The sequence below is a fragment of the Procambarus clarkii genome, chromosome 15 (genome assembly GCF_040958095.1).
Source record: "Procambarus clarkii isolate CNS0578487 chromosome 15, FALCON_Pclarkii_2.0, whole genome shotgun sequence".
In the NCBI taxonomy this organism is placed as follows: Eukaryota; Metazoa; Arthropoda; class Malacostraca; order Decapoda; family Cambaridae; genus Procambarus; species Procambarus clarkii.
Genome location: NC_091164.1, coordinates 26,693,125 through 26,837,303, shown reverse-complemented (window position 1 = coordinate 26,837,303; position 144,179 = coordinate 26,693,125). Strand labels below are relative to the sequence as shown.

Genomic DNA, 144,179 nt, shown 5'->3' with positions numbered 1-144,179 from the left:
GGGTATATACACCAGGGCATCAACTACCAGGTCACTGGGTGGGTATATACACCAGGGCATCAACTACCAGGGCACTGGGTGGGTATATACACCAGGGCATCAACTACCAGGGCACTGGGTAGGTATATACACCAGGGCGTCAGCTACCAGGGCACTGGGTTGGTATATACACCAGGGCATCAGCTACCAGGGCACTGGGTGGGTATATACACCAGGGCATCAACTACCAGGGCACTGGGTGGGTATATACACCAGGGCGTCAGCTACCAGGGCACTGGGTTGGTATATACACCAGGGCATCAGCTACCAGGTCACTGGGTGGGTATATACACCAGGGCGTCAGCTACCAGGGCACTGGGTGGGTATATACACCAGGGCATCAGCTACCAGGTCACTGGGTGGGTATATACACCAGGGCATCAACTACCAGGGCACTGGGTGGGTATATACACCTGGGCGTCAGCTACCAGGGCACTGGGTGGGTATATACACCAGGGCGTCAGCTACCAGGACACTGGGTGGGTATATACACCAGGGCATCAGCTACCAGGACACTGGGTGGGTATATACACCAGGGGGTCAGCTACCAGGGCACTGGGTGGGTATATACACCAGGGCATCAACTACCAGGTCACTGGGTGGGTATATACACCAGGACATCAACTACCAGGGCACTGGGTGGGTATATACACCAGGGCATCAACTACCAGGGCACTGGGTGGGTATATACACCAGGGCATCAGCTACCAGGTCACTGGGTGGGTATATACACCAGGGCATCAACTACCAGGGCACTGGGTGGGTATATACACCTGGGCGTCAGCTACCAGGGCACTGGGTGGGTATATACACCAGGGTGTCAACTACCAGGTCACTGGGTGGGTATATACACCAGGGCGTCAGGTACCAAGTCATTGGGTGGGTATATACACCAGGGCATCAACTACCAGGTCACTGGGTGGGTATATACACCAGGGCATCAGCTACCAGGTCACTGGGTGGGTATATACACCAGGGCATCAGCTACCAGGTCACTGGGTGGCTATATACAACAGGGCGTCAACTACCAGGACACTGGGTGGGTATATACACCAGGGCATCAGCTACCAGGAAACTGGGTGGGTATATACACCAGGGCATCAACTACCAGGGCACTGGGTAGGTATATACACCAGGGCGTCAGCTACCAGGACACTGGGTGGGTATATACACCAGGGCATCAACTACCAGGACACTGGGTGGGTATATACACCAGGGCGTCAGCTACCAGGACACTGGGTGGGTATATACACCAGGGCATCAGCTACCAGGACACTGGGTGGGTATATACACCAGGGCATCAACTACCAGGGCACTGGGTGGGTATATACACCAGGGCATCAACTACCAGGACACTGGGTGGGTATATACACCAGGGCGTCAGCTACCAGGACACTGGGTGGGTATATACACCAGGGCATCAACTACCAGGACACTGGGTGGGTATATACACCAGGGCATCAACTACCAGGACACTGGGTGGGTATATACACCAGGGCATCAACTACCAGGGCACTGGGTGGGTATATACACCAGGGCATCAGCTACCAGGTCTCCCGGTTGAGCACAAGGACAAATACAGCTTTTTGGTGATGTATCCAGTACTGTTATCACATATTGAGACTCCGAAATATGTGATAACCGCGTCCCCTTTGAATTTAAGGCATGTAATTTCAGCATTTGCTGCGTCTGTGAGAGAGTTCACCAACTCACACCCATAATCTTGCACCGCCACAATCTTACTTATTAACTCGCAAAAAAACTGAACCACATTATTTCCCACGATCCCTAGACGACATTCTCCCATAGATCTCTCGACGCACTCGACGCACTCGACGCACTCAGACGATGAAAGTGTGTTTTTAACTTCACAGTGAAAAAGACCTTCAACATCGACGAACTCAGACACTGGACTATGTGTACCTAGACGAGCTCCTCCCTCCACTCTCCATGGAAGACCTCCATGGAATAGGTACTCTTCCATGGAGGTCCTGATGAGGGGTCTCGTTCGCCCACGCATTCATGTTGCATATTGAGTCGTCAACTTTTCAGGTGTATGGGCCTAATTACAGTATAGACATTGCGGATATATCGGTGATATATTCGTATGCATTGAGGACGAAAACACACGGGAGAGGTCTCATGGCAAGCTTCAACAAGTCTCAGGCTTACGATTCAGTGTTGAGGGAAGTGCAGGAGGCGGAGTACCATTCCTTGATGAAGTAGTGGCTGGGCGGAGAGTCATCACGGACGAGTATCTTACACTGACTGATGCCAGTACAGTGAGGTAAGAGAGAATGTGTTGACAGATGCACGGTAAGTGGCACCAGCACACGTGTAGAGCGTGCACCGCCTCCCTGCTCTCGCCCCATCAACTGAAGCCAATCCGCCAAATAATTGTAAACTATTATTATAGTAGTATTGCCAATTACAAGCTCGCAGACGAAGACATTGTAATGGACTAAAAACAATACATAGACACCCAGACCTATAAGAGGCAAGGAAAGGTGACATAGGATATATAACTAACAGCAAATGTTAACCATAGAGTGACCCCCCCCCCCTAACATTCATTATAACATCCCCGTGCAGCTTCCCACGTGAAACACAACATTTACTGAACCTCTGACAAGCTAAAGTGTACTAATGTAGTTTATGAATATAAATGCAATTCTGGAGAGTGTGGGCTTTGCAACATGAGCAGCACTGCACACACTTCTGACACTCTGAGTAGGAGTTGAATTAATGTTGAATTAACGTTAGACTTGGCAATTGTGCCCACTGGGCACGAGAGGAAACGTGAGGGAGCGAGAGAGAACAAGAATGAGGAAGGGAAATTACTAAGGAAGGAAGGAGAGAAGAGGAAATGAAAGGGAGAGACTAAGGGATGGAAGGAAGAGGTGAGAGAGTACGGGAGGGAGAAAGGGATGGAGGTGAGAGAGAACAGGATGGACAAAGAATGAAATGTAGTGAGAGAGGGATGAAGTGTTACGGAGAGAGAGAGAATGGCAAGGAGAGAGAATTGGAGCGAGGGAAGGAGAAAGAGTGGGAAGGAAAGAGAGAGAGAACAGAAGTGAGGGAGGGAGAGAATGACTGAAGGAGAAAGAATGGGATTGAGGGAGGGAAAGAGAATGGAAAGGAGGGGGAGATAGAGAAAACGGAAGGTTGAGAGAATAGGAGAGAGGAGTTATGGGGAGAGACCTGGAGGGAAGGAATGTGAGAGAATTGAGTGGAAAACGGGAGGGAGGGAGAGAGAATATGAGACAGAGAAAAGGTGGGAGAGGGAGTGAAGGAGAGATAACGGTTACCTTACCTTACCTTGAGGTGATTTCGGGGCTTAGCATTGTCGGAAAACCCGACACCATTTAATAATATTACATTCAACAGGCAGATAATATTGCTGCTGTTGTATACATAAGTTACCCCTTAGAAAATGTAACTTGTAGTGGAATTTTCCGTCAATAGAAAACGGGATATCATTGCCACGTAGTACTATAAATTCACCAGCTTAATGTGTTAGGAATTATTCTTAAACACATTAGTCTTTGGATTTTAACCATCATAAAAACATCACATATGAATTAACTTAATTATCAGTATCAAAATAAAGTAAATGCGACCCTTCTATCACTTATTGACATTGGACAAGTGAGCCAGTGGTGTCAGTAGTAGGGAGAGGTCAGCCATTGTTGAAAAGACCAGAGTCGTTGGAGCGAGTACAGCTCCTATAATTTCTCTTGGATGAAGTGTTATAGGGATCAGAGTAGTGTTCTGCCATCAGCAACACGCTGTCAACAACCACAAGGGAAGTGTCTTTCTGAAACCCGTTTACCTAATCATTACCTATTAATGTTAGGTAAGATATTGGGCGAACTGGTTAGAACACAAATAATCGACTCAATAAAGGTAATTAAGCCTTGGTCCTTATCTTATCTATTATACAGTGTTTTCTCAGATATAGCTGTCATATATTAGGATTCTGGCTTTACAGCTAGCGCCCTTTGACAGGAACAAGAAGAGGAAACAAGACCTGATACATCAGTTACTGGGTGATGGAAGCTAACCTCAAACGAAGATAATTTGGTGTCTACAACCTAGTTATACCTGGTGGACTAAGCCTGCTGTAAAATAAGATAAGGAACCTCCTCAATGTATACCAATATATGTAGTTTAATACTGTAGTTTGATTGGCTGCATATATATAAATTTAATATAAACCCCCTAATGTGTAAGGATCAATTTGTGAGATTATTGCCGAAATGCAGACCACCTAACATCCTACCAATTGCTATAGAAATATATAAATTAACGTAAATATAAATTCTATATAAATTCATATAAATTAAATATAAATCTCACAGGTCGGTGCCCACAAGCGTCTCCTGGGCCCGCTCATCGACCAGGCCTCCTCGTTGCTTCACTGGTCAACCAGGAAGCTGGACGCGACTGCTCGCAGCCTGACGTATGAGTCACAGCCTGGTTGATCAGGTATCCTTTGGAGGTACTTATCGAGTTCTCTCTTGAACACTGTGAGGGGTCAGCCAGTTATGCCCCTTACGTGTAGTGGAAGCGTATTGAACAGTTTCGTGCCTCTGATGTTGATAGAGTTCTCTCTTAGAGTACCTGTTGCACCTCTACCCTTAATCTGGGGTATTCTGCACATCCTGCCATGCCTTCCGGTCTCATGTGATATTATTTCTGTGTGCAGGTTTGGGACCAGCCCCTCTACTATTTTCCACGTATAAATTATTATGGTGAGTCTTTATCTCACGGTGGGTGAGATAAACTACTCAGCGTTTGCCAGGCCTGATTTGCCTAATAAGCAGTGATGTACGCAACAACGATCATAAAGACACTGATGCATGTATGTGAACAAAAAATTAAGGATGCCGAACGCATTTTCTGCTCAATTCACCTTCATCAGAGCATGGAAAGAGAGCAAGATTGAATCTCTAGCTTGCTCTGATGAAGCCGAATTGAGCCAAAATCGCGTTCAGCAAGCTTTAATTTTTCAAATATCTTTTTTCTATATATATATATATATATATATATATATATATATATATATATATATATATATATATATATATATATATATATATATATATATATATATATATATATATATATATATATATATATATATATATATATATATATATATATATATATATATATATATATATATATATATATATATATATATATATATATATATATATATATATATATATATATATTATATATGACCGAAAAAGTAAGATTAATAATTCTAACACGAATTTTCTCAATCTTTCGTACATTTCTTTTCACTGTTGGTGGTAATTCAAAAATCAATTCTCCAAAATTAATTTTTATTTTAGGAGAATTGATTTTTGAATTACCACCAACAGTGAAAGAAATGTACGAAAGATTGAGAAAATTCGTGTTAGAATTATTATTCTTACTTTTGCGGTCATATTTAATAATATATGTCTACAGGAAAGACTGCTACCAAAATATACTAACATATATATATATTATTAAATATGACCGAAAAAGTAAGATTAATAATTCTAACACGAATTTTCTCAATCTTTCGTACATTTTTTTTCACTGTTGGAGGTAATTCAAAAGTCAATTCTCCAAAATTCATTTTTATTTCTAGTCTGACGCGACACTTGAGCGCGTTTCGTAAAACTTATTACATTTTCAAAGACTTTACACATACACAACTGAATAGAACTTACATATCTCCGTTTTGTTTATATCTACATTTGAGTGAGGTGGATGGGGTGAGGTGGTATTAATAGGGTATTATATTCATCAACACAAGACAGAACACGAAACAATGGGTATTGAATGGAAGTGATTGTAGAAAGCCTATTGGTCCATATTTCTTGATGCTTCTATATTGGAGCGGAGTCTTGAGGTGGGTAGAATATAGTTGTGCATTAATTGGCTGTTGATAGCTGGTGTTGACTTCTTAATGTCAACTGCGGGGCACACGGGCCACAGGGATAAGAGCCTCGTTGGACGTAGAATCACTATTCACCAACGTACCTGTGGACGAGACAATCGGGATGATAGCCGACAGAGTGTATCGTGATCCAGCCTGTACTCCTCTTGACATACCAGAAAATATTCTAAGAAAACTACTCCAAGCTTGTACTAAAGAGGCACCCTTCTTGAGCCCGGATGGGCACATGTATAAGCAAGTAGATGGGGTCGCCATGGGTTACAAAAGAACATAAGAACAAAGGCAACTGCAGAAGGCCTATTGGCCCATAGGAGACAGCTCCTATTTATAACCACCCAATCCCACTCATATACATGTCCAACCCATGCTTGAAACAATCGAGGGACCCCACCTCCACAATGTTACCCGGCAATTGGTTCCACAAATCAACAACCCTGTTACTGAACCAGTATTTACCCAAGTCTTTCCTAAATCTAAACTTATCCAATTTATACCCATTGTTTCGTGTTCTGTCTTGTGTTGATACTTTTAATACCCTATTAATATCCCCTTTGTTATGTACATTCACCCACTTGTAAACCTCTATCATGTCACCCCTAACTCTTCGCCTTTCCAGTGAATGCAACTTAAGCTTTGTTAATCTTTCTTCATATGAAAGATTTCTAATTTGGGGAATTAACTTAGTCATCCTACGCTGGACACGTTCAAGTGAATTTATATCCATTCTATAATAACATAAGAACATAAGAACAAAGGTAACTGCAGAAGGCCTATTGGCCCATACGAGGCAGCTCCTATTCTATAACCACCCAATCCCACTCATATACTTGTCCAACCCGTGCTTGAAACAATCGAGGGACCCCACCTCCACAATGTTACGCGGCAATTGGTTCCACAAATCAACAACCCTGTTACTGAACCAGTATTTACCCAAGTCTTTCCTAAATCTAAACTTATCCAATTTATATCCATTGTTTCGTGTTCTGTCCTGTGTTGATACTTTTAATACCCTATTAATATCCCCCCGGTTATGTCCATTCATCCACTTGTAAACCTCTATCATGTCACCCCTAACTCTTCGCCTTTCCAGTGAATGCAACTTAAGCTTTGTTAATCTTTCTTCATATGAAAGATTTCTAATTTGGGGAATTAACTTAGTCATCCTACGCTGGACACGTTCAAGTGAATTTATATCCATTCTATAATATGGCGACCAAAACTGAACTGCATAATCTAAATGGGGCCTAACTAGAGCAAGATATAGCTTGAGAACCACACCAGGTGTCTTGTTACTAACGCTGCGATTAATAAATCCAAGTGTCCGATTTGCCTTATTACGAACATTTATGCATTGATCCTTTTGTTTTAAATTCTTACTAATCATAACTCCCAGATCCCTTTCGCAATCCGACTTCGCAATCACAACACCATCTAGCTCGTATCTTGTAACTCTATCATCATTACCTAACCTCAGAACTTTACATTTATCAGCATTAAACTGCATCTGCCAATCCTTTGACCATTTCAAAACCCTATCTAGATCAACTTGAAGTGATAGTGAGTCCTCCTCCGAATTAATTTCCCTACCGATTTTCGTATCATCGGCAAATTTGCAAATGTTGCTACTCAAACCTGAATCTAAATCATTTATATATATTATAAACAACAGAGGTCCCAGGACAGAGCCTTGAGGCACTCCACTTACAACATTTTCCCACTCTGACTTGATTCCATTTATACTAACTCTCTGTTTCCTTTGGTATAGCCATGCCCTAATCCAGCTTAATATAGCACCCCCAATACCATGAGACTCTATTTTTTTAATCAGTCTTTCATGTGGCACTGTATCAAAAGCTTTGCTAAAGTCAAGGTATACAACATCGCAATCCTTACCACTATCAACTGCCTCAACAATGCTAGAATAAAAAGATAACAAATTTGTTAAACATGAACGGCCATTTATAAAACCATGTTGCGACTCAATTATTAATTTATGTTTTTCAAGATGAAGACGAATTTTATTTGCTATTATAGATTCGAGTAACTTTCCCACAATAGACGTTAGGCTAATTGGTCGATAGTTAGACGCAAGTGATCTATCTCCTTTCTTAAAAACTGGTATCACATTAGCAACTTTCCAAAACTCTGGCACTCTGCCTGACTCTATTGATTTATTAAATATGGTTGACAGTGGGTCACAAAGCTCCTCTTTGCATTCTTTAAGCACCCTAGCAAACACTTCATCCGGCCCTGGGGATTTGTTTGGTTTGAGTTTTACTATTTGTTTAAGAACATCCTCCCTGGTAACTGCTAAACTCGTCAACCTGTCCTCGTCCCCACCCACATAGACTTGTTCGGCTGAAGGCATATTGTTAAGTTCCTCTTTAGTAAATACAGATACAAAATATTTATTAAAAATACTACTCATCTCTTCATCACTATCTGTTATTTGACCTGTCTCAGTTTTTAATGGACCTATCCTTTCCCTAGTCTTAGTACGATATAACTGAAAAAACCCTTTAGGATTTGTCTTTGCTTGCCCTGCTATGCGAACTTCATAGTTTCTTTTTGCTTTCCTTATCTCTTTTTTAACATTTCTAACCAGTTGTACGAATTCCTGTTCTAAAGTGACCTCCCCATTTTTAATCCTTTTGTACCAAGCTCTCTTTTTACCTATAAGGTTCTTCAAATTCTTTGTTATCCACTTTGGGTCATTAGTATACGATCTATTCAATTTGTATGGTATACTACGTTCCTGTGCTTTGTTTAGAATATTCTTAAATAAGTTATATATTGAATCCACATCGAAATCCCCATTTAAGTCACCTATCGCTGGGTTCATGTCTCGCTCCAAGACCGGCCCACACCCCATACCCAAGCCTTTCCAATCAATTTGACCCAAAAAATTTCTTAGGCTATTAAAATCAGCTTTTCGAAAATCTGGCACTTTAACAGAATTTTCTCCTACTGGTCTATTCCATTCTATGCTAAATCTGATTTCTTTGTGATCACTGCTCCCTAGCTCACTCCCTATTTCGATGTCATTAATTTGCGTTTCCCTGTTAGTTAACACTAAATCTAAAATATTATTTTCCCGTGTTGGTTCCTTAATGTGTTGCGTAAGAAAGCAATCGTCAATTAATTCTAGAAAATCTTCTGCTTCACTATTCCCTGTTTTGTTCAACCAGTTTATTCCGCTAAAATTAAAGTCACCCATGACATAAATACTGTTAGATCTAGATGCTCTAGATATTTCATCCCATAGATGCTTTGCTTCCATTCTGTCTAAATTTGGTGGCCTATATATTACTCCTATTATAATATTATTAGCTTTTTCGTTTAATTCAATCCAAATAGTTTCTGTGTGTGGCTCTGTTTTGATTCCCTCTTTGAGACTACATTTCAAATTGTCCCTAACATATATGGCTACTCCACCTCCTCGTCTAATATATCTATCTGTGTGAAATAGTTTAAATCCATATATTTGATATTCAGCTAATAGTTCTCTATTTTCTACATTCATCCACGTTTCGGTAAGTGCAATAATATCTATTTTTTCTGTGCAGACAAGAGCATTTAATTCGTTAATTTTATTTCTTAGACTTCTACTGTTAGTGTAATATACCCTAAGTGAATTGTTATTTTGCGGACCTTCTCTTTCCCTGATCGTTTTGCCAATTCCTTTCTCCCACAAACACATACTTTTATTACCTCCTTCCTCCAAATCAATTCCCATACCTCTATCTACTAACAGTTTAAACCCAAACAAACACCTCTAACCACTTCTTCTAGCGAGTTCGCAACAGCAACAACCCCAGCTCTCGATAGATGCACCCCATCACGAGCATACATTTCATTTCTTCCATAGAAGTGTTCCCAGTTGTCTATGAAAGATATTGCATTTGATTTGCAATATCTTTCCAGCCGGCAATTGACACCAAGTGCCCTCGATATCCATTCATTTCCCACTCCCTTTCTTGGAAGAATGCCACATATGATCGGGATTCCTCCCTTGCTCCTAACTAACTCTATGGCTGTTTTATACCTCTGAATCAGTTCCTCACTCCTGACTCGACCAACATCATTTCCTCCCACGCTAATGCAAATAATGGGATTGTTCCCATTACCAGCCATAATATCATTCATGTTGTTTATAATATCACCAATGCCAGCTCCGGGATAGCAAACCCTTAACCTGTTCCCCCTATCTCTAGCACAAAACGTTCTATCCAAATACCTTATCTGGGAATCTCCCACAACTAATGTTTGCTTAGGTACTTCCTTTACTTTCTGAGGGGCCTGCGCTTCCTTTCTCTTCGTTGCTTTCCCTTTTGCGCGATCCACAGTCTCTCCACAGCACTCGTCCTCCAAAACGTCAAATGAATTTGAAGTTGCTATGGCGTTTGAAGGCGGCTTTATCAAAGTCTTCTTAAGGCCCCTGTCTTTCGCAACTCTCCAAGACGAGGTCCCTTTACTGCTGGTCTCCTCCTTCGTTACTTCTCGTAGTTTTTTAAGCTGACGCACCTCCTCCCGCAGAGAGTCCAACTCTGTCCTCAGGGCTCCCACTAGAGTCACCAGGTCCTTCACTACAACTTCCATATTGCTATAACAACACTCAAATAATATGGCGACCAAAACTGAACTGCATAATCTAAATGGGGCCTAACTAGAGCAAGATATAGATTGAGAACCACACCAGGTGTCTTATTACTAACGCTGCGATTAATATATCCAAGTGTCCGATTTGCCTTATTACGAACATTTATGCATTGATCCTTTTGTTTTAAATTCTTACTAATCATAACTCCCAGATCCCTTTCGCAATTCGACTTCGCAATCTCAACACCATCTAGCTCATATCTTGTAACCCTCTCATCATTACCTAACCTCAGAACTTTACATTTATCAGCATTAAACTGCATCTGCCAATCCTTCGACCATTTCAAAACCCTATCTAGATCAACTTGAAGTGATAGTGAGTCCTCCTCCGAATTAATTTCCCTACCGATTTTCGTATCATCGGCAAATTTGCAAATGTTGCTACTCAAACCTGAATCTAAATCATTTATATATATTATAAACAACAGAGGTCCCAGGACAGAGCCCTGAGGCACCCCACTTACAACATTTTCCCACTCTCTAGTATCAGCCACTGATACAGGTAATGGCTCCAAAGAGCCTCCACTTACGGGCTCACCATAGCCCGTGCTACTGGAACTTATTGTTCTGAGTAGCGAATCTTAAACAACAACATGTAAGTTCTATTCAGTTGAGTATGTGTAAACTAAAGTCTTTGAAAATGTAATAAGTTTTACGAAACGCGCTCAAGTGTCGCGTCAGACTAGAAATAAAAATGAATTTTGGAGAATTGATTTTTGAATTACCACCAGCAGTGAAAAGAAATGTATGAAAGATTGAGAAAATTCGTGCTAGAATTATTAATCTTACTTTTTCGGTCATATTTAATAATATATATATATGTATATATATATATATATATATATATATATATATATATATATATATATATATATATATATATATATGTCGTACCTAGTAGCCAGAACGCACTTCTCAGCCTACTATGTAAGGCCCAATTTGCCTAATAAGCCAAGTTTTCATGAATTAATGTTCTTTCGACAACCTAACCTACCTAACCTAACCTAACCTAACTTTTTCGGCTACCTAACCGAACCTAACCTATAAAGATAGGTTAGGTTAGGTTAGGTAGGGTTGGTTAGGTTCGGTCATATATCTACGTTAATTTTAACTCCAATAAAAAAAAATTGACCTCATACATAATGAAATGGGTAGCTTTATCATTTTATAGGAAAAAAATTAGAAAAAATATATTAATTCAGGAAAACTTGGCTTATTAGGCAAATCGGGCCTTGCATAGTAGGCTGAGAAGTGCGTTCTGGCTACTAGGTACGACATATATATATATATGACATTGTCAGACCAAGGAGGAAAAATGAAACAGGAAATTTCCTTATGTACTTTTGTATATTAAATACAAATTTAATATACATATATATATATATATATATATATATATATATATATATATATATATATATATATATATATATATATATATATATATATATATATATATATATATAGGGAGTACCCTATATATATATATATATATATATATATATATATATATATATATATATATATATATATATATATATATATATATATATATATATATATATATATAGGGAGTACCACCTCTAGCTGGAAGAAGGGGGACCCATAGCCTCGGAGGAAACCACGCATAACGCATTAGAGGGAATGTTTAGATCCCCTCCAATACAGTTTCTGTGTGCTTTTCTCCTACCACCCCCTTCCTTGAATATTTTTTGTGCTTTATTATGCATTTGATGGTTACAAGATATACATGGGTTGATACAAAAATAATAATGCAAAAAGGTGCTTAAAGGTTATGGATCTCTTGAAGAACACAACAATGGGAAACATTGATGAATGTCACAGACGGGTTCGATCATTGTTGCAAGTCAAACACTTCTTCGAATTCCTCTGAAGTTGGACTAGTGCCCAAGACGCAACAGGCATTTCCCCTTTGAATCGCAACACTGAGGCGCTGGAACAAGAAACTTTTTGCTCTCTGGTCTTTTGTAGCGCTGATCAATTTGTCCCCCAATTCCTTCAGGAACTTCAATGCACATTTTCCCCACGAACCGAGGGTCTCCGAGCCGATCGGAACAAAGCTGTAGCAGTGTGCTAGACCTCTGTATTTAATAATTTTCTGCGATTCCCTGAAAGAAGCAGCACCACCGCTTTCACGTGTGCTGTAGTGGAGGTAGGTACTGGCCAGTGTGGCAGCGCACGTGTAGTCCCATACCACTTGCTTACCATCCTTCCAAGGTAGCAAGGTGACCCCATCAGGGCGCTTCTGAGGGTCGTTAGGTCTGGATAAGTGTGGTTCTCTTTGTGCCGGGCAGCGGGCTGTGGCGAGGCTCCTCTTGATGATGTCGTTGACTTCTTCATGTCTTGCAATTTTACCCTGTGATTTACGACATACCAGACCATGACGACCATATTGGTCTGCCATCGCAGTTCCGCAGATGCACCTATGTTCGGTGAGGATGGGGGCGGCAAGGCGAAGGGCAACTCCAATGCGGAGAGCGTCATGACTGAGGCGAGTTCCCAGGGCTGCATTGGGCACAGCAAATAAAAAATCCCCGGCGTGGGGTGCTGTTACCGCTAGGAGGCGGGCTTTGTTTTCAGCATCAGCGTTGTCAATCATTGCTGTGACAGTCTTTTCCATTATGGGGCTATCCCAGTGGGCCTGCTTGTGGTCTTTTGGGACTTGTGGTCGGGGTTGAGGGTGTGCAATGGTGTCCCATTGTCTGGCTGCTTCGATGAACGTTTGATCATGAGTTCCCGCTGTCTCTCTCATACGCTCTGGTAGGATCTGCCCTACCAATTCGTTGGCTGCTGTACATGAGGATAAGAATGCTGGAAGTGCTACCTCAGTTGCCTTTCGTATGCCTATCCCTCCAAATCTCACTGGTAGTGTTGCTTGGTCCCACTGACTGTCATCTAAATCTAGGTTGAGCGCCTTCCTGAATATTGACCTGAGGAGCTCATCATATTGATTTAGAAGTGGGTTGCCAAAAGTTGGTGCACACCTTAAGAAGTATGTTAGCCTGGGCAGGGTAAGGCACTTTGTGAGAAGGTAGAGGGCATCGTGGGAGTCCAAGTCCCCAATTCTCTCTTCCATCCTCTTTAGGTGTCTAAACTTTTCGTCAAGGACTGCAGCAATAGCATTGTGGCCCAGAGGTGCTCCGAGTAGTGTGCTGTCGGTAGGTTTAACGACTGAGGCTTCTGGTAGAACTGATTTCACTGCTCTAATGATTACTTCACTAGATGCAATAATTTCGCACTTGGAGGGGCTAAGAACGAGACCCATGGACTCCCCCCGTGTCTTCACCAGCTGTAAGTCTTCTAGCAGGGAATCTTGTGTGCCTGCCAGAGTGCCATCATCCAGGAACCAGATGTTGAGCTCGCTGGACAGTCTGGTTGTAATTTCTCGAACCGCTATGCAAAAGAGGAACGGTGCAAGTGGGTCACCCTGTTGAATTCCCTCTGCTGAGGTGACTTCATGTTTGCCAAACAGGAGGGTTGAGTCTTTGCTGTAGCCTGCTGACACAAACGGGAGAATGCTTGGGCAATGTTCCTGGACTGCAGTGAGGATTGCTTCCCTTTTGACCGAGTTGAAAGCGTTTTTAAAATCTAATTTTACTACTGCCTGGTCTTCAGTAAGAGAGCTAATGTAGGCTCGTGCAGCATGAGCCGCTGCTTCACAGCCTTGGGGAACTCCAAACCCCAGCTGGTTGGGTTGCAGCATGGTGGCTGCTTCCGTTCGGATACTTCTGACAGCAGCCCTTGCAACTAGGCGGCGAAGGGTATTACCAACGGCAATGGGTCTGATTCCTCCCCCCTTCTTTTTGAGGGCACATAGGGATGCACCAAAGAAGAATGGTTTGATTTCATCAGGGATTAACCCGGCGAGGCAGTTGTTGACAAACGTTGTGATTTCTGTCAGGAGCGCTTCTGCAGCTGGGCCAAGAACAGGGTTCACCATTTCCTTCACATGTTGAGGTCTTACCCCTGTGTAGCCTCCTGAGGAGCCCGGGGGAAATGAAACGATAGCTTTATAAACCTCTGACTCCCGGAGGACGAGAGGTTCCTGATTAGGGGCGAGCCTGACCTGTGGGGGAGGTTATATATATATATATATATATATATATATATATATATATATATATATATATATATATATACATATATATATATACATATATATATATATATATATATATATATATATATATATATATATATACATATATATATATATATATATATATATATATATATATATATATATATATATATATATATATATATATATATATAACATATATATATATATATATCTAACAAAGTAAAAAATTCAGTTAAGTCTCGTAAGTGTTCCTCAAATGGCCTAGAATATATCACAACATCATCCAGGTATGCTAACGAGTGCCTTGCCAAATTGGGCTAAGTATAAAGTTGATGGCCCTCTGAAATGATGAAGGGGCTGTCTTTAAGCTAAAAGGCATCCTATGAAATTGGTAGGTATGTCTGCCATCAGAGAATGCCGTCCTTTCCCCCACCGGTATTGGCCATTATGCCGACTTTGCAACGAGAGTGGAAAAATACTTAGCAGCTCCAAATTGATCTATTATCTCCTGAATTCGGGGTAAAGGATAAACGTCACCCTTTGTTATTTCGTATTTGGTGACCTACACATCTTCCTGCCACCTGAAGGGTTGTTCATGATAGGATGTGACGTCCCACGGATACTTTCATGAATTTAACTGAATGTGGGGGCAACTTTGTCTGGTCAATACATGTAGCCTACATGACCTCCTATCAGTGTCTTGAAGAGACTGAAAAAGCAATCTGGGATAATTTACGTTATATTTTTGTTTTATCTTGATGAATGCAACAACTGGAGGATGGTGAACCATCCTAACTGGGTCTGAACTTTTTCCCAAACGAAGTATACCGTTCATGGCACCTGTTACGGACCCGAGCCCAACGTCCGAGCACGGAGCAGTGACGACCACACCATCTGTGGGTCAGCTCCCGAAACCCCCTCCAAATGGACGGCGCCATCAAGTGAGGACAGGAAATACCAGCCACAAGGGCTAGTTTCCCGTCCTGGTCAGCTCATAACACAGCCGCTGCTGACCTCTGGTGAGGTGGCGCTCAGACAGCAACGCCATCTATGGAGTGGATAGGTGGGCGTTTGGGTCTTAGCCGGTATGTGCCCTAGTGTGTCCCTATTACTGATGACATGTCTGATTACAGAGTCGACCTGGGACTGCTGTAATGGAAGTTGGATCAGTCTACCCAAGGCAGTCGTCTTGTCTCCAAGAGTTTGCTGCAGCAGCTGTGAGTCGCCCCCCGGATGAACACTGTGGTGTTACCCTGCCTGTGACGTGGCAGTTGAGGGATTGTAGTACCCGGGACTGACTGGTGGAGACGCTCAACCACTGGGGCGTTGTGGCAAGGAGAGTGGTCTGTGGGATCACACGAGGCTCCTGACTAGGGCTTGCTACCCTAGTATCGGTCGTGGAGTGGCCTAACCAGCGTCGCTGATTTGGAACCTGCCAGCTACCGGCTGGACTTGTGGTTGATGGCCTCCACGACGGTGCCCCCAGTGGAACTGTGATTTGGCTGGCCTGTGGCCAGGGTAGACTCAGAGAAGGATCGAAGGATTCGTAGTGAGGCGCCACAAGAGCACCAAGAGCTTAGCATCGTGAGCACCGTGAACGTCCAGAGTCTTCAGTAGAAGACAACGTTGAACATTCTAGTGTTTATACCCCCCCCCCCCCCCCCCGTGTAATCTTCTTTTATATTATTTATGGTGACGGTGTTAATTATATCATTAAGTTTTTGCCTTTATTTCCCTTCCCCTTTAATTTACTTGCATTACGGATCACATCCCTTGAAAACCACTACTAGCTTGGGGCCGGATACCCTACCTCTAACAACATCAGAGAAAGAACCCGGTTGCGACCCGAGAGGGCCGTAACAGCACCTTTGCTCGCAGACAGTGAAAAGATAAACCTGCTCAAAAAATCCATCCTCGTTAGGATGTCCCCAGGAAAATCAAAATTTTCAACTATTATATACGTGAGGGTGATATTCATCATAAATGTCTAAGTTAATGGTACTGTGCCCCAAGATATCAATCTTTTCTCAATTTACTGCCGTTACCTTTTTCTCACTATGCTTATGGCGTGTATTTCTCAATGTGCCGAAGGGTGAAAATTTAATCAAGGTCACTTTCTGCCGGTTATCATAATAGCTGTCAAACTCACCCATCGACTTTCACCACAAAATTGGTCTGCCATCATAATTACTGACTCGTCCTGGGTCTGCCTTAACCCGTACATCTGTACAAGAATCTCTAAAATGGCCTCCGCCATAACAATTCCAACACAGATTCGTAAAATTATTGGGCATACCAGACGTCCGCTTGCTGCCTCCACAAGGAAATCCAGGGGAGTCAACACACTGGGGGTGGAGGTCACTCTGACACCCTACCTCCTTGGCCACCCTGCGACCTCATCTCCTCGGCCACCCTGCCACCTCAACTCCTAGGCCTCCCTGCCACCCCACCTCTTCGGCCACCCTGCCACCCCACCTCCTCAGCCACCCTGCCACGCCACCTCTTCGGCCACCCTGCCACCCCACTTTCTCGGCCACCCTGCCATCCCACTTTCTCGGCCACCCTGCCACCCCCCACCTGCTCGACCACCCTGCCACCCCACCTCCTCGGCCACCCTGCCACCCCACCTCTTCGGCCACCCTGCCACCCCACCTCCTCGGCCACCCTGCCACCCCACCTCTTCGGCCACCCTGCCACCCCACCTCCTCGGTCACCCTGCCACCCCACCTCCTCGGCCACCCTGCCACCCCACCTCTTCGGCCACCCCACCTCTTCGGCCACCCTGCCACCCCACCTCCTCGGCCACCCTGCCACCCCACCTCTTCGGCCACCCTGCCACCCCACCTCCTCGGTCACCCTGCCACCCCACCTCCTCGGCCACCCTGCCACCCCACCTCTTCGGCCACCCCACCTCTTCGGCCACCCTGCCACCCCACCTCCTCGGCCACCCTGCCATCCCACCTCTTCGGCCACCCTGCCACCCCACCTCTTCGGCCACCCTGCCAACCCACCTCTTCGGCCACCCTGCCACCCCACCTCCTCGGCCACCCCACCTCCTCGGCCACCCTGCCACCCCACCTCTTCGGCCACCCTGCCACCTCACCTCCTCGGCCACCCTGCCACCCCACCTCCTCGGCCACCCTGCCACCCCACCTCCTCGGCCACCCTGCCACCCCACCTCTTCGGCCACCCTGCCACCCCACCTCCTCGGCCACCCTGCCACCCCACCTCTTCGGCCACCCTGCCACCCCACCTCCTCGGCCATCCTGCCACCCCACCTCCTCGGCAACCCTGCCACCCCACCTCCTCGGCCACCCTGCCACCCCACCTCCTCGGCCACCCTGCCACCCCACCTCCTCGGCCACCCTGCCACCCCACCTCCTCGGCCACCCTGCCACCCCACCTCCTCGACCACCCTGCCACCCCACCTCCTCGGCCACCCTGCCACCCCACCTCCTCGGCCACCCTGCCACCCCACCTCTTCGGCCACCCTGCCAATCCACCTCCTCGGCCACCCTGCCACCCCACCTCCTCGACCACCCTGCCACCCCACCTCCTCGGCCACCCTGCCACCCCACCTCCTCGGCCACCCTGCCACCCCACCTCCTCGGCCACCCTGCCACCCCACCTCCTCGGCCACCCTGCCACCCCACCTCTTCGGCCACCCTGCCACCCCACCCACGAGAGAGACACGCACTCATGCGAGAGGTGATTGTCACGGGCTGCTGACCGCCCCTTCAGCCACCACCCGTGTCCACCCCCCCCCCCAACTCTACGGCCTCCCAGCGCCAGCCTAGCACCCGCCCAGTGTCCGCCCAGCGTTTACCCAGCGTCCACTCAGGGCCCGCCCAGCGTCCACCCAGCGACCGCCCAGCGTCCACCCAGCGCCCGCCCAGCGTTCATCCAGGCTCCACCCAACGCCCACCCAGCGCCCACCCAGCGTCCATTCAGCACCCGCCCAGCGTCCACTCAGGGCCTTCCCAGCGTCCAACAAGCGCCCGCCCAGCGTCCACCCAGTGCCCTCCCAGCGTCCACCCAGCGTCAACTCAGCACCTGCCCAGCGTCCACCCAGTGTCCACCCAGCGCCCTCCCAGCGTCCACCCAGCGCCCGCCCAGTGTCCATGGATACATGGCTCCCTCCCAAAGACAGTATCATTCAACGTCTCACACCAGCAGTCGGGAAAAACACCTCCTACAGCTTCATTACGACTGCGAACCTACTAGAAGCCATCAAAACGACATCAGTTGGAACCTTGCAGCACATCCCCAAAGCTGCCCGTATCCAAGCAGCAGCCAAACTATCCAGCCTCTTGAAAACGGTTAATGACTCTCCCAGAACAATCCAAACATGGCGCAATCTTCTGTTTAGTAACATATGCCTAGCTGTCCTTGCAAGGAGAGACAAATCACTAGCTTCCTCAGTCATTATCACCATAAATAACTTTCCTAGAGAGGACAACCAGGCACCCCGCCCCACCCATGCCAAAAACACATACCGCAGGAAAGGTATCAACAGTAGAATCGAGGCTTCCAAAATCAGAGCAACAGTCAGCAAGAAAATAGAAGAAGGCAACACAATAGGGGCGATCGGAGTGATCACCAGCAAGGACACAGTTGCCACCAGGGATGCTGATACAGCACAAGCCCTGGGAGAAAAACACCTACTCAGAGCTCCATGTGATGACAGTGTTCCCCTAGTCGGTGTCACCAGAGCTGGACCCGTGTGTGCTCGAATCCGTGGTGCATAAAGCAGCTTTATCCTTCCCACCAGGATCAGCAGGCAGGTATACAGGGCTAAGACCCAACCACATCAAACAAATGCTCAACCCAGCACTGGGAGACATTGCACAGGGCCTCCTGGTGGAACTAACTAGATTCTCCAACACGTGTCTAGCTGGCAACATACCAGAGACCATACGGCCTCTCTTTTTTGGCGCTACCCTCTGTGCCCTGAGGAAAAAAGATGGAGGAATCAGACCGATAGCTGTGGGCAATTCACTCCGGCGCCTCATCGCTAATATTTAAGGCTGCTGCCAGAACAGTTAGTCAGGCAGCAGCAGACATGCTGAAGCCAAAACAGCTTGGGTTTGGCATTCCCCAAAGGTGTGAGGCAGCGGCTCAGTCAGCTAGAGCTTACATTGCCAACATTACAGATGAAAAAGCCCTGATAAAACTGGACTTCAAAAATGCTTTCAATCTGGTTAGAAAGGATGCAGTACTCATTGCGGTTCATCGCCATTTTCCTTCCCTCTACCAGTTTGTAAACTCATGTTACAGCAAGAATCTCACTCTGAAATTCGAGGAACACGAAATTGAATCACAAGAAGGTGTCCAACTGGGTGACCCCCCCCCCCCCCCCTTGCTCCTTTTCTATTCTGCCTAGTCATCAAGGAAGTCACCGATAACTGTCCAGTGAGCTCAACATTTGGTTTTTGGACGATGGTACTCTAGCTGGCTCCCCAGACTCACTCTTCGATGACATAAGAATAATTCAGGAGCAAGTCTAGGCCTCACCCTGAACCCTTCCAAGTGCGAAATAACCTCCACCAACCAGCGCATAATAGAGCAAATAAAGGTTGTTTTGCCTGACATTTATACAACCAACCTTGAGGACAGCACACTCCTAGGTGCTCCTCTTGGAAGGAATGCCATCGACGGGGTCCTTGGTAAGAAGATCACTGACCTGAAGAGGATGAACGAGAGGATTGAAGACATCGATGCTCATGATGCACTTTTCCTCATCGCCAGATGCTTGTCCTTCCCAGGCTGACCTACTTTCTTAGATGTTCGCAATCTTTCAATAGTATTAAATTAGAAGAGTACGACTGCTTGCTGAAATTAATGCTAGAAAAAGCCCTCAACCTTTCCCTCAGCGACTCACAGTGGAAACAAGCCTCCCTTCCTGTCAGACTCGGGGGCCTTGGCGTGCGCACAGCAACACAAATTGCTGTACCAGCGTTCCTATCCTCTTCAGTGGCATCTGACAACTTGGTGAAGGAAATGTTACCTGAGTACCTATTTAAACAGGCAGGGGTACATGATCCCAGCTTTACAGACTGCACCACCAAATGGGTCTCTCTTGCAGGACCAGCACCCCAACCACTGCTTCATGAAGCCCATTAGCAATCCAATTGGGATTGCCCCATTGCAGACTAAGAAGCTGCGACATTACTAGAAGCGCGACAACACCACATGATACTGACTGAGTTAGAGCTGTAGCAGCTGCCCATGCAGAGGGCTTCGTATTAGCAACCCCAATGTCAGCAACTGGCACTCGTTTCACACTGCAGGCCCTCCGAATTGCCATGGCTCTCCCCCTCGCTACCCCAATCCACACCAAATACAGGTATATTTGCGGTGAGACAGTAGCCGACAGGTACGGACGGCATGGCCTTCTCTGCCAAAGGACAGGAGGATAGCATGCAGGACACGGCGAGGTTAACATTATCGAGAGAAGCCTTACCACGGCCGGTTGTCGAGCAGAGAGAGAGAGAGAGCCCCGTTACCTAATGCCCCGTAACTCGGATGAGCCTGTCGGTCGCCCAGACTGGATTACAGTGAACCCCTGGAAGAATTGTAAACAGTTGGTGTGGGACTACATTTGCGTTTCAACTTTAGCCGCCACCTATGTTTACTTCAGTGCTGCACAGGCAGGAGGTGCTGCCAACCATCGGGAAGCAGCCAAGTCACGTAAATACAGAGAACTTGATCACCACTAGAATTTTGTCCCCATTGCCACAAAGACACTTGGTGCCTGGGGTAAAAGTGCTGCTAGTTTTTTGAAGGAGCTGGGGTCCAAGCTAATTGAAACAACTAGAGACCCTAGAGCTGCCAGTTTTCTCTTTGAGGACCTTAGTGTGGCGATCCAGAGAGAAAATGCTCACTGCATCCATGGTTCCTGCCCGCCATCTGAGGAGCTGGAGGAGCACTGCAACTTGTGACAAGTAGCCTTGTACCCTGCATTTACCTAATGTTGTAACCCTTTTTGTGTAATGAAATTTTAAAATAAATTTATATATATATATATATATATATATATATATATATATATATATATATATATATATATATATATATATATATATATATATATATATATATATATATACACACACACTAAAAGAATAGGGGCGGTAGGAGAAGGAAATATCAAAGTGTTCAGTGAGGATCCACAAGGAGGTTTTCTCTGAGTACTCATTATTTTCTTCTCTGAGACTATGGGTCCCTTCAATTGCATCAGAGGTGGTACCCCTCTTAGGTTTATATATATATATATGTTTACATATATATATATATATATATATATATATATATATTATTAAATATGACCAAAAAAATAAGATTAATAATTCTAACACGAATTTTCTCGATCTTTCGTACGTTTCTTTTCACTGTTGGTGGTAATTCAAAAATCAGTTCTCCAAAATTCATTTTTATTTCTAGTCTGACGCAACACTTGAGTGCGTTTCGTAAAACTTATTACATTTTCAAAGACATCTTCGATTTGTTTATATCTACATTTGAGTGAGGTAGATGGGGTGAGGTGGTATTAATAGGGTATTAAATTCCTAAACACAAGACAGAACACGAAACAATGGATATTGAATGGAAGTGATTGTAGAAAGCCTATTGGTCCATATTTCTTTATGCTTCTATATTGGAGCGGAGTCTTGAGGTGGGTAGAATATAGTTATGCATGCACAACTATATTCTTACCCACTATATATTCCATTACCTTACCACAGACAAATGGGCAAACGATCTTCTTTTTTTTCCGTAAATGTGACGAGGCCTTGCCCCCAGCTATTGAAACAGCCGAACATCAACACTCCAATACTTTACCGTCACAAAACATATATATATATATATATATATATATATATATATATATATATATATATATATATATATATAAATATATATATATATATATATATATATATATATATATATATATATATATATATATATATATATATATATATATATATATATATATATATATTGAATATGACCGCATATTCTGTATTTATTATTTTCTGGTTTAAGGCTTCTATCCCTCTAACTATTTTCTTAGCATCAGGGCTTAATTGAAATAGGAGTTCTCCAAAACTCATTTTCGTACTTTTAAGGTGAAGAAAAGAAGTGATTTACTATAGAGTGTATTACACTTATTTATATAATTTGCACAACGTTTCGAACCTCCATGGTTCATTCTCAAGTGAACAGATCTTACAATACTAGTTGATTTTATACCCGCACTGGGTCAGGTGATAATACAATAAAGGTGAAAACATGGGGGATACATAAGGGATAAATGTGAGGTGAAACATAGAGGCTGCAGAAGGCTTATTGGCCCATACGAGGCAGCTCCTATCTAAACACAAAGATTAATCCAGTGTAATTGGCCTATTATGTTGGACATTGTCTTCTGTGTTGGCATCGATATGTTCTTGTCTTGTCCTTACTCTCACGGTGGGTAGAGTAAATAGTTCCGTGATTTGGGTGTTCATGGTAGGTCGCTCTATTCTTATGTGAATTGCCTCAAGAATTTGTAATCTTCTTACATCTTGGGTTTTGTCTATTATGCAGGTATTCTTGTTCAACATTTCTCTTGTTAGAGTAATGTCATGGGCTTGTCTCATGTGATTCCTAGGGGCACCAGATTGAAGATGGTATGTCAAACGCCTCGTCAGCTTGGTCGACGTCATACCTATGTACTTACATTGAAGGTTACATCCTTTGTGGGGGCAAGTGTACATGTATACAACGCTTGACTGCTGTAGAGGGTTCTCCGTCGGCTTCGGGCTGTTTTTGATAAGGAGTTCGGAAGTCTTCTTGGTTTTGTAGAATATTATCAGGTTTATGTTTTGGTTAGGAGTAGTGCTTTTTACTCCTTTACGGATTATTTCTTTCATTATTCTTTCCTCTTTTATATGTTCACTGTGCATGGTGCACAGTGAACATATATATATATATATATATATATATATATATATATATATATATATATATATATATATATATATATATATATATATATATATATATATATATATATATATATATATATATATATATATATATATATATATAAAAGAAAAAAAAGAAAAAGCTGGAACTTTCGTCTGTGGTAAGGTAATTGGAAGACACACAAAACACAAGTAAATTTAACAATGAAATTTTAATTACGTTAGAAAAGTAAAACATGAATAAAATTGGACACAAAAATTGTAACAGAGAAATCAATCAAACAAAATAATAAGAATAATCACTGGCAAATGAAAAGTTACGTTAATACAAGTGAGTAATAGTAAATATATTAGTGCAGGAATATTGGCTTCAAGCTGCCACCTCCCTTAGTACACGTAAGCCAAGGCTTAGTCTACCAATGAGACGTGTTAACTTGTGGAAAGCACTAGATATTCTGCCCTCCTCAGGTCGCGGTGGCTCAGACATCAGCTCGTGTGGCGGGTGGAGGAGCAGGTGCGACGGGCGCCAGCCAATCAGCGACAAGCAGTTTGCCGGTTTGAGTGGCGGAGGTGGAGCAGGTGTCCCGGTGTTGGATACGTTTTGCTCTGGGGCAAAACTTGTTGTTGTACTTGTTGGATATATCTTCTATATTAGTTTTTTCTGGGACGTAGTTTGGAGGGAAGAGCAGGCTCAATCTCTCTTGAAAGAGATTATCGTCACAACTCTCCCCCGAAGCCTGCGGTTCTGGAAGAAGTACGTCGTTATGTGGTGGAGTAATAGGTGGAGTTGCTTCTACTTCATAAACTCTGGAGAGGGCATCGGCTATGATGTTGTCAGAACCCTTGATATAGCGGATCTCCAGGTTGAAATCTTGTAAATACAAAGCCCATCGTAGAAGACGCTGGTTAGTGATTGGGCTTGATGTAGGAAGCGGAGAGGGTTGTGGTCTGAGAAGATGGTTGTAGACCTGGCACCTTGTAGGTACGGAGTGAAGTGCTGGAGATTCAGGACGATGAATAGTAGCTCCTTTTCAATAGTGCTGTAGTTCCTCTGGTGTGGTTTCAATTTGTAGCTGTAGTAGCTAACAGGTAGAACCTCCTCGCCTCGTTGCTGCATCAGGACACCACCAACGCCGGTACCACTGGCGTCGACATGAAGGACGAAAGGCTTGGTGATATCTGGCGAGGCGAGAATGGGATTAGAACAGAGGAGGAATTTGAGTTGTTAGAAAGCAACGGTTTGCTGCATGGTCCAATTATACCGTTGCTTGGGACTGGTTAATAGGATTAGAGGTGTGGCGACTGTACTGAAATTTCTCACAAACCTACGGTAGTAGGAGGCAAGACCAAGGAAGCGCAGGAGCTGCTTCCTGGTGGTAGGCTGTGGATAATGTTGGATGGCTTGAGTGTGTGAGTTTAATGGAGCTAGGCTGCCACTCCCAATAACATGACCCAGATAACGCACATTACCTTTCGCGAAGGTGGACTTGCCCAGGTTGATGGTGAGGCCGGCTGTCAGGAGCTTGGCGAACAGACGTCGCAGCTGGAGCAGATGTTCACGCCAGGTGTTGGATGCTACGACGATATCATCCAAGTAGGCGTATGTGTTTTCCAAGCCCTGGATGACACGGTTGACAGCTCTCTGAAAGGTGGCCGGGGCATTACATAGTCCGAAAGGAAGGCGTTCATATCTGAAAAGTCCAAAAGGAGTGATAAAGGCAGATATTTCTTTAGCTCGCTCCGTTAAACACACTTGATAATACCCCTTCAGCAAGTCCACTTGGGACAAGTACTGGGCATTACCAATGGCGTCAAGAATGTCATCTATCCTTGGCAAGGGGTATGCATCCTTGACTGTTACGTTATTCAGCTTACGATAATCAGTACATAACCTCACCTTACCTTGGGGTTTTGGCACCAAGATACAGGGTGAGGCCCAGGGGGACTCACAAGGTGTAGCCAGTCCATGATCCAAGAGGTACTGCACCTCAGCACGCATGACTTCCTTCTTGCTAGGGCTGATTCGGTAGAAGGGTTGACGAATCGGCCGGGTGTCGGGGAGCAGTTGGATGTCGTGCTGGGTAACATTACACTCTTGGGGGTCATCTCGGAACAACTCCTGATGTTCTCTGAAGATCTTGACGAGAGGTGCACTATGATTATCCTGAAAGTAGTTGGGAAGATCATTAAGGATTTCTGAATTAGAAAGCGCTGACTCCTTGTCAGTGCTTTCGGGAGGAGAAGCAGGGAAGATCTCACTGTGGATGTATGGTTCTGTAAAAGTGGAATAGTTTAACATGACAGTGGGAGGAGTACCATTATATAGCTTCAGGAGGTTGACATGGCACAGCTGGGTCTTCCGCCGCCTATCTGGAGTCTCTAGAACGTAGTTATGGTTGTTTCTGCACTCCTTGATGCGGTAGGGTCCTGAAAACCTGTTTTGTAAAGGAGAACCTGGGATAGGGAAGTACGCTAGCACGAAGTCTCCCGGCTTAAAATTTTCTTACTTTGGTGGTCTGGTCGTAATGAGTCTTCATCTTCTCCTGTGCTTTCAATAGATTATCATGGGCAAAACTATGGACTCTCTCTAGAATGTGTTGAAGGTTTTGAAGAAACTGGGGCACATTCAGATGCTCACTGAAGGTGGCATCTCATAGAGAGTCTTTGAAAGCCTTAAGGGGAGTACGGCACTTACGGCCGTAGTGCATCTCATAAGGAGATACTCCTAGGGACTCATTGGGAAGACTTCTATAAATGTGCATAATCAAATCAATTTGCTTATCCCAATCCTTAGAGGTTTCACTACAAAACTTTTTCAGGAGTGCTTTGATAGTCTGATGGCTACGCTCAAGAGAACCCTGTGAAGCAGGATGATAGGGGCTGGACAATACCTGTTTGATGTTGAACTCCTCCAGGGTCCTTTTGAAGAGATCACTGGTGAAGTTGGTACCACAGTCGCTCTGAATCTCCCTGGGAAATCCATACTGGGTGAAGATCTTCAATAAATGCTTCACAACCGTAGCAGCCGTAATGTTCTTCACTGGAACTGCTATGGGAAATCTGGTGGTAGGATACAGGATGGTTAAGATATAGGCGTTACCTGAACTGGTCCGAGGTAAAGGACCAACACAGTCTATAATAAGTCTGTGGAAAGGTTCCGCAGGCACCTGTATGGGAATCAGTGGCGCTCTGGGAATAGAGATGTTCGGTTTACCTGCCATCTGACATGTATGACACTGTTTTACGTACTGTTTGACGCTATTTACCATACCTGGCCAGTAGTAGTCTTGACGAATTCCATGGTAAGTCTTGTTGAATCCGTAGTGGGAGAGTGCTCCGTGGGCCAGGTGTAGAATAGTGGGCCGCAGGCTGGCAGGAATCACAAGTTGTTCGATGTTGGCCCAATCGTCCTCCTCCTTCAGTTTACTGGGTCTATATCTGCGGTAGAGCAAGTCGTTCTCTAGGAAGAACCCAGGAATACTGTCGGGTTGAGTCTCAGCCTGGAAAAACAATGGTGTTAAGGTAAGATCTTCCCTCTGCAACTTACGGAACTCCAACTTGGTCAGATTCGGGGGTAGTTTCTGAGGGTCTTGAGGGACAGCGGTAGCAATAGAGTCAGCTGGCTGTGGTCGTGCGGCTTGTGCACGGGTGGTCACTAGAACCGGAGGAGAAACTTCATCACTCTCTTGAACCTTCGCAGGAACATACTCGAATATAGGGTTATTTGGCACAGAGGTACACACCTGGGGTTTGTCCATGACGATCAGGTTGGTCGGTTGCAGGTCTTCTGCCAAGTCGTTGCCTAGGAGAAGTTGCACTCCAGGCATGGGAAAAGGCTTTTCCCTGACGGCGACTTGGACTTCTCCGTTCACGAAGGGACAATCCAGGTGGACTCTGGCGAGAGGATAAGGAGTGGTAGCAGTGAGGTCAGTGATGAAGACAGTTTCTCCGGTGTAGGCGATGTTGGGCACAGCCGACTTCAAGATGATCGATTGAAGAGCCGCTGTGTCCCTCAAGATCTTCAATTTGAAACGTCCCTCCGGATTTGAACCGTTGGCAGAGACAGTTCCAGTATACAGGTGGTTACTGAAAAGAGAAAGATCATTAACATGAACACCAACATTCATCACAGGCTTACCGGACTTAGGAGGAGTTGGTTTGGGTTTTTGCGTGTCGGTGGTTCCTTTGTATTGAGACTTACCACACTTATCTATGGTATGTCCATAGAGTCTACAATACTTGCAGTACAATTGCGAGCCAGCTTGATCGGTACTCACTTTCTCGTAACTGTACCACGACTTCTTACTGGAGGATGGTTCTGGTGTCAGCCGGTGGATGAGGCTGTAAGTGTCAGCCGACTTAGCACACTTCAGGTAGTCGGTTTCTTCTTTATCTGCTAAATATAGACGGACAGGAGGCGGCACACGCCTCAAGAATTCTTCAACTAGCATCAGGTTGACGAGTTCTGTAAAAGTAGAGACATGTGCTGCTTCCAGCCTTTTCATAAAATATCTCCGTTTTGTGTTGGCAAACTCGAGGAAGGTAGTGGTACTTGCCTTCAGGTGGTCACGAAATTTCCTTCGATAACTTTCTGTGGAGAGAAGGTAGGCGTCCAACACTGCTTGTTTCAGAGTCTGGTAGTCAATCTCAGACGCCAAAGTACTGAGTGTGACTGCAGCTCTACCAGTAAGATGTACTCTGAGAAGTGTGGCCCATTGGTCGGCAGGCCAACTGAGTTGATTAGCAAGGGTTTCAAAGGTGGTAAAAAACACGTCAACTTCTGCTTCTACAAATGATGGCATTAACTAACTTGCATGTGATATATTAAAACTGATGGGAAGATTGGCAGTAGCTTGCTGGCGTTGAGCGAGGTGTGAAGTTTCCAACGCGAATTCTCGTTGACGACACTCTATAGCCAGAGTCGCTTGTTGCTTGTCATGTTCGTGTTGCATCTCTAACTCGCGTCGTTTTGTTTCAAGCTGTACTCGTTCCCGCTCACGGAGTATTGCAACCTCACGTTCTTGTTCTTCTTTCCTCAAGGCAGCTTCACGTTCCTTGAGGGCGATTTCACGTTCTTGTTCTTCCCTTCGTATGGCAGCTGCTTCCCTTTGCTGCTCACGTTCAATCTTGGCCAGCTCTAGTTTGAGTTTCATCGTCGCCAAATCAGTTTTATCTGCAATATAGTAAGTTTCATGAGTTTCAGAGTCTATCTTACCTTGCTCTAAATAGTAATCCAGCAACAGGTTGTGTAGGTCATTTTTGTTGGCTTGGTAGGGAACTTCTAGTTGATACTCATGTGCAAGAGTTTGTAATTCAGTCCTCTTGGCACGACTTAAAGTCCCTATTTCACCTGCTGGATCTGTACGGAAAGCTTGGAGACGAAACATGGTGAAATTAGCAAATAAATGTACAACGAATATACCGTTGTGATATAGTGAATGTCAGTAACAGGACAACGTGGCAACTGGTACCTATCCTGTGGAATCTTTAACAATTAAAGTTAAGTACAAGATGTTAAATGATTAATTTAAATCAAAGTCGCAGGAAATCTTGTACCCGGTACTCATGTAAGAGGATAAGGGCAAGAAAATCCTACTAAACAAGTGAAACTGAGTTTCTAAAACAAATGAAACAGTTAATTGCCTCAAAAGTAAAATTGGTAGTCCAAGGATGTAGGCATACCTTGCAGAGTCTCTATAGGACATAAGCAAGTTTTCCCACTGAAATTAATATGATACTTACAGAATTAGCGAACTTTTGTGCTCTGAAAAAGAAAGCTAATTCCCTACCAATATGTATGTATCATCATCTCTGACTGACGTGTAGGGGTGCGAGGTGTCAACTGGTGACGAGAACTGCTGCTGAGGTCCCAATTCAGCAACTAAAGTTCGTGCTAGAGGAACTATGGCCCTCTTTATCCTCCTACAGTCAGATTGCAGAAGATTAGGTGCACTTGACCCGGGGGCAGACCACAGTACCAGGGTACCAATATGATGATCTGTCGAAAATATGAGAAATATCCAAGGGACAAAAGATGGTAAACACGAGTAATAACACGGAGGGAGAGATGACCAATTAAGAGTATGACTGAGGCCAACAGTCACCACGTAATCCAAAGTTGTCTCACCTTCACCATAAGCTACTCTCTGAATGCACAATACACACAGCACCATATGAAAATGAAATTGAATATGAAAAATAGTAAAAGCTACGTTACCAAAGCCAAATACGCTAACCATAAATTACTACTTGGCACCAGTACCAGAGTGAAGCTCCTAGGGCAGGCCCCCACTTTTATGTGACGGTAACGCATTGGTGTTCGGCTGTTTCAAAAGCTAGGAGTATGGCCTCGTCACACAAAAGGAAAAAAAGAAAAAGCTGGAACTTTCGTCTGTGGTAAGGTAATGGGAAGACACACAAAACACAAGTAAATTTAACAATGAAATTTTAATTACGTTAGAAAAGCAAAACATGAATAAAATTGGACACAAACATTGTAAGAGAGAAATCAATCAAACAAAATAATAAGAATAATCACTGGCAAATGAAAAGTTACGTTAAAACAAGTGAGTAATAGTAAATATATTAGTGCAGGAACATTGGCTTCAAGCTGCCACCTCCCTTAGTACACGTAAGCCAAGGCTTAGTCTACCAATGAGACGTGTTAACTTGTGGAAAGCACTAGATATTCTGCCCTCCTCAGGTCGCAGTGGCTCAGACATCAGCTCGTGTGGCGGGTGGAGGAGCAGGTGCGACGGGCGCCAGCTAATCAGCGACAAGCAGTTTGCCGGTTTGAGTGGTGGAGGTGGAGCAGGTGTCCCGGTGTTGGATACGTTTTGCTCTGGGGCAAAACTTGTAGTTGTACTTGTTGGGTATATCTTCTATATTACTTGTTTCTGGGACGTAGTTTGGAGGGAAGAGCAGGCTCAATCTCTCTAGAAAGAGATTATTGTCACAATATATATATATATATATATATATATATATGTCGTACCTAGTAGCCAGTACGCACTTGTCAGCCTACTATGCAAGGCCCGATTTGCCTAATAAGCCAAGTTTTCATGAATTAATTGTTTTTCGACTACCTAACCTACCTAACCTAACCTAACCTAACTTTTTCGGCTGCCTAACCTAACCTAACCCATAAAGATAGGTTAGGTTAGGTTAGGTAGGGTTGGTTAGGTTCAGTCATATATCTACGTTAATTTTAACTCCAATAAAAAAAAAATTGACCTCATACATAATGAAATAGGTAGCTTTATCATTTCATAAGAAAAAAATTAGAGAAAATATATTAATTCAGGAAAACTTGGATTATTAGGCAAATCGGGCCTTGCATAGTAGGCTGACAAGTGCGTTCTGGCTACTAGGTACGACATATATATATATATATATATATATATATATATATATATATATATATATATATATATATATATATATATATATATATATATATATATATATATATGCAAACAAGCCTGAATGGTCCCCAGGACTATATGCGACTGAAAACTCACACCCCAGAAGTGACTCGAACCCATACTCCCAGGAGCAACGCAACTGGTAACTACAGGGCGCCTTAATCCGCTTGACCATCACGGCCGGACAAAAGGAAGTGGAAGCCGAAGCTATGGTCGTGGAAGTGGAAGCCGTGATGGTCAAGCGGATTAAGGCACCCTGTAGTTACCAGTTGCGTTGCTCCTGGGAGTATGGGTTCGAGTCACTTCTGGGGTGTGAGTTTTCAGTCATATATATATATATATATATATATATTTATATATATATATATATATATATATATATATATATATATATATATATATATATATATATATATGTGTATATCACGAAAATAAACACGTGATTAAGAATGTGACAATGTCAGACCACGGAGGAAAAATGAAACAGGAAATTTCCTTAAGTACTTTCGTATATTAAATACATCTTCAGAAGGACCTTCTGAAGATGTATTTAATATACGAAAGTACTTAAGGAAATTTCCTGTTTCATTTTTCCTCCGTGGTCTGACATTGTCATATATATATATATAATGTCCAACGTCCTATGAAACAATCTATGGATGCCAGGTGTACTATGCTACTCAGTAATCTGTTACACAGGTTATGGCGGACCTCGGCGTCAGCTAGGATCCAGGTTCCGAGTTAAACAGTTAACCCTCCACTAGCCAGAGTGCCAGTGAAGCGCTGAAGACTTCCTGTTAGTGTGCTAGCCAGAGGACTAGTAGAGCACCGAGGACTTCACTGTTAGTATACTAGCCAGAGGGCTAGTGGAGCGCTGAGGACATCACCGTTAATGTCTACTAGCCAGAGGACTAGCCGAGCGCTGGAAGACTTCATTGTTTGAGTGTACTAGCAAGTGAGCTAGTGGGGCGCTTAAAGACATCACCATAACTGCAGCTAGCGTGAGGGCTAGTGATGCACTGGGCGACCTCGTCAGAGGGTTGTAAATAGTAGTATCTGTAGATAGTAATAAGTGACAGTTTTAAGTGCATTTTTATTTCTTACCTTAAACATTACACAACATTACCACCAAGGCAAGGGATCTCTTACCTTAAGAAGGATCTTTGAGTTTAATAGTACGGTAAAGTATTTAATAACACGGCGGGTTACAGGTTCACAGCCCTCTTGGAACAACATTCACCCACATAATTTTTAGTCTAAACAAACCCATTATATATTCCTCCCTATATGTTCTATTTAATGATATATCATATTAATGTCACCTATAATGTAACCGTTGATTCATTTCTATTCATCCATCGTGTCTCTCCTTACTCTCCGCTTTTCTAGAGAATGAAAATAACGATTTCATAATCTCTCATCATGTGGGAGGGTTCTATAGCCTGGGATTGACGGTTATAATCGTCATCTTTAAGCGTACGAATTGAGATGCACTTATAGAGCGAGTATCACTAAGCAGTAAACCCAGCCCCACAGAGGGCAGCACCATCGCCTCCACGTCAAACCTTTACGTGTAATTAAGAAAATCTTAAAAAAAAGCGACGATAAGAATACAAGTGTAGAATAAAACCATAAAAACACATCTCCGGGAAAACAGCTTAAAAGTAATTAGTGAATGAAAACACGCCGAGAATTTTTTGGGGCTTCGAAGTTTTCATGTTTTCTGATGAAATGTTGGAAATTCTTGAGTGATGTGAGATTTTGTTTATCTATACCATTATGTTTTTAAAAGAAGTTGCGGGAGCAGCGCAAAGAAAAGTTCACCAGGCCAAGGATGCAATGGCGACAAATGTTATTACACGTTCTGGGGCCCACACTGGTGAGAGACCATTTTATAGGTGAGAATATTTGTATTATAGAGGGAAGATCATCATGCAGACTTAGGCGGTAAAGGAGAGAAAACACCTGACTCCAGCAGCACAGTGGAGTGAACACCTGACTCCAGCAGGACGGTGGAGTGAACACTTGACTCAGCAGCACAGTGGAGTGAACACCTGACTCAGCAGCACAGTGGAGTGAACATCTGACTCCAGCAGGACGGTGGAGTGAACACCTGACTCCAGCAGCACAGTGGAGTGAACATCTGACTCAACAGCACAGTGGAGTGAACATCTGACTCCAGCAGGACGGTGGAGTGAACACCTGACTCAGCAGCACAGTGGAGTGAACACCTGACTCCAGCTGGACGGTGGAGTGAACACCTGACTCAGCAGCACAGTGGAGTGAACACCTGACTCAGCAGCACAGTGGAGTGAACATCTGACTCCAGCAGGACGGTGGAGTGAACACCTGACTCAGCAGCACAGTGGAGTGAACATCTGACTCCAGCAGGACGGTGGAGTGAACACCTGACTCAGCAGCACAGTGGAGTGAACACCTGACTCCAGCTGGACGGTGGAGTGAACACCTGACTCAGCAGCACAGTGGAGTGAACACCTGACTCAGCAGCACAGTGGAGTGAACATCTGACTCCAGCAGGACGGTGGAGTGAACACCTGACTCAGCAGCACAGTGGAGTGAACATCTGACTCCAGCAGGACGGTGGAGTGAACACCTGACTCAGCAGCACAGTGGAGTGAACACCTGACTCAGCAGCACAGTGGAGTGAACATCTGACTCCAGCAGGACGGTGGAGTGAACACCTGACTCAGCAGCACAGTGGAGTGAACACCTGACTCAGCAGCACAGTGGAGTGAACACCTGACTCAGCAGCACAGTGGAGTGAACACCTGACTCAGCAGCACAGTGGAGTGAACACCTGACTCAGCAGCACAGTGGAGTGAACATCTGACTCCAGCAGGACGGTGGAGTGAACACCTGACTCCAGCAGCACAGTGGAGTGAACATCTGACTCAACAGCACAGTGTAGTGAACACTTGACTCAGCAGCACAGTGGAGTGAACACCTGACTCAGCAGCACAGTGGAGTGAACATCTCACTCCAGCAGCACAGTGGAGTGAACATCTGACTCCAGCAGGACGGTGGAGTGAACACCTGACTCAGAAGCACAGTGGAGTGAACACCTGACTCAGCAGCACAGTGGAGTGAACATCTGACTCCAGCAGCACAGTGGAGTGAACATCTGACTCAGCAGCACAGTGGCGTGAACACCTGACTCAGCAGCAGAGTGGAGTGAACATCTGACTCAGCAGCACAGTGGAGTGAACACCTGACTCAGCAGCACAGTGGAGTGAACACTTGACTCAGCAGCACAGTGGAGTGAACATCTGACTCCAGCAGCACAGTGCAGTGAACATCTGACTCCAGCAGCACAGTGCAGTGAACATCTGACTCCAGCAGCACAGTGGAGTGAACATCTGACTCCAGCAGCACAGTGGAGTGAACATCTGACTCCAGCAGGACGGTGGAGTGAACACCTGACTCAGCAGCACAGTGGAGTGAACACCTGACTCAGCAGAACAGTGGAGTGAACACCTGACTCAGCAGCACAACAGAGAGCTCCTGTAATACGACGGAGAACACTTATCTATAGCAACAGGAGAAAAAGACCATCTTACTGGTGCAGCACACCAGGAGAAGGGATAGAACATCTGGCTCTATCAGGTGTAGTTTGTACTCTAACTACGAACACTAACTAGTAGTGCAGGGGGGGCGGGAGAGAACACTGACACAGCAGTGCAGGGGAGAGAACACTGACAACATCAGTACAGGGGAGAAAACACTGACAACATCAGTGAAGGGGAGAGAACACTGACAACATCAGTACAGGAGAGAGAACACTGACAACATCAGTGCAGGGGAGAGAACACTGACAACATCAGTGCAAGGGAGAGAACACTGACAACATCAGTGCAGGGGGAGAGAACACTGACAACATCAGTACAGGTGAGAGAACACTGACAACATCAGTACAGGAGAGAGAACACTGACAACATCAGTGCAGGGGAGAGAACACTGACAACATCAGTGCAAGGGAGAGAACACTGACAACATCAGTGCAGGGGGAGAGAACACTGACAACATCAGTGCAGGGGAGAGAACACTGACAACATCAGTACAGGAGAGAGAACACTGACAACATCAGTGCAGGGGAGAGAACACTGACAACATCAGTACAGGAGAGAGAACACTGACAACATCAGTACAGGGGAGAGAACACTGACAACATCAGTGCAGGGGAGAGAACACTGACAACATCAGTGCAGAGGGAGAGAACACTGACAACATCAGTGCAGGGGAGAGAACACTGACAACATCAGTGCAGGGGAGAGAACACTGACAACATCAGTACAGGAGAGAGAACACTGACAACATCAGTGCAGGGGAGAGAACACTGACAACATCAGTGCAGGGGAGAGAACACTGACAACATCAGTGCAGGGGAGAGAACACTGACAACATCAGTACAGGGGAGAGAACACTGACAACATCAGTGCAGAGGGAGAGAACACTGACAACATCAGTGCAGGGGAGAGAACACTGACAACATCAGTACAGGGGAGAGAACACTGACAACATCAGTACAGGGGAGAGAACACTGACAACATCAGTACAGGGGAGAGAACACTGACACAGCAGTGCAGGGGAGAGAACACTGACAACATCAGTACAGGGGAGAGAACACTGACACAGCAGTGCAGGGGAGAGAACACTGACAACATCAGTACAGGGGAGAGAACACTGACAACATCAGTGCAGGGGAGAGAACACTGACAACATCAGTATAGGGGAGAGAACACTGACAACATCAGTGCAGGGGAGAGAACACTGACAACATCAGTACAGGGGAGAGAACACTGACAACATCAGTGCAGAGGGAGAGAACACTGAAAACATCAGTGCAGAGGGAGAGAACACTGACAACATCAGTGCAGAGGGAGAGAACACTGACAACATCAGTGCAGGGGAGAGAACACTGACAACATCAGTACAGGAGAGAGAACACTGACAACATCAGTGCAGAGGGAGAGAACACTGACAACATCAGTACAGGGGAGAGAACACTGACAACATCAGTGCAGGGGAGAGAACACTGACAACATCAGTGCAGGGGAGAGAACACTGACAACATCAGTGCAGGGGACAGAACACTGACAACATCAGTGCAGGGGAGAGAATACTGACAACATCAGTGCAGAGGGAGAGAACACTGACAACATCAGTACAGGGGAGAGAACACTGACAACATCAGTACAGGAGAGAGAACACTGACAACATCACTACAGGGGAGAGAACACTGACAACATCAGTGCAGGGGAGAGAACACTGACAACATCAGTACAGGGGAGAGAACACTGACACAGCAGTGCAGGGGAGAGAACACTGACAACATCAGTACAGGGGAGAGAACACTGACACAGCAGTGCAGGGGAGAGAACACTGACAACATCAGTACAGGGGAGAGAACACTGACAACATCAGTGCAGGGGAGAGAACACTGACAACATCAGTATAGGGGAGAGAACACTGACAACATCAGTGCAGGGGAGAGAACACTGACAACATCAGTACAGGGGAGAGAACACTGACAACATCAGTGCAGAGGGAGAGAACACTGAAAACATCAGTGCAGAGGGAGAGAACACTGACAACATCAGTGCAGAGGGAGAGAACACTGACAACATCAGTGCAGGGGAGAGAACACTGACAACATCAGTACAGGAGAGAGAACACTGACAACATCAGTGCAGAGGGAGAGAACACTGACAACATCAGTACAGGGGAGAGAACACTGACAACATCAGTGCAGGGGAGAGAACACTGACAACATCAGTGCAGGGGAGAGAACACTGACAACATCAGTGCAGGGGACAGAACACTGACAACATCAGTGCAGGGGAGAGAATACTGACAACATCAGTGCAGAGGGAGAGAACACTGACAACATCAGTACAGGGGAGAGAACACTGACAACATCAGTACAGGAGAGAGAACACTGACAACATCACTACAGGGGAGAGAACACTGACAACATCAGTGCAGGGGAGAGAACACTGACAACATCAGTGCAGGGGAGAGAACACTGACAACATCAGTACAGGGGAGAGAACACTGACAACATCAGTGCAGGGGAGAGAACACTGACAACATCAGTGCAGGAGAGAGAACACTGACAACATCAGTGCAGGGGAGAGAACACTCCGGAGAGAACACAGCTTCAGGCGTACGAAGCCTCCTACGATGATTGGTGCATGTGATTATTGTTGTATCTCTCACTGTCCTGGCACCGCTAATATAATGTTGTTCTCCTCACTATTTACTATGGTGATGATGACAGTGTCATCTGTGGGAGAGTAATTTAATAACTTCGCCACAAATCAGAAAGTGAAGTATTCCTAAATAAAGTTAAGGTGTACTAGTAAACACAGCAAGTACATGCATTGAGAAATATAATAAACCTCTTGGTGAATATATGCCTTTGTTTCCTTCCTTTGAATTAAGTATTTCCATTATCATGCATTAAATACCCGCTCCAAGACATCAAACGGTTGATGAAGCAAGTCACTATGACAAGCTGACATTCTCGCCAGCATCCTGTCCTTCCAACTAATGCGTCTTACTTTGTATGTTACAGCTCCCCAACGCACTAGTTACAATATGCTGTGAATTGTAATTGTCGACGAATATCCAGGTTTCTATGATACGGGCACGATGACGATAACTACGATAACCACGGGTTTGGTCGCTAATAAATTTTGGGTCTCTGGGCCGAGCTTTCAAAATCATAATTGGCTCGTGATATACCTAATTTTGGGGGGAAAATAATTCATTTGTATTATATTATATATATATATATATATATATATATATATATATATATATATATATATATATATATGTCGTACCTAGTAGCCAGAACGCACTTTTCAGCCTACTATGCATGGCCCGATTTGCCTAATAAGCCAAGTTTTCCTGAATTAATATATTTTCTCCAATTTTTTTCTTATGAAATGATAAAGTTACCCATTTCATTATGCATGAGGTCAATTTCTTTTTATTTGAGTTAAAATTAACGTAGATATATGACCGAACCTAACCAACCCTACCTAACCTAACCTAACCTATCTTTATAGGTTAGGTTAGGTTAGGTAGCCGAAAAAGTTAGGTTAGGTTAGGTTAGGTAGGTTAGGTTGTCGAAAAACAATTAATTCATGAAAACTTGGCTTATTAGGCAAATCGGGCCTTGCATAGTAGGCTGAGAAGTGCGTTCTGGCTACTAGGTACGACATATATATATATATATATATATATATATATATATGTCGTACCTAGTAGCCAGAACTCACTTTTTGGCCTACTATTCAAGGCCCGATTTGCCTAATAAGCCAAGTTTTCATGAATTAATTGTTTTTCGACTACCTAACCTACCTAACCTAACCTAACCTAACTTTTTCGGCTACCTAACCAAACCTAACCTATAAAGATAGGTTAGGTTAGGTTAGGTAGGGTTGGTTAGGTTCGGTCATATATCTACGTTAATTTTAACTCCAATAAAAAAAAATTGACCTCATACATAATGAAAAGGGTACATTTATCATTTCATAAGAAAAAAATTAGAGAAAATATATTAATTCAGGAAAACTTCGCTTATTAGGCAAATCGGGCCATGAATAGTAGGCCAAAAAGTGCGTTCTGGCTACTAGGTACGACATATATATATGTATATATATATATATATATATATATATATATATATATATATATATGTCGTACCTAATAGCCAGAACGCACTTCTCAGCCTACTATTCAAGGCCCGATTTGCCTAATAAGCCAAGTTTTCATGAATTAATGTTTTTTCGTCTACCTAACCTACCTAACCTAACCTAACCTAGCTTTTTTTGGCTACCTAACCTAACCTTACCTATAAATATAGGTTAGGTTAGGTTAGGTAGGGTTGGTTAGGTTCGGTCATATATCTACGTTAATTTTAACTCCAATAACATAAAATTGACCTCATACATAGAGAAAAGGGTTGCTTTATCATTTCATAAGAAAAAAAATATAGTAAATATATTAATTCAGGAAAACTTGGCTTATTAGGCAAATCGGGCCTTGAATAGTAGGCTGAGAAGTGAGTTCTGGCTACTAGGTACGACATATATATATATATATGTCGTACCTAGTAGCCAGAACTCACTTCTCAGCCTACTATGCAAGGCCCGATTTGCCTAATAAGCCAAGTTTTCATGAATTAATGTTTTTTCGTCTACTTAACCTACCTAACCTAACCTAACCTAGCTTTTTTTGGCTACCTAACCAAACCTTACCTATATATATAGGTTAGGTTAGGTTAGGTAGGGTTGGTTAGGTTCGGTCATATATCTACGTTAATTTTACCTCCAATAAAAAAAATTGACCTCATACATAGTGAAAAGGGTAGCTTTATCATTTCATAAGAAAAAAATTATAGTAAATATATTAATTCAGGAAAACTTGGCTTATTAGGCAAATCGGACCTTGAATAGTAGGCTGAGAAGTGAGTTCTGGCTACTAGGTACGACATATATATATATATATATATATATATATGTCGTACCTAGTAGCCAGAACGCACTTTTTGGCCTACTATGCAAGGCCCAATTTGCCTAATAAGCCAAGTTTTCCTGAATTAATATATTTTCTCAAAATTTTTTCTTATGAATTGATAAAGCTACCCATTTCATTATGTATGAGGTAAATTTTTTTTTATTGCTGTTAAAATTAACGTTGATATATGACCGAACCTAACCAACCCTACCTAACCTAACCTAAGCTATCTTTATAGGTTCGGTTAGGTTAGGTAGCCGAAAAAGTTAGGTTAGGTTAGGTTAGGTAGGTTAGGTAGTCGAAAAACAATTAATTCATGAAAACTTGGCTTATTAGGCAAATCGGGCCTTGCATAGTAGGCTGAGAAGTGCGTTCTGGCTACTAGGTACGACATATATATATATATATATATAATATATATATATATGTCGTACCTAGAAGCCAGAACGCACTTCTCAGCCTACTATGCAAGGCCCGATTTGCCTAATAAGTCAAGTTTTCATGAATTAATGTTAATTCGACTACCTAACCTACCTAACCTAACCTAACCTAACTTTTTTGGCTACCTAACCTAACCTAACCTATAAAGATAGGATAGGTTAGGATAGGTAGGGTTGGTTAGGTTCGGTCAAATATCTACGTTAATTTTAACTCCAATAACAAAAAATTGACCTCATACATAATGAAATGGGTACCTTTATCATTTCATAAGAAAAAAATTAGAGAAAATATATTAATTCAGGAAAACTTGGCTTATTAGGCAAATCGGGCCTTGCATAGTAGGCCGAGAAGTGAGTTCTGGCTACTAGGTACGACATATATATATATAATATATATATATATATATATATATATATATATATATATATATATATATATATATATATAAATATATATATATATATATATATATATATATATATATATATATAAATATATATAAAATATATATATATATATATATATATATATATATATATATATATATATATATATATATATATATATATATATATGTCGTACCTAGTAGCCAGAACGCACTTCTCGACCTACTATGCAAGGCCCGATTTGCCTAATAAGCCTAGTTTTCCTGAATTAATATATTTTCTCTAATTTTTTTCTTATGAAATGATAAAGCTACCCATTTCATTATGTATGTGGTCATTTTTTTTTTATTGGAGTTAAAATTAACATAGATATATGACCGAACCTAACCAACCCTACCTAACCTAACCTAACCTATCTTTATAGGTTAGGTTAGGTTAGGTAGCCGAAAATGTTAGGTTAGGTTAGGTTAGGTAGGTTAGGTAGTCGAAAAACAATTAATTCATGAAAACTGGGCTTATTAGGCAAATTGGGCCTTGCATAGTAGGCTGAGAAGTGCGTTCTGGCTACTAGGTACGACATATATATATATATATATATATATATATATATATATATATATATATATATATATATATATATATATATATATATATATATATATATATATATATGTCGTACCTAGTAGCCAGAACGCACTTCTCAGCCAACTATGCAAGGCCCGATTTGCCAAATAAGCCAAGTTTTCCTGAATTAATATATTTTCTCTAATTTTTTTCTTATGAAATGATAAAGCTATCCATTTCATTATGTATGAGGTCAATTTTATTTTATTGGAGTTAAAATTAACGTAGATATATGACCGAACCTAACCAACCCTACCTAACCTAACCTAACCTATCTTTATAGGTTAGGTTTGGTTAGGTAGCCGAAAAAGTTAGGTTAGGTTAGGTTAGGTAGGTTAGGTAGTCGAAAAACAATTCATTCATGAAAACTTGGCTTATTAGGCAAATCAGGCCTTGCATAGTAGGCTGAGAAGTGCGTTCTGGCTACTAGGTACGACATATATATATATATATATATATATATATATATATATATATATATATATATATATATATATATATATATATATATATATATATATATATATATATATATATATTAGTATATTTTGGTAGCAGTCTTTCCTGTAGACATATATTATTAAATATGACCGAAAAAGTAAGATTAATAATTCTAACACGAATTTTCTCAATCTTTCGTACATTTCTTTTCACTGTTGGAGGTAAATCAAAAATCAATTCTCCAAAATTCATTTTTATTTCTAGTCTGACGCGACACGAGCGCGTTTCGTAAAACTTATTACATTTTCAAAGACTTTAGTTTACAAATACACAACTGAATAGAACTTACGCATCTCCGATATTATATCTACATTTTAGTGAGGTGGATGGGGTGAGGTTGCATTATAACGTATTAATTTCATCAACACAAGACAGAACAAGAGGTGGCATTAATAGGGTATTAATTTCATCAACACAAGACAGAACACGAAACAATGGGTATTGAATAGAAGTGTTTGTAGAAAGCCTATTGGTCCATATTTCTTGATGCTTCTATATTGGAGCGGAGTCTTGAGGTGGGTAGAATATAGTTGTGCATTAATTGGCTGTTGATTGCTGGTGTTGACTTCTTGATGTGTAGTGCCTCGCAAATGTCAAGCCGCCTGCTATCGCTGTATCTATCGATGATTTCTGTGTTGTTTACTAGGATTTCTCTGGCGATGGTTTAGTTGTGGGAAGAGATTATATGTTCCTTAATGGAGTCCTGTTGCTTATGCATCGTTAAACGCCTAGAAAGAGATGTTGTTGTTTTGCCTATATACTGGGTTTTTTGGAGCTTACAGTCCCCAAGAGGGCATTTGAAGGCATAGACGACGTTAGTCTCTTTTAAAGCGTTCTGTTTTGTGTCTGGAGAGTTTCTCATGAGTAGGCTGGCCGTTTTTCTGGTTTTATAGTAAATCGTCAGTTGTATCCTCTGATTTTTGTCTGTAGGGATAACGTTTCTATTAACAATATCTTTCAGGACCCTTTCCTCCGTTTTATGAGCTGTGGAAAAGAAGTTCCTGTAAAATAGTCTAATAGGGGGTATAGGTGTTATGTTAGTTGTCTCTTCAGAGGTTGCATGGCGTTTCACTTTCCTTCTTATGATGTCTTCGACGAAACCATTGGAGAAGCCGTTGTTGACTAGGACCTGCCTTAAAAATAAATTTTGGAGAATTGATTTTTGATTTACCTCCAACAGTAAAAAGAAATGTACGAAAGATTGAGAAAATTCGTGTTAGAATTATTAATCCTACTTTTTCGGTCATATTTAATAATATATATATATATATATATATATATATATATAATATATATTATATATATATATATATATATATATATATATATATATATATAATATATATTATATATATATATATATATATATATATATATAATATATATTATATATATATATATATATATATATATATATATATATATATATATATATATATATATATATATATATATATATATATATATATATATATATATATATATATATATATATAACGTCCAGCTAATGACGTTAAAGATATCAATGAATAATGAATACTGTTCTCGATATAGAGACTAACTAAAGATATTCACTATATTTCTTCTACATCACCTACTTTTCTCATTATGTACACTCTTTAGGTAATTCCGCGCTGTACGGCCGCGCTTCTCTCCCCAGCTGTGAAAAGTCTGGCTTCCCACAATGTTTGTTCTCGTGTGACAATAATCATAACTCTGTATTTTACCAAATGTTGAAATATTTCTTTGAGCGTCCTTGAATCTTCCCGCCAGAGTTGCCATCCTCTCTTGCTGCACCAGTGTGGCCCGCCGCACCAGTGTGGCCCGCCGCACCAGTGTGGCCCGCCGCACCAGTGTGGCCCGCCGCACCAGTGTGGCCCGCCGCACTAGTGTGGCCCGCCGCACCAGTGTGGCCCGCCGCACCAGTGTGGCCCGCCGCACCAGTGTGGCCCGCCGCACCAGTGTGGCCCGCCACCCCAGTGTGGCCCGCCGCACCAGTGTGGCCCGCTGCACCAGTGTGGCCCGCTGCACCAGTGTGGCCCGCCGCACCAGTGTGGCCCGCTGCACCAGTGTGGCCCGCCGCACCAGTGTGGCCCGCTGCACCAGTGTGGCCCGCCGCACAGTGTGGCCCGCCACCCCAGTGTGGCCCGCCGCACCAGTGTGGCCCGCCACCCCAGTGTGGCCCGCCGCCCCAGAGTGGCCCGCCGCACCAGTGTGGCCCGCCACCCCAGTGTGGGCCGCCGCACCAGTGTGGCCCGCTGCACCAGTGTGGCCCGCTGCACCAGTGTGGCCCGCTGCACCAGTGTGGCCCGCCACCCCAGTGTGGCCCGCCGCACCAGTGTGGCCCGCTGCACCAGTGTGGCCCACTGCACCAGTGTGGCCCGCCACCCCAGTGTGGCCCGCCGCACCAGTGTGGCCCGCCGCACCAGGGTGGCCCACCGCACCAGGGTGGCCCACCGCACCAGGGTGGCCCGCCGCACCAGTGTGGCCCGCCGTACCAGCGTGGCCCGCCGCACCAGGGTGGCCCACCGCACCAGGGTGGCCCCCCGCACCAGTGTGGCCCGCCGCACCAGTGTGGCCCGCTGCACCAGTGTGGCCCGCTGCACCAGCGTGGCCCGCCGCACAGTGTGGCCCGCAGCACCAGTGTGGCCCGCCGCACCAGTGTGGCCCGCCGCACCAGTGTGGCCCGCCGCACCAGTGTGGCCCGCCGCACTGACTACCACCTGGTCCAACTCCATCCACTGAACATGACATAACATCTACATAAACTTCTTCGTATAACAAATTCCTCCCTGTGTACATGACTATAAAGATATTAGGCAGTGACCAGTTCCCACCTCTGGGTACATGAACCCAATATTGTGCGTGTGACGGCACTGTTAGCACGCAATATTGTGAGTGAGACAGCACTGTTAGCACGCAATATTGTGGGTGAGACAGCTCTGTTAGCACGCAATATTGTGGGTGTGACGGCACTGTTAGCACGCAATATTGTGCGTGAGACAGCACTGTTAGCACGCAATATTGTGGGGTGAGACAGCACTGTTAGCACGCAATATTGTGGGTGAGACAGCACTGTTAGCACGCAATATTGTGGGTGAGACAGCACTGTTAGCACGCAATATTGTGGGTGAGACAGCTCTGTTAGCACGCAATATTGTGGGTGAGACAGCACTGTTAGCACGCAATATTGTGCGTGTGACGGCACTGTTAGCACGCAATATTGTGAGTGAGACAGCTCTGTTAGCACGCAATATTGTGGGGTGAGACAGCACTGTTAGCACACAATATTGTGAGTGAGACGGCACTGTTAGCACGCAATATTGTGCGTGTGACGGCACTGTTAGCACGCAATATTGTGGGTGAGACAGCACTGTTAGCACGCAATATTGTGGGGTGAGACAGCACTGTTAGCACGCAATATTGTGCGTGTGACGGCACTGTTAGCACGCAATATTGTGGGTGAGACAGCACTGTTAGCACGCAATATTGTGCGTGTGACGGCACTGTTAGCACGCAATATTGTGGGTGAGACAGCACTGTTAGCACGCAATATTGTGGGTGAGACAGCACTGTTAGCACGCAATATTGTGGGGTGAGACAGAACTGTTAGCACGCAATATTGTGGGTGAGACGGCACTGTTAGCACGCAATATTGTGGGTGAGACGGCACTGTTAGCACGCAATATTGTGCGTGAGACAGCACTGTTAGCACGCAATAAACAGGTGTTAGCGAAGGTGTGCTCATCTTCCCCCAATTAAAAGCAGCTCACAAAAAAAAAATAATTTAATGAAACCAGAAGAATTACATAATAATGTTTCTAGATTTTTGTGGTTTATATAGAGTTTATTTTATATCTATTCAAGTTTATCTTTTAAATTTTATGTTAAAAGTTCATTATTCATAAATGAGCAAGTCTTTATATTCTAATTATAAAACATTTATTATTAAAATAATTGGACATTTTAAACCAGCTTTGTTTACAAAAGTTTTAAACAATATTCATTGGTTCAAGATAATGAAAACAATTATCATGGCAATTTAAAGTTATGAACCGTAAAATAAAACAAAACATGTCCAAGTTTGATTAGTTGCTAAGTGGAATAAATTGAAAATATATATTACATATTTTCCAATTTATTTTATTTTATTTTATTTATAAATACAAGAGTTGTTATATTCTTGTACGGCCACCAGCACGCAGAGCGTTTCGGGCAAGTCCTTAATCCTAATTTCCCCGGAATACGACCCGCCAAGTCGTTTAATTAACAACCAGGTACCCATTCACTGCTGGGTGAACAGAGGCAACAGTTAAGGATGGCTGCCAAGCCAATCGTCCCCGGCCAGGATACGATCCTAGCCTATCATCTCGCGATAAATGGGGTGAGTGTATTACCACTGCGCCATGGGGACTGTTGGTGTGGCTTCCCCACAGCACCCCTTGTGAACCACTGGCTTAGGTCGATGACTTGGGTTTGTGGGTTTGTTAGCACGTTGGAGCATTAAGATATATAATATACAAGACCGGAGAAAACTAATTAATTAACTGAATAAAGGCAGCAATACTCGCCACAATAACCAATAAAGTCAGCAATACTCACCACAATAACCAATAAAGTCAGCAATACTCACCACAATAACCAATAAAGTCAGTAATACTCACCACAATAACCAATAAAGTCAGTAATACTCACTACAATTACCATTAAAGTCAGTAATACTCACCACAATAACCATTAAAGTCAGTAATACTCACCACAATAACCAATAAAGTCAGTAATACTCACCACAATAACCAATAAAGTCAGTAATACTCACCACAATAACCAATAAAGTCAGTAATACTCACCACAATAACCAATAAAGTCAGTAATACTCACCACAATAACCAATAAAGTCAGCAATACTCACCACAATAACCAATAAAGGCAGCAATACTCACCACAATAACCAATAAAGTCAGCAATACTCACCACAATAACCAATAAGGCCAGCAATACTCACCACAATAACCAATAAAGGCAGCAATACTCATCACAATAACCAATAAAGTCAGCAATACTCACCACAATAACCAATAAGGCCAGCAATACTCACCACAATAACCAATAAAGGCAGCAATACTCACCACAATAACCAATAAGGCCAGCAATACTCACCACAATAACCAATAAAGTCAGCAATACTCACCACAATAACCAATAAGGCCAGCAATACTCACCACAATAACCAATAAAGGCAGCAATACTCATCACAATAACCAATAAGGTCAGCAATACTCACCACAATAACCAATAAAGTCAGCAATACTCACCACAATAACCAATAAGGTCAGCAATACTCACCACAATAACCAATAAAGTCAGCAATACTCACCACAATAACCAATAAGGTCAGCAATACTCACCACAATAACCAATAAAGTCAGCAATACTCACCACAATAACCAATAAGGTCAGCAATACTCACCACAATAACCAATAAAGTCAGCAATACTCACCACAATAACCAATAAGGTCAGCAATACTCACCACAATAACCAATAAGGTCAGCAATACTCACCACAATAACCAATAAAGGCAGCAATACTCAACACAATAACCAATAAAGGCAGCAATACTCAACACAATAACCAATAAAGTCAGCAATACTCACCACAATAACCAATAAGGTCAGCAATACTCACCACAATAACCAATAAAGGCAGCAATACTCACCACAATAACCAATAAAGGCAGCAATACTCACCACAATAACCAATAAAGGCAGCAATACTCACCACAATAACCAATAAAGGCAGCAATACTCAACACAATAACTAATAAAGGAAGCAATACTCACCACAATAACCAATAAAGGCAGCAATACTCACCACAATAACCAATAAGGTCAGCAATACTCACCACAATAACCAATAAGGTCAGCAATACTCACCACAATAACCAATAAAGGCAGCAATACTCACCACAATAACCAATAAAGGCAGCAATACTCACCACAATCTATATAAATAAAAATGGAAATGTTCGTTTGTTCATAACTGCTAATCTGCAAAAGTTCTTCACCGATTGCTTTGAAATTTTGACACAACGTTGCATTCAAATAGGCGCGTCTTTTTATATACCTACTATATAGATGCCACCCCTGTGACAGGTAAAAACATGCGTTTTGGAAAAACAGTGCCATCTGTTGCACATAATAGCAACATGCACGCTATACTAAATATGTCACGAATTCCATTTCATTGCTTCCTATTGCATTGATAAACTTTATTTTCATAGATTTCGATTTATGTTATGTGTTATTGAATTATTTTGTGACATTGAGTTGGAATTGAGCTGTGTTGTTTACCATACCGTTCATTTCGTAAGTATAAGTATAGATGCCACACCTGTGACAGGTAAAAATATGTTTTTCTTGAAAAACAACACCATCTGTAGCATGTAAGAGCAACACACATGCTATACTAAATATGTTACAGTTCCATTTCAATGTTTCTGATTGCATTGATAAACTGTATTTTCATAGATTTTGATATATTTTAATTTTGATTTAATTATTTTGTGTGAATTGCGATGGAATTGAGCTGTGTTGTTTACCATACCGTTCATTTCGTGAGTATAGTTTTTTTTCATATTTGCATTAAACATTTTAACTGTTTTTCTTATATTTCAGTGATGGGAACATCAGATCACTTTACGTTCCCAATTTGCTGATGGGAACATCAGACCATTTGGGAAGGCATCGGACGAGGGAGTGGGGAATGGTGGGAATGACGAGGGGACAAGAGGAGGGGGTAATGGTGGGGAAGGACGAGGGAACGGTGAAGTTTCGAATGGTGGGGACGAGGGGATGGGGGAATGGAGAATGGTGGGGAGGACAAAGGGACAGGAGAGTGGGGCATGGTGGGAAGGAAGAGGGGATGGTGGAGTGGGGAATGGTGGGGAAGACGAGGAGACGGGTGTGGGGGGAATGGTGGGAGGACTGGGGGACAGGGGAAGGTTGCTGTGGCTCAGCAACGCGTGGCCGGGTACTACTAGTAACCAATAAGGTCAGCAATACTCACCACAATAACCAATAAGGTCAGCAATACTCACCACAATAACCAATAAGGTCAGCAATACTCAACACAATAACCAATAAGGTCAGCAATACTCAACACAATAACAAATAAAGTCAGCAATACACACCACAATAACCAATAAAATCAGCAATACTCAACACAATAACAAATAAAGTCAGCAATACTCACCACAATAACCAATAAAGTCAGCAATACTCACCACAATAACCAATAAAGTCAGTAATACTCACCACAATAACCAATAAAGTCAGTAATACTCACCACAATAACCAATAAAGTCAGCACTACTCACCACAATAACAAATAAAGTCAGTAATACTCATCATAATAACCATTAAAGTCATTAATACTCACCACAATAAAGTCACTAATACTCACCACAATAAAGTCACTAATACTCACCACAATAAAGTCACTAATACTCCCCACAATAAAGTCATTAATACTCACCACAATATAGTCACTAATACTCAACACAATAAAGTCACTAATACTCACCACAATAAAGTCACTAATACTCAACACAATAAAGTCACTAATACTCACCACAATAAAGTCACTAATACTCAACACAATAACCATTAAAGTCATAAATACCACCACAATAAAGTCACTAATACTCACCACAATAAAGTCACTAATACTCAACACAATAACCATTAAAGTCACTAATACTCACCACAATAAAGTCACTAATACCCATAGTCACAATAACCAGTTTTATAAGCAAAATGAAATTCAGAGAAGTTTAGTCCGTCAAGGAAGAAGGTCATTGAGAACATAATCAAATAGTGTGAATAGTGGAGTGGGAATTCTTTGGAAAGCGAACACGAACAAGTGCTTAGTACGGAATGTCCCGTGTTTGGGAGCGAAGGGCTGTAAGAGATGTATGGTAGAGCGTCATACATTATCACGTCCCTTGTATAATGATGACCAAAACTTACCATAAGTTTCTTTGTAGCTTTCAGCAGTTACAGAGGTTACAGGGGTAAGGTGTTTACCACAGTGGTAAGTAAGTGAACAGGTCTCATTGACAGCTGTTGAAAGGTCAGTTTCAATCTCGTATATCCTGCAAATATGATAACTATACAAGGTTAAATTATTTAAACATTTATTAATCTTTTAAAGTATTGCATATTTTACAGGGCTAGAAACATGATATTCGTAATCTCTCTTAACATTTTATTTGTCAATTTTCACTCAGAAGTTCATAAATCAATTATCTTGAGCCTGCGACAGGCTGGTGTGATAAGGGCTGGTGACCATGAACTGGGCGGCTAGAGTAAGGACTCTCAGGCCATGGTTAATGAGGAAGGAACCATCAAATGGAGTGCATAGATCCTCCCAGACAACAACTTACTGAAGTCTTTGGAGACCTATTCACCTACCTCCTGCATGGCCTCCAGGATGGCCTCCAGGTCTCTCAAGTCTGCCCAGAAGTCTGACCTGCCACTGTTTCCACTTAACACTGAAAAGCATTTAGGGCCAAGAACCTCACACGCTATACCAGTATATGCCCTCTCTGGCCTACACCAGTGCCCAACCTCAGCCCACCCCCGCCTGCCCTCTCTGGCCTACACCAGTGCCCACCCTCAGCCCACCCCCGCCTGCCCTCTCTGGCCTACACCAGTGCCCACCCTCAGCCCACCCCCGCCTGCCCACCCTGGCCTACACCAGTGCCCACCCTCAGTCACCCTCGGCTGCCCTCAGGGACCCTACACCTGTGCCCACCCTCGGGTGCCCTCAGGGACCCTACACCTGTGCCCACCCTCGGGTGCCCTCAGGGACCCTACACCAGTGCCCACCCTCGGGTGCCCTCAGGGACCCTACACCAGTGCCCCCCCCTCGGGTGCCCTCAGGGACCCTACACCAGTGCCCACCCTCGGGTGCCCTCAGGGACCCTACACCAGTGCCTCCTCCTCGGGTGCCCTCAGGGACCCTACACCAGTGCCCACCCTCGGGTGCCCTCAGGGACCCTACACCAGTGCCCCCCCCCCTCGGGTGCCCTCAGGGACCCTACACCAGTGCCCACCCTCGGGTGCCCTCAGGGACTCTACACCAGTGCTCCCCCCTCGGGTGCCCTCAGGGACCCTACACCAGTGCCTCCCTCCCCTCGGGTGCCCTCAGGGAACCTACGCCAGTGCCTCCCCCTCGGCTGCCCTCAGGGACCCTACACCAGTCCCCCCCCCCACCCTCGGCTGCCCTCAGGGACCCTACACCTGGGCCCACCCTCGGGTGCCCTCAGGGACCCTACACCAGTGCCTCCCTCCCCTCGGGTGCCCTCAGGGACCCTACACCAGTGCCTCCCTCCCCTCGGGTGCCCTCAGGGACCCTACGCCAGTGCCTCCCCCTCGGCTGCCCTCAGGGACCCTACACCAGTGCCCCCCCCCACCCTCGGCTGCCCTCAGGGACCCTACACCTGGGCCCACCCTCGGGTGCCCTCAGGGACCCTACGCCAGTGCCTCCCCCTCGGGTGCCCTCAGGGACCCTACACCAGTGCCCCCCCTCGGGTGCCCTCAGGGACCCTACACCACTGCCTCCCCCTCGGCTGCCCTCAGGGACCCTACACCAGTGCCCACCCTCGGGTGCCCTCAGGGATCTTACCCCAGTGCCTTCCCCTCGGGTGCCCTCAGGGACCCTACACCAGTGCCCCCCCACCCTCGGCTGCCCTCAGGGACTCTACACCAGTGCCCACCCTCGGTTGCCCTCAGGGACCCTACACCAGTGCCCCCCCACCCTCGGCTGCCCTCAGGGGCCGTACACCAGTGCCCCCCCTCGGCTGCCCTCAGGGACCCTACACCAGTGCCCCCCCTCGGCTGTCCTCAGGGACCCTACACCAGTGCCTCTTCCTCGGGTGCCCTCAGGGACCCTACGCCAGTGCACTAAACATTAACGCTTCTGTAACCTCGGGCGTTTCAGTCTGCAGGAAATCATCTTCGATTTGCAAGATAAGTTAGTGAGGTTAAGTTAGGTTGGGTCAGGTCAGGTTAGGTTAGATGAGATTAAGTTAGAGAAGGTTAGAGTGTGTGCAAGAAAACCTGGCCTTTCCAGCAAGTCCTGTAGTGAAAACTTGGAAACTTGGAAACAATCAAGGGGGGGGGGTTCGAACGGGTGTTGCTCCATGCTGGGTGATCCTTGAGCCTGGCCTCCATACAGGGTAATAATTTGTTGATATCCTCCCTGTAGGTTATCTACGGTGTTGTGATGTGTGGTGTGGAAAGTGTTTATCCTAGTGGGCAGACTCCGCTGCTGTCTGTCTGTCTGTCCATTCTCCTCAGGCCTATTCTGTGACCCACTACCTTGGTCAACCTCTTTTGTGGCACCTTTGTCCAGCCACCACTTCTCTTGCAAGCCTGCACTACTTCCTACTCTTCTCCAAACCTGTCACTCTACAATCATGTTGTTCTCTGCTATACACCTGTCACTCAACACACACTTGTTCTGTGCTACACACCTGTTTTATGCTAGATATGTGTTCTATGCTACACACCTATTACTTTAAACAACTGTTGTGTTATGCTCCACACATGTTATAATGTTCTCCATTGCTCCAGCTCGGCACACCTGTTGAACTATTATCCACACCTGTTGTGATGTGATCTATCACATTTATTTCAGCGGGAAATTCACTTCTTCCCAGTTTTGCTGTGTGGTATCCACACCTGCAGGTCTACAGACGCCCGACCAACCCACACCTGCAGGTCTCCAGACGCCCTACCATCCCACACCTGCAGGTCTCCAGACGCCCTACCAACCCACACCTGCAGGTCTCCAGACGCCCTACCAACCCACACCTGCAGGTCTCCAGACGCCCTACCAACCCACACCTGCAGGTCTCCAGACGCCCTACCATCCCACAAATGCAGGTCTCCTGACTCCCTACCATCCCACACCTGCAGGTCTCCAGACGCCCTACCATCCCACACCTGCAGGTCTCCAGACGCCCTACCATCCCACACCAGCAGGTCTCCAGACGCCCTACCATCCCACACCCGCAGGTCTTCAGACGCCCTACCATCCCACACCTGCAGGTCTCCAGACGCCCTACCATCCCACACCTGCAGGTCTCCAGACGCCCTACCATCCCACACCTGCAGGTCTCCAGACGCCCTACCATCCCACACCTGCAGGTCTCCAGACGCCCTACCAACCCACACCTGCAGGTCTCCAGACGCCCTACCATCCCACACCTGCAGGTCTCCAGACGCCCTACCATCCCACACCTGCAGGTCTCCAGACGCCCTACCATCCCACACCTGCAGGTCTCCAGACGCCCTACCATCCCACACCTGCAGGTCTCCAGACTCTCTACCATCCCACACCTGCAGGTCTCCAGACGCCCTACCATCCCACACCTGCAGGTCTCCAGACTCCCTACCATCCCACACCTGCAGGTCTCCAGACGCCCTACCATCCCACACCAGCAGGTCTCCAGACGCCCTACCATCCCACACCCGCAGGTCTCCAGACGCCCTACCATCCCACACCTGCAGGTCTCCAGACGCCCTACCATCCCACACCTGCAGGTCTCCAGACGCCCTACCATCCCACACCTGCAGGTCTCCAGACGCCCTACCATCCCACACCTGCAGGTCTCCAGACTCCCTACCATCCCACACCTGCAGGTCTCCAGACCCTACCATCCCACACCTGCAGGTCTCCACACCTGCTGTGTTCGACACACGTCTGGCATCATCTCATCTACATAGACATGAATAAACAATTCCTCGAGACGCGGGACTTGCCTTCAGCTGCTGTGATCAGTCTCTTGCCACCTCTGCTGCTCACGCCCTCTCCCACACCTGCCGTGCCCACACCTGCTGTGATGTGTCCACACCTGCTATGAAGTGCCCACACCTGCTGTGCTAGGCTAGGACAGGTGGGGTTAGGTAAAGTCAGTAATTTTTATGATAATTTAAGCAAATTTACCATATCCTATCAAAAATGTGCATTCTTCAACCGCAGAACGTTCTTCGTTCTTGTTGAGTTCTTCACACACCTCTTTGTCATTCTCTGTGTACCTGTCCTCACTCGTTCTAAGTTTCATCACCTGTTCCTTCACTGGTGTTTCCGTTCTGATGTGACAGTGTAGTAGCTTTGGTTCGGTCTTGACTTTATTAGCTATATCATTTTCTTAGTTTTTCTCTCAGCTTCTCTTCTCACACTAACATACTCGTTCTACTGTCTGGTGTTCTGCTATTACGGAAGTTCCTCCACGCCCTTTTGTTCAGTTCCTTTGCTTTCATACATGCCCTATTAAACCACAGATTCTTCTTTTGCTTCTCGTTTTTTTCCTGTCTGGCCGGGATAAACCTATTTACTGCCTCCTGACACTTTTGGGTGACATAGTCCATCATGTCTTGTACAGACTTAGTTGTGAGTTCTGTGTCCCATGGTATATCCCCTAGTAATTTTCTCATCTCATAATTTCCCTTTCGGTACGCCAGCCCTTTGTTTCCCAGTTCTTTTTTGGGGGAGATAATTCTTAGCTCTACCAGGAACTCAAAGATCAATACACTGTCATCACTCATTCCCAAGGGGGCTTCCAACTTAACTTCCCTTATATCCGACTCATTTAGGGTAAATATCAAATCAATCAAAGCTGGTTCATCCTCTCCTCTCATTCTTGTCGTTCTCTTGATGTGTTGACTTAGAAAGTTTCTTGTTGCCACGTACAGCAGCTTAGCTCTCCATGTGTCCGGTCCTCCATGTGGGTCTCTGTTCTCCCAATCTATCTTCCCGTGGTTGAAGTCTTCCATGATTAGTAGTCTGGATCCGTTCCTGCTGGCTACAGAAGCTGCTCTCTCTAATATATTGATGGTGGCCATGTTGCTTCTATCATAATCTTGTCTGGGTCTTCTGTCGTTTGATGGGGAATTATGTATGACTACTACTATAATTTTTTGTCCTCCAATTGTTTTGTACCTGTTATGTAGTCACTGAACTCTTCACAGCCCTGAACAACCATCTCTTCAAAACTCCAACCTTTTCTTATCAGCAAATCTATAACACCTCCTCCTCTTCCTTCTCTCTCTTTCCTCACTACATAGTAGTCCTGTGGAAATACTGCATTTGTTATGGTTTTCGTTAACTTTGTTTCTGTGAGTGCTATTATGTCTGGGTTTTCTTCTAGTGCCCATTCTCCAAGTTCACTTGTTTTATTCGTAATCACGTCTATTTTAATGTACATTGCTTTGAAGCTCACTTTCTTCTGTTCATTCTCTTGTCATTTTCTTGGTGAGCGTTCTGCTGATGGAGGAAGCTGCTGATAGGTGTTAAGATCTGTGAGGTGGTTAACAGGGTCTCAGTGGATTCTGGGGTGGGGGTAGGAGTTCAAGAGAAGGGGGGACAGGTAGGGTATGGGGTAAGGTGGTAGGGGGGACATGGAGGATACGGGGTGAAAGGGAAGGAGGGATAAGAAGGGTATGCGATGAAGGGGGAGGGGGAACATGGTGGGAATGGGGAAGGGGTGACAGGGTCGGAATGGAGTGGGAGAAGGAAGGGAGGGGGGAGTGAGCATTTGTTTGGGGGCAGGGAGGGTGAGGGGTAGGGAGGGTTTCTATGCAGAGGAGGGTGGCAGTGTTGCCCTCCTCTCTTGTGTTGCTGGGATGCTAGTTGTGGGTTCCCCTCTTGTCTCTGGGACTGTTGTGTTTGGGGCTGCGATTTCCTGGTTTACTCCTCTCTCCCTGCACTTCTTCCTTGCCTCTGTCGCCCTGGATCTCTCCTTCGTCCTGTCCCTCTGGAGGAATACTTCTTTGTATTCCTCCACATACTGCAGATGACACTCTTCCTTTCTAGAATAATCTCCTTCGTGGTCTCGTTTGCAAACACTATTTTCACCGGCGGTTTCTGTCCTTGTTGTACCAGCCCAACCTGAAAACCTTCTCAGTGTATTGTTCAGCCCCTTCCATCTTTAACCCCTTTAGTATCACATTTACTGCCTCTCTGTCCTTGATATTCCATTCTTGCCTATTGGATCCTTCCTGTTCTTTGATGCCTACAGCTATCACTGATTTTTTTCTTTCCAGCAGCTAACTTGTACACCTTGCTGCTTCCTGTAAGGTAGCTGCTTGCATGGCTACCTCCATCACTGTGGCCATTGTTTCTCTGCTCTTTCTCAGTATTTCTGCAAATGTTTCAGGTACAGAGGCATTTCCTTCCAATGCAACATTTCCATCTTTCTTTTGGATGATTATCTGATGCTGAGTCTCATTATTTTTCTCTGTGCGAGATTTGATCTTCTTTGCTGCTGTCAGATCACTTTCAGGTTGCTAATTGTATTTTTCATTTCATGCATTTCCTTCCCAAACCTAGGCTAACATATCCTTCATTTGATCACTTTGGCTATTTCCTGTGTCCCTGGTGTATCCTCCTGCCTTTTTAGTGGTCTCCCTGCGTCCCTTTTTTCGTCCCTTTCCCTGATATGTTTTGATAGGGTTAGCCAGGGTGGGGGGGAGAGAGGAAGGGAGAAAGAGAGAGAGAGAAAGAGAGAGAGAGAGAGAGAGAGAGAGAGAGAGAGAGAGAGAGAGAGAGAGAGAGAGAGAGAGAGAGAGAGAGAGAGAGAGAGAGAGAGAGAGAGAGAGAGAGCAAGAGAGAGAGAGAGAGAGCAAGAGAGAGAGAGAGAGAGAGAGAGAGAGAGAGAGAGAGAGAGAGAGAGAGAGAGAGAGAGAGAGAGAGAGAGAGAGAGAGAGAGAGAGAGAGAGAGAGAGAGAGAGCAAGAGAGAGAGAGAGAGAGAGAGAGAGAGAGAGAGCGAGAGAGAGAGAGAGAGAGAGAGAGAGAGAGAGAGAGAGAGAGAGAGAGAGAGAGAGAGAGAGAGAGAGAGAGAGAGAGAGAGAGAGAGAGAGAGAGAGGGAGAGAGAGAGCAAGAGAGAGAGAGAGAGAGAGAGAGAGAGAGAGAGAGAGAGAGAGAGAGAGAGAGAGAGAGAGAGAGAGAGAGAGAGAGAGAGAGAGAGAGAGAGCAAGAGAGAGAGAGAGAGAGAGAGAGAGAGAGAGAGAGAGAGAGAGAGAGAGAGAGAGAGAGAGAGAGAGAGAGAGAGAGAGAGAGAGAGAGAGAGAGAGAGCAAGAGAGAGAGAGCAAGAGAGAGCGGGAGGGTGAGGTAGGGAGAGGGCGAGAGAGAGAGCAAGAGATAGAGGGAGGGTGAGGCAGGGAGAGGGCGAGGGAGGGTGAGAGGGCAAGGGAAGGTGAGAGGGCGAAGTTATGTATGTATGTATTTGTGACTGTTTGTTGAGAAACAAGTTAGCTGATTTGCGTAGCAAGATTAGGATTTTTGAGGTCCAGAAATGATTAACCTTTGAATAAAGTGACTAGCATCCAACTGAGTTGGATGCTAGAATTCAATTCAGATGGTTGAATTGTGGTGCGACTAACCTATGAACACAGGTATTATAGTGCTATCTACAGATATCCCCTGTATTCCATGATATAGATATCACCGATATAGATATCAAATATTCCCTGAAGATAATCCAGTACTGCGATTACAGAGATTGTCATTTGATATATCGTGCTTCCCCGCTGTATTTTTCGTTTAAAACTAGCAGTCTAACTATTATTACGATTACAATTTATACAAATTTATAAATGTATATTCTTGAACCTGTGATCAGGTTAGGTTAGGTTGGGGATGGTTGGTCTAGCAAGATGCAGGTTGATGCCAAGGCATCATTGCATATGACTTCACCCACCTTTAAAAAGTCACACTTCTGAATTAAGAACAAAAGAACATAAGAACAAAGATAACGGTAGCAGGCCTATTGGCCCATACGAGGCAGCTCCTAATGAACAAATCTACAAGGGCCGTGATGAGGATTCGAACCTGCGTCCGGGAGCATCCCAGACGCTGCCTTAAAACTGAGCTACGACATGGTAAAAGAGTTAAGCCGAAGTTCTACTGAACTTATTGGATCCCGCAGCCTCTCCGAGACACAAACCAGGGTTTTACACAACTCCCCCATGCACTAGAGCTATGTCAGTAGGACATAGCCAATAGGAATATATGTAAGTTCAGTAGAACTTCGTCTTCAACTCTTTTACCATGTCGTAGCTCAGTCGATTAAGGCAGCATCTGGGATGCTCCCGGACGCAGGTTCGAATCCTCATCACGGCCCTTGTGGATTTGTTCATTTGATGCATCACGTTATTGTGATTTATGTGTGTAATGAGGTAGCTCCTATTAATAACCACCCAATCCCACTCATATACATGTCCAACCAACGTTTAAAACAATCGAGGGACCCCACCTCCACCACGTTACGCATAATTTGTTCCACAAATCAACAACCCCGTTACCGAACCAGTAATTACCAAAGTCTTACCTAAATCTAAACTTATCCAATTTATACCCATTGCTTCATGTTATGTCTTGTGTTGATACTTTTAATACCCCTATCTGTATTTACTAAAGAGGAACTTAACAATATGCCTTCACCCGAACAAGTCTATGTGGGTGGGGACGAGGACAGGTTGACTAGTTTAGCAGTTACCACGGAGGATGTTCTTAAACAAATAGTAAAACTCAAACCAAACAAATCCCCAGGGCCAGATGAAGTGTTTGCTAGGATGCTTAAAGAATGCAAAGAGGAGCTTTGCGTCCCACTGTCTACCATATTTAATAAATCAATAGAGTCAGGCAGAGTGCCAGAGTTTTGGAAAGTTGCTAATGTGATACCAGTTTTTAAGAAAGGAGATAGATCACTTGCGTCTAACTATCGATCAATTAGCCTAATGTCTATTGTGGGAAAGTTACTCGAATCTATAATTGCAAATAAAATTCGTCTTCATTTTGAAAAAGATAAATTAATAATTGAGTAGCAACATGGTTTTATAAATGGCCGTTCATGTTTAACAAATTTGTTATCTTTTTATTCTAGCATAGTTGAGGCAGTTGATAGTGGTAAGGATTGTTATGTTGCTTACCTTGACTTTAGCAAAGCTTTTGATACAGTGCCACATGAAAGACTGATTAAAAAGATAGAGGCTCATGGTATTGGGGGTGGTATATTAAGCTGGATTAGGGCATGGCTATACCAAAGGAAATAGAGAGTTAGTATAAATGGGGTCAAGTCAGAATGAGAAAATGTTGTAAGTGGAGTGCCTCAAGGGTCTGTCCTGGGCCCTCTGTTGTTTATAATATATATAAATGATTTAGATTCAGGTTTGAGTAGCAACATTTCCAAATTTGCCGGTGATATAAAAATCGGTAGGGAAATTAATACGGAAAAAGACTCACTATCACTTCAAGTTGATCTAAATAGGGTTTTTAAATGGTCAAAGGATTGGAAGATGCAGTTTAATGCTGATAAATGTAAAGTTCTGAGGTTAGGTAATGACAATAGAGTTACGAGATACGAGCTAGATGGTGTTGAGATTGCAAAATCGGATTTCGAAAGGGATCTGGGAGTTGTGATTAGTAAGAATTTAAAACAAAAGGATCAATGCATAATTGTTCGTAATAAGGCAAATAGGACACTGGGATTTATTAATCGAAGCGTTAGTAACAAGACACCTGGTGTGGTTCTTCAGATATATCCAGCTCTGGTTAGGCCCTATTTAGATTATGCAGTTCAGTTTTGGTTGTCGTACTATAGAATGGATATAAATTCACTTGAACGTGTCCAGCATAGGATGACTAAGTTAATTCCCTAAATTAGAAATCTTTCAAATGAAGAAAGATTAACAAAGCCCAAGTTGCATTCATTGGCAAGGCGAAGAGTTAGGGCTGACATGATAGAGGTTTACAAGTGGGTGAATGGACATAACAAAGGGGGAAATTAATAGTGTATTAAAAGTATCAACACAAGATAGAACACGAAACAATGGGTATAAATTGGATAAGTTTAGATTTAGGAAAGACTTGGGTAAATTCTGGTTCAGTAACAGGGTTGTTAATTTGTGGAACCAATTGCCGCGAAACGTGGTGGAGGTGGTGTCCCCCGATTGTTTCAAGCGTAGGTTGGACATGTATAAGAGTGGGATTGGGAGGTTATAAATAGCAGCTGCCTCGTATAGGCTAATAGGGCCTTCTGCAGTTACCTTTGTTCTTATGTTCTTAAATTCGATCATACCTAGAAAATGAACTTTGAATAATAGGGAACAGTATGGAAATGGCTTAAAGGAAAATAGGCTTGATGTGGAAAGGTGACTGCACCTGTGCTGGTTGCTGGGGTAACGTGACATAGTACAGAAAATGAGGATATGAAATGAGGTTCGATACGTAATCAGAGAAATAACGGGGCAGGAGTGGGAGCGGAGCTCCCTCAGGGCAACACCAACATCAACACCCGGGTCATAACGTATCCCTCCATAGAAGCAAAAGGGATCCAATGTCGCCCAGTTTACCCTACTTACACCCACAAACACACACAACACCAACAAACACACTACACCCACAAACACACACTATACCAACAAACACACACAACACCAACAAACACACTACACCAAGAAAAACACACTATACCAACAAACACACACAATACCAACAAACACTCAACACCAACAAACACTCAACACCAACAAACACTCAACACCAACAAATACACTACACCAACAAACACACTACACCAATAAACACACTACACCAACAAACACACTACACCAATAAACACACTACACCAACAAACACACTACACCAACAAACACTCAACACCAACAAACACACTACACCAACAAACACACTACACAAATAAACACACACTATACCAACAAACACACACAATACCAACAAACACTCAACACCAACAAACACTCAACACCAACAAACACTCAACACCAACAAACACACTACACCAACAAACACACTACACCAATAAACACACTACACCAACAAACACACTACACCAATAAACACACTACACCAACAAACACACTACACCAACAAACACTCAACACCAACAAACACACTACACCAACAAACACACTACACCAATAAACACACTACACCAACAAACACTCAACACCAACAAACACACTACACCAACAAACACACTACACCAATAAACACACTACACCAACAAACACTCAACACCAACAAACACACTAAACCAACAAACACACTACACCAACAAACACACTACACCAATAAACACACTACACCAACAAACACTCAACACCAACAAACACACTACACCAACAAACACACACTACACCAACAAACACACTACACCAACAAACACACAGCACCAACAAACACACACAACACCAATAAACACACTGCACCAACAAACACACTACACAAACAAACACACAACACCAACAAACACACAACACCAACAAACACTCTACACCAACAAACACTCTATACCAACAAACACACTACACCAACAAACGCCCTACACCCACAAACATGCAACACCAACAAACACTACACCAACAAACACTCTACACCAACAAACACACTACACCCACAAACATAAAACACCAACAAACACTCTACATCAACAAACACTCTACATCAACAAACACTCTACACCAACAAAGACACAAAACCAATAAACACTCTACACCAACAAACACTCTACACCAACAAACACTCTACACCAACAAACACTCAACACCAACAAACACACTACACCAACGAACACAAAACCAACAAACACACTACACCAACAAATACATTACACCAACAAACACTCTACACTAACAAACACATTACACCAACAAACACATTACACCAACAAACACAACACCAACAAACACACAACACCAACAATCACACTTCACCAACAAACACACACTACACCAGCAAACACTCTTCATCAACAAACACAATACACCAACAAACACACACTAAACCAGCAAACACACACTACACCAACAAACACCCAAAACCAACAAACACACACTACACCCACAAACACACACTACACCAACAAACACCCTACTTAAACATACTACACGAACAAACACACACAACACGAACAAACACACTGCAACAACAAACAGACACAAGACCAACAAACACCCTAAACCAACAAACACATTACACCCACAAACACACACTGCACCAACAAACACACTGCACCAAGAAACACACAACACCAACAAACACACTACACCAACAAACACACAACACCAATAAACACACAACACCAACAAACACACTACACCAACAAACGCACTACACCCACAAACATACAACACCAACAAACACTACACTAACAAACACTCTACACCAACAAACACACTACACCCAAAAACATAAAACACCAACAAACACTCTACACCAACAAACACTCTACACAAACAAACGCACAACACCAACAAACACTCTACATCAACAAACACTCTACATAAACAAACACTCTACACCAACATACAAACTACACCAACGAACACAAAACCATCAAACACACTTCACCAACAAATACATTACACCAACAAACACTCTACACCAACAAACACATTACACCAACAAACACATTACACCAACAAACACATTACACCAACAAACACAAAACCAACAAAAACACAACACCAACAAACACTCTACACCAACAAACACATTACACCAACAAACACACTACCAACAAACACACTTCACCAACAAACACACTACACCAACAAACACACTTCACCAACAAATACATTACACCAACAAACACTCTACACCAACAAACACATTACACCAACAAACACATTACACCAACAAACACATTACACCAACAAACACAAAACCAACAAAAACACAACACCAAAAAACACTCTACACCAACAAACACATTACACCAACAAACACACTACCAACAAACACACTTCACCAACAAATACACTACACCAACAAACACACTTCACCAACAAACACACACTACACCCACAAACACACACTACACCACCAAACACACTACACCAACAATCACACTTCACCAACAAACACACACTACACCAACAAACACACTCTTCATTAGCAAACACACTACACTAACAAACACACTGCATCAACAAACACACACAACGCCCACAAACACACACGACATCAACAAACACACTACACCAACAAACACACACTACACCAACAAACACCCTAAACCAACACACACACACTACACCCACAAACACACTATACGAACAAACACACACAACACCAACAAACACACTGCACCAACAAACACACAACACCAACAAACACCCTAAACCAACAAACACATTACACCCACAAACACACACTACACCAACAAACACAATGCACCAACAAACACCCTTCAACAACAAACACTCTACACCAACAAACACACAACACCAACAAACACACAACACCAACAAACACACTACACCAACACACACACAACACCAACAAACACACTGCACCAACAAACACACAACATCAACAAACTCACACAACACCTACAAACACAAAACTCCAACAATCACTCTACACCAACAAGCATTCTATACCAACAAAAACAATAAAAGAAACAAACACACTACACCCACAAACATACAACACCAACAACACCAACAAACACTCTACACCAACAAACACTCTACACCAACGAACACACTACACCCACAAACATAAAACATCAACAAATACTGTACACCAACAAACACTCTACACCAACAAACACACAACAAAAACAAACACTCTACACCAACAAACACACTACACCAACGAACACAAAACCATCAAACACACTACACCAACAAACACACACTACACCAACAAACACCTTAAACCAAAAAACACACACTACACCCACAAACACACACTACTCCAACAAACACCCTACATAAACAAACACACTACACGAACAAACACACACAACAGCAACAAGCACACAATACCAACAAACATACTCAACACCTACAAACACCCTAAACCAACAAACACACTACACCCACAAACACACACTACACCAACAAACACACTGCACCAACAAACACACTACAACAACAAACACTCTACACCAACAAACACTCTACACCAAAAACACACAACACCAACAAACACATAACACCAACAAACACTCAACACCAACACACACACTACATCAACAAACACACAACACCAACAAACACTCTACACCAACAAACACACCAAAAACAAACACTCTACACCAACAAACACACTACACCAACGAACACAAAACCATCAAACACACTACACCAACAAACACACACTACACCAACAAACACCTTAAACCAAAAAACACACACTACACCCACAAACACACACTACACCAACAAACACCCTACATAAACAAACACACTACACGAACAAACACACACAATAGCAACAAACACACAACACCAACAAACATACACAACACCAACAAACACCCTAAACCAACAAACACACTACACCCACAAACACACACTTCACCAACAAACACACTGCACCAACAAACATACTACAACAACAAATACTCTACACCAACAAACACTCTACACCAACAAACACACAAAACCAACAAACACACAACACCAACAAACACATAACACCAACACACACTACACCAAAAAACACACTACACGAACAAGCATCCTACACAACAAACAATCTACTCCAACAAACACTCTACACCAAAAAACACACAATACACCCACAAACACACAACACCAACAAACACACCATAACCAAACACACAACACCAACAAACACACTACACCAACAAACACACTACACCAACAAACACACCATTAACAAACACACAACACCAACAAACACACTACATCATCAAACACACTACTTCAAAAACACACCATCAACAAACACACAACACCAACAAATACACTACACCAACAAATACACTACACCAACAAACACACACTTTACCAACAAACACATTACAACCAAAAACACACACAACACCAACAAACACACTACACCAACAAAACTACCACACCAACAAACACACCACCAACAAACACAGAACACGCACAAACACACTGCACCAACAAACACACTACACCAAAAAACACGCTACTCCAACAAACACACTACACCAACAAACACACTACACCAACAAACACACTACACCAGCAATCACTCTACACTAACAAACACTCTACACCAACAAAACACACACAGTACCAACAAGCACCCAACACCAACAAACACACATCACCAACAAACACACTACATCCACAAACACACACTACACCAACAAACACACTACACCAACAAACACACTTCACCAACAAACAAACACTACCCCCAAAAACACACACTACAAAAACAAACACACTACACCAACAATCACACTGCATTAACAAACACACACACCACACCCACGAACACACTCTACATCAACAAACACACTACACCAACAAACACACTGCACCAACAAACACACTACACCCAGAAACACTCTACACCAACAAACACACACTACACCAACAAACACACTACACCAACAAACACACAGCACCAACAAACACACACAACACCAATAAACACACTGCACCAACAAACACACTACACAAACAAACACACAACACCAACAAACACTCAACACCAACAAACACTCTACACCAACAAACACTCTATACCAACAAACACACTACACCCACAAACACACACTACACCAACAAACACACTACACCAACAAACACACATCACCAACAAACACACACAACACCAATAAACACACTGCACCAACAAACACACTACACAAACAAACACACAACACCAACAAACACACAACACCAACAAACACTCTACACCAACAAACACTCTATACCAACAAACACACTACACCAACAAACGCCCTACACCCACAAACATGCAACACCAACAAACACTACACCAACAAACACTCTACACCAACAAACACACTACACCCACAAATATAAAACACCAACAAACACTCTACATCAACAAACACTCTTCATCAACAAACACTCTACACCAACAAACACACAAAACCAATAAACACTCTACACCAACAAACACTCTACACCAACAAACACTCTACACCAACAAACACTCAACACCAACAAACACACTACACCAACGAACACAAAACCAACAAACACACTACACCAACAAATACATTACACCAACAAACACTCTACACTAACAAACACATTACACCAACAAACACATTAAACCAACAAACACAACACCAACAAACACACAACACCAACAATCACACTTCACCAACAAACACACACTACACCAGCAAACACTCTTCATCAACAAACACAATACACCAACAAACACACACTAAACCAGCAAACACACACTACACCAACAAACACCCAAAACCAACAAACACACACTACACCCACAAACACACACTACACCAACAAACACCCTACATAAACATACTACACGAACAAACACACACAACACCAACAAACACACTGCAACAACAAACAGACACAAGACCAACAAACACCCTAAACCAACAAACACATTACACCCACAAACACATTACACCCACAAACACACACTACACCAACAAACACACTGCACCAAGAAACACACAACACCAACAAACACACTACACCAACAAACACACAACACCAATAAACACACAACACCAACAAACACACTACACCAACAAACGCACTACACCCACAAACATACAACACCAACAAACACTACACTAACAAACACTCTACACCAACAAACACACTACACCCAAAAACATAAAACACCAACAAACACTCTACACCAACAAACACTCTACACAAACAAACGCACAACACCAACAAACACTCTACATCAACAAACACTCTACATAAACAAACACTCTACACCAACATACAAACTACACCAACGAACACAAAACCATCAAACACACTTCACCAACAAATACATTACACCAACAAACACTCTACACCAACAAACACATTACACCAACAAACACATTACACCAACAAACACAAAACCAACAAAAACACAACACCAACAAACACTCTACACCAACAAACACATTACACCAACAAACACACTACCAACAAACACACTTCACCAACAAACACACTACACCAACAAACACACTTCACCAACAAATACATTACACCAACAAACACTCTACACCAACAAATACATTACACCAACAAACACATTACACCAACAAACACAAAACCAACAAAAACACAACACCAACAAACACTCTAAACCAACAAACACATTACACCAACAAACACACTACCAACAAACACACTTCACCAACAAATACACTACACCAACAAACACACTTCACCAACAAACACACACTACACCCACAAACACACACTACACCACCAAACACACTACACCAACAATCACACTTTACCAACAAACACACACTACACCAACAAACACACTCTTCATTAACAAACACACTACACTAACAAACACACTGCATCAACAAACAAACACAACACCCACAAACACACACGACATCAACAAACACACTACACCAACAAACACAAACTACACCAACAAACACCCTAAACCAACACACACACACTACACCCACAAACACACACTACACCCACAAACACACTACACGAACAAACACACACAACACCAACAAACACACTGCACCAACAAACACACAACACCAACAAACACCCTAAACCAACAAACACATTACACCCACAAACACACACTACACCAACAAACACAATGCACCAACAAACACCCTTCAACAACAAACACTCTACACCAACAAACACACAACACCAACAAACACACAACACCAACAAACACACTACACCAACACACACACAACACCAACAAACACACTACACCAACAAACACACAACATCAACAAACTCACACAACACCTACAAACACAAAACTCCAACAATCACTCTACACCAACAAGCATTCTATACCAACAAAAACAATAAAAGAAACAAACACGCTACACCCACAAACATACAACACCAACAACACCAACAAACACTCTACACCAACAAACACTCTACACCAACGAACACACTACACCCACAAACATAAAACACCAACAAATACTGTACACCAACAAACACTCTACACCAACAAACACACAACAAAAACAAACACTCTACACCAACAAACACACTACACCAACGAACACAAAACCAACAAACACACTACAACAACAAACACTCTACACCAACAAACACTCTACACCAAAAATACACAACACCAACAAACACATAACACCAACAAACACTCAACACCAACACACACACTACATCAACAAACACACAACACCAACAAACACTCTACACCAACAAACACAACAAAAACAAACACTCTACACCAACGAACACACTACACCAACGAACACAAAACCATCAAACACACTACACCAACAAACACACACTACACCAACAAACACCTTAAACCAAAAAACACACACTACACCCACAAACACACACTACACCAACAAACACCCTACATAAACAAACACACTACACGAACAAACACACACAATAGCAACAAACACACAACACCAACAAACATACACAACACCAACAAACACCCTAAACCAACAAACACACTACACCCACAAACACACACTTCACCAACAAACACACTGCACCAACAAACACACTACAACAACAAATACTCTACACCAACAAACACTCTACACCAACAAACACACAAAACCAACAAACACACAACACCAACAAACACATAACACCAACACACACTACACCAACAAACACACTACACGAACAAGCATCCTACACAACAAACAATCTACTCCAACAAACACTCTACACCAAAAAACACACAATACACCCACAAACACACAACACCAACAAACACACCATAACCAAACACACAACACCAACAAACACACTACACCAACAAATACACTTCACCAACAAACACACCATTAACAAACACACAACACCAACAAACACACTACACCATCAAACACACTACTTCAAAAAACACACCACCAACAAACACACAACACCAACAAATACACTACACCAACAAATACACTACACCAACAAACACACACTTTACCAACAAACACATTACAACCAAAAACACACGCAACACCAACAAACACACTACACCAACAAAACTACCACACCAACAAACACACCACCAACAAACACAGAACACGCACAAACACACTGCACCAACAAACACACTACACCAACAAACACGCTACTCCAACAAACACTCTACACCAACAAAACACACACAGTACCAACAAACACCCAACACCAACAAACACACATCACCAACAAACACACTACATCCACAAACACACACTACACCAACAAACACACTACACCAACAAACACACTTCACCAACAAACAAACACTACCCCCAAAAACACACACTACAAAAACAAACACACTACACCAACAATCACACTGCATTAACAAACACACACACCACACCCACAAACACACTCTACATCAACAAACACACTACACCAACAAACACACTGCACCAACAAACACACTACACCCAGAAACACTCTACACCAACAAACACACTACACCAACGAACACAAAACCAACAAACACACTACACCAACAAATACATTACACCAACAAACACTCTACACTAACAAACACATTACACCAACAAACACATTACACAAACAAACACAACACCAACAAACACACAACACCAACAAACACTCTACACCAACAAACACTTTACACCAAAAAACACATTACACCAACAAACACACCACCAACAAACACACTACACCCACAAACACACACTACACCAACAAACACACTACACCAACAATCACACTTCACCAACAAACACACACTACATCAACAAACACACTCTTCATCAACAAACACAATACACCAACAAACACACTGCACCAACAAACACACACAACACCCACAAACACACTTAACATCAACCAAAACACTACACCAACAAACACACACTAAACCAACAAACACACACTACACCAACAAACACCCTAAACCAACAAACACACACTACTCCAACAAACACACACTACACCAACAAACACATTACATACACAAACATACTACACGAACAAACACACACAACACGAACAAACACACTGCACCAACAGACACAAGACCAACAAACACCCTAAACCAAGAAACACATTACACTCACAAACACACACTACACCAACAAACACACAACACCAAGAAACAAACTACACAATCAAACACACTACACCAACAAACACGCAACACCAATAAACAAACAACACCAACAAACACAACACCAACAAATACTCAACACCAACAAACACACAACACCAATAAACACACTACACCAACAAACACACAACACCAACAAACACACACTACACTCACAAACACACACTACACCAACAAACACACTACACCCAAAAAACACACAACACCAACAAACACACAAAACCAACAAATACTCAACACCAACAAACACACAACACCAATAAACACACTACACCAACAAACACACAACACCAACAAACACACACTACACTCACAAACACACACTACACCAACAAACACACTACACCCAAAAAACACACAACACCAACAAACACACAAAACCAACAAATACTCAACACCAACCAACACACAACAATAACCAACACACTACACCAACAAACACACTACACCCACAAATACACACTACAACAACAAACACACTACACCCAAAAAACACACAACACCAACAAACACACAAAACCAACAAATACTCAACACCAACCAACACACAACACCAACCAACACACTACACCAACAAACATACTACACCAACAAACACACCACCAACAAACACAAAGCACGCACAAACACATTACACCAACAAACACACTACACCAACAAACACGTTACTCCAACAAACACACTACACCCACAAACACACACTACACCAACAAACATACTACACCAACAAACGCACCACCAACAAACACTCTAAACCAACGAACACACAACACCAACAAACACACAACACCAACAAACACACAACACCAACAAACACACAACACCAACAAACACACTACACCAACACACACACAACACCAACAAACATACTACACCAACAAACACACAACATCAACAAACACACACAACACCATCAAACACACTGCATCAACAAACACACTACACCAACAAACACACAACACCTACAAACACAAAACTCCAACAAACACTCTACACCAACGAACATTCTATACCAACAAAAACACTAAAGAAACAAACACACTACACCCACAAACATACAACACCAACAAACACTCTACACCAACAAACACTCTACACCAACGAACACACTACACCCACAAACATAAAACACCCACAAACACTGAACACCAACAAACACTCTACACCAACAAACACACAAAACCAATAAACACTCTACACCAACAAACACTCTACACCAACAAACACTTTACACCAACAAACACTTTACACCAACAAACACACTACACCAACAAACACACAACACAAAAAAACACTCTACACCAACAAACACTCTACACCAACAAACACACTACACCAACGAACACAAAACCATCAAACACACTACACCAACAAACACATTACACCAACAAACACATTACACCAACAAACACAACACCAACAAACACACAACACCAACAAACACTTTACACCAACAAACACTCTACACTAACAAACACATTACACCAACAAACACACTACCATCAAACACACTACACCAACAAACACACTTCACCAACAAACACACACAACACCCACAAACACACACTACACCAACAATCACACTTCACCAAAAAACACACACTACACCAACAAACACACTCTTCATCAACAAACACACTACACCAACAAACACACTGCACCAACAAGCACGCACAACACCCACAAACACACACTACATCAACAAACACACTATACCATCAAACACACACTACACCAACAAACACCCAAAACCAACAAACACACACACTACACCCACAAACACACACTACACCAACAAACACCCTGCACAAACAAACACACTACATGAACAAACACACACAACACCAACAAACATACACAACACCAACAAACACCCTAAACCAACAAACACCCTAAACCAGCAAACACACTACACCTACAAACACACACTACACCCACAAACACACACAACACCAACAAACACACAAAGCCAACAAATACTCAACACCAACCAACACACAACACCAACCAACACACTACACCAACAAACATACTACACCAACAAACACACCACCAACAAACACAAAGCACGCACAAACACACTACACCAACAAACACACTACACCAACAAACACGTTACTCCAACAAACACACTACACCCACAAACACACACTACACCATCAAACACACTGCATCAACAAACACACTACACCACTACACCAACAAACACACAACACCTACAAACACAAAACTCCAACAAACACTCTACACCAACGAACATTCTATACCAACAAAAACACTAAAGAAACAAACACACTACACCCACAAACATACAACGCCAACAAACACTCTACACCAACAAACACTCTACACCAACGAACACACTACACCCACAAACACTGTACACCAACAAACACTCTACACCAACAAACACACAAAACCAACAAACACTCTACACCAACAAACACTCTACACCAACAAACACTCTACACCAACAAACACTTTACACCAATAAACACCTTACACCAACAAACACACTACACCAACAAACACACAACACAAAAAAACACTCTTCACCAACAAACACTCTACACCAACAAACACACTACATCAACGAACACAAAACCATCAAACACACTACACCAACATATACAATAAACCAACAAACACTCTACACCAACAAACACATTACACCAACAAACACATTACACCAACAAACACAACACCAACAAACACACAACACCAACAAACACTCTACACCAACAAACACTCTACACTAACAAACACATTACACCAACAAACACACTACCATCAAACACACTACACCAACAAACACACTTCACCAACAAACACACACTACACCCACAAACACACACGACACCAACAATCACACTTCACCAACAAACACACACTACACCAACAAACACACTCTTCATCAACAAACACACTACACCAACAAACACACTGCACCAACAAACACGCACAACACCCACAAACACACACTACATCAACAAACACACTATACCAACAAACACACACTACACCAACAAACACATACTACACCAACAAACACCCAAAACCAACAAACACACACTACACCCACAAACACACACTACACCAACAAACACCCTGCATAAACAAACACACTACATGAACAAACACACACAACACCAACAAACACACAACACCAACAAACATACACAACACCAACAAACACCCTAAACCAACAAACACCCTAAACCAACAAACACACTACACCCACAAACACACACTACACCAACAAACACATTGCAGCAACAAACACACTACAACAAACACTCTACACCAACAAATACTCTACACTAACAAACACACAACACCAACAAACACATAACACCAACAAACGCTCAACACCAACACACACACTACATCAGCAAATACACAACACCAACAAACACACTACATCAACAAACACACAACACCAACAAACATTCTTCACCAACAAACACACAAAACCAACAAACACTCTACACCAACAAACACACAACACCAACAAACATTCTTCACCAACAAACACAGAAAACCAACAAACACTCTACACCAACAAATACACAACACCAACAAACACACAGCACTAACAAACACCCTACACCAACACACACACAACAGCAAGAAACACACTACACCAACAAACACACAACACCAACAAACACACACAACATCAACAAATACACTGCACCAAAAACACACTACACCAACAAACACACAAACACCAACAAACACAAAACTCCAACAAACTCTCTACAACAACAAAGATTCTATACCAACAAAAACACTAAAGCAACAAACACACTACACCCACAAACATACAACACCAACAAACACTGCACACCAACAAACACACAACACAAAAAACACTCTACACCAACAAACACTCTACACCAACAAACACACTACACCAACGAACACAAAACCAACAAACACACTACACCAACAAACACATTTCACTAACAAACACTCTACACCAACAAACACATCACACCAACAAACACAACACCAACAAACACACAATACCAACAAACTCTCTACACCAACAAACATTCTACACCAACAAACACATTACACCAACAAACACACCACCAGCAAACACACAACACCAACAAACATACTACGCGAACAAAGACACCACCAACAAACACACAACACCAACAAACACACAAAACCAACACACACAACACCAACAAACACACTACATGAACAAACACCCTACAGAACAAACAATCTACTCCAACAAACACTCTTCACCAAAAAACACACAATACACCCACAAACACACAACACCAACAAACACACACTACATTAACAAACACACTGCCCCAACTAACACACTTCACCAACAAACACTCTACACCAACAAACACACCATAACCAAACACACAACACCAACAAACACACTACTCCAACAAATACACTACACCAACAAACACACCACCAACAAACACACAACTCCAACAAACACACTACACCATCAAACACACTACTTCAAAAAATACACCACCAACAAACACACAACACCAACAAATACACTACACCAACAAATACCCTACACCAACAAATACACTACACCAACAAACACACACTTTACCAACAAACACATTACAACCAAAACACACACAACACCAACAAACACACTACACCAACAAAACTACCACACCAACAAACACACCACCAACAAACGCACAACACGCACAAACACACTGCACCAACAAACACACTACACCAACAAACACGCTACTCCAACAAACACACTACACCAACAAACACACTACACCAACAAACACACTCCACCAGCAATCACGCTACTCCAACAAACACACTACACCAACAAACACACAACACCAACAAACACACTACATCCACAAACACACACTACACCAACATACACACTACACCAACAAACACACTTCACCAACAAACAAACACTACCCCCACAAACACACACTACATTAACAAACACACTACACCAACAATCACACTGCATTAACAAACACACACAACACCCACAAACACACTCTGCATCAACAAACACACTACATTAACAAACACACTGCACCAACAAACACACACTACACCCACAAACACACTCTTCATCAACAAACACACTACACCAACAAACACTCCCTACATTAACAAACACACACCACACAAACAAACACCCTGCATGAACAAACACAGTACACCAACAAACACACACAACACCAACAAACACACGACACCAACAAACACACACTACACTAACAAACACCCTACATGAACAAACACACTACACCAACAAACACACAACACCAACAAACACACTGCACCACCAAACACACAACACTAACAAACACTCTGTACCAACGAACAAACTACACCCACAAACATAAAACACCAACAAACACTGTACACCAACAAACACTCCACACCAACAAACACACAACACTAACAAACACTCTATACCAGCGAACACACTACACCCACAAACATAAAACACCAACAAACACTGTACACCAACAAACACTGTACACCAACAAACACACAACAAAAACAAACACTCTACATCAACAAACACTCTACACCAACAAACACTCTACACCAACAAACACACTACACCAACGAACACAAAACCATCAAACACACTACACCAACAAATACATTACACCAACAAACACTCTACACCAACAAACACATTACACCAACAAACACATAACACCAACAAACACAACACCAACAAACACTCTACACCAATAAACATTCTACACCAACAAACACATTACACCAACAAACACACTACCGTCAAACACATTACACCAACAAACACACTTCACCAACAAACACACACTAAACCCACAAACACACACTACACCAACAAACACACTACACCAACAATCGCACTTCACCAACAAACACACACTACATAAACAAACACACACTACACCAACAAACACCCTAAACCAGCAAACACCCACTACACCCACAAACACACACTACACCAACAAACACCCTACATAAACAAGCACACTACACGAACAAACACACACAACACCAACAAACACACAACAACAAACATACACAACACCAACAAACACCCTAAACCAACAAACACACTACACCCACAAACACACACTACACCAACAAACACATTGCACCAACAGACACACTACAACAACAAACTCTCTACACCAACAAACACTCTACACCAACAAACACACAACACCAACAAACACATAACACTAACAAACACTCAACACCAACACACACACTACATCAACAAACACACAACACCAACAAACACACTACATCAACAAACACACAACACCAACAAACACTCTTCACCAACAAACACACACAACCAACAAACACTCTACACCAACAAACACACAACACGAACAAACACACAACACTAACAAACACCCTACACCAACGCACACACAACACCAAGAAACACACTACACCAACAAACACACAACACCAACAAACACACTGCACCAACAAACACACTACACCAACAAACACACAACACCAACAAACACAAAACTCCAACAAACTTTCTACACCAACAAAGATTCTATACCAACAAAAACACTAAAACAACAAACACACTACACCCACAAACATACAACACCAACAAACACTGCACACCAACAAACACTCTACACCAACAAACACACAACACAAAAAACACTCTACACCAACAAACACATTACACCAACAAACACTCTACACCAACAAACACATTACACCAACAAACACTCTACACCAACAAACACATCACACCAACAAACACAACACCAACAAACACACAACACCAACAAACTCTCTACACCAACAAACATTCTACACCAACAAACACATTACACCAGCAAACACACAACACAAACAAACATTCTACGCGAACAAAGACACCACCAACAAACACACAAAACCAACAAACACACAACACCAACACACACTACACCAACAAACACACTGCACCAACTAACACACTTCACCAACAAACGATCTACACCAACTAACACACTTCACCAACAAACGATCTACACCAACACACACTCTATACCAACAAACACACAACACCAACAAACACACTACACCAACACACACACAACACCAACAAACACACTACACCAACAAACACACAACATCAACAAACACACTACACCAACAAACACACAACACCTACAAACACAAAACTCCAACAAACACACAACACCTACAAACACAAAACTCCAACAAACACTCTACACCAACAAGCATTCTATACCAACAAAAACACTAAAGAAACAAACACCCTACACCCACAAACATACAACACCAACAAACACTCTACACCAACAAACACTCTACACCAACGAACACACTACACCCACAAACATAAAACACCAACAAACACTGTACACCAACAAACACTCTACACCAACAAACACACAACACAAACAAACACTCTACATCAACAAACACTCTACACCAACAAACACACTACACCAACGAACACAAAACCATCAAACACACTACACCAACAAATACATTACACCAACAAACACTCTACACCAACAAACCCATTACACCAACAAACACATTACACCAACAAACACAACACCAACAAAAACACAACACCAACAAACACTCTACACCAACAAATACTCTACACCAACAAACACATTACACCAACAAACACACTACACCAACAAACACACTTCACCAACAAACACACACTACACCCACAAACACACACTACACCAACAAACACACTACACCAACAATCACACTTCACCAACAAACACACACTACACCAACAAACACACTCTTCATCTACAAACACACTACTCCAACAAACACACTGCACCAACAAACACGCACAACACCCACAAACACACACTACATCAACAAACACACTACACCAAGAAACACACACTACACCAACAAACACACACTACACCAACAAACACCCTAAATCAGCAAACACCCACTACACCCACAAACACACACTACCCCAACAAACACCCTACATAAACAAGCACACTACACGAACAAACACACACAACACCAACAAACACACTACACCAACAATCACACTTCACCAACAAACACACACTACATCAACAAACACACTACACCAACAATCACACTTCACCAACAAACACACACTACATCAACAAACACACTCTTCATCAACAAACACAATACACCAACAAACACACTGCACCAACAAACACACACAACACCCACAAACACACTTAACATCAACCAAAACACTACACCAACAAACACACACTAAACCAACAAACACACACTACACCAACAAACACCCTAAAACAACAAACACACACTACTCCAACAAACACACACTACACCAACAAACACATTACATACACAAACATACTACACGAACAAACACACACAACACGAACAAACACACTGCACCAACAGACACAAGACCAACAAACACCCTAAACCAAGAAACACATTACACTCACAAACACACACTACACCAACAAACACACAACACCAAGAAACAAACTACACCATCAAACACACTACACCAACAAACACGCAACACCAATAAACAAACAACACCAACAAACACAACACCAACAAATACTCAACACCAACAAACACACAACACCAATAAACACACTACACCAACAAACACACAACACCAACAAACACACACTACACTCACAAACACACACTACACCAACAAACACACTACATCCAAAAAACACACAACACCAACAAACACACAAAACCAACAAATACTCAACACCAACCAACACACAACAATAACCAACACACTACACCAACAAACACACTACACCCACAAATACACACTACAACAACAAACACACTACACCCAAAAAACACACAACACCAACAAACACACAAAACCAACAAATACTCAACACCAACCAACACACAACACCAACCAACACACTACACCAACAAACATACTACACCAACAAACACACCACCAACAAACACAAAGCACGCACAAACACACTACACCAACAAACACGTTACTCCAACAAACACACTACACCCACAAACACACACTACACCAACAAACATACTACACCAACAAACGCACCACCAACAAACACTCTAAACCAACGAACACACAACACCAACAAACACACAACACCAACAAACACACAACACCAACAAACACACAACACCAACAAACACACTACACCAACACACACACAACACCAACAAACATACTACACCAACAAACACACAACATCAACAAACACACACAACACCATCAAACACACTGCATCAACAAACACACTACACCAACAAACACACAACACCTACAAACACAAAACTCCAACAAACACTCTACACCAACGAACATTCTATACCAACAAAAACACTAAAGAAACAAACACACTACACCCACAAACATACAACACCAACAAACACTCTACACCAACAAACACTCTACACCAACGAACACACTACACCCACAAACATAAAACACCCACAAACACTGAACACCAACAAACACTCTACACCAACAAACACACAAAACCAATAAACACTCTACACCAACAAACACTCTACACCAACAAACACTTTACACCAACAAACACTTTACACCAACAAACACACTACACCAACAAACACACAACACAAAAAACACTCTACACCAACAAACACTCTACACCAACAAACACACTACACCAACGAACACAAAACCATCAAACACACTACACCAACAAACACATTACACCAACAAACACATTACACCAACAAACACAACACCAACAAACACACAACACCAACAAACACATTACACCAACAAACACATTACACCAACAAACACACTACCATCAAACACACTACACCAACAAACACACTTCACCAACAAACACACACAACACCCACAAACACACACTACACCAACAATCACACTTCACCAACAAACACACACTACACCAACAAACACACTCTTCATCAACAAACACACTACACCAACAAACACACTGCACCAACAAGCACGCACAACACCCACAAACACACACTACATCAACAAACACACTATACCATCAAACACACACTACACCAACAAAACACCCAAAACCAACAAACACACACACTACACCCACAAACACACACTACACCAACAAACACCCTGCATAAACAAACACACTACATGAACAAACACACACAACACCAACAAACATACACAACACCAACAAACACCCTAAACCAACAAACACCCTAAACCAACAAACTCACTACACCTACAAACACACACTACACCCACAAACACACACAACACCAACAAACACACAAAGCCAACAAATACTCAACACCAACCAACACTCAACACCAACCAACACAATACACCAACAAACATACTACACCAACAAACACACCACCAACAAACACAAAGCACGCACAAACACACTACACCAACAAACACACTACACCAACAAACACGTTACTCCAACAAACACACTACACCCACAAACACACACTACACCATCAAACACACTGCATCAACAAACACACTACACCACTACACCAACAAACACACAACACCTACAAACACAAAACTCCAACAAACACTCTACACCAACGAACATTCTATACCAACAAAAACACTAAAGAAACAAACACACTACACCCACAAACATACAACACCAACAAACACTCTACACCAACAAACACTCTACACCAACGAACACACTACACCCACAAACACTGTACACCAACAAACACTCTACACCAACAAACACACAAAACCAACAAACACTCTACACCAACAAACACTCTACACCAACAAACACTCTACACCAACAAACACTCTACACCAACAAACACTTTACACCAACAAACACCTTACACCAACAAACACACTACACCAACAAACACACAACACAAAAAAACACTCTACACCAACAAACACTCTACACCAACAAACACACTACATCAACGAACACAAAACCATCAAACACACTACACCAACATATACAATAAACCAACAAACACTCTACACCAACAAACACATTACACCAACAAACACATTACACCAACAAACACAACACCAACAAACACACAACACCAACAAACACTCTACACCAACAAACACTCTACACTAACAAACACATTACACCAACAAACACACTACCATCAAACACACTACACCAACAAACACACTTCACCAACAAACACACACTACACCCACAAACACACACGACACCAACAATCACACTTCACCAACAAACACACACTACACCAACAAACACACTCTTCATCAACAAACACACTACACCAACAAACACACTGCACCAACAAACACGCACAACACCCACAAACACACACTACATCAACAAACACACTATACCAACAAACACACACTACACCAACAAACACACACTACACCAACAAACACCCAAAACCAACAAACACACACTACACCCACAAACACACACTACACCAACAAACACCCTGCATAAACAAACACACTACATGAACAAACACACACAACACCAACAAACACACAACACCAACAAACATACACAACACCAACAAACACCCTAAACCAACAAACACCCTAAACCAACAAACACACTACACCCACAAACACACACTACACCAACAAACACATTGCAGCAACAAACACACTACAACAAACACTCTACACCAACAAATACTCTACACTAACAAACACACAACACCAACAAACACATAACACCAACAAACGCTCAACACCAACACACACACTACATCAGCAAATACACAACACCAACAAACACACTACATCAACAAACACACAACACCAACAAACATTCTTCACCAACAAACACACAAAACCAACAAACACTCTACACCAACAAACACACAACACCAACAAACATTCTTCACCAACAAACACAGAAAACCAACAAACACTCTACACCAACAAATACACAACACCAACAAACACACAGCACTAACAAACACCCTACACCAACACACACACAACAGCAAGAAACACACTACACCAACAAACACACAACACCAACAAACACACACAACATCAACAAATACACTGCACCAAAAACACACTACACCAACAAACACACAAACACCAACAAACACAAAACTCCAACAAACTCTCTACAACAACAAAGATTCTATACCAACAAAAACACTAAAGCAACAAACACACTACACCCACAAACATACAACACCAACAAACACTGCACACCAACAAACACACAACACAAAAAACACTCTACACCAACAAACACTCTACACCAACAAACACACTACACCAACGAACACAAAACCAACAAACACACTACACCAACAAACACATTTCACTAACAAACACTCTACACCAACAAACACATCACACCAACAAACACAACACCAACAAACACACAATACCAACAAACTCTCTACACCAACAAACATTCTACACCAACAAACACATTACACCAACAAACACACCACCAGCAAACACACAACACCAACAAACATACTACGCGAACAAAGACACCACCAACAAACACACAACACCAACAAACACACAAAACCAACACACACAACACCAACAAACACACTACATGAACAAACACCCTACACAACAAACAATCTACTCCAACAAACACTCTTCACCAAAAAACACACAATACACCCACAAACACACAACACCAACAAACACACACTACATTAACAAACACACTGCCCCAACTAACACACTTCACCAACAAACACTCTACACCAACAAACACACCATAACCAAACACACAACACCAACAAACACACTACTCCAACAAATACACTACACCAACAAACACACCACCAACAAACACACAACTCCAACAAACACACTACACCATCAAACACACTACTTAAAAAAATACACCACCAACAAACACACAACACCAACAAATACACTACACCAACAAATACCCTACACCAACAAATACACTACACCAACAAACACACACTTTACGAACAAACACATTACAACCAAAAACACACACAACACCAACAAACACACTACACCAACAAAACTACCACACCAACAAACACACCACCAACAAACGCACAACACGCACAAACACACTGCGCCAACAAACACACTACACCAACAAACACGCTACTCCAACAAACACACTACACCAACAAACACACTACACCAACAAACACACTCCACCAGCAATCACGCTACTCCAACAAACACACTACACCAACAAACACACAACACCAACAAACACACTACATCCACAAACACACACTACACCAACATACACACTACACCAACAAACACACTTCACCAACAAACAAACACTACCCCCACAAACACACACTACATTAACAAACACACTACACCAACAATCACACTGCATTAACAAACACACACAACACCCACAAACACACTCTACATCAACAAACACACTACATTAACAAACACACTGCACCAACAAACACACACTACACCCACAAACACACTCTTCATCAACAAACACACTACACCAACAAACACTCCCTACATTAACAAACACACACCACACAAACAAACACCCTGCATGAACAAACACAGTACACCAACAAACACACACAACACCAACAAACACACGACACCAACAAACACACACTACACTAACAAACACCCTACATGAACAAGCACACTACACCAACAAACACACAACACCAACAAACACACTGCACCACCAAACACACAACACTAACAAACACTCTGTACCAACGAACAAACTACACCCACAAACATAAAACACCAACAAACACTGTACACCAACAAACACTCCACACCAACAAACACACAACACTAACAAACACTCTATACCAGCGAACACACTACACCCACAAACATAAAACACCAACAAACACTGTACACCAACAAACACTGTACACCAACAAACACACAACAAAAACAAACACTCTACATCAACAAACACTCTACACCAACAAACACTCTACACCAACAAACACACTACACCAACGAACACAAAACCATCAAACACACTACACCAACAAATACATTACACCAACAAACACTCTACACCAACAAACACATTACACCAACAAACACATAACACCAACAAACACAACACCAACAAACACTCTACACCAATAAACATTCTACACCAACAAACACATTACACCAACAAACACACTACCGTCAAACACATTACACCAACAAACACACTTCACCAACAAACACACACTAAACCCACAAACACACACTACACCAACAAACACACTACACCAACAATCACACTTCACCAACAAACACACACTACACCAACACACTCTTCATCAACAAATACACTACACCAACAAACACACACTACATCAACAAACACACTACACCAACAAACACACACTACATAAACAAACACACACTACACCAACAAACACCCTAAACCAGCAAACACCCACTACACCCACAAACACACACTACACCAACAAACACCCTACATAAACAAGCACACTACACGAACAAACACACACAACACCAACAAACACACAACAACAAACATACACAACACCAACAAACACCCTAAACCAACAAACACACTACACCCACAAACACACACTACACCAACAAACACATTGCACCAACAGACACACTACAACAACAAACTCTCTACACCAAAAAACACTCTACACCAACAAACACACAACACCAACAAACACATAACACTAACAAACACTCAACACCAACACACACACTACATCAACAAACACACAACACCAACAAACACACTACATCAACAAACACACAACACCAACAAACACTCTTCACCAACAAACACACACAACCAACAAACACTCTACACCAACAAACACACAACACGAACAAACACACAACACTAACAAACACCCTACACCAACGCACACACAACACCAAGAAACACACTACACCAACAAAAACACAACACCAACAAACACACTGCACCAACAAACACACTACACCAACAAACACACAACACCAACAAACACAAAACTCCAACAAACTTTCTACACCAACAAAGATTCTATACCAACAAAAACACTAAAACAACAAACACACTACACCCACAAACATACAACACCAACAAACACTGCACACCAACAAACACTCTACACCAACAAACACACAACACAAAAAACACTCTACACCAACAAACACATTACACCAACAAACACTCTACACCAACAAACACATTACACCAACAAACACTCTACACCAACAAACACATCACACCAACAACCACAACACCAACAAACACACAACACCAACAAACTCTCTACACCAACAAACATTCTACACCAACAAACACATTACACCAGCAAACACACAACACAAACAAACATTCTACGCGAACAAAGACACCACCAACAAACACACAAAACCAACAAACACACAACACCAACACACACTACACCAACAAACACACTGCACCAACTAACACACTTCACCAACAAACGATCTACACCAACTAACACACTTCACCAACAAACGATCTACACCAACACACACTCTACACCAACAAACACACAACACCAACAAACACACTACACCAACACACACACAACACCAACAAACACACTACACCAACAAACACACAACATCAACAAACACACTACACCAACAAACACACAACACCTACAAACACAAAACTCCAACAAACACACAACACCTACAAACACAAAACTCCAACAAACACTCTACACCAACAAGCATTCTATACCAACAAAAACACTAAAGAAACAAACACCCTACACCCACAAACATACAACACCAACAAACACTCTACACCAACAAACACTCTACACCAACGAACACACTACACCCACAAACATAAAACACCAACAAGCACTGTACACCAACAAACACTCTACACCAACAAACACACAACACAAACAAACACTCTACATCAACAAACACTCTACACCAACAAACACACTACACCAACGAACACAAAACCATCAAACACACTACACCAACAAATACATTACACCAACAAACACTCTACACCAACAAACCCATTACACCAACAAACACATTACACCAACAAACACAACACCAACAAAAACACAACACCAACAAACACTCTACACCAACAAATACTCTACACCAACAAACACATTACACCAACAAACACACTACACCAACAAACACACTTCACCAACAAACACACACTACACCCACAAACACACACTACACCAACAAACACACTACACCAACAATCACACTTCACCAACAAACACACACTACACCAACAAACACACTCTTCATCTACAAACACACTACTCCAACAAACACACTGCACCAACAAACACGCACAACACCCACAAACACACACTACATCAACAAACACACTACACCAAGAAACACACACTACACCAACAAACACACACTACACCAACAAACACCCTAAATCAGCAAACACCCACTACACCCACAAACACACACTACACCAACAAACACCCTACATAAACAAGCACACTACACGAACAAACACACACAACACCAACAAACACCCTAAATCAGCAAACACCCACTACACCCACAAACACACACTACACCAACAAACACCCTACATAAACAAGCACACTACACGAACAAACACACACAACACCAACAAACACACAACACCAACAAACACCCTAAACCAACAAACACACTACACCCACAAACACACACTACACCAACAAACACATTGCACCAACAAACACACTACAACAACAAACACTCTACACCAACAAACACTCTACACCAACAAACACTCTACATCAACAAACACACAACACCAAGAAACACACTACATCAACAAACACACAACACCAACAAACACTCTTCACCAACAAACACACAAACCCAACAAACACTCTACACCAACAAACACACAACACGAACAAACACAAAATTCCAACAAACTCTCTACACCAACAAAGATTCTATACCAACAAAAGCATAAAGCAACAAACACACTACACCTACAAACATACAACACCAACAAACACTCTACACCAACAAACACACAACACAAAAAACACTCTACACCAACAAACACTCTACACCAACAAACACACTACACCAACGAACACAAAACCAACAAACACATACACCAACAAATACATTATACCAACAAACACTCTACACCAACAAACACATTACACCAACAAACACAACACCAACAAACACACAACACCAACAAACTCTCTACACCAACAAACATTCTACACCTACAAACACATTACACCAACAAACACACCACCAACAAACACACAACACCAACAAACATACTACGGGAACAAAGACACCACCAACAAACACACAACACCAACAAACACACAACACCAACAAACACACAACAGCAACACACACTACACCAACAAACACATTACACCAACAAACACACTACACGAACAAACACTCTACACAACAACCAATCTACTCCAACAAACACTCTACACCAAAAAACACACAATACACCCACAAACACACAACACCAACAAACACACACTACACCAACAAACACACTGCACCAACTAACACACTTCACCAACAAACACTCTACACCAACAAACACACCATAACCAAACACACAGCACCATTAAACACACCATAACCAAACACACAACACCAACAAACACACTACACCAACAAATACACTACACCAACAAACACACCACCAACAAACACACAACACCAACAAACACACTACACCATCAAACACACTACTTCAAAAAACACACCACCAACAAACACACAACACCAACAAATACACTTCACCAACAAATACACTACACCAACAAACACACACTTTACCAACAAACACATTACAACGAAAAACACACACAACACCAACAAACACACTACACTAACAAACATACCACACCAACAAACACACCACCAACAAACACACAACACGCACAAACACACTGCACCAACAAACACACTACACCAACTAACACGCTACTCCAACAAACACAATACACCAACAAACACACTACACCAGCAATCACTCTACACTAACAAACACTCTACACCAACAAAACACACAATACCAGCAAACACACAACACCAACAAACACACAACACCAACAAACACACTACATCCACAAACACACACTACACCAACAAACACACTTCACCAACAAACACACACTACCCCCACAAACACACACTACACCAACAAACACACTACACCAACAATCACACTGCATTAACAAACAAACACTACACCCACAAACATACTCTACATCAACAAACACACTACACCAACAAACACACTGCACCAACAAACACACACTACACCCACAAACACACTCTTCATCACCAAACACACTACACCAACAAACACTCACTACATTAACAAACACACTACACCAACAAACACCCTACATGAACAAACACAGTACACCAAAAAACACACACAACACCAACAAACACACGACACCAACAAACACACACTACACCAACAAATACCCTAAACCAACAAACACAGTACACCTACAAACACACACTACACTAACAAACACACTGCACCAACAAACACACTACACCAACAAACACTCTACACCAACAAACACTCAACACCAATAAACACAATACACCAACAAACACACAACACCAACAAACACACTACACCAACAAACACACAACACCAACAAGCATACAACACCAACAAACACACTACACCAACAAGCACACAACACCAACAAACACACAACTCCAACAAACACTCTACACCAACAAACACTCTATACCAACAAAAACACTACACCAACAAACACACTACACCCACAAACATACAACAACAACAAACACTCTACACCAACAAACACTTTACACCAACTGTTAGGGCCCTATTGGGTTGCAACTGGGTTCTTCTCTGATGTTATTAGAGTTTGGGTATCCGGCCCCAAGTTAGTAGTGGCTTTCAAGGGGTGTGTTCCGTAACGCAAGTTAATTATAGGGGAAGAAATACTAATGCACTGCTTTATATATATATTTCTACCACCACCATAAATAAATATCTCACAGTCACACGGGGTTGCTATAACTACACTTATGTACAATAACTTGTCTTCCTCTGAAGACACGGGATGCTCCACAGTGCTCACGATGAGTAGCCCTGGTTCTCTTCTTTGTGGCCTACGATGAATCCTCTGATTCTCTCGGCGAATCTACCCTGGCCACAGGCCAGCCAAATCACAGTCCCACTGGGTGCACCGTCGTGGAGGCCTTCAACCACAAATCCAGCCTGTAGCTGGCAGGTTCCGATCAGCTCCGCTGTGTAGGCCACTCCACGACCGATACTAGGGTTGCGAGCCATAGGCAGGAGCCTCGTGTGATCCCGCTGATCACCCTCCTCTCTATAGCACCACAGTGGCTAGTCTCCTCCACCAGCCAGCCCCGGATGCGACGATTCTTCAACTCTGCCACGTCACAGACAGGCTAACACTCTCAACAGTGTCCGTCCGGGGGTGACTCAGAGCTTCCTCAAAGCAAACTCGTGGAGAGACTATGGCTGCCTTGGGTAGACTGCCTCATCGTCGAATACAGCAGTCCCAGGTCGACTCTGTAATCAGACACGTCATTAGTGCTAGGGACACTCTAGGGCACCTCACTTACAGGCTTAGACACAAACGCCCACCTATCCACTCCGTAGATGGTGTTGCTGTCTAAGCGCCACCTCACCAGAGGTCAGCTGTGGCTATGTTATGAGCTGGTAAACACGGGAATCCAGCCCCTGTGGCCGGTATATCCCGTCCTCACTAGATGGCATCGTCCATTTGGAGGGGGTTTCGGGAGCCGACTCACAGATGGGGTTGTCGTCACGACTCCGTGCTACGACGCTGGACTCGGGTCCGTAACACCAACGAACACACTACACCCACAAACATAAAACACCAACAAACACTGTACACCAACAAACACTCTACACCAACAAACACTCTACACCAACAAACACACAACACTAACAAACAATCTACACCAACAAACACTCTACACCAACAAACACTCTACACCAACAAACATACTACACCAACGAACACAGAACCAACAAACACACTACACCAACAAACACATTACACCAACAAACACTCTACATCAACAAACACATTACACCAACAAACACATTACACCAACAAACACAAGACAAACAAACACACAACACCAACAAACATACTACGCCAACAAAGACACCACCAACAAACACACTACACAAACAAACAAACAATACCAACACACACTACACCAATAAACACACTACACCAACAAACCCCCTACACAACAAACACTCCAACAACACACAACAAACTCCAACAAACACACAATTCACCCACAAACTTACAGCACCAAAACATACACTACACCAACAAACACACAACACCAACAAACACACTACACCAACAAACACACAACACCAACAAACACACTACACCAACAAACACACAACACCAACAAACACACAACACGAATAAACTCACTACACCCACAAACACACAACACCAACAAACTCACAACACCAACAAACACACTACACCAACAAACACTCTACACCAACAAACACACAACACCAACAAACACACAACACCAACAAACACACTACACCAAGAAACACACAACAGAAACACACACACTACACCAACAAACACACAACACCAACAAACACACTACACCAACAAACACACAACACCAACAAACACACTACACCAACAAACACACAACACCAACAAACACTTAACACGAATAAACTCACTACACCCACAGACACACAACACCAACAAACTCACAACACCAACAAACACACTACACCAACAAACACTCTACACCAACAAACACACAACACCAACAAACACATAACACGAATAAACTCACTACACCAACAAACACACAACACCAACAAACTCACAACACCAACAAACACACTACACCAAAAAACACTCTACACCAACAAACACACAACACCAACAAACACACAACACCAACAAACGCACTACATCAACAAACACACAACACCAACAAACACACTACACTAACAAACACACAACACCAACAAACACATAACACGAATAAACTCACTACACCCACAAACACACAACACCAACAAACTCACAACACCAACAAACACACTACACCAACAAACACTCTACACCAACAAACACACAACACCAACAAACACACTACACCAACAAACACTCTACACCAACAAACACTCTACACCAACAAACTCACAACACCAACAAACACACTACACCAACAAACACACTACACCAACAAACACACAACAGAAACACACACACTACACCTACAAACACACAACAGAAACACACAACACCAACAAACACACTACACCAACAAACACTCTACACCAACAAACTCACAACACCAACAAACACACTACACCAACAAACACACTACACCAACTAACACACAACACCAACAAACACACTACACCAAGAAACTCACAACATCAACAAACACACTACACCCACAAACAGACAACACCAACAAACACACAACAGAAACACACACACTACACCAACAAACACACTACACCAACAAACACACTTCACCAACAAACACACTACACCAACAAACACACTTCACCAACAAACACACTTCACCAACAAATACTCTACACCAACAAACACTCTACACCAACAAACACACTACACCAACAAACACACTACACCAACAAACACTCTACACCAACAAACACACTACATCAACAAACACGCTTCACCAACACACTACACCAACAAACACTCTACACCAACAAACACACTACACCAACAAACACACTACACCAACAAACACACTACACCAACAAACACACTACACCAACAAACACTCTACACCAACAAACACACTACACGAACAAACACACTTCACCAACAAACTACACCAACAAACACACTACACCAACAAACACACTACACCAACAAACAAACTACACCAACAAACACTCTACACCAACAAACACACTTCACCAACAAACTACACCAACAAACACACTACACCAACAAACACACTACACCAGCAAACACACTTCACCAACAAACTACACCAACAAACACACTACACCAACAAACACTCTACACCAACAAACACTCTACACCAACAAACACACTTCACCAACAAACACTCTACACCAACAAACACACTTCACCAACAAACACTCTTCACCAACAAACACACTTCACCAACAAACACTCTTCACCAACAAACACACTTCACCAACAAACACTCTTCACCAACAAACACACTAACCACGCAAGCTGAGATTCAAGAAGGACATTAATCACCTCTAGATCATCTCTTCACCTGCTCATAACTCTACCAATATTTAGCGCCTCTTTACTGTATCTTATCAGAGGAAACTTGTGCCTGGAGGAGTTGGAACGTCCGTCATCCTGCTGAGAAGAGAATCTCAGAGTCACCAGGAGAATCTAAGAGGCTTTTGTGTGATGAACTTTTATGGTTTATACATTTCCTTAGCTTACAAGATGTATAATTGCCAAGGATTGATCAGCATTGTCTTGAGAGACCTCGCCGGGGTTATGTTCGGGTGTGCAGGTTTGTTCCCTGGCATGTATGTACGTGTTTCTGCAGGCTTGGGTTCATGGAGGTGTGGGCGGGCTAACATACATGTTTGTGTGTGTGTGTTGATGTGTGTTCGTGCTTGGCTACATGTGTACAGGAGTGAATTATGGGATATAAAAAGCATGAGGCGTTTAAAAAGCTTGAGTTTCCAGCAGTAATTACAAAGGAAAATGAGCTGCCGGAATGGTAGTGACGTTTGGTTATTGCAAAAAGTACTTGTTTCTCTGTGTTGGCATTTATAAAGGTCAGAGGATGGTGAAGTAAAGGGGAGCGCCTTATGCCACGTACAAGAGCGCCTTATGCCACGTACAAGAGCGCCTTATACCACGTACAAGAGCGCCTTATGCCACGTACAAGAGCGCCTTATGCCACGTACAAGAGCGCATTATGCCACGTACAAGAGCGCCTTATGCCACGTACAAGAGCACATTATGCCACGTACAAGAGCGCCTTATGCCACGTACAAGAGCGCATTATGCCACGTACAAGAGCGCCTTATGCCACGTACAAGAGCGCATTATGCCACGTACAAGAGCGCCTTATGCCACGTACAAGAGCGCCTTATACCACGTACAAGAGCGCCTTATGCCACGTACAAGAGCGCATTATGCCACGTACAAGAGCGCCTTATGCCACGTACAAGAGCGCCTTATGCCACGTACAAGAGCGCCTTATGCCACGTACAAGAGCGCCTTATACCACGTACAATAGCATAATCTGAGAGAACACTTACCCGTTGGGACTGTGATGAATCTTTATTTGTATTATTTATGGTTATGAACTTATGTCGTACTTGATATGTTGTCCTAGACGGCAGGGCTCTGGGCCTGGGCCTTTACTGTCCAGTTTTGTTTGACTGTTGTTGCATTCAAACATGTAAGGCTATGTGGGACATTTTATGTGTACATATGTAACATTACACGATGTCACCTTTGTAACGTTTATGACAATCAAGTACTGCTGTAACACTGTAATGGATGGTATTAATCTGTAACCCTAAAGCTCTAATAAATTCAGTTTTTCAACCCCCAAAAGAACGAGAGAGAGTCCGCCTTCACAGCGGAAAATGTTCAAACCAGTTTTCAAGGAAGGGGGAGAAATGACCAAGGTGTTAAAAATATCTCGACAATCCATATCGGATGGATGCTAAGGTTACTCGTTTAAAAAATAAATGCCGCCACCACTCCTCCTAGAGCTTTAATAACTAGACTAACCCGCCAAACACACACCGGAACTACGACGTTGCTACAACGTTCGAACAAGTTTTAACACCTCCTAACCAGTTATAACAACCAATATAGCAAGTTGTAACAACGTTCTAATACGTCATAAACACGTTAAGCCAAGATGTAACAACTTTATTACAAGTTGTAACAAGCGGAAAATAGAGACAGTTTCGGTTTGTGTTTCCAGGGAATTGACTCGGGAGGCGACTAGTCAACTAACACCAGGAGCTTAGGGAACTTAACCTTCCTTTTGATACTGAGTGAATGGAATTCCTTCTATCTTTGCTTCATGAATTAGAGGGAATATATTTACTCATAAAAATGCTCATAGGATCACAAGGTAATGTCCAAAACCATTCAAGATCTATATCTTAGAATTATTAGGGGAAAATACGAATACTCGGGAGGCAGTTAACAGTAAATGTATTTATTTATGTATATTAATTAGCCCTAACCTAGTATACATCCTATTCCTGAAGAGACATGGTGTATGGACTACAAATTGTACAGTAAGATCAAGCAGATAATTACATTTTGAACAGCTCTCTTCAGCCGATGTTGTGGGCTCGTGGTTGATCACCCCCCCCCCCCCTTCTAGCACTCTGGTTCACACTAAAATCTTTTCCTCAACCACTTGGGCTGAACGGTAGAGTGACGGTCTCCCTTCATGCAGGTCTGCGTTGAATCCCCGACCGTCCGAAGTGATTGGGCACCATTCCTTTCCAGCTGTCCCATCCCAAATCCTAATCCTGATCCCTTTCCAGTGCTATATAGTCGTAATATCTTGGCGCTCTCTCCTGATAGTTCCTTTCCCTTCTCTTCTAGCATCCTACAAGGGTAAGTCTGGGCTCCGCCCCTAAGGCATCTTGCCCTCAGAAGTTCCACCCCTTTTTTAGGTTTACATCTAATCAATTTAAACCAATCCTAGGTCCTCTGGCACCTTTAGTCAATGAGAAACTAGGCCTGGCTTCGTCCAATGAACAATCTTCAAAACTCCAGAGGCGGAGTCTTCCCACAAAAGCCTGGATACTATCAAGGCCTATAGTGAACACTGGAAATTCATCCTTATTGCCGAGGTCTTCCCCGCCCTGTTAGCAACAAGACTAGCGGGGACTTGTGACAGGCCTCCTGACGAGTCGACACAGGTGTGATGTTACCCCCTCCAGCCCGCCAGCACCAAGGAAGAGTGACCAGGGCATGTAGAGAGAGAGAAAGAGAGAGAGAGGAGAAGATGGGAGCAGGGAGAAGAAGAAAGAGGAGGAGGAAGAGAGGGGGGAAGAGGGGAGAATGAAGGAAGAAGAGAGAGAGGAGGGAAAGAACGGGGGGAAGAGGGGAGAATGAAGGAAGAAAAGAGAGAGGAGGGAAAGAACGGGGGGAAGGGGAGGAGGAGGAAAAGAGAAAGGAGGAGAGGGGAGAAGGGGAGGAGGAAGAGAGAGGCGAGGCCTAATTGTCTGGCTGTGACACATAGACAACTGATGGTTACTTTGTTTATGTATTTACAGTTATGTTTATTGTTTGGATTAAGTTGTTTATATACATATGTCCATCTGTATTACTTGAACTAAGAGGCATTTTCTTGCATAATGTTATGAAGAACATTATTGTCTTACAATACAAGAGACTGAGAAATACTGAGCCAGATATATCAATGATGTTTTACAGTAAGTTTCCATGATAACTTTACTCACATAAGGCTTCAAGAGTACATTATTCTGATCTCAAGTGTATTATAGAATTAAGACTTTATAATAGTTAAAAGGATTAGACAGTTGATTAATGTGACCCAGGAGAGGAAAATAAAGAGGAGGGGGAAGTAGGAAAAATACAGAGTACAGAGGACAGAAGAGAGCCGGAATACATGGAACAGACCAACGAACTAATCTATAAATATAAGAAAAAATATGAAAACTACATTGCACCCAAAACCAAAAAACAACTTTAACATTTGTATATTGTTACATTAAAACAATATTCAAATGAATATTACTGAGAAACTAAGTGACTTAACACACATAAAAAGGGACAACTTACTGTAAATGTCAAAGAAATTAGCAAGAAACATTGACTAGTTTACATGGAGTGTTCATGACGCAACTCCCAGTGTTCCAAGTAGAGGTAACACGACAAGAAACTGAAAATTATTGAGGCAACAGCATGGGAAGCAATTAGACAATTAGTCCCTAAATGAAACGAGTGCTATTGGATCAGACAATTTAGCAGTTTGGATGTGAAAAGATGCTGCGCCGGCCTGCAGTGTACCTCTAGCTCTGACCTATTATGATTCAGTTGCCAAGGCTGCTTTGCCAAACTACTAGAAAATGTTCGTTGTGGAACAAATATATTTTGAAAGAGGAAAGAGAGGAGACCCCTAACTCTTGACACACATCACCTTGAAACGAACCACAAGAAAAATATATAAACGATTAGTTAAGCAATTACAACTGTGTAAATTAAAAAAAAAAGCATGGCTTTACAGAATCATCGATAGCGAGCCTAATGTACTTCCATGATATATTAACAAAAATAAGATAAGAAAAAGATGGATGGACAGATTACATGTTTCTGTAGTGAGAAAAGGATTTTAAGACAATCCAGCACGAGTGACTACTAAACAAACGTGAGAATCAGAAGGGAATAAGTTGAAGAACGCGGCCATTAATGAGAGTACCTAGCAGACAAGAGTCAGAGAGTCACGGTGAGGGGCGACAGCTATGACTGGCGGAGGGTAAAGAGCTAAATTTCTCAAGATATCAGTAATAGGACTCACACCATTTCAAATTTTAATAATGACCTATCTATGAAGGCGGTGAATTAAATAGGTCGACGTTTAACTATCTTTGTCGGGGACAGGAAGCCTATGTATATTATATATATATATATATATATATATATATATATATATATATATATATATATATATATATATATATATGTATTAGTATATTTTGGTAGCAGTCTTTCCTGTAGACATATATTATTAAATATGACCGAAAAAGTAAGATTAATAATTCTAACACGAATTTTCTATATCTTTCGTACATTTCTTTTCACTGTTGGAGGTAATTCAAAAATCAATTCTCCAAAATTCATTTTTATTTCTGGTCTGACACGACACTTGAGCGCGTTTCGTAAAACTTATTACATTTTCAAAGACTTTACACATACACAACTGAATAGAACTTACATATCTCCGATTTATTTATATCTACATTTGAGTGAGGTGGATGGGGTGAGGTGGTATTTAATAGGGTATTAATTTCATCAACACAAGACAGAACACGAAACAATGGGTATTGAAATGGAAGTGATTGTAGAAAGACTATTGGTCCATATTTCTTGATGCTTCTATATTGGAGCGGAGTCTTGAGGTGGGAAGAATATAGTTGTGCATTAATTGGCTGTTGATTGCTGGTGTTGACTTCTTAATGTGCAGTGCCTCGCAAACGTCAAGCCGTTTGCTATCGCTGTATCTATCGATGATTTCTGTGTTGTTTACTAGGATTTCTCTGCCGATGGTTTGGTTGTGGGAAGAGATTATATGTTCCTTAATGGAGCCCTGTTGCTTATGCATTTTTAAACGCCTAGAAAGAGATGTTGTTGTCTTGCCTATATACTGGGTTTTTTGGAGCTTACAGTCCCCAAGTGGGCATTTGAAGGCATAGACGACGTTGGTCTCTTTTAAAGCGTTCTGCTTTGTGTCTGGAGAGTTTCTCATGAGTAGGCTGGCCGTTTTTCTGGTTTTATAGTAAATCGTCAGTTGTATCCTCTGATTTTTGTCTGTAGGGATAACGTTTCTATTAACAATATCTTTCAGGACCCTTTTCTCCGTTTTATGAGCTGTGGAAAAGAAGTTCCTGTAAAATAGTCTAATAGGGGGTATAGGTGTTGTGTTAGTTGTCTCTTCAGAGGTTGCATGGCGTTTCACTTTCCTTCTTATGATGTCTTCGACGAAACCATTGGAGAAGCCGTTGTTGACTAGCACCTGCCTTACCCAACAGAGTTCTTCGTCGACTTGCTTCCATTAATGCACAACTATATTCTACCCACCTCAAGACTCCGCTCCAATATAGAAGCATCAAGAAATATGGACCAATAGGCTTTCTACAATCACTTCTACTCAATACCCATTGTTTCATGTTCTGGCTTGTGTTGATGAAATTAATACCTTATTAAATACCACCTCACCCCATCCAACTCACTCAAATGTAGATATAAACAAAATCGGAGATGTTCTATTCTATTCAGTAAGTTCTATTCAGTTGTGTATGTGTTAACTAAAGTCTTTGAAAATGTAATAAGTTTTACGAAACGCGCTCAAGTGTCCCGTCAGACTAGAAATAAAAATGAATTTTGGAGAATTGATTTTTGAATTACCTCCAACAGTGAAAAGAAATGTACGAAAGATTGAGAAAATTCGTGTTAGAATTATTAATCTTACTTTTTCGGTCATATTTAATTATATATATATATATATATATATATATATATATATATATATATATATATATATATATATATATATATATATATATATATATATTTTTTTTTTTTTTTTCATTGAATATGACCGCATATTCTGTATTTATTATTTTCTGGTTTAGGGCTTCTATCCCTCTAACTATTTTCTTAGCATCAGGGCTTAATTGAAATAGGAGTTCTCCAAAACTCATTTTCGTACTTTTAAGGTGAAGAAAAGAAGTGATTTACTATAGAGTGTATTACACTTATTTGTATAATTTGCACGACGTTTCGAACCTCCATGGTTCATTCTCAAGTGAACAGATCTTACAATACTAGTTGATTTTATACCCGCATTAGGTCAGGTGATAATACAATGAAGGTGAAAACATGGGGGGATACATAAGGGATAAACATAGGGGCTGCAGAAGGCTTATTGGCCCATACGAGGCATCTCCTATCTAAACACAAAGATTAATCCAGTGTAATTGGCCTGTTATGTTGGACATTGTCTTCTGTGTTGGCATCGATATGTTCTTGTCTTGTCCTTACTCTCATGGTGGGTAGAGTAAATAGTTCCGTGATTTGGGTGTTCATGGTAGGTCGCTCACGGAACTATTTACTCTATATATATATATATATATATATATATATATATATATATATATATATATATATATATATATATATATATATATATATATATATATATATATATATATATATATATATATATATATGTCGTACCTAGTAGCCAGAACGCACTTTTTGGCCTACTATGCAAGGCCCGATTTACCTAATAAGCCAAGTTTTCCTGAATTAATATATTTTCTCAATTTTTTTTCTTATGAAATGATAAAGCTACCCATTTCATTATGTATGAGGTCAATGTTTTTTTATTGGAGCTAAACTTAACGTAGATATATGACCGAACCTAACCTAACCTACCTAACCTAACCTAACCTATCTCTATAGGTTAGGTTAGGTTAGGTAGCCGAAAAAGTTAGGTTAGGTTAGGTTAGGTAGGTTAGGTAGTCGAAAAACAATTAATTCATGAAAACTTGGCTTATTATGCAAATCGGGCCTTGCATAGTAGGCTGAGAAGTGCGTTCTGGCTACTAGGTACGACATATATATATATATATATATATATATATATATATATATATATATATATATATATATATATATATATATATATATATATATATTGGTGTATACTGGCAGCAGGTTTTCTTTCAAACATGTTTCATTGAATATGACCGCATATTCTGTATTTATTATTTTCTGGTTTAGGGCTTCTATCCCTCTAACTATTTTCTTAGCATCAGGGCTTAATTGAAATAGGAGTTCTCCAAAACTCATTTTCGTACTTTAAGGTGAAGAAAAGAAGTGATTTACTATAGAGTGTATTACACTTATTTGTATAATTTGCACGACGTTTCGAACCTCCATGGTTCATTCTCAAGTGAACAGATCTTACAATACTAGTTGATTTTATACCCGCATTAGGTCAGGTGATAATACAATGAAGGTGAAAACATTGGGGGATACATACGGGATAAACATAGGGGCTGCAGAAGGCTTATTGGCCCATACGAGGCATCTCCTATCTAAACACAAAGATTAATCCAGTGTAATTGGCCTGTTATGTTGGACATTGTCTTCTGTGTTGGCATCGATATGTTCTTATCTTGTCCTTACTCTCATGGTGGGTAGAGTAAATAGTTCCGTGATTTGGGTGTTCATGGTAGGTCGCTCTATTCTTATGTGAATTGCCTCAAGAATTTGTAATCTTCTTGAATCTTGGGTTTTGTCTATTATGCAAGTATTCTTGTTCAACATTTCTCTTGTTAGAGTAATGTCATGGGCTTGTCTGATGTGATTCCTAGGGGCACCAGATTGAAGATGGCATGTCAAACGCCTCGTCAGCTTGGTCGACGTCATACCTATGTACTTACATTGAAGGTTACATCCTTCGTGGGGGCAAGTGTACATGTATACAACGCTTGACTGCTGTAGAGGGTTCTCCGTCGGCTTCGGGCTGTTTTTGATAAGGAGTTCGGAAGTCTTCTTGGTTTTGTAGAATATTATCAGGTTTATGTTTTGGTTAGGAGTAGTGCTTTTTACTCCTTTACGGATTATTTCTTTCATTATTCTTTCCTCTTTTATATGTTCACTGTGCATGGTTGATTTGTAATATAATTTTATTGGGGGTGTTGTGGTTTCTGTTCTAGGTTCTGAATTATACCAACGGTCCAAGTGTCTTCTTATAGCAGCGTTTATTTCCGCGTTGCTATATCCGTTGTTTACCAATACCTGAGTTACTCTTTCAAACTCTCTACTCACGTTGCTCCATTCAGAGCAGTGGGTAAGCGCTCGACGAATATAAGCATTGAGAACACTGGCTTTGTATCTTTGGGGGCACTCACTTCTACCGTTCAGGCATAATCCTATGTTGGTGGGCTTGGTATATACGTTGGTGCTTAAAGAGGTTCCTGTTTTTGTTATTAGTACATCCAAGAATGGCAGACTGTTATTTTCACTATTTTCATGTGTAAATCGGAGTACTGACTCTCTCTCTAGGTGTCTTTTTAGGTCAATTAGTTCATCTGAGTCTTTTACTATTACGAATATGTCATCTACATAACGGCAGTATACAGTTGGTTTTTGTCTGCTACTGAAGACCCTATCTTCGATGGTTCCCATATAAAAATTAGCAAATAAAACTCCTAAGGGGGAGCCCATTGCTACTCCGTCTATTTGTAAATACATGTCTCCTTGTGGACTGATGAAAGGGGCTTCCTTTGTACATGCTTCGAGAAGACTTTTCAAGTGTGGCTCAGGTATGTCTAATTTGGGGGTGCTCTCGTCTCTGTATACTCTGTCCAGTATCATTCCTATGGTTGTGTCGACTGGGACGTTGGTAAAAAGGGATTCAACGTCCAGGGAAGCGATGATTCCATCGGGCTGGGTAGATTTGATCAATTCTAGGAAATCTGCTGATGATTGTAGACTAAACTTACTTGGAGTGTATGGAGTTAGGAGTTCATTGAGTTTCTTTGCCAGGTGATAAGTTGGGGTTGGTATTTGGCTGATTATAGGGCGTAGTGGGTTACCTGGTTTATGCGTCTTAACATTGCCGTAGGCATATCCTAAGCCATAGTCGCCTTGAAGTTTATTGAAATGCACACTACCTTTCTTTGCGTTGATTGCTGTAATTGTTTTGTTTACTTTCCGCTTAAGGTCTTCTACGGGGTTCCTCGTGATTCGTTGAAATTTGGAGTCGTCACTTAGGATGTCGCTAATTTTGTTCATGTATTCATGGGTAGGAATCAATACATATGCTGCTGTTTTGTCGGCTTTTCTTATTGTTACGTCTTTCAGATTTTTTAGTTGTTTCGCTGCTTCTTTGAGTCGTGGGGTTAAGATTGTAGATGAAAATGTTCCTCGTTTTTTCCCTGCTTCTGCAAGTAGTTCAGCTTGAAGTGTGTCAGTGGTGATGACTTTTTTGTTGTCTTCTAGCTTATGGATATCGTCCAGAAGCATTTCGATTTCCAGGCGTTTTTGATGCATCTTTGGTTTAGATAAGAATTGACAATTTAGACCAAGATTTAAGAGGTCTCGTTGGTCCTGGGTAAGATCATAAGAAGTCAGGTTAAAGTAGCCATCTTTAGGACGAGGGATTTTTAGCTGTCCACCGTTTAGGGATGTTAACTTACGGAGTGTCTTTGTTTCTACAAGAGTTTTATGTTGTTGTTTCAGGTTAAATAGTTCACTGTTGATGGTTTGCTTGAGTTGGATAGGGATGTCGTACTGGGTCCATTTGTTTAACAGATGCTCCGCCTGCTCTATAATGGTTTGGAGGGCTTCCTTCTTCTTGTTTAGTTGATGCCGAATGAGCTCTTGCCTATACCTAAAGGTAAACTCTGTATTGCGGACTGCTGGGTCATGTGGGTTTATATTGGTGTATACTGGCAGCAGGTTTTCTTTCAAACATGTTTCATTGAATATGACCGCATATTCTGTATTTATTATTTTCTGGTTTAGGGCTTCTATCCCTCTAACTATTTTCTTAGCATCAGGGCTTAATTGAAATAGGAGTAAAAAGCACTACTCCTAACCAAAACATAAACCTGATAATATTCTACAAAACCAAGAAGACTTCCGAACTCCTTATCAAAAACAGCCCGAAGCCGACGGAGAACCCTCTACAGCAGTCAAGCGTTGTATACATGTACACTTGCCCCCACGAAGGATGTAACCTTCAATGTAAGGACATAGGTATGACGTCGACCAAGCTGTCGAGGCGTTTGACATGCCATCTTCAATCTGGTGCCCCTAGGAATCACATGAGACAAGCCCATGACATTACTCTAACAAGAGAAATGTTGAACAAGAATACTTGCATAATAGACAAAACCCAAGATTCAAGAAGATTACAAATTCTTGAGGCAATTCACATAAGAATAGAGCGACCTACCATGAACACCCAAATCACGGAACTATTTACTCTACCCACCATGAGAGTAAGGACAAGACAAGAACATATCGATGCCAACACAGAAGACAATGTCCAACATAACAGGCCAATTACACTGGATTAATCTTTGTGTTTAGATAGGAGATGCCTCGTATGGGCCAATAAGCCTTCTGCAGCCCCTATGTTTATCCCTTATGTATCCCCCAATGTTTTCACCTTCATTGTATTATCACCTGACCTAATGCGGGTATAAAATCAACTAGTATTGTAAGATCTGTTCACTTGAGAATGAACCATGGAGGTTCGAAACGTCGTGCAAATTATACAAATAAGTGTAATACACTCTATAGTAAATCACTTCTTTTCTTCACCTTAAAGTACGAAAATGAGTTTTGGAGAACTCCTATTTCAATTAAGCCCTGATGCTAAGAAAATAGTTAGAGGGATAGAAGCCCTAAACCAGAAAATAATAAATACAGAATATGCGGTCATATTCAATGAAACATGTTTGAAAGAAAACCTGCTGCCAGTATACACCAATATATATATATATATATATATATATATATATATATATATATATATATATATATATATATATATATATATATATATATATATATATATATATACATATATATATATATATATATATATATATATATATATATATATATATATATATATATATATATGTCGTACCTAGTAGCCAGAACGCACTTCTCAGCCTACTATGCAAGGCCCGATTTGCCTAATAAGCCAAGTTTTCATAAATTATTTGTTTTTCGACTACCTAACCTACCTAACCTAACCTAACCTAACGTTTTCGGCTACCTAACCTAACCTAACCTATAAAGATTGGTTAGGTTAGGTTAGGTAGGGTTGGTTAGGTTCGGTCATATATCTACGTTAATTTTAACTCCAATAAAAAAAAATTGACCTCATACATAATGAAATGGGTAGCTTTATCATTTCATAAGAAAAAAAATAGACAAAATATATTAATTCAGGAAAACTTGGCTTATTAGGCAAATCGGGCCTTGAATAGTAGGCCAAAAAGTGAGTTCTGGCTACTAGGTACGACATATATATATATATATATATATATATATATATATATATATATATATATATGTCGTACCTAGTAGCCAGAACGCACTTCTCAGCCTACTATGCAAGGCCCAATTTGCCTAATAAGCCAAGTTTTTATGAATTAATGTTTTTTCGACTACCTAACCCACCTAACCTAACCTAACCTAACTTTTTCGGCTACCTAACCTAACCTAACCTATAAAGTTAGGTTAGGTTTGGTTAGGTAGGGTTGGTTAGGTTTGGTCATATATCTACGTTAATTTTAACTCCAATAAAAAAAAATTGACCTCATACATAATGAAATGGGTAGCTTTATCATTTCATAAGAAAAAAATTAGAGAAAATATATTAATTCAGGAAAACTTAGCTTATTAGGCAAATCGGGCCTTGCATAGTAGGCTGAGAAGTGCGTTCTGGCTACTAGGTACGACATATATATATATATATATATATATATATATATATATATATATATATATATATATATATATATATATATATATATATATATATATATATATATATATATATATATATATATATATATATATATATATATATATATGTCGTACCTAGTAGCCAGAACGCACTTCTCAGCCTACTATACAAGGCCCGATTTGCCTAATAAGCCAAGTTTTCTGGAATTAATTGTTTTTCGACTGCCTAACCTACCTAACCTAACCTAACTTTTCCGGCTTCCTAACCTAACCTAACCTATAAAGATAGGTTAGGTTAGGTTAGGTAGGGTTGGTTAGGTTCGGTCATATATCTACGTTAATTTTACCTCCAATAAAAAAAAATTGACCTCATACATAATGAAATGGGTAGCTCTATCATTTCATAGGAAAAAAAATTAGAGAAAATATATTAATTCAGGAAAACTTGGCTTATTAGGCAAATCGGGCCTTGCATAGTAGGCCGAGTACGACATTCTGGCTACTAGGTACAACATATATATATATATATATATATATATATATATATATATATATATATATATATATATATATATATATATATATATATATATATATATATATAGAAGTGTTCTTAGTTGTATATGAAAGATATTGCATTTGATTTGCAATATCTTTCCAGCCGGCAATTGACACCAAGTGCCCTCGACATCCATTTATATATATGGTGACGGTCACCATATATATATATAAATGTATTTATCACCAGGCATAAATGGATGTCGAGGGCAAAAAGCTAGCAGCAATTTTACCCCACGCACCAAGTGTCTCTGAGGCTATGGGGACAAAATTGTAGTGGTGCTCAAGGTCTCTGTATTTACGTGACTTGGCCGCTTCCCGGTGATTGGCTGCTCCTCCTGCTTGTGCAGCACTGAAGTAAACATAGGTGGCGGCTAAAGTTGAAACGCAAGTGTAGTCCCACACCAACTGTCTACCATTCTTCCATAGGTTCACCGTGATTCCGTTTGGGCGACCGACAGGCTCGACATACCGACATATGTATGTCCGTCTCGACCGACCAACATATATATATATATATATATATTGTGACGGAGTTCCCCCCTTATAATTCTCCCACGCCTGCAGTAAGAGTCATGTCTACTTTTCCCAAGCGTTCTCTACGTTGCAGGCTACAATTTGATATATGGGAGAGAGTGAAGTGTTCTCGGAGAGCCGAGAAATTTGTGAAATAGTAATATTTTGGCCTGTGGTATAGGCCCTTTAGGGAGCCAAGATGGCGCTTGCCTCCCTGATTTCCCGCCAAAACCGTGTGACGTCAGTGGCACCGGATTGGTCACCGACAGCACCGGGAGCCAATGGCACCGGGAGCCAATGGCACCGGGAGCCAATGAAAACCTCCCGTGGCGAAAGTGACGTCACGAAGCAAGGGGGTCCGGCCAGCGCGCCAAGCTGGCGCCGGCAGTCAGACACGACACGTCAAAGAGGTCGGACGTGCGACGATTGGTCCTGTCAGTTTGACAGTTGTTTTCCGCTCCCGTGGATTTACGCGTCAACTGAAGTCCGCCAGTACTCTGAGAGGTCTTGCCTAGTTCATGTGTTGAACCAGAGAGGGAATTGACGGTTATTTGAGCAACAAGTGCTCCAGTCAGGTACTGTGCAAGAAGCAGTGAAGCCGTGCAGTGACGTATGTGACGTCTGTGGCAGTTCACCAGTTCGTGACAGCGTGGTGGCTGACAGAGCCACTGGGTAGCTGAGGAAGGAGAGGACTATTTGGGAATCCGGACGACTGTAGCTGAGACGTAGGCGACAGCCGTTGCTGGGAGAAGACGACGGCCAGGAGACCGACTCCAACCCTTCAAGAAGTCAAGAAGGAGCACGGACCTGCAGTGAAGAGGCACGGAGACGACGCGCTAAACGGTGGGACGACGAGAGGCTCTGGTAGGACACGACGACGTGTCGTGTGGGGGCGTTCCCGACACGAGGACCAGGAGCTACATCTCGACTCTCATCGGAGGATAGTTTGAAGTAGGTGTTTCTAGTTCCCTCCCCATTTCCCTTTAGTAAGTTATATTATTCGGCTATATTATCTAGCCTGAGGATTTTATATGTCGTGAGCAAGTCTCACCCATGGCACGGTGAAGCACCAGTGTGCGAGACAGTACTATCAAGAGTACTTGTAATATTCATGTTGATTATTGGTGTGTACAAGCACCAGGAACAAGTGATAAATTTACTGTGTATTGTATATCTTTCTACAGATTTTGATGTGAACATATAGTGATAAATTATATATAATATTATGCCAGTATTTGGAAGTTAGGCTACGTGCCCAGAAACTATTTATTTTCCATGTATTGATGTTTGATTTATATACACTATAAATGTCTATGTTCATTCAGTGATTAATCATTTGTGAGTACAGTGAATTATTGCGTTATCGCCCACGAGAGAAAGTACTGAAAACGCCAGTGTTAATACTTTATAATATGTCATTGGATGAAGGGCAGTGAAAGCCATTACATTGAGTCATTATAGCATTGATTGTAGAAAAGACCGTTTGAGCCTGAGTACAGTGTAACTAAGTAATACGGTTTATTTGTGCCAATATCGAGTGTGCGAGATTCTAGTAATATTGGAGAATTTAAAGAAACAGCGCGCGTGAATCTAGAAAACAAGCAAAGCTTGCGCACGGAGAGGCCAGGCGATCAGCTGTTCTTGACAATTGACAAGGAGGGGAGGTGTTGCCACTTAGTGATCGCATACTATCCGTGGGAATTACCGGCCGCGTCAGGATCAGTTGATTTATTTGTTATTGTTTGGCCTTGTGACATCTTTCATACATTTTAAGTAAAATACAAAATCACCTTTGTGTTTTTATCATCTCCTCCATTGATCTTGTGGCTATATTATACTTAAAGGATAGAGTGATAACAATAAGTACCTGCCTGATTCCTGATCTTTTGAGTGTGACCTTGCCAAGGCTACCACTAATTCCACCAGTCCACTGATGGTGTTACTGGCCACCTAAAACACCAGTTGGCGACCTTGTGGTCAACCGTAGAGCCCGATTGTTGGGGAGGGCACACGACAGTCAAGTGAACGAGTCGTGTTCTCACTCTTTCTTAATAAGAGGCCGTTAAGATTGACTGGGAGACTCTCCTGGCGTGCAGTGGCACCGTGAGGATCGAGGGAAGACCCGCAGGGCTACGGTGAGTGACCTTGAGCATAACTATTGCTCACCCCAGAGAAAAATAGAGAGGTGAAACCCCCAACAATATATATATATATATATATATATATATATATATATATATATATATATATATATATATATATATATATATATATATATATGTCGTTCCTAGTAGCCAGAACGCACCTCTCGGCCTACTATGCAAGGCCCGATTTGCCTAATAAGCCAAGTTTTACTGAATTAATATATTTTCTCTAATTTTATTCTTATGAAATGATAAAGCTACCCATTTCATTATGTATGAGGTCAATTCTTTTTTATTGGAGTTAAAATTAACGTAGATATATGACCGAACCTAACCAACCCTACCTAACCTAACCTAACCTATCTTTATAGGTTAGGTTAGGTTAGGTAGCCGAAAAAGTTAGGTTAGGTTAGGTTAGGTAGGTTAGGTAGTCGAAAAACAATTAATTCATGAAAACTTGGCTTATTAGGCAAATCGGGCCTTGCATAGTAGGCTGAGAAGTGCGTTCTGGCTACTAGGTACGACATATATATATATATATATATATATATATATATATATATATATATATATATATATATATATATATATATATATATATATATATATATATATATATATATATATATATATATATATATATATATATATATATATATATATATATGCGAACAAACCTGAATGGTCCCCATGACTATATGCGAATGAGGTATTCTGGGGTGTGAGTTTTCATTCATATATATATATATATATATATATATATATATATCTATATATATATATATATATATATATATATATATATATATATATATATATATATATATATATATATATATATATATTAGTACATTTTGGTAGCAGTCTTTCCTGTAGACATATATTATTAAATATGACCGAAAAAGTAAGATTAATAATTCTAACACGAATTTTCTCAATCTTTCGTACATTACGCTTCACTGTTGGAGGTAAATCAAAAATCACTTCTCCAAAATTCATTTTTATTTCTAGTCTGATGCGACACGGGCGCGTTTCGTAAAACTTATTACATTTTCAAAGACTTCACAAATACACAACTGATTAGAACTTACGTCTCTCTGATATTATATCTACATTTGAGTGAGGTGGGAAGGATGATGTGGCATTAACACAAGACAGAACAGGGGATATTAATAGGGTATTAAAAGTATCAACACAAGACAGAACAGAAAACAATGGATATTGAATAGAAGTGTTTGTAGAAAGCCTATTGGTCCATATTTCTTGATGCTTCTATATTGGAGCGGAGTCTTGAGGTGGGTAGAATATAGTTGTGCAATAATTGGCTGTTGATTGCTGGTGTTGACTTCTTGATGTGTAGTGCCTCGCAAACGTCAAGCCGCCTGCTATCGCTGTATCTATCGATGATTTCTGTGTTGTTTACTAGGATTTCTCTGGCGATGGTTTGGTTATGGGAAGAGATTATATGTTCCTTAATGGAGCCCTGTTGCTTATGCATCGTTAAACGCCTAGAAAGAGATGTTGTTGTCTTGCCTATATACTGGGTTTTTTGGAGCTTACAGTCCCCAAGTGGGCATTTGAAGGCATAGACGACGTTAGTCTCTTTTAAAGCGTTCTGTTTTGTGTCTGGAGAGTTTCTCATGAGTAGGCTGGCCGTTTTTCTGGTTTTATAGTAAATCGTCAGTTGTATCCTCTGATTTTTGTCTGTAGGGATAACGTTTCTATTAACAATATCTTTCAGGACCCTTTCCTCCGTTTTATGAGCTGTGGAAAAGAAGTTCCTGTAAAATAGTCTAATAGGGGGTATAGGTGTTGTGTTAGTTGTCTCTTCAGAGGTTGCATGGCTTTTCACTTTCCTTCTTATGATGTCTTCGATGAAACCATTGGAGAAGCCGTTATTGACTAGAACCTGCCTTACCCTACAGAGTTCTTCGTCGACTTGCTTCCATTCTGAGCTGTGGCTGAGAGCACGGTCGACGTATGCGTTAACAACACTCCTCTTGTACCTGTCGGGGCAGTCGCTGTTGGCATTTAGGCACATTCCTATGTTTGTTTCCTTAGTGTAGACTGCAGTGTGGAAACCTCCGCCCTTTTCCATGACTGTTACATCTAGAAAAGGCAGCTTCCCATCCTTTTCCGTCTCGTAAGTGAAACGCAGCACGGAACTCTGCTCAAATGCCTCCTTCAGCTCCTGCAGATGTCTGACATCAGGTACCTGTGTAAAAATGTCGTCAACATACCTGCAGTATATGGCCGGTTTCAAGTTCATGTCGACTAAGACTTTTTGCTCGATGGTACCCATGTAGAAGTTTGCAAACAGGACACCTAGGGGAGAACCCATGGCGACCCCATCTACTTGCTTATACATGTGCCCATCCGGGCTCAAGAAGGGTGCCTCTTTAGTACAAGCTTGGAGTAGTTTCCTCAGAATACTTTCTGGCATGTCAAGAGGAGTACAGGCTGGATCACGATACACTCTGTCGGCTATCATTCCGATTGTCTCGTCCACAGGTACGTTGGTAAACAGCGATTCTACGTCCAACGAGGCTCTTATCCCTGTGGCCCGTGTGCCCCGCAGTAAGTCCACAAATTCCTTTGGAGACTTCAGGCTGAAGGCGCAAGGAACATAAGGAGTCAGCAGGCCGTTGAGTCGCTTCGCCAGTCTGTACGTGGGTGTGGGTATCTGGCTAATGATTGGCCGAAGTGGGTTTCCAGGCTTGTGCGTCTTGACATTTCCATACGCATATCCAGGTTTATATTCCCCAATGATCTTTGGCAGGTGGAGTCCGGATTTCTTGGCGTTCACAGTTTCGATCAGTGAAAAAAAAGACGAATATCTGGCGAAAATGAACATCATACTCTCTGACCAAACTAAGTTCCAAAGGGTAACGAAGGACACTACAGCCGAATTAAAAGCAAAGGTCAACAAACTGATCGAAACTGTGAACGCCAAGAAATCCGGACTCCACCTGCCAAAGATCATTGGGGAATATAAACCTGGATATGCGTATGGAAATGTCAAGACGTACAAGCCTGGAAACCCACTTCGGCCAATCATTAGCCAGATACCCACACCCACGTACAGACTGGCGAAGCGACTCAACGGCCTGCTGACTCCTTATGTTCCTTGCGCCTTCAGCCTGAAGTCTCCAAAGGAATTTGTGGACTTACTGCGGGGCACACGGGCCACAGGGATAAGAGCCTCGTTGGACGTAGAATCGCTGTTTACCAACGTACCTGTGGACGAGACAATCGGAATGATAGCCGACAGAGTGTATCGTGATCCAGCCTGTACTCCTCTTGACATGCCAGAAAGTATTCTGAGGAAACTACTCCAAGCTTGTACTAAAGAGGCACCCTTCTTGAGCCCGGATGGGCACATGTATAAGCAAGTAGATGGGGTCGCCATGGGTTCTCCCCTAGGTGTCCTGTTTGCAAACTTCTACATGGGTACCATCGAGCAAAAAGTCTTAGTCGACATGAACTTGAAACCGGCCATATACTGCAGGTATGTTGACGACATTTTTACACAGGTACCTGATGTCAGACATCTGCAGGAGCTGAAGGAGGCATTTGAGCAGAGTTCCGTGCTGCGTTTCACTTACGAGACGGAAAAGGATGGGAAGCTGCCTTTTCTAGATGTAACAGTCATGGAAAAGGGCGGAGGTTTCCACACTGCAGTCTACACTAAGGAAACAAACATAGGAATGTGCCTAAATGCCAACAGCGACTGCCCCGACAGGTACAAGAGGAGTGTTGTTAACGCATACGTCGACCGTGCTCTCAGCCACAGCTCAGAATGGAAGCAAGTCGACGAAGAACTCTGTAGGGTAAGGCAGGTTCTAGTCAATAACGGCTTCTCCAATGGTTTCATCGAAGACATCATAAGAAGGAAAGTGAAAAGCCATGCAACCTCTGAAGAGACAACTAACACAACACCTATACCCCCTATTAGACTATTTTACAGGAACTTCTTTTCCACAGCTCATAAAACGGAGGAAAGGGTCCTGAAAGATATTGTTAATAGAAACGTTATCCCTACAGACAAAAATCAGAGGATACAACTGACGATTTACTATAAAACCAGAAAAACGGCCAGCCTACTCATGAGAAACTCTCCAGACACAAAACAGAACGCTTTAAAAGAGACTAACGTCGTCTATGCCTTCAAATGCCCACTTGGGGACTGTAAGCTCCAAAAAACCCAGTATATAGGCAAGACAACAACATCTCTTTCTAGGCGTTTAACGATGCATAAGCAACAGGGCTCCATTAAGGAACATATAATCTCTTCCCATAACCAAACCATCGCCAGAGAAATCCTAGTAAACAACACAGAAATCATCGATAGATACAGCGATAGCAGGCGGCTTGACGTTTGCGAGGCACTACACATCAAGAAGTCAACACCAGCAATCAACAGCCAATTATTGCACAACTATATTCTACCCACCTCAAGACTCCGCTCCAATATAGAAGCATCAAGAAATATGGACCAATAGGCTTTCTACAAACACTTCTATTCAATACCCATTGTTTTCTGTTCTGTCTTGTGTTGATACTTTTAATACCCTATTAATATCCCCTGTTCTGTCTTGTGATAATGCCACATCATCCTTCCCACCTCACTCAAATGTAGATATAATATCAGAGAGACGTAAGTTCTAATCAGTTGTGTATTTGTGAAGTCTTTGAAAATGTAATAAGTTTTACGAAACGCGCCCGTGTCGCGTCAGACTAGAAATAAAAATGAATTTTGGAGAAGTGATTTTTGATTTACCTCCAACAGTGAAGCGTAATGTACGAAAGATTGAGAAAATTCGTGTTAGAATTATTAATCTTACTTTTTCGGTCATATTTAATAATATATATATATATATATATATATATATATATATATATATATATATATATATATACTTTAGGCTTGTATGGAGGTCCCCACAAGGTCCAACTACTGACCCGCCCAAGGATGCAATCCAACATATGTGGCCTATTTCCCCGATACTTATTTCACTACAGGGTGAAAAGATACATTAGGTGAAAAGAAACTTTCAAAAACATTTCTTTCTCGCCAGGAAATCGAACACAGGATCTTCGATTGTGAGTCGAGAACGAAGCCAACTGTACTACGAGACCACAAATAAAAGCAGTGAAAAGAGTCGAGAGGGATTAGGATAGCAATTTCCCCATTTCCCTTTAGTTAGCTATATTATTCGGCTATATTATCTAGCCTGAGGATTTTATATGTCGTGAGCAAGTCTCACCCATGGCACGGTGAAGCACCAGTGTGCGAGACAGTACTATCAAGAGTACTTGTAATATTCATGTTGATTATTGGTGTGTACAGGCACCAGGAACAAGTGATAAATTTACTGTGTATTGTATATCTTTCTACAGATTTTGATGTGAACATATAGTGATAAATTATATATAATATTATGCCAGTATTTGGAAGTTAGGCTACGTGCCCAGAAACTATTTATTTTCCATGTATTGATGTTTGATTTATATACACTATAAATGTCTATGTTCATTCAGTGATTAATCATTTGTGAGTACAGTGAATTATTGCGTTATCGCCCACGAGAGAAAGTACTGAAAACGCCAGTGTTAATACTTTATAATATGTCATTGGATGAAGGGCAGTGAAAGCCATTACATTGAGTCATTATAGCATTGATTGTAGAAAAGACCGTTTGAGCCTGAGTACAGTGTAACTAAGTAATACGGTTTATTTGTGCCAATATCGAGTGTGCGAGTTTCTAGTAATATTGGAGAATTTAAAGAAACAGCGCGCGTGAATCTAGAAAACAAGCAAAGCTTTTAAAAAAAATTCTTTTTTATTGGAGTTAAAATTAACGTAGATATATGACCGAACCTAACCAACCCTACCTAACCTAACCTAACCTATCTTTATAGGTTAGGTTAGGTTAGGTAGCCGAAAAAGTTAGGTTAGGTTAGGTTAGGTAGGTTAGGTAGTCGAAAAACAATTAATTCATGAAAACTTGGCTTATTAGGCAAATCGGGCCTTGCATAGTAGGCTGAGAAGTGCGTTCTGGCTACTAGGTACGACATATATATATATATATATATATATATATATATATATATATATATATATATATATATATATATATATAAAAGCAGTGAAAAGAGTCGAGAGGGATTAGGATAGCAAAACACTGAGAGTTGAAGAGTGGATCCGAGATAGTGCTGCTGCTGGCTTCCATCACCAGGCAGTGTACAGTGATGGTGACCGTCACCAGGCAGTGTACAGTGATGGTGACCGTCACCAGGCAGTGTACAGTGATGGTGACCGTCACCAGGCAGTGTACAGTGATGGTGACCGTCACCAGGCAGTGTACAGTGATGGTGACCGTCACCAGGCAGTGTACAGTGATGGTGACCGTCACCAGGCAGTGTACAGTGATGGTGACCGTCACCAGGCAGTGTACAGTGATGGTGACCATCACCAGGCAGTGTACAGTGATGGTGACCGTCACCAGGCAGTGTACAGTGATGGTGACCGTCACCAGGCAGTGTACAGTGATGGTGACCGTGTTATACTCAAATTCTGTCAGTTGAAATGTAACCAATCACAGGCGAGTAGGCCTCTGACGTCATGCCAGACAGAGGAGCATCAGGCATGCTCCCAGCAGCCTCAGTTATCCTCACAGACTCAGAGTAGAAGGACCTCGGCTAGGCAGATATATACCTTGCTATCTCAGTCAATAAATATATACAGAAGCGACTACTGTGTCTACCTTCTACCCGAACAAGGCAAACGAATACTGGTAGCAGCAGTGGGACCCAGAAATTTTTTTCTGGAAACAAAAGTTCAAGTACCCAGCATCGCCTCGTGTTCCAGCCATAACCGCCGCCACCGCCACCGCCATAAGCCGCCATCCTGCCACCCACGCATCAAATATTGTGCCAGACCGGGGTCCTGCCATCAACCACTACTCCAGGCCAACGTTTCAGAAGTAAGGGTCAATATTTTCCTGTGAGAACGCTCATTCATCAGTGAGGAGGAAGGAAGCTTCCCGCGCCAGCCATTTTTTTGAACCTCGCGCCACCACGTGGGAACCACCTAGTGCACCCACCACCACCACCACCGCCACCCAAGCTGACAGTATCTAAGCTTTGTGAGTGTTCAAGCTACTGAAATCGTGGTCAATCATCGTCGCAACTATCAACTGAGCATCGTATGTACTGTATTGTTCCTTGAGAATATTTGGTGGACTGCAATTGTTTGACTAGTGTCGCCTCCCCAGGCTCACACACCTCGCCTCCCTCTAAGCTCACACCTCGCCACCAGCCCCTGCTACATCGTTTTGTGTGAACTTCTCCTAGAAAATTGTATTCTCCACCGCCATCGTCGCAATATCGTCGTCTCCGAGTTTATCTTCGCGCTCCCAACATCAATTCCCAGCTTGGGGGTCTCCACGGAGCTTCGCGCCACCGCCGCCAGGAGCGCTCCCATCGCACCAGTTTGTAAACAAGCCCTCACATGGTCCTCTTCACACGTCTGGTCACCGTTTTTCGTTTTGGCCACTGTTATATTGCAAATCCTGCAGCCCTGAGTTAAGTAAATATGAGCTAAGATATCGTGTGCTATGATTTAATGAGGTTTAACGTAAATATATCCAAAATATCTTATGAATTAATCTTTCAGTGACTTGTTAAATATTGGAGCCGGTTTAGTACTCCAGAGGCCCACAGTTTCTCTGAGACATTTCAATATTCCCTGCATATGATTCCATTATTCATTAATTGTTACTAGTGTCATTAGTGAATTCAAAGGTGAGAGAAGTAAGAAATAATTGTTTCTAGCAGTTATATACATTCCTGTGTCCAGTTTATGTGCTACATCCATATTTCTTGCATTGCCACTTGTTGTGTTGAATCTTTTTAATGAAATTTTGCAATTGCACTTCCAGTTTTTATATTCTCAATTGCTGTGCTTAGTCTGGTTTAATTAATTTACATACATCTAATTCCAGTCATTATTTTAATGAAAGATTGCTAAATTTAGTTTACAATTGCTTGTTCTTAATTATTTTCTTGCCTAGCCCAATTTAATAATTTTATTTCTGCCATTTTTACTTTAGCCAAGTTGATATTTTTTGTGTTTATTTTTGTGTATACTATTTCTGATGCCAGGTGCACTTAATTATAATCTGCGTTCAAATATTACTTCCACGGCTGTGACAATGCCTACCACTGTTGAAACCCCTTCAGAATCAATGGGAACAGTTGCTCGTCCCAATGGCCAGAGATCAGCTCAGGAAATGGCTATTCCTCTTTTTGCCGGTGAATCCCGCTTATTAGAGTCATGGTTTAGTAAGGTTGAAGTGAAAACTGTTGCACGTTTTTCTAAGCCTACTGATGCCGAATACTTAGCAATTGCACGGTCAGCTGTGGACACAACCAAAGGTGATGCACGTTTTGTTGTTGATGAGAAAGCCATTGTTAGCCTCCAGTCTTGGCCTGAATTTAAGGATTTCTTTCGCCGTCGCTTTGTTAATAAAAGAGACCTTGACCCATATAGGTTAATCAAGAAAATTGCCAATGCCACCATGCAGCCTGGTGAATCGTTTAATGCGTTTACTAGCCGTCTCGATCAGTATCTGTATGCCTTAGTTTCTGCTATGAATAATTCGACTTGGTTAGATAAAGACAATAATCTGTCCCCTGAGGCTATGGCCAAAATGATAGCATTTGGTACTTTAATGCATTTTGCCCCCGAGCATACAAAACCAATCGTTGAGCAACAAAATTTTGGTGTTAAACATGAAATTGGTGAAGTATTTGAGGCTATTAACAATGCCGCAGATAAACTAGCTCCCCGAAGTGCTCAACTGTTGCCACCCTCTGATGCTGTAAATGTAGTCACAAGCTCTCAGCATCCTCCCACAAATTCTCAAAACTCTTGGTTGCAGAAGCGTACCCATGCTCGTAGCCCCCAGTCAAATTCGCCGCCTCATAAAATGCCGAAACGCCATAGTCCACAACCATCCACTCCCTCATGTCGGCATTGTGGTAAGAGTAACCACCTTGCAAGGGACTGTTGGTCCGCCCCTAGATCATCACCTCCTAGACAATTCTCTCGGCCCCCTCATCAATCTAATCATTCTAGGCTTCCATATTGCACGTACCATAAACAAGTTGGTCACCACACTGCGGATTGTAGAGCTAGGCAAAGGACATCTCCACCTCGTAACTCCCATGGTCAGTCTTGGCGAGGCTCACAGCGTCCAAGACATTATCAGAACTCTCGTAATTACAACTCCCAGCCCAGCTATAATGCAACTTCAAATTATAATGCTCAGTCACAGAATGCTGGAGCTCAGAATGTTCACTCCATGTCGTCGGGAAACCCCCAAGGCCATCCGCTAACCAATTCAAGCTAGCCAATCCTAGTGCCCTCCCTGTGTATTCAGTAGCTACCCAAAATAGATTTGGACACTTGACAGAGGAGGACACTGACTCTAGACCAGTTGTAGATGTTGACGGATCCACAGTAAATTTGACACAAACAAGACGCAGATATCCCAGACAACATAAGTCAAAAGTAGTAACTTGTCCAGTCTCAAGTGATGGCCCCCTTGTATCAGCTATTGTACATGGTAGAGTTTTAAAAGTTTTTCTTGACTCAGGTGCAAAAATTAATATTGTCAAGCCCTCAGCTCTTAGAGACATTGAAAGTAAGCACCCTACTATTTTAAAACAGTCACACATACCTTTTCTAAGTGGTATTTCAGGAAATAAAGTAAAAGTTCAGGGTGAAATTGACCTCCCACTCAAGTTCAATGATGTCACATTGTCTATAACATGTTTAGTTGTTGACATTATTCATTTTCCTGGAGACATTCTCTTAGGTCTGTACACCATGATTGATGAAAATATTGCATTGTTTCCCCATCGTTGGAACATAAGTATCAAAGACCACGTCATACCTTTGTGTAGCATGTATCGACAGGGCCATGAGTTCAACCTTCAATCAGATTACGTTAATTTTGTTGACACCCGCCTTGCTAGCGTAGTTTTGTCAGATCATTGTCGTGGTAGCATACCTGAGAAAACAGGCACTCGATTGAAGCATAGTAGTTGTGCAGTTGTTAAGGAGAATGAGTATCGGGACTTTCTGGAAGGGGACGCCCTAACGGATTCTCGTTGTCTCGCTCGCCTGGCAGCTTCCATCTCTGAAGTCAGTGGTTCCATGGCTACTGACACTGTGCTACACCCTCATTCTCTCACCAGAATAAGAGTTAAGGTTCAGGGAGTGCCTGAGTTGTCGGATGTGATTGCGGAAAGTGAAACATGTAAAGTGAATGGTACATTTGTTGAACCCTCCTGGCACACAGTGCAGGATGGTACTGTCACTCTTTTTATCGCAAACACAAGTAATGCCGATATCCATCTCCAGTCTGGTACCCATGTTGTAGATTTTGCCCATTACTCGTTACCGGTGCGAGTTGTGGATGATGTCTCCATGGATCATACTGTTTGTACACTCACACCAGGAGAACAGGGATCTCAGCCAGAGGTGCAAGCGCAACACCTCAGTCCTACTGATTTTCCTGACTCTGTGGCTCAGCTTTTGGAAATTTTGAACAGGAATAGAGCTGTTGTTGCTCTACCAGGAGAAAAATTAGGTCTCACTCCTCTCATTACACATAAAATTCCCCTTGAACAAGGAACTACGCCTATTTATGTACCAGCTTACCGACTTCCCCATTCTCAGAGAGCAGAAGCAGATAGACTTGTAGAAGAAATGTTACAGAGTGATGTAATTGAATCGAGTAATTCGCCATGGAATGCTCCATTGATTCTTGTACCAAAGCGAGATGGGACTTGGAGACCTGTAATCGATTATCGCAAGCTTAACAGAGTAACAATACCTGATCGTTTCCCACTTCCAGTTCTAAATGATTTGTTGCAAAGTATTGGTCGAAACAAAGTATTCTCACCGTTAGATTTGTTGCAGGGATTCTGGCAAATCCCCCTTGATGAGGAAAGTAAACAATTGACAGCCTTTAGTACTCCCAATGGTCATTTTCATTTCAAAAGAATGCCGTTTGGTTTGCGTAGTAGTCCAATAACCTTTTCACGGCTCATGACAAATCTATTTCGTAGATTGATAGGAAGTACGCTTCTAGTTTACCTTGATGATCTCATAATCATGTCGCAAGATGTTCAGACTCATTTCCAGAACCTTGAAAAGGTACTTGCAAAGCTCGCTGAAGCTAATTTAAAAATAAAGCTTGCAAAATGTTCATTTTTAAAGCAAAAGATTAATTTCCTAGGTCATACAGTTACACCTTCAGGTATTACATTGAATGAATCAAAAATTATTGCTGCCCGTGATTTTCCAACACCTCGTACCGCAGAAGCCGTAAGACAGTTCACAGGTCTTGTAGGATTTTATCGTTCATTTATTGCTGGATTCTCTATTATAGCCGCTCCGCTTTACAAGTTGCAAAGAAAAGATGAACCCTTTGTTTGGGGAGAGGCCCAGGATCAGTCATTCAAAAAACTCAAAGCAGCCTTGATTTCGTCACCTGTCCTTAGGTACCCAGATTTTTCTAAACCTTTTACGTTGGTTACAGATGCTAGTGACATAGGTTTAGGTGCTGCATTACTTCAAACAGAAGGTCACAGAGATCACGCAATAGCTTATGCTAGCCGTACTTTATCTAAAGAAGAGAAAAATTATAGTGCAACAGAACGAGAAGCCTTGGCAGTTGTTTGGGCACTTAAACATTTCAAGGATACAATTTATAATTACCCAGTTCATGTTCTTACAGATCACCAACCATTAATTCCCTTGTTCAAAAATAAGAATCCAGTTGGAAAGTTTGCTAGATATTTGCTCACAATTCAAGAATTCAATCCCACATTTGGATATATTCCAGGAAAGCAAAATGTTGTAGCCGATGCGTTTTCTCGACACGTAGCTGCGATTCAGTTAAATTACCCAGCATTAGATGCTACAGTAGTAGAAACGGAACAAAGACAAGACCCCATATGGGCACCCGTCATTAAATTTTTGACTAAGCAAGACACTCGCCCGATTCATAAACCGCCAGTACCATTGAAAGAACTAGTTATGTTGGACAATTTACTGTGTAGAGTAGTAAAGCTAGGGACAGCCCCGAGGAAATGTTGTCAGTTAGTTGTTCCAGCTGTCTTGGTACCAACTGTGTTAAAAATTATCCATGATGCTCCTGCAAGTGCACATCCAGGAAAGGATCGTACACTCCAACAAGGTCGATTGAAATATTTTTGACCAAAAATGGCTAAGGAGATTGCTCATTATGTTGACAGATGTTTAACTTGTTTACAGCACAAGGGACATGTTTCAGGACCTAATCCAATTCAGGTGTACCCAGCAACTAAAGCTCCTTGGGAACGAATATCGATGGATTTATTGACAAATTTTGCGGAAACAGAGAAAGGGAACAAACATTTGCTTGTAATGGTCGATAATTTTTCACGGTTTTGCGAACTAGTTCCTATCCCGAACAAAACAGCAGAAACCATAGCCAGCGCATTCCATGACCAAATAATTTGTAGATATAGTATGCCTAAAGTAATCCTTTCAGATAATGGTCCAGAATTCAGTAATAGTATTCTAACTAGCTTGTGTGACTTATATAACATCAAAAAATGTAGCATTATGCCTTATCATCTGGCAAGTAATGGACTAGCTGAACGTACTAACAGGAAAGTGTTAGATGCCTTGAGAGTCACGTTGAATTTTGATAACAACAATTGGGATGATTTTATACCCTTAATTCAGTGTGCTATAAATTCTTCAATTAATGTTTCTACTGGTGACACACCTCACGCTATTCTTTATGGTACAGATAAGATCCTCCCTAATGAATTGATTAACGTACCTCCTACTCCCTTATATAACGTAGATGATTTTGTTCAAGTGAAGCGTAGACAAATGCAACTAGTATTCAAGAAAATACGAGAACAACTGTCCAAAGCAACAGCCGAGTTCACTCTAGCAAGGAATGCACGAGCTAAACCCAGTAAAATAACTATTGGATCTGTAGTAATGATACTTAACCAACACAGGTCTGGTCCTATGTACAAGTTAACTAAGAAATTTTTGGGTCCATATAAGGTAATCGAGCTTATTAAAGGTAACAAATACAGACTTAAGAACTTGTTAACAGGAGAGTATATAAATGAACATTTAGACCACATGAAGTTAGCTAAAATGACTGTTGACGAGACTGATGAGGAAGATGACAATGAACTTACCCAGACAGATACTCCTACTCGGACACCACCTTCTGTGGTTGACAGACCACTTGATGTTCAGCAACCCCATACTAGCAATTATAATCTTAGATCTAGACCTCTCGTTTCAACCGTGCACTCGCCACATGTCCATTGGCTAGATGTTAACGAGGATATCTCTCAAGATGATAGTTTGTCGCATGAAGTTTCACCTGTTCCGGACCTTCAGTCAGAGCCAGAGTTGTATAGTGCTCTGGATGAGCTAGGTGTAGATATCCGCAGAATTTATAATTGAGTGCACTCTGCAGTTATTCTGTTGTTTTGAAAAAAAAAAAAAAAAAAAAAACTCATTTGCAGTATTTCTACCACATGTGTCTTATTATTACCATTATATATAATGTATAGTTTTTCTCAACTTTATTTGGTTATAAATTAGATGCCATTGTTAAGTCTACTACCATTTGTATTTTTACAGTGCTTGTCATAGGAGTTATTATTGTTCTAGCAACCACATTGAGGCCAGTGAATCCTGACTGCTATCACGCAGATGTTAGTCTTCTTGATCCAGGTCTTGTATATGCTTGTAAATATATTGCACATTATATATATTGTACATTGGTCTTGTAAATATATTGTATTATTTCAGAAAAAAAAGAGAAAAAAACAAAAAAAATCATTATCTATCTTGAAATTCAATTGTGGTTGTTAGGTCAGAACTTTGTTCCATTAATGTAATAATTGTTTAATTTTGTATGGTTTTCAAGCACATGCCATTGACACATGTTAATAATTTTGTTTAGGCAATACCTTGAGTTGTATTGTTCATATCTGATCAGTAGACATACACATGTTCTTAATACTCTGGTTTAATCAAAGCTTGTTACCATGATTTTCACCTATTATGATGAATTTTTTTTTGGTGCATATATGCCGAGTTGTTAGTATTACGCACACCTGATCTTCTTTCAATGTTTTATTATGCAAATTTCACATGTAAGCCATTATTGAATGCCACCGAGGTCCTTTCAGTATCATTGTAACTATATAGCTAGCCAGAGCTTGTCGACAAGGGACGTCGACTTGGTAGCGTGTCCGAGCGGTGTTATACTCAAATTCTGTCAGTTGAAATGTAACCAATCACAGGCGAGTAGGCCTCTGACGTCATGCCAGACAGAGGAGCATCAGCCATGCTCCCAGCAGCCTCAGTTATCCTCACAGACTCAGAGTAGAAGGACCTCGGCTAGGCAGATATATACCTTGCTATCTCAGTCAATAAATATATACAGAAGCGACTACTGTGTCTACCTTCTACCCGAACAAGGCAAACGATCACCAGGCAGTGTACAGTGATGGTCACCGTCACCAGGCAGTGTACAGTGATGGTCACCGTCACCAGGCAGTGTACAGTGATGGTGACCGTCACCAGGCAGTGTACAGTGATGGTGACCGTCACCAGGCAGTGTACAGTGATGGTGACCGTCACCAGGCAGTGTACAGTGATGGTGACCGTCACCAGGCAGTGTACAGTGATGGTCACCGTCACCAGGCAGTGTACAGTGATGGTCACCGTCACCAGGCAGTGTACAGTGATGGTGACCGTCAACAGGCAGTGTACAGTGATGGTGACCGTCACCAGGCAGTGTACAGTGATGGTGACCGTCACCAGGCAGTGTACAGTGATGGTGACCGTCACCAGGCAGTGTACAGTGATGGTCACCGTCACCAGGCAGTGTACAGTGATGGTCACCGTCACCAGGCAGTGTACAGTGATGGTGACCGTCAACAGGCAGTGTACAGTGATGGTCACCGTCACCAGGCAGTGTACAGTGATGGTGACCGTCACCAGGCAGTGTACAGTGATGGTGACCGTCACCAGGCAGTGTACAGTGATGGTGACCGTCACCAGGCAGTGTACAGTGATGGTGACCGTCACCAGGCAGTGTACAGTGATGGTGACCGTCACCAGGCAGTGTACAGTGATGGTGACCGTCACCAGACAGTGTACAGTGATGGTGACCGTCACCAGGCAGTGTACAGTGATGGTGACCGTCACCAGGCAGTGTACAGTGATGGTCACCGTCACCAGGCAGTGTACAGTGATGGTGACCATCACCAGGCAGTGTACAGTGATGGTGACCGTCACCAGGCAGTGTACAGTGATGGTCACCGTCACCAGGCAGTGTACAGTGATGGTCACCGTCACCAGGCAGTGTACAGTGATTGTGACCGTCACCAGGCAGTGTACAGTGATGGTCACCGTCACCAGGCAGTGTACAGTGATGGTGACCATCACCAGGCAGTGTACAGTGATGGTCACCGTCACCAGGCAGTGTACAGTGATGGTCACCGTCACCAGGCAGTGTACAGTGATGGTGACCGTCACCAGGCAGTGTACAGTGATGGTCACCGTCACCAGGCAGTGTACAGTGATGGTCACCGTCACCAGGCAGTGTACAGTGATGGTGACCGTCACCAGGCAGTGTACAGTGATGGTGACCGTCACCAGGCAGTGTACAGTGATGGTCACCGTCACCAGGCAGTGTACAGTGATGGTAATGGGAGCAGGTAACAAGAACTCCAGCAGCAAGATACACAGTGAAGGGGAACAATCCCCATGTTGACTGGAGAAAAGTCCACACATATAACGTTAAATAACTCCGGAGGTAAATGTAAACCGGATAACATCAGCATCATTCTCTTCATCGAAACTCAAAACTTCAATCTGAAACCTCAGTAAGGAGGCATTGAGATCACTGTACACCACCTGCCATTCTCAACCACTACAGCCTCATACCCAAGCATACTGTTGACTGAAACCCGATGTACAGCATAGTCTACCAACCCGTCCTCTTACAAAGAACGTCGCATTCGATCGTATGTGTTACATAAGGTAACAAATTGTCATACTAGAAAATGAAAGCGGATAGCAAAAGTGACGTACTGTCCCGTTTTCTGTTTTGGGACCTCTGGTAGGTTAGGAGAGGACACTTTATATATTGACCGTTTTCTTGACGTTGGTAAACCTTAGGAGGTTGAGTCTACAGCAGTGGCGGCTAGACTTTGTTTACTGTAGGAGCCACAGATGTATAGCATGTTCTACAGCAGTGGCTCAACAACAGGACGTTTCAAGGAGGCAGGAGTTGACCAGTGAAGAGGAAGTAAGGCTAGCAGAGACTCTGTGATTGGTTATTACATCAATGAGAGTGAGGGGGTCAAGAAGGTCATATGCATCACGTAGCTTTTCGAGTTATGAGGTATTGATGAGAGAAGCATTGGTGAGAGAAACATTGGTGAGAGAAACATTGGTGAGAGAAACATTGGTGAGGGAAGCATTGGTGAGAGAAGAGCCGTGACCTGTGGTAGAGGGAAGTTCTGTCAGAGAAGAAGACGGTTGTTGTGTCACCCTAGATTCCTGGGCCCAGTAGTGGCCATGTGGCGACACAGAGGGGGACTGGCTTGGTGTTCCCTGTAGTAAGCCTACAAGAGGTTTTGTTTGTCCCAGGTGAGGACAGTGCGACAGGTGACCAAAGGTTGGAGCCTGCGTCTGACCCCCACACACGTCAGGAAGAGACAATTCGACAGTGGCAGCCAAGAGAAGACCCGTGAGCGACCTGCAGAGAGGTAAACCCCATTCGCTATCTTGATTTCTGGAGACAAGAGTCTTCGCATCATGATTCAGTGGTTCGTGTGTTCACCACGAAGGTAGTTCGTCGGATGGCCTGTCAGAGGAAGTTTCTTGCCTATGAGGATAATTCGTCAGAGGAAAATCCACCTGTGAGTAAAAGAGGATTGATCCACAGTTGACCCACCAAGGATCATTTGTTATCTGTATTTGGTTGTTTGAGATGCCACTGTAATTTGTCTGTGTGACGCAGTGAATGGAGGTGAGAGTGTTTATTTGTTTTTTCATTGACATGCACTTTGATATTGATGGTGATTACAAGATTCATATCCTGCAAGATTAATAAAGAGAGGCCTAGTGTTTAAGGCAGAATATGTCACAAGGAGAAACTAAGGTGGAACAGAGCTTAGTGAGGCATTGTTCATTAATGTGGACAAAAGTGACCAGCATATTGATAATAGGAGAACCTATTTCGAATTGTTGGTTTACTATAACTGACGTGAAGAACACTTTGATGAAAAATTTATAATACCGATTACCCATATAAATCACAATAGCGTGATGTTTCAAATGAACTAATCGACAAGGGCCGTGACGAGGGTTCGAACCTACGTGCGAGAGGATCCCAGACGCTGCCTTAATTCACGGCCCTTGTGGATTTGTTCGTTTTAATACCGATATTATACCATGCTTCTGGATAATTATATTTACTCATTCAGATACGTATATTTACGTTAGTAACTTCTGTTAGCTATGATCACCACCTAGAATAACAGCCTAGCAAGTTGGTTTGGGAAATATATGTAAACATGTGGAAGGAGACTCCAGGTCACTTGTGTAGTGTTGGCGAGGCTGCGGTCTGGAATTAGGACATGAGTTGAGAACCTCACCCGAGATATTATTTTTACTTATTGTATTTCTTGGTATTAGATTTAGATTAGATTAGATTAGATTTTTTATTCAGGTATAGGTACATACATTGAGTTACATACATAATGTTGGATTTAAAGATATAGATAGTATCTAAAGATAGAGATAATATAGATGTTTGTTTGATTTGGTTCCTCAAGTTACCTATTATATTTTAATAAGAGAGACAGAAGAACGGTGTCCTGCGTGCTTAATAATGAAGGAAGAGTACAAGAACTAACTGAGAGGACACATGGGTAACTTGGGGAAGGTTGCAACCCGCTCTAGCACAGGACAGCACATATATGACTTATTGCTTATAATCAATATTTGGCTTATGAATAAGCACATATGTGGTATATTCCAAGTTATATTTATTTCAAGGCACTAACTCTTCTTCTCAGTTTTATTAAACAATAGAGATTTTATAAAAAAATTGATAATATCCTGAGTTATTTTAAAATTTATTTAAATGTTTTAGTTTTGTTTTATTAATTTTATAAAACTGTAATATCAATATAGGTGCTAAGGTTAAGTACTAATTGTAATATCTTAACATACTAAGAAGGTTAGGTTAGGTCGTGGTTTTCTATTTAGCTTTTCAGGTAAACTCCAATATTCACAATAAATTAGTATATCACATACGTACTTATTCATAAGCAAAATATTGACAATAAGCAAGTGCGAGAACGGGTTGCAAGATTGAGTCACTTGTAGCTCAGTTGACTCACGTGACGCCAGGTGAGTGACTGAGTAAGTAGTTCCCATCTTAGTGACGCGATGTCTAGCTCAGATTTAAATTACGAGTTTGGGTGACTCCTTACGTAGGTTGTGGTGTCAGCCAAGGTTTAGTGGCATAGTTGTGGTGTCAGCCAAGGTTTAGTGGCATAGTTGTGGTGTCAGCGAAGGTTTACTGGCATAGTTGTGGTGTCAGCGAAGGTTTTGGGGCATATTTGTGGTGTCAGCGAAGGTTTAGTGGCATAGTTGTGGTGTCAGCGAAGGTTTAGTGGCGTAGTTGTGGTGTCAGTGAAGGTTTTGGGGCATATTTGTGGTGTCAGCGAAGGTTTAGTGGCATAGTTGTGGTGTCAGCGAAGGTTTAGTGGCATAGTTGTGGTGTCAGTGAAGGTTTTGGGGCATATTTGTGGTGTCAGCGAAGGTTTAGTGGCATAGTTGTGGTGTCAGCGAAGGTTTACTGGCATAGTTGTGGTGTCAGCGAAGGTTTTGGGGCATATTTGTGGTGTCAGCGAAGGTTTAGTGGCATAGTTGTGGTGTCAGCGAAGGTTTAGTGGCGTAGTTGTGGTGTCAGCGAAGGCAGCAGTTCTGGGGTCTTTGTGCTACACCTGTCCTAGAGGGGTCCACCACGTCGCCGAGACCACACCTCGAAAAGCACATACGAAACTTAAACAGATACACTGAGGTTTGAAGAGCAGCGCTCGTCCCAGAACTACGATAAAAAACTGAAATTGCTGGATCTGACGTTGCTAGAAAAGAGAGAGAGAGAGAGAGAGAGAGAGAGAGAGAGAGAGAGAGAGAGAGAGAGAGAGAGAGAGAAAGAGAGAGAGAGGGAGACGGAGAGAGAGAGAGAGAGAGAGAGACGGAGAGAGAGAGAGAGAGAGAGAGAGAGAGAGAGAGAGAGAGAGAGAGAGAGAGAGAGAGAGAGAGAGAGAGAGAGAGAGAGAGAGAGAGAGAGAGAGAGAGAGAGAGAGAGAGAGAGAGAGAGAGAGAGAGAGAGAGAGAGAGAGAGAGAGAGAGAGAGAGAGAGAGAGAGAGAGAGAGAGAGAGAGAGAGAGAGAGAGAGAGAGAGAGAGAGAGAGAGAGAGAGAGAGAGAGAGAGAGAGAGAGAGAGAGAGAGAGAGAGAGAGAGAGAGAGAGTGAGAGAGAGAGAGAGAGAGAGAGAGAGAGAGAGAGAGAGAGAGAGAGAGAGAGAGAGAGAGAGAGAGAGAGAGAGATACCAATACCCACACATGTACCCAAGACTGTCTACACACACACACCAGTACACACACACACCAGTACTCACACACACCAGTACACACACACACCAGTACACACACACACCAGTACACACACACACCAGTACTCACACACACCAGTACTCACACACACCAGTACTCACACACACCAGTACTCACACACACCAGTACACACACACACCAGTACACACACACACCAGTACACACACACACCAGTACTCACACACACCAGTACACACACACACCAGTACACACACACACCAGTACACACACACACCAGTACTCACACACACCAGTACACACACACACCAGTACACACACACACCAGTACACACACACACCAGTACACACACACACCAGTACACACACACACCAGTACACACACACACCAGTACACACACACACCAGTACACACACACACCAGTACTCACACACACCAGTACACACACACACCAGTACACACACACACCAGTACACACACACACCAGTACACACACACACCAGTACACACACACACCAGTACACACACACACCAGTACTCACACACCATAGTACACACACACACCAGTACACACACACACCAGTACTCACACACACCAGTACTCACACACACCAGTACTCACACACACCAGTACACACACACACCAGTACACACACACACCAGTACACACACACACCAGTACACACACACACCAGTACTCACACACACCAGTACACACACACACCAGTACACACACACACCAGTACTCACACACACCAGTACACACACACACCAGTACACACACACACCAGTACACACACACACCAGTACACACACACACCAGTACACACACACACCAGTACACACACACACCAGTACTCACACACACCAGTACACACACACACCAGTACACACACACACCAGTACACACACACACCAGTACACACACACACCAGTACACACACACACCAGTACACACACACACCAGTACTCACACACACCAGTACACACACACACCAGTACACACACACACCAGTACACACACACACCAGTACTCACACACACCAGTACACACACACACCAGTACACACACACACCAGTACACACACACACCAGTACACACACACACCAGTACTCACACACACCAGTACTCACACACACCAGTACTCACACACACCAGTACACACACACACCAGTACTCACACACACCAGTACTCACACACACCAGTACACACACACACCAGTACACACACACACCAGTACACACACACACCAGTACACACACACACCAGTACACACACACACCAGTACACACACACACACCTGGAGAACACCTGGAGCACACCTGGAGAACATTAGGTTTGTGAACAAACATCAACATGGGTTCTGGACAGGGAAATCGTGCCTAACAAACCTTCTGGAATTCTATGATAAAATAACGAGGATAAGACAGGACAGAGATGGTTGGGCAGACTGCATATTTCTGGACTGCCAAAAAGCCTTTGATACAGTACCGCACATGAGACTGCTGTTCAAGCTCGAGAGGCAGGCGGGGGTGGGGGGAAAGGTCCTAGAATGGATAAGGAACTACCTAACAGGAAGGAGCCAAAGAGTTACGGTAAGGGGCGAGAAGTCGGACTGGCGAACAGTAACAAGTGGAGTACCACAAGGATCGGTGCTGGGACCAATTCTATTTCTTGTATATGTTAACGACATGTTTACAGGCGTAGAGTCCTACATGTCGATGTTTGCGGATGATGCAAAGTTGATGAGAAGAGTTGTGACAGATGAGGATTGCAGGATCCTCCAAGAGGACCTGAACAGATTGCAGAGATGGTCAGAGAAATGGCTACTAGAATTCAACACGAGCAAATGTAAAGTTATGGAAATGGGACTAGGAGATAGGAGACCAAAGGGACAGTACACAATGAAGGGGAACAGCCTACCTGTAACGACGCGTGAAAGAGACCTGGGGGTGGACGTAACACCTAATCTATCTCCTGAGGCACATATTAATAGGATAACGACAGCAGCGTACTCTACACTGGCAAAAGTTAGAACATCATTCAGAAACCTAAGTAAGGAGGCATTTAGGGCGCTTTACACTGCCTACGTAAGGCCAGTCTTAGAGTATGCCGCCTCATCATGGAGTCCCCATCTGAAGAAGCATATAATGAAACTGGAAAAGGTTCAGAGGTTTGCAACGAGACTCGTCCCAGAGCTACGAGGGATGGGGTATGAAGAGCGCCTGAGGGAACTGTGCCTTACGACACTAGAAAGAAGAAGGGAGAGGGGGGACATGATAGGAACGTATAAGATACTCAGAGGAATTGACAGAGTGGACATAGACGAAATGTTCACACGGAATAGTAACAGAACGAGAGGACATGGATGGAAGCTTGAAACTCAGATGAGTCACAGAGATGTAAGGAAGTTTTCTTTTAGCGTGAGAGTAGTGGGGAAATGGAATGCACTTCAGGAACAGGTTGTGGAAGCAAATACTATTCATAATTTTAAAACCAGGTATGATAGGGAAATGGGACAGGAGTCATTGCTGTAAACAACCGATGCTCGAAAGGCGGGATCCAAGAGTCAATGCTCGATCCTGCAAGCACATATAGGTGAGTATAGGTGAGTACACACCAGTACTCACACACACCAGTACTCACACACACCAGTACACACACACACCAGTACACACACACACCAGTACACACACACACCAGTACACACACACACCAGTACTCACACACACCAGTACACACACACACCAGTACACACACACACCAGTACACACACACACCAGTACACACACACACCAGTACTCACACACACCAGTACACACACACACCAGTACACACACACACCAGTACACACACACACCAGTACACACACACACCAGTACACACACACACCAGTACACACACACACCAGTACTCACACACACCAGTACACACACACACCAGTACACACACACACCAGTACACACACACACCAGTACACACACACACCAGTACACACACACACCAGTACACACACACACCAGTACACACACACACCAGTACACACACACACCAGTACACACACACACCAGTACTCACACACACCAGTACACACACACACCAGTACACACACACACCAGTACTCACACACACCAGTACACACACACCAGTACACACACACACCAGTACACACACACACCAGTACACACACACACCAGTACACACACACACCAGTACTCACATATAATAGCCGTGTGAGAAACATCAAACATTGTATTTGATTTGATTAGCTATAAAAATTTATGCAACGAGTTGATAGTATAATATAATATATAAATAATGTCATTTTATTATAGGTTTTCATTATGATTCATTATTACCTTTGGAGAACGTATTAGGAATCTAAATTATCAAGGTTTTCGCCTGAGCTCACAAATTGCTATCCTATATATTGGATATCAATGTTGTCGATGTTAGTGTGCTGGTTATTACATAAACACATTGATTTTTGTTCTCTTCTGCAGTGAACGTATCAGCTTGGAGCCTCGTCTCCTCCACACACACACACACACGAGCTTAGCTCTCATCCTGTAACTACAGTTATGTAATTACACATAGGTAATTACACACACACACACACACACACACAAGTGTAGATATGACAGAGCCCGATAGGCTCAGGAATCTGTACACCTGTTGATTGACGGTTGAGAGGCGGGACCAAAGAGCCAGAGCTCAACCCCCGCAAACACAACTAGGTGAGTACAACTAGGTGAGTACACACACACACACACACACACACACACACACACACACACACACTCACACACACAATCATGATCACAACCTACAAAATTCTCAGAGGAATTGACAGGGTAGATAAAGATAAACTGTCTAACACGGGTGATGCGCGAACAAGGGGACACAGGTGGAAACTGAGTACCCAAATGAGCCACAGGGACGTTAGAAAGAACTTTTTCAGTGTCAGAGTAGTTAACAGATGGAATGCATTAGGCAGTGATGTGGTGGAGGCTGACTCCATACACAGTTTCAAATGTAGATATGATAGAGCGCAGTGGGCTCAGGAATCTGTACATAAGTTGATTGACAATTGAGAGGCGGGACCAAAGAGCCAGAGCTCAACCCCCGCAAGCACAATTTGGTGAGTACAATTAGGTGAGTACATCCACACACATGAGAGATGAATGTAGTTTCGAGAAGACGGTTATTCCGGGCTGCAAAGGGTTCAGAGACTACATAACAGGCACCATGACGATGGGAGGACCAAGAGTAGTAGTAGCAGTGATATATAACCCACCACCAAATGAATGAAGATCCAGGCAAGAGTATGACAACAACAACATGGCAGTCAACACTATCATTGAGAGAGCAGCCGCTGCTGCCTGTAGAAATCGATCCCATCTGCTCATAATGGGGGACATTAATCATGGAAGGATAGACTGGGAAAACAAGGAACCACATGGAGGTGAGGAAACATGGAGAACAAAACTGCTGGAGGTGACGACTAGAGACTTTTTAAGTCAGCATGTCAAAGCCCCCACGAGAATGAGAGGCAGTGATGAACCAGCAAGACTCGACCTAGTATTCACCCAACGATTCAGACATGAAGGAAATCGGTCTTGAAGCCCCCGTGGGTATGAGTAATCACAGTGTACTGTTGTTTGAATATCTGGTCGAAGAAGAGTTAATGTACTCAAGGAAGAGACCAGAAAGCAAGAGGCCGGCATTCCGGAAGGGAAACTATGAGATGAGAAAATTCCTAACTGATATAGCTTGGGAAACAGAGCTCAGAGGAAAGATGGTTCAAGACATGATGGACTACATCACACAAAATTGTAAGGAGGCAGCAGACAAGTTCGTCCTAGTCCAAAAGGATAAAAGGAAATGCTAATGAGAAACCCATGGTTTAACCAAAGATGTATGCTAGCAAAGTGACTAAGTAAAATGTCGTGGAGAAACAATAGATACAACAGAGCACTAGAGAGCAGAGAAAGACCAGAGCGCCAAGAATGAATACATCAGGGTGAGAAAAGAAGTAGAAAGGCAATAAGAAAATGACATAGCAAGCAAGGCAAAAACTCAACTCAAACTGCTGCATAGCCACATCAGGAGGAAAACAACAGTGAAGGAACAGAAAATGAAACTGAGGATAGGAGCAGAAAGATTCCCTACAGACGACAAGGAAGTGTGCGAGGAACTCAGTAAGAGATTCCAGGAGGTCTTCACCTCAGAGCAGGGAGAAGTCCCAGAGATAAGAGAGGGAATATCAAACCAGACACCACTAGAGGAGTTTGTGATTACCAGTGGGGAGGTGAGGAAACATCTGCTAGATTTGGATGTAACAAAGGCTATAGGCCCGGATCGAATCTCATCGTGGATTCTAAAGGAAGGAGCAGAAGCTCTGTGCCTGCCACTCTCCATGGTGTACAACAAATCACTGGTAACAGGTGAACTGCCAAAAAATTGGAAGACAGCCAATGTAGTTCCAATATACAAGAAGGGTGATAGACAGGAGGCACTGAACTACAGGCCAGTGTCCCCTAACTTGCATTCTATGCAAGATGATGGAGAAGATTGTGCGAAAAAAGCTAGTAGAACATCTGGAGTGAAAGAACTTTGCAACACAACGTCATCATGGGTTAAGAGATGGCAAATCATGCCTAACAGGTTTAATTGAGATCTATGACAAGGCAACAAAAATTAGGCAAGAGAGAGAGGGCTGGGCAGATTGCATATTTCTGGACTGCCAGAAAGCCTTTGACACAGTACCACATAAGAGACTAGTGCACAAACTGGAGATGCAGGCAGGAGTGAAAGGGAAGGTACTCCACTGGATAAGCGAGTACCTAAGCAACCGGACACAGCGAATCACTGTGAGGGGGGTGAGATCTTGGAGTGGCGGGGAGTCACCAGTGGAGTCCCACAAGTATCAATCCTTGGACCTATACTGTTTCTGATGTACGTAAATGATCTCGTAGAAGGAATTGATCGTTCCTTTCAATGTTTTCTGATGATGGAAAAATTATGAGGAGGATCAAGACAGAGGAAGATAGTATGAGGCTACATGATGACTTAAACTGAAGGAATGGTCCGACAAATGGCTATTAATGTTCAACCCAATTAAATGTATGGTAATGAAACTAGGAGGAGGAACTAGGAGGCCAGTCACTGGATACCGAATGGGAGATGAAGTCCGTCACGAAACGGACAGAGAGAAGATCTAGGAGTTTATATCACTCCAATCCTGTCTCCTGAAGCCCACATCAAAAGAATAACATCAGCGGCCTATGCGAGGTTGGCTAACATCAGAACAGCTTTCAGAAACCTGTATAAGGACTCCTTCAGAACTTTGTATACAACATATGTAAGATCAATCATGGAGTATGCAGCCCCAGCATGGAGCCCGTACCTAGTCAAGCACAATACGAGCTGGAAAAAGTTCAGAGATATGCCTCTAGGCTAGTCCCAGAAGTAAGAGGCATGAGTTATGAGGACAGGCTGCGTTAACTGCCCCTCACGTCGCTGGAAGATAGAAGTGCTAGGGGAGACATGATCACCACATAAAAAGTCTCAGGGGAATTGACAGGGGTAGACAAGGATGAATTATTTAACACGGGTGGTACACGCACAAAGGAACACAGGTTTTTTTTTTTTTTTTTTTTTTTTTTTATTATTTTCTACCACAGACGTGGCCACACATTTATAATGCTAACCAGCATATATACATTTTCTTCTGTCCTCCATGGACAGGGTTAGAGAAATGTTAAACATAGAGTTCAGGGGTTTATTGAACACTCAACCACAGAAGGTGATTCGGTGCTTTTAAAATGCTAAGCTAACCTACATACGTAAATACATAGATACACAGATTTACGTATGCCTTACATAAAGTGTTTGATGTGTCTTTTACATAGTGTCATTAATGTACATTCACAAAGGTGAAATGTAATTCTGATCAGCTTCCATATATACTTTATACCCATACATATACATACATATACACACACATGCATTCACATACATCTGTCTCATTTACTCTGACAGGGTGAGATAGCTGATAAAGAAACTAGTGTGCAATTAAGCACTTAATCACTGAAGGTGATGAAGGTGCTTTTACAAGCTCAGGTTATATAGTTACATCATATAACATTGAATAAATGATATATTGAATATAACATTGAATAAGTGATATATTACATGGTCAATCTTGGATACAAGTCCAATATATCATCAAGTGTTCCGGTACTCATATAGTAACTACAGAGTTCAGCATACCTTAGCCCAGGAGGGCGAAAGTCAGTCAGTATGGGACATTCTACAATATAATGTTCAAGAGAGTGCATGTTTTCTCTTTCACAAAGTTGACACATTGTGTACTCGACATTTGGGTTTTGAGAAAGCTGCCAGATACGTCTATATCCCAGGCGTATTCTGGCCACTATAACATCACATTGCCGGGTTCTTGTTCTATTAGTCCCATATGTGAATGTCTCCTCACGATATCTATCATAATATTTAATGCTACAACTTTCAGATCTATGTGAATTTGTTAGGTCGGTGAGATTTTCATTAGATATTTGTTTAAGTATTCTCTTTGTCACTGCTAATGAAACACCCATATCAATTTCTACTACTGGTTTTCTGCAGGCTGTCTTAGCAAGCATATCAACAGTGTCATGCCTTGAGATGCCAACATGTGATGGTATCCATAGGAATTTAATCTCAAATCTGTTTTCTTTAGCAGCTAAAACATTCATTCGAATATCACTGACTATTTTCTGGGTGTCACTACTATGTGCATTCAGTGCCAGGAGTGCACTCTGCGAGTCACAGTATACAAGTCCACTGCCTTTGTCTTTTAAAAATTCAGTGGCAAGGTATATGCCTGCAAGTTCGGTTTGAGTTGTACTTGCCCAGTCATTGACGCGCTTCATTGCTGTATGTACGAGAGAAGATTGTTCAAATATGTTACATGCACATCCGGTACATCGTCCACCTTCTTCTACAGAGCCGTCGGTATAGCACTGATAAACATCGTTACCCATACTCTGAGTACTTTCAGTGATGCTTTTCAGTGTTAACTGTTTTAATAATGTGGTGTGCACACTATCTTTCTTGGGCGCATTTACAAAATCAACTGATAGATCCCAGTTATCCCATGGAGTAGTTGGCTGATTAATCATTAGTTGAGTTGGGTACATATTTAATATTTTGATGGAGTTGGCTACCTTGTAGAACCAATATACATAATCAGATTTCGTTCTTCTTCTATAGACCTCAGGTGAGTGCAGCATATTAGAAAGTTTAGCTTGAAACTTCATGTGTTGTCTAGATCTACTCAATGCCTTCACGCCGAAAACTGTGCTAATAGACAAAATTCTCTCACTTATGGTAGGTAATTTTAACTCTGCTCTCATATTAACTATTCTCGTGGACTTTGGAGCCCCAAGGATGAGACGCATAGCTTCATTTTGCAAGGTTTCAAGAGATTTCAGCTCTTTGTCAGTATACAGTGCGAGATGTAGAGCATTGTAGTCAATCACAGAGCGTATAAATGATACATAAAACATTTTAGAAAGTCTAAAGTCTATAACCTGAGCTATAAGTCTATATAACCAAGTCTATAACCTGAGCTTGTAAAAGCACCTTCATCACCTTCAGTGATTAAGTGCTTAATTGCACACTAGTTTCTTTAACACAGGTGGAAGCTGAGTACCCAAATGAGCCACAGAAACATTAGAGAGAACTTTTTCAGTGTCAGAGTTGTTAGTAAATGAAATACACTAGGAAATGATGTGGTGGAGGCTGACTCCATACACAGTTTCAAATGTAAATATGATAGAGCCCAGTATTTTCAGGAATCTATACATCAGTTGATTGCCATTTGAAAGGCGGGACTAAAGAGCCAAAGCTCAAACCCCGCAGGCACAACTAGGTGAGTACACGTTTCCTGCATCTACTGCTACATTTCAGGAGCTGTTTGGCGTCGCTGTGTGGCCCCAATACCTTGATGTATCCCTGCTGACCATTCCCGCCCTGCTGACTTGCACACGCACACACACCTTATTGATTCTGTAGATGCTCGGGTTCAGTGTACTCCAACCCGCATCGTCCAGACCCCGTCTAAGGAGGCAGCCGCTCGCTTGGCTGCTCTCTCTCACTCTGATGGGGACCCAGTGAGGGTTTCAAAAAACATCTTGCTAGCGTCTTCAAAGCAAAACTTTATGCTATTTTGTATGTTCTTCGTCGGCTGTTTTCTCTACGTCTCCGTTCCTTCCTTATTGTTGTTGACTCTGAGTGCCCTCGTGGCTCGGGAGTCTTCTAATCCTTTGCGCCCTGTGGTGGCAGTAACACAATATTGGCCGTGTCTTATATTTAGGAAGGTACATGACGGACGAGTTTTGCTGGAGTTTCAACCATACCGGGATCCCTCAAAAAAGCTCGCTGACGCCACAGCAAAGGAGGTCATTTCTACTTGCAACATTTCGCGGAAAGTGGTTCCCTATTCCGGATTCTATCCAAAGAGTCCAACGACCTACACAGGTCATTGGACAGGCATTGCAGGTAATAAACTGCGTGCATTTAAGTATGACTTATTCCATTGGCCCTGCTACTACCGCCGTAATAGGTGTTAGGAGACGGCTCTGGCGAGGTTGCGTACGGGTCACATCGGTCAGTCTCAGGGTCACTTAATGGAACACAATCCTCCTTCTTTTGTCATGTTTACAGTCGTGCATCTCCTTGTCGATTGCCCCGAATTTCAAGATGTTAATATCTTGCTTTTGCAATGTCACTAGGGATCGATTGTCTCGTTAGTATCCTCGTTAGCATATTTTTTTATGAGTTTAATAACATTTGTTTTTAAAATTATATGTAGAGTGATTATCTATAATAAAGATGCTCTCACTAAGTTTTAACATGATGTAGTGAGTTATAGACTTGAATTAGATAAATCACACTACGAATAATACTTGAATGAAGAGAATTAATTGAATTTTTATTATATACATTTTACTAATTTTCGAACAATTGTTTTAATTAATTATAGAGACATATATGTATATATGTTTCTGTTTAGAGACATGAATTTTTTAATTCTCTGTCACAGTTTTATATTTTCGGTTGTGAACCAAAGGACCAGGCCAAATTTTAGCTTACTCCAGTGTCAGTATAAATTATACATAGATAATTCCTGTTTACCAGAAGTATATGCAAGTTGTTGGCAGACGTAAAGAAGGACAGGTTGTGGCACAGTAAACTTTACACATTACCGAGCTTCACTGTCTTCACAACTAAGCTGCAACTCCAGTATCTGACAATGTAAATACTAGCAATTAGTAATGTAAATCCAATAACGTACGTTAATGTTTTCCTTAACAAATACCAATTTTATTTACTGTACGAAGAGCAGAATGCTATATCGAGAGTTAGTAATTTTCTCTGAGTATAATGTAATACAAGTACTGTGTGAGATCATCAATAAGTTATTAGTATTTACTATACGAGTAAATAATACCGATATTTATATATTACACTCTAATACCGTTGTTGAGTGTAAAATCTACAATGGGTAATAGGCATTTACTTTTTGAGAACAGTGGTATACTTACCAGAACGTGATATAACTGCTTAATAAGTGATTATTCGAGCACATTACGCCTGTTTTGTTCCATCATGTCACCCGTCCATATGGTGACATGGAGAGAAAGTCACCATATGGACGGGTTTTAAACGAACATGTGTTACATGGCTAAATAGCCATGGTGTTGAATAGCTGAGGTATTTATGTAGTCACCTAGTTGTACTCACTCACAACTAGGTGAGTACATAATTACCTCAACTATTCAACAAAACAACCTTAGCATGTGATAAATGTTCGATTAAAACCTGTCCATATGCAGGCGATGAGTCACAATAACGTGGCTGAAGTATGTTGACCAGACCACACACTAGAAATTGAAGGGACGACGACGTTTCGGTCCGTCCTGGACCATTCTCAAGTCGATTCACCTCCCACCTCCACCGTTCCTCCCATATTAACATCTCAGGCAGAAGGAAGAGGCTTCTGAGAGGAGCTGTCACATAATTTCCCGGCATAGCAGAGAAAACTGCCTCTCCCTTCTTACCTTCGTTATTCATCACTTTAAATTCTGGTACTGTGAGACTTGAGAATGGTCCAGGACGGACCGAGACGTCGTCGTCCCTTCAATTTCTAGTGTGTGGTCTGGTCAACTGTCCATATGGTGACTTTCTCTCCATTTCTTGAAGTTGTGACGTGTTAACGGTACTGCAGCTATACCGGGCAGATGGAATAAGATACACTCTCCATTAAAAAACAAAACAAAAAAGTATTGGTCCTTGCAGTGTGAAAATCGTACAGGAGAGAAGGAATACTCAGACGAAAAATAAAGACAATTTACTCTAATTTGAAAATGAACAAATAACATATGAAAAATACACACTATATTGATTGGACACACTTGGCTAGCATACAAGAGAAATAATATTTACACATATATATACTTACTTAAGCACAAAAATATGGGGTGACACTGAAAGTATTTACCCATAAACACTAAAACGAGCATAGGAAGAAGAGGGAGGCAAGAGTCATGCAGAGGCAGTAATGTTGATGCCCTGAGCACCTGATGAGAGACTTAGGTGACCAAGGTCATGGGTATTTATACCCCTGATGATGACTTCACATTCATTGTCAACGAGACTTAGAACAAGAAGCCTGCAGCGTATAGACGTAACGAGGAACTGGTGAGTCTGGAGGCTAAACATCTGCCTGGGCTTCTGGGGCTGAGTAGAGGGTGAACTGGTGGTAATGTCCAGAAATTTATCTGGGTTGAATTTCATTCCGATCATAATACGCGGTATTTAAAGTGATGAATAACGAAGGTAAGAAGGGAGAGGCAGTTTGCTCTGCTATGCCGGGAAATTATGTGACAGCTCCTCTCAGAAGCCTCTTCCTTCTGCCTGAGATGTTAATATGGGAGGAACGGTGGAGGTGGGAGGTTCCACTTCATGAACACAGCATAAGGCATCGGCTTCATGTTGCCGGATCCTTTGATGAAGAATATCGTCAGGTTGTAGTTTGCTCATTTTCAATGGTGCTGTAGTTTTGCTGGTGTTATGACCACATACACCAGTATGATCGTACTGTGGTGGTGTATGATGCGTTCAAACGGTAAAGTGATATCCTGGCTGATTAGCCGCGTATCACAAACATTATTATATCTATATAATCTCTTTTTGACAATACTCTAGTATATATTAAGTATTTCCATTATATGTTTAATATACCTATACATATTATGTATTAGTACCAAATGTATGGACCATGTATTTCTGGATATAAGGGAAGTAGAGTAAATAGCAGAAGCCTAATGTCCTGTAGCTTGGAGAGCACCATTATGTGCCTATAGTATGGAATGCTACATATTGCTGTATAGGACATTCTATGTGTATTATGATGTAGAATGTATACATTTATATGCTTAATGTATGACGAACATGTATACTGTGATACATCCATTTCATTACTGTTCATTGCATTAGCCTCTTGTCATGTCAGTAATTTAAATTCTGGTACTGTGAGATTTATACCACAGAAGGCAAAGTTTTGGTACTGATGTTGGTATATGATGCTTTACTTTATTAATGTATACCTATGTATTACCGGCTGGCTGGTAACGTCTTGCAATTCTCCTTTAACCCCCCTCCCCCTTCCCCCCCCCCCCTCGGCGAACCGTCTCCAGCCAGTGTTACCATGTCTTGCAGATATGATTGCCCTGTTGAATATTTTTATATATCATGATATATTCTCTAATGTATTGATTTATTGATATGTGTTCTCATGTAAAGTTGTGTATTATAACACTTGATTATCTTTGGCATGATTTAGAAGTTATTGATTGAGAAATGTTTGGATATGAGCTTGTGATATTTGAAGGAGGAGCGTTGGTTGACTTGCAGATGTGGAAACAGTGTCGCTCCCGGCCTGCCCGGTCCCTTGGCGCTCACTGCTCTTTGATCTTCCCAGAGGGGAGGATGTGTGGCGTCCTGCTCCTGACCTGTGTGTCAATTTCATAAGATTATTTGTCCTACTAGTATATATTTATGCTGTTGTACCTGTATTGGATCAGTTCTACATATGTACATCATTTATGCGAGGTAGTAGGTGCTTTTTTGTATATACATTGAGGTGGGCGCCTGAGGATCTTAAGTGATGCCCTTGTGCTTTGTTGTGATAATGATTCCTCTACCTCACTGATTAATGAGTGTGACACCGCCATCCTAATATATTTGCATCATACTAGGGGCTAGTGTACCACTGCTCCAGGATAAAATCTGGTGTCAACTAGTCCCAAGGGTGTGCAGTTCAAGGTCTGTTGATGATTTCGAAGAGCTTAAAGAAGCAGGTTAATGAGACAATGTGAGTTGTAGAAAACTGTAGTTTTCTTTTTATTTTACGGTGACCTGGGTTATATGCCCCAGCAAACTGGAGTATTTTTGCAAGCTTTTTAATAACCCCTAGACATATATTGATTTTTGGCCACGCTAGGGATTCCAGCGATGCTGTGGAGCATGAGGTCAAGACAGCTGGTACTTACCTAGTTGTACTCACCTAATTGTGCTTGCGGGGGTTGAGCTCAGGCTCTTTGGTCCCGCCTCTCAACCGTCAATCAACTCGTGTTCACATTCTTGAGCCTACTGGGCTCTGTCATATCTACATTTGAAACTGTGTATGGAGTCAGCCTCCACCACATCACTGCCTAATGCAGTGATATAGTGGGAGCTGGTGATGCTTCAGCTTTGTAGCTGAAGTTGTTAACAGGTAGAACTTCTCCCTCCTGCAGCTGCATCAGAACTCCACCAATGCCGGTGCCGCTGACATCAACACTAATGATGAAGGGTTGTTTCACATCTGGCGAGGCGAGAATGAGATTAGTACACAACGAGGTTTTCAATTGATCGAAGACAATGGATTAGGAACTGGTCCAAATGAATATATTTTTGGGGCTGGTGAAGTTGATTAAAAGGGTAGATAGCAAAGATATTGCTAAATTCTTGCAATATCTTCTATAATAGAATGCTAATCCTAGATCTCATTATTTTTTATGAGACGGTAGCTGAGGATACTCCTGAATGGCTTCAAGATGTATATTTAAAGGTGCTATGGATCCAACGCCTATGACTTGACCAAGCTAGTGCACTTTACCCTTGGCAAAGATGGACTTACCCCTATTATGGGAGAGACCAGCCTGGAGAAGTTCGCAAACCAGTTGTTGCAAACAGAGTAGGCGTTCTTCCCAGGTGTTCGTAGCGACAACGATGTCATCCAGGTTGCAGTAGTTGTCGTCAAGGTCTTTGATAACAATGTTGACAGCTCGCTGGACGGTAGCTGGGACATTGCAGAAACCAAAAAGGTAAGTGTTCGTATCTAAAGAGGCCAAAAAGAGTGGTGAAAGAAGAAATAACCTTAGCACGCTCAGTAAGACATATTTGATAATAGCCCTATAAGAGGTCTATTTGAGACAAGAACTTAGCATTCCCGATTGCATCTAGGATGTCGTCGATGCGTGACAAGGGGTAAGAGTCTTTAACTGTGACAGAGTTTGCTAGTCTATAGTCAGTACACAGTCTTTCCTTGCCAGGAGGTTTGGGTACCAGGATACAAGGTGAGGCCCATGGGGACTCACAGGGGTGTAGCTAATCCATTGTTGATGAAGTACTGTATGTCTGATACGGTACTTCTGTACTGTATCAGTACTTCTGTACTACTATGGCTTCTTTCTTTTGCGGACTGATGCTGCAGTAAGGCTGTTTGATAGGCAGCGTGTCCAGAAGCTGCTGAATATCGTGTTGCACAAGAGTACATTCCTGAAGATTGTCTTGGAACAGTTGGTGGTGATTAATTATACCATAGAAGCACTATTATCAGAATTTTGCAGATGAGAAGGAAGATTCTTTAAAATTTCTAGATTAGACAAAACACTGGCTCACTAGTATCACAATGTTGGAGATGAGGCAGGGTATCTTGAGGTTATCTTGAGATGATTTCGGGGCTATTTAGTGTCCCCGCGGCCCGGTCCTCGACCAGGCCTCCACCCCCAGGAAGCAGCCCGTCACAGCTGACTAACACCCAGGTACCTATTTTACTGCTAGGTAACAGGGGCATAGGGTGAAAAGAAACTCTGCCCATTGTTTCTCGCCGGCGCCTGGGATCGAACCCAGGGCCACAGGATCACAAGTCCAGCGTGCTGTCCGCTCGGCCGACCGGCACCCTATCTGTCACTTTTGGAATATTTATCAGTAAAAGCTGATTCAGATAACAATACTGGTTGTGGATTACTTTTATATGATTTCAATAATTTGATATGGTAAAGTTGGACCTTGTGACGCCAATCAGGAGTCTCTTGAATGTAGTTGCTGTTATTTTTCATTCTTTGATGCGATAAGGTCATGAATATATACTTTGGAAAGGAGAACTAGGGATAGGAAAATAGGCAAATGTAAAGTCTCCTTCTTTAAACTTTTTTACTTTAGACTGTTTATCAAACTGTACTTTCATTTTGCTGGGAGGTTAAAAAATTAGCATAAACAAACTCATGAACTTGGTCGAGCTAATGTCTCAAGTTTTTAAGAAACTGAGAGACATTGAGGGAATCACTGAAGGTGTTAGAAATTATTAGGCCTTTGAAAGCTTTAAGGCAACTGAGACAGTGAGGGACCATTCACGTTTTCCAACTTGTGGTTTAAAGCAAGTCAGTGCTATAAGCATAGACACCGTGTTCTCCCATATAACAGGGCTGGATGGAAAACGTGAATGTGCCCTCACTGTCTCAGTTGCCTGGAGAGAGGGGGGTAACTGGGAGTTAAATACCCTGGAATTCCCAAAAGCTGAGATATATATATATATATATATATATATATATATATATATATATATGTCGTACCTAATAGCCAGAACGCACTTCTCAGCCTACTATTCAAGGCCCGATTTGCCTAATAAGCCAAGTTTTCATGAATTAATGTTTTTTCGTCTACCTAACCGACCTAACCTAACCTAACCTAGCTTTTTTTGGCTACCTAACCTAACCTTACCTATAAATATAGGTTAGGTTAGGTTAGGTAGGGTTGGTTAGGTTCGGTCATATATCTACGTTAATTTTAACTCCAATAAAAAAAATTGACCTCATACATAGAGAAATGGGTTGCTTTATCATTTCATAAGAAAAAAATTATAGTAAATATATTAATTCAGGAAAACTTGGCTTATTAGGCAAATCGGGCCTTGAATAGTAGGCTGAGAAGTGAGTTCTGGCTACTAGGTACGACATATATATATATATATATATATATATATATATATATATATATATATATATATATATATGTCGTACCTAGTAGCCAGAACTCACTTCTCAGCCTACTATTCAAGGCCCGATTTGCCTAATAAGCCAAGTTTTCCTGAATTATTATATTTACTATAATTTTTTTCTTATGAAATGATAAAGCAACCCTTTTCTCTATGTATGAGGTCAATTTTTTTTTATTGGAGTTAAAATTAACGTAGATATATGACCGAACCTAACCAACCCTACCTAACCTAACCTAACCTATATTTATAGGTAAGGTTAGGTTAGGTAGCCAAAAAAAGCTAGGTTAGGTTAGGTTAGGTAGGTTAGGTAGACGAAAAAACATTAATTCATGAAAACTTGGCTTATTAGGCAAATCGGGCCTTGAATAGTAGGCTGAGAAGTGCGTTCTGGCTATTAGGTACGACATATATATATATATATATATATATATATATATATATATATATATATATATATATATATATATATATATATATATATATATATATATATATATATATATATATGTATATATATATATATGTATATATATATATATGTATTATATATATATTTTTTTCTATATATATTATATATATATATATATATATATATATATATATATATATATATATGTCGTACCTAGTAGCCAGAACTCACTTTTTGGCCTGCTATTCAAGGCCCGATTTGCCTAATAAGCCAAGTTTTCCTGAATTAATATATTTTTTCTAATTTTTTTCTTATGAAATGATAAAG

General features: G+C 42.2%; 1 protein-coding gene across 1 annotated transcript; it reads left to right on the top strand.

Moving 5' to 3' along the window:
* Window positions 1–50,149: 50,149 nt before the first annotated feature.
* On the top strand, window positions 50,150–123,115 carry LOC123750054 (mucin-2-like). Its single transcript, XM_069325133.1, has 4 exons — window positions 50,150–51,499; window positions 52,361–53,398; window positions 113,523–113,888; window positions 121,883–123,115. Exons 1-4 carry the CDS (start codon window positions 50,150–50,152, stop codon window positions 123,113–123,115), a joined length of 3,987 nt encoding a protein of 1,328 aa, XP_069181234.1.
* Window positions 123,116–144,179: the final 21,064 nt, after the last annotated feature.

Excerpts from the sequence above, each read along its gene's own strand:
- LOC123750054 (XM_069325133.1), top strand. The coding sequence starts at position 50,150 with ATGGCCTCCAGGTCTCTCAAGTCTGCCCAGAAGTCTGACCTGCCACTG. Across the intron at positions 51,500-52,360 it reads CTCGGCTGCCCTCAGGGGCC|CGGGAAATTCACTTCTTCCC; the intron begins GTACACCAGTGC and ends CATTTATTTCAG. Across the intron at positions 53,399-113,522 it reads CTACCATCCCACACCTGCAG|GCAGTGTACAGTGATGGTGA; the intron begins GTCTCCACACCT and ends TTCCATCACCAG.